Genomic DNA, 126,526 nt, shown 5'->3' with positions numbered 1-126,526 from the left:
TGGCAGGACTGCCCTGAGAAAAGGTCACTACATGGTAAAACACTGCTTAGCTGGCCCTACTGGATTTCACTTCTCATGTTAAATTGGTTGCATCTTGAATCTTGATTGCAGGCACTCTTTATATAATTTTGTATAAATATGTTTTTACCTGTTTCTAGCTTTGCAATTGAGAACTCTTTACTTCAGTAACTTTACTTCAGTAACAGAAACTTATATCCTTTCTTATAGACAAAATGAATACAAACAAAATGGTGTTGTAGACAAAATCACTGAGCATCTGCCACCCAAGGCAAGTTTGGGAATACAGGTGACACAGTATGTTTCTTGCTGTGTTGCCTGGGCCTATTTGGAGACTAGCATGCCTTCACACATTTGTCTGTAGTCATACATTTAGCAAATCCAACCAGACCATCTTTGAAAAGGGAACTGGTTTTTAATATGATTGTTGCCATTATACTCAACGGTCAATTAAAAGTCCTTAAAAGCTTAAACCATCTTAAAATCCTTAAAAGTTTAAACTAGCATTAAAGAGATACAGATTACACTGATATGATTTTGTTCTTTCCACAGCAACCATTTTTCTGAACTATCATATTTACTACCAAGAAAACAACTACCTAGTCTAAAACAAAACCTAATAATTTACACCATCTAGCTCGACCCACAGAAACTTGATTGTTTCATCTTCCTCTTTATTAACATGATAAATGAAAGGAAATAAGTGGTAGTCCTTAGAATAGGTGAGTGGTTGCTACTGTCCTTGTGGTTCTTGTTTGTTCTTTTTTTCTACTAAGTGTTAGCTTTGGGAACTAAAGTTCCTGACTGACATCAATAATGAATCAAAGGTGCCTGTTCTTGACAGCACTGACATGGGTAGTGTAAATGCAGACGTCTCAATTCCAGGGAGTGGCCCTGCCCTCCTGCATTCCTTCATTACCACATCTTTCCAGCTTAAGGGCCTTCTCTACAATTCACTAACATCTTCAAGCCTGCCAAAAACTTTACAAATAATATAGTACAAGAAGTCTTCACTATATATACAACACATTTGATTAACTCCTAGCTTCCATTTTAGTTTTCCCAAGAGACCATACCTGGCATACCAATAATAAAGGTGACATGCTTTTAGGGTGTCCTTTTTCTAAACTTGTCTTCCCAGCCCCTACAGGGCTCCTACTAGCACTCCAGTTGTGACAGTTTCCATTTACAAGAAAATACATTATACTATTAGGTTCATTTATTTATGCTACTAAACAACAATTGTATAAACCTGTTTCTTTGGATGTTCACCCGTAATCGGAGGACTCTCAGGTTAAGACTGCTTAGAAGGGCAATACTGTCATCTGTCCACCCTTTACCAGTTTCACAGATACCTGACAGCTGCATCTCCTAAACTATGGGAGTGATTATGGTTACTTTAAAATCTTGTGCTATGAACAATGGTGTTTCAAGATCTGGCTGTTGAGAAACTGAGCTGTCTGCATAGCAGGGAGGAATGGAGCACCTCCTCAGCCATGCCAAGTTAGACTTTCATTGCTTGTCAGTCTGACCCTGCAGTCTTTGATTCAAACCGATGGTTACAAATGAAAAGATTTCAAGAGTATTTGGAAGCATTTTGTCCCCCTATATATTTGACTTTTTACTTAATTAAAAACAAGCAATAAATTATCAATTTCTTTTATTAAATTTTATACATTTTTCTCAAAATAAACATTCTGTTGCCAAAAAAAACCCAACCAAAACTCAATACATCTAAATAAAAATTATAGGTGCTTGCTGTGGCAATACAATTCCTCATTTCTAAATCTCAAAACACCTAACAAACTTCATTTATTTATGGTATTGATCCACCATTGTTGTGTAGATCATTAATTACTTACATTTATGTATTTTATTTTAAAGCTAGAATTGGGCTTATTGTGCAGGAAATAAAAATAGACTACATTTTTGCCATAATCCAACCAAAACGAGAATATCCATGCTTCCTTTACCCAGAAATTTTTAGGCAGAAAGTCATGTGTCGTCTCTGAGACTGATGAAAGAACTAATCATGCTGCAAGGATCTAATTCTATAGCACTCCAGCCCTGCAAAATCTGGGAATGCAGCAACATTGCAGCAAGAAGAGTCCTGCTGAGCAGCTAACACTGCAGTTTGAGTGATCAAGAGCTCTGCAGGACTGGAGCTCAAGTGCAGCTCTGCTGATTTGCTGAACTCTGTGGAAGCAGAGAAGCAGAATCAGCAGCCTGTGATGAAACTTTTCATGTCCCTATAATTCAGAAAGCTAGCCCAGCAGTCTTTGAACTCATCAAAACTCAGACTATGCACTTGGAGAAGGGCTTTTAAGATGGAGCCTATTTTATCTGAACACTGTATGTTTTCTGATCGTAAGTACAGAGAGCTGTTTCAGAGATGCCAAATCTCTGTTAGTTAATCTCATAGTTAAACAGTTCCCCTTTAAGCTTCACTTCTTATGCATGAAATATTTTTGTATCACATAGGTTCTACAAAAGCATTAAGGATACATTTACGTTCATAGTGAAGAAAAAAATTTTCCCTTGAGGGAGCTGGGAAGTTCTGAAAAACATACGCTCTGTTACACCGACTTTAATGGGAGGGCAACGATGTCTTGTAACTGGCTCTTTATGATACCAGTATGTGCTAAGGTGAAAAACAGTACCAAGCTCCTCTGCGTGCTTCCTTGGACATGTCTTCTCTCTTAGTGACTGAGTGACTGGTGTTTAGGTATTTACTGTTCCTACCTGGAGTGGCACACACTTTACTGAGTGTTGTTTTTTCAAGGATGAATATTAAAATCAGGCTTTAAATCAGGCTCCTTAGCCCAGAAGGTTCACTATTTTAATTGTGTCTATGTCTTGATCTCAACAGTGTTTGTATAGATAACAACTAGAACTATAAATTCAGTTAGTTATCACAGTTTGGGGTTTATGCTGAGTGCTTACACTCCAGAAGAACTGTAATCCTCTTTGCCCCTGTATGTTAAATAACTTCATTTTGGAAATAAATGTCACAATTATCATAGGTAAATGAGATTTTAAATGTTAAGCTACTTATTTTATTCTTCCTTCTTATCTTCAGAACTTCTTGGAAGTCAAAGGCTGATGATAATGTCACATGAAGATCAAGAAAGATTTTTGTCCTCTGAAGAATATTAACACACAGAATTATGCTTAAAAAGTGAGTTTTGCCTTACTGAAACCATATTACAGTACATTACATTAACTATTGAACAGGCATTCATTTCAGAAGACTGTTACTTGTTTGTATTGAATATAGTCTAATTTCAGCCTCATTTGGAATAATCACATGCATGTAATCTTAGAACAGTTTACCACATGGTTGTCAACCACACATAACTCAATAAGTCTAAAATACATTATTAGCATGGGATTTCCAGTGTTTTGCTGATTAGGGATACCAATTAAACTCAGACACCAGAGTGAAAAGAGTAGGCATATTTTACTGGTGATAACTAAATAATGTAACAGAGTAATACAGAAAACATACAGTAAGAAAAGACAGAACAAGGCACTGAAAACAAACAAACAGGAAAATACAGGGTAATGCATCAAATCATTACTCCCTGAGAGAGAGAACAGTGATTAAGAAAGATCCATCACCACTTGCATACGTTACCATCATCCAGATCCGCAGTCGCTGGGGAGCCAGCCCCGGTTACAGCGAGGGTTTGGAGAACCTTTCCCTGCAAGTGGGAAATCCTACGCGGTGCATGCACCCATAGGTGAGGCTTCCAAAGTCGCTGTGAGCGGATCCAGCCTTATATACCTAAAAATCAGCAAGCCAGAATAACTGGCACCTTTGTTTTGAGCAGCAAATATCTGAATTTCATTCTCCTGTTGGATTCCACCCAAAGCCTGGCCAGGGCTCAGGGGGGGAAACCAAGGGAGTTTCTAACAAGGCCAAATACGTGCGTTCTCAGCCTTGAACAAGGCTAAACAAGGGAAGTTGGATACATTCTCTTAACATTTCATCCTCACTGCTGATTATATTCTGTCTAAGCTGCATCTTTCACTAGCGAGCTTACATACTTTGTTAATGCTTACATGCTAAGTTAGCAGCTTCAGCTTGGGGCCTGTTGTTCAGGCTTCAGCACTCCAACACTTTAGCACTTTTTACATCAGAACAGGTCATTTGTTATAACTTAGTACAATACCTGTTAGCACAATGGTTATCAAATATACAGGATTCATCTATAGGTCAACTCTGGCTTGGGCCTATTGTCCAAGCCTTAGCACTTCATTCCAGACAGGATCACATTGCAAAATAAGGAGTACCAGTCAGTAGGCATTAACTAGATTTAGGAGTAGATGAGTCTGTAGGAATATTAAGAGAGCCTCAGGGAATGGGTAGTGAAATACATATATATTTATAAGCTGAAGGCATCCCCCAGTTTTTTCTGTAGAATATTAATAAAGTCATGACAGTTTTATTGTTTTCTTAGTTAGAGTATCTATGGGCTGCAAATTTCAGAGACAGAGACACAGCTGCTGCACAATGGCCGGTGCTTCATGCACCACTGTTCCAAATACTGAGCCTACCAGCAAATTTTGTGGCAGTTGGTGTGACCTCCATGGGTCATACTAATTATGGAAAAGGTGGAAAACATTGGTTTCTGTCTACTCTCCTTCTGATTTTTACATCAGTGTTTTCAGAGTAGACAATATGCTTTCCCTCCTTTGCAGATCTACATTCAGGTGTAAGTCAGGACAAGGAAACAAGCAGTTGTGACGTGCGACCTATATTCTCCCTGCAATTTTTGGCAGATCATTTAACATCTTTTCTTGATTTTTGCCTTGGCAAAAGTTCTACCACTTTAGTAAATTATGTGATAGAATGATAAAATAATTAAACAAGTTATTTCCACTACTGTATCAGCAACTTCTTTCAGATATCTATGGCAGACCATTTGCTTAGTAAACAGTTTGCATCAAACTGCAACAAACTGATAGCAGAATGAATGCATACAAGTAGAATAGAACTGCTGAAGAAAGCAAACTAGCTATAACAGTATCTCACATTAAAGAGTTTTGTGTTTGTAGATAGTACTATACAATGATAATGCTAATTCTGAGAATTTAAAACCCAAAAGCCAGTCCCCAATAAACATAACACTGGCTTTAACGTACATTATTAAAAAAAAAATTTTTTTTCTTTTTTACCTTTCAGACCACACTCAAAAAAGTCTTCAACAAATTCAAGAAACTCATTCCTATGAGAATGAAATCTAAAGGAGAATAAAGGGTCTGTCAAATTAGCAGTTAAAAGAGATAACATTAAAAACAGTAGTGAATTTTACCTCATAATAATTATGACATTTATTTTCAAAATGAAGTTACTTCACATACAGGGGCAGAGGGGATTACAGTTCTACTGCAGTGCAGGCAACTCAGTTTACAAAAAGCAAGAAAAGCAGGAAGTATACTGTAAGAGTAAAATGGTCATATCAGCAGCTTGTTAATGCTCTGAAAACCAAAAAAGAGTCATAAAACTAAAGCAATGACATGTTGCTAGGGTACAGTACAAGACAACAGCTGAAGTATGTAGGAACAAATTAGAAATCAGAAGTATTCGATGGCTTTTTTCACCCTTTCCTTCAAAATAAAAAGTATTCTGATCCAATTTTTCATATATATAAAGTTTAACAACAAGGTAGTAGGAACACATCTTTCAGAAGAGGAAATTAACAGGCTAAAGGATATTTAGATGTAAATTTTAAAATGTTTTAAAAGTGTAAGTAATTTAAATCAACAGGACTCAACAAAAGTCACCCTAAAGCAATGGTTCTGTGGTGAGTTTTCTGCTCTCACATCTGACTACCTTTTATCTCATAAGACAAAGATATGTCATTTTAAAAGAAGTTTTCTGTTTAATTTTTTCAAGAGGAGAAAATGCAGAGATTGAGGAATGATTATAAAGCATGTCATATATACATGAAATAACCTTACTATAATATACTCAAAGAAGTCTTAAATCTATTATCTAGTAGCTCACATTATTAAGAAGTTTGGACAGTGCTTTGACAAAGCTGTCTCCTTGACAATTCTCCCCCAATAGCAGCTACGTAAAATGCATGCCACATTATTTGTCCTTTAACATTTCTGTGACAGTTTTTTCCTACAAAGTCTTACTTTAATATTGTAATTTGAGGGAGTATCAAACTGTATTACCACTAAAAGCATTTAAGAAAAACAATAGGAAGTAATTTTTAATACTACAAATGTTAAACTGTAGAATTTGTTAATGCAGAATGTTATGGACATCAAAAACATAAATGTTTAAAAACCAGTTGAACAAATTCATGGAAGAAAAAGTCTGACATGTAGTTACAAGGCTCAGGAAGTCCTGCAGGTGACAGCTGTTCGAGTTTGGAACAGTGCATTGGGACAAATATCCCTATATACTTACTTCAGTTTTGGAAATTAGTTGTTGCATTTTTGAAACAAAATAAAGTGTCAGACTTTGCATTCATTTAGTTCCACAGTTATAAGCACTCAAATAAGATGAAGAACATTCTTTTCTAATCTGGCACGGGCAAGCAGCAGTCAGATATGATATATAATTCATTCCTGTTGAGCCAGTCTTCAAACACTGTTTTAACACAGAGACAGAATTTCCATTTTTTCAAGACAGATATCTCTACAGATGCAGTAAACTCCAAACTTACTGCCAAAAAATTAATATAGATTTGATACTTAGCATCATGAATTTTAAGTCACTTAGAGCAAAGAATTATCTGGTAAAGCAGTTACATATATTAATATTATGTATATGACATATTTATAGCTTAGCATGTGACTGTACAAAGCAAAAGTGGCTATAGCACTTGAAATATTTGAAGATGAGAGATCTGTCAATCAATCTTAGCCTGTGGGGAAAAATAATTTTTATCCAAAGCAAAAAACACAACATAGATTAGAATGAGTGATTAATAGATGGGACCCCAAAAATAAGAGCCCTTGAGACAGAGATGTAAAAAAACAAGACAAGACAAGCACTTAAAATACTTGTTTTTAAAGAATAGGTTCTGGTGTTTTTTTAAGTTAATCACACATCTGTGTATCAGCTAAATGAATGCAACTTTGTAGCACTCATAGTGCCGGTATGTTGTCTGGAACCCTGCATTCTCTCAAGAGGCCTGAGGTACTGTTTGATTCTACATTCATCATATAATTTCCAATCAACCCACTTCAGTCACCTGTAAGTACCCTTTGTGTCTTCCAGCACTACCACTACTATCAGCTTAACCTCAAAACTGCACTAATCACAATTATATTATGTGACTGCTTGGTCAAATAGGTAGAAAGAGCTTGTACTTGTGCTAAATATCATGCAGATGTATTCTCCACAGCCTAGTGATTAATCCTCTTACCTTATCATCCCAAGACTGTTTATGTGTTTTATGATGAACACTCACTCAGCATAAAAGAGGTTCAGAATAGATGATCACAATGATCCCCTCTGGCCACTCAAGCTACTAGCTTATACATCTTCAGCCAGACATTGAACATTTTTCTAATAGGGATGCTCTTAATTAAGAATTGAATCTCTGACCAATGCTCTGCCAATGCTGGAAGTAAATAAGCTCAGGGTTCCTCAGTTGAGGCTCTTCCTTTGCTGTGATCACTCCAGATGTCTATGAAATACAACTAGATATTGGCCAAAATCCTTTTGGCTATTATTAAATGCCATTTCTGATTAGAATCATGTTTCAGCAAAAACATTTCAAATGCCCTCATGCTACAAATAAGACAGCTTCATTCCTGACCTTATTATTTTTCTATTTGACAGTCACCTCCCTGACAGATCAACCCATCTAGAAACTCTGGGTAAAATACTGCTGTAAGCAAGTTATGTATCAAATTTTTTAACCTTGAAAATCAACACAAATCTTTCGCTCAAAAAGTAAATAAAACTTGAATGGTTTTTTCTCAAGTTTTCCTTAACTATTCAGCTCTGATTAGAAACTACAGGAATACCCGAGGTTGAATTAAACAAGTGAACAGCAAGTATTATGACAACAGTCTCTATATAAAGTTTAACTTTTGTAATTCTGAAGTATATATAAAAGATAATTTTTCTACCATGATTTCTAAAAATTGATCTCAACACCCCATCAAAGGAAACAGATCTGTGATTTCTAGACTACAGAGGGCAGTAACATTCTCATTTTCACCACCTTGTAGCTGCCTCTATTGAAGGCAAATTTCCCAGATGGATATAGCTCAAAAGGCATAAATTAAAGCAATGAAGCTCTTGTTACTTTTTCCCTTCATTCACTCACTGAATAAAATAATTTCCCTCATAATGCAGCTCTGTTTGTCTCCTATTTTACTTTCCTTTTCTCATGTAAAACAACTAAGTTCACTTTTATATCTTTGGAAGCTGCAGAATACCAATGACATGGAAGAGAAATACAGTGAGTGTGCCAATATCCAGATACTGATAGAAAATACAAGTTAATTAAATGCTCCCTTGGTGTCTTTAAGATACAGGTTTCCTTACTTTTATTTCCTTCTCCTTTTCCTCGTATTAAATTTTCCCTTTCCTTAGTCCATCCTTCCTCCTTTTCATTCACTTAACCTCTTTCTTATTGTTTTTCCATTGAAAATAACATTCAGACTTCTGATTTTCCTCATCAACTCCAGTAAGAGGATATACAAAAACATCCCTACACTTCCTTTGGTAAATGACTAATCACAAGGGGTGGAGTTTCACTAATACTCTAACATGAACAAACAGCGAGAAAAACTGCCTCTCCCTGCTAGTGAGTGCATTCAGGCTGCTCGTATCACAAATATGGCTCTCAGAGTGGTTCAGCCTCTGTCCTGCTGCTCTACTTGTGAACATTCAGGTACAGGAGAAGGCATTCATTTCGCCAAGCTATGGTCTTTTTCCTTCAACAGTCCTCCATGCAAGTCCACAGAGATGGCTGGTTGCAGAGGAAGAAGCAGACTGAAAGACCCTTGAACAAGAAGGAAGCACCAGGACTGAGACACCACTGCTACCTATCTTGGCTGCTTATCTCTCCAGACTCCTTTAATCAAAGACAAGAGGGTAACTCTGAGCACCTAATGTTGCAATGTAGGTGTGTAAGACAACTGGGTCAGAATACATTCCCTACAATTCTTTTCCAATGCTCCTTCCCTGGAAGAAGGAGGCTGTAGATAAGTCCAGAATGGACTGGAGTGACTAAACCAGAAGACTTTGGTGCAAAGGTTACTACACTGTATTTGCTTGATACCACAAAGGGCTAAATAAATTCCCTAGATTGCAGTAGCACTGCAAATTGTTATTTATGAAGTATCCAAGATAAAGATTTTGTGTCAGGTAATTCCTTGTTCAATCCTCTGCTTACTGATGCAAAGTGTGACCAGCAAATGTTTATATACAATCACCTTCACTGCAGTTGTATAGTGATATTAGTTTGAATGCTTCCTCTTAACACTAATATTTGAAAGTGATGCTGAGTTGGATATTCATGCTTATTAGAGTAATTCAGCACATTAGGAGCTGTTCAGAAACTTGAAAATATAAAGGGCAATGTATAAGGTGATATTTTCTTTGTAAAATATATACAGATGGGGAGCCATTACAAAATGACTGAATGGCAACATAGAATAAGCAGAAGGCGTGTACCTGAGGAAAAACTGTCAGGCGATATGTATATGTCCATGCTGTATGCATATGTCCATGCTGTATGGGCACAGCAATCAGCAACATACCAGAAAGTATCACTATGCTGCCAGTGATTCTGTCAAAACCAGTTGAGTCCCCTAAGGCAATGCAATATACTGGAAAACAAGATTGATGAAACCTACATGATCATCATGGGAAATTAAAACACCGGTTCCCTTTGTTGGAAAAGAACAACCTTCTTTTCAGAGGAAATGTCATATACGCAGCCCCCCTTCGTTATTTGCATATTGTGTTGCCTAACCCCACTGGTATTTGGGAACAAAACAGTAGTTGATACTGTAACTGGAATATGGCAGAAACACAATTCTCAATGTTGTGCAGCCTCCACGGTCCTCTTGGTTTAACTTAGCACTGTCAGTACCACCGTGTGTAAAACCCACCCTTTCTTATGACCTCCAGCTTGAACTCCCTGAGACTAGTGCTCACCCTGATATAGTAAATTCAATGTAATATTTACTGGTTAGAATGTGGGTAAAATGTCTTGTTAATAGCTTGATGATGATCTAATTACAGCCTAAAAGCTTAAAAGAGACCAGTGACAATGTGACAACTGTAATTTTTATTCTGTTTCACATTCTTTAGCATCATCAGTTTCTGCACAGAAGCACCTGGAGATGGCTATTTATAGAAGAGAAATAGAGAATACATAGAAACAGAGTTGCTGCATCCTGTCCTTTCCATTTAGAACAAAACAAACGACCAACAAACAACCAAAAAAACCCCACGTAGGAAAGAAGGAAATATATGATACTCATTATTCTGTATGTTTTACCAATTATATTAAAAAAACACAAAATATATATATAATTCCAAATAATTTGTAGATTTCAGACAGATACGCCAAAATCAAAATTTCTCGTATGTGGAAAGCAGACTTACGTTTTTATATCTAAGCTTGATCTTTTTTATTAGCTTAACTGACATTACCATTTCCTTCCTGTACAGAAATATTTTTAGAATTTGGGTTTTATACTTAAAAAATGCCATAAAAATATTCTAATTTGTTTATTGCTAAAACATTTACTAAATTAAATATATTCTGAAGAAATTAAGGTACAATGTCAGTGTGTAAGCAGTGGAGAGATGGAACTGAATCAGTGATTTCCAAAGCGTAGGTTCTTATGTTTGGAAGCAGAGATACCTACTGCACTGTAGTGATTAACCATTAGCTCCCCCAGAAATCATGCTGACATGACAGTAAGACTGTACTTGACACAGAAGTCTGTGTGTTAACCTAGCCTCTGATGTGAACATAGCACCCATATACAGATGTGTGTTGCTAATCTGTAAAAAGTGGAGCAAGTTGATAACACATGGAGAGAGAAGTTAATCTTTAATAGAAAAATTAACACAAAGCAAGTGAAAAAGAAATGTAATCATATTTGCAAGCTTGGACTTAGAAATTTTCACAAACACCTGAGGCAAAGGCAACAGGGGCAACTGATTTCTCATTGCTGTGATATCCCATTCATTTTTACAAGGAGAGAACATGAAGAGAGGTTCTGCTGTTTTGCTGATTTTTTTTTCTTTAATCTGCAAGAAAATACAATACTGGCTTAGACAATAGTATAGTGCACAAGGTCTTTTGATAGGATGCAGTGAAATATACTCTTATTCAAACCACAAGGAGCTAATGAAACGTGTGTATATTGTACCTCTTAGCAGATATGAGAAGCATTACTTTCTTCCAAACAGTGGTCCATTTCTGAAACACAAAACATCCTTGTTAGAATACATATATGGAAGCACCTGTATTATGATTTTTTATATATATACTAGATGGTTCATTTATTGATCTAAAATGGCTTTAAAAGGTGTTAATTGGTAAGATTTCATTGGAAAATATGTATTTGTTTTACATGCCCTATTTGTTCCACCTTCTTTTCTTTACACAATACTGTGTGATAGAACAGCCCCTCATTAGAAGGAGGCGTATTTTACAGCTTTAAAAACATAAGTTTACCCATCAAAGTAAACATGAATGAACTGCTTAGTATGAAGGGGTATTTGCTTACACTGAACTCTCAAAGAAAATATGACCATTCCTCTTCAGTAGTGTATTGATCCTGACCAGGAGAGCATTCCACATTTAGGAGGTGGTGATCCACATAACAGTTAGCCTGAGTAGGTGCGCTGTGCTGCACATACAGCCTGGCCTTCAGGGCTGTGCTGCACAAACTCCCTGGCTTCAGGATGAAGGCAGCCAGCTCAATGAAATGGAGGAGCTCGCAGGCAGCTCCCACTGGGTACCAGCGATTACACCTCCTGCTTGGCCTTGCCTATGTCTAACAGTGCAGCAAGAAGTTCTCATTACAGCATCCTTTAGGAACAGAGTTGTTTTCTTGTAAGGAAAATATATAATAACTCACAGGACCAAAGGAGAGAGCTTCTCTCCACAGACAGGATCTGCTCTGCACAGCGTGCCATGGGAAAATCCATTCAGGCTGCATCTGATGCTGCACAAACACAGGGTGTCCAGCAACTGAGGGGACATAAGATTTACTAGCCTATATTACCCATATTACTCTTCTAGCCTATATAACCTATATTATTCTTCTTATTCTAATTAAAGCAGTCTTACTAAGCCATTTGTTGTCAAGCCTTTCTTACTGATCCAGAAAAAGCCCTGCCCTCTCTCTCTCTCACCTTACCCCTCATCTTCCACCCCAGTAGAGAACAGGCAGGTACATGGCATGAGGAGACAGGTATGCCTACACAGCCTATCCTCTGCATTTGATCTTTTTAAAGTTTTTGTTTGTATAGGGAAGTTTGTACACATTTGCCATCTCCAGCAATAGTTTCAAGTACAGATCTCAGAAGAATTAAATAAATGCATTCAATTGATTCTTCCATGCAGTTTCTAATCTATAATCCATAGGTTGTAACTATGGAAATGTCTACATAAAACCATAATCTTGCACAGCATTATTCGTCCAATAAAATAAACTTAACTAAAGTTCAAATGTTTCCATGACCGAGGCCTGAATTTCTTGCAGTACTGTGTATTTGATGGTTGAATTAAGGCAAATCTGTTAACCTCTCTTCCATGTGTCTCTATTTCCTTACCTATAGTACCAGCTGAGCAGAGCAGATTACTGTAAACGTGGTAAGTAATCAGAGAAAATCAGAAAGACATTAAAGAATAAATGAGAGGAGAGTAGGAGGTGATGGAGACAGTAGTAATATAAATGTCTTTATATGCAGGAGCTACTTTAAGCCCACACTTCTTTTAGTCAAAGAAAATAGTGTAAATATTTCTTCTTTAATGTGATGAAAACATAAAGGTGTGGATATTGAACAGTTATTATGAGTCAACCTGATTTTCAAAAAGTAACTTTGCAGCCAAATATATTCAAGGTCTCGAAATAAGGTCTTCTCTCAAGCCTACTTCTAATTATTTATCATTATTTGTTAATGTTACTATTTTTTTCTTAATTGCTTTAATTTAATGTTCTGTCTTGAGAACACAGGAATTTAGGCTGCTTTTTAATGATGTTTTACATTAAGAGACATTTTGAATAATATATGAAAATGGATTCATTTCAGGAACTGGCAGAATTCCTAATATAATCATATTTAGCTTGACAGAATAGTATTTCCAGAAATTATATCAATTTTGAGAATTCTGAAAGTATAAAACATTAGATGTGATTTTCCAGCTAGCTAGATTTGTTCATAACTGCTAAATGAAGTTACCAGATTAGGTTTCATTTATGTCAGAGTTGAGGGCATAGTTACTTTCTCACTCTTCAAATAGGTAATTTATAATCCATATATTCTGGTTATTTATTTAAGTGTCCTATAATAGCTACACAGCTACAGGTTAGAACATAGGTAATATTGACCTCCTGTACTATTCTTCTGTCCTTCCTTATTTTCTTCATCTAATGAACTGCATAAGAGATGAACCACAGATTTTTTTTCATAGCATAGTTATAGTTCAGCCAGTTAGATTATTTCATGAAATTGTATCCTGGAGAGAATGCATACAGGAGGCAACCTCTCTATTAAGATGCAAACTGTTCAGTGAAAGTATTTATGTAGCAGCTGTGGCTACATAATTAGGTAATTAAACTGAGGTTCTAAAAATTTTAAAAAAGTGCATGGTGATGCATGTCATATTTGATTTTTCTTCCAGCTGCTAATTATGCAAAATTATCCTGATAATTGTTACTTAGACTGGAATCTTTCTATTATATATTCACACCAACAACAAAGATCCAGACAACTGACCTGTGTTTTGCTTCTGCCAAGGTTCTCATATACAGTTAAGCTTCTGACAACTTGGGCTTCAGCTTCTGTGCTGGTTTTATAACAGTGTTACAAAGTAGATAATGCCAAGGATGTCAACAGTCGGTCACTCAGGGAGGAGGAGAAGCCAGTTGTCTTGCTCTTGTTACCTCTGTGTATTAACAGCCTCTTGGTTTCTATTTGCTTGTTTTCACATATTCAAAATCTTCATTTAAGATAGAGGACACTGTGCTTGCCCTGTAGTTCGTAGTTTGCAGACAACCTGAACACACAGAGGTATAGGCATATGTGTCAATATTTTGGAGCTACTTCTCATAGGAATTTTAAGCTATAATCACAGTGCTGTAAAGCTTGTTTTTACCAAAACACTCTCACAGTGAATACACTTTCTGCTTCACTTGTAAATAACAATCCTAATATTATAGTTAGAGCCCAGTTCATTCAATTTTCTCTTTTTTTGTACTTGCTTAAAGATTTGTATATTATCTTCTGCATCTGAAAATATGCATGCTTCATACTAGTCAGGAGGCGTTTTTATCTAACTTTACAGAAAAATATTAAAAATGTAATTATTCAGATTTTGTGTCTAATTAACTAGAAGTGATGAGGAGTAGAAACCTCAGATTAGTATTACTTAGAAAATTACTGTGATGCAAATACTAAGCCATGTTTAAGCAAAGTTGTTTTAGCACTCTAAAGGTTAGAAATACTTAAATTCAGCAGTTTCATACAAGCACATTCAAGTTTTTCAAACGGACTTGAAGTATATACTTATCAACTGTGTCTTACTGCACTACCAAATAAGCATGCAGAAGTGTAACTTTCACCATATTCCTTAACAGGAACTTTCTAACTGCAATTATACTTACTCTAGCAAGTCCTGCAAGATTTGGCTCCATTGCTTCCTTAGATTTCACAAACTTTTAGCATTTTTTCTCTTCTTCTGATGACAACGTTCTTGGAAATAAACCAAACATTTTTTTAAAAATTTTTGTGTTTACAGATGGAAGATTCCCTGTAACATTATTTATTTTTAATATAGTACAGTTGATACATGAAAAGCAAAGAATACTTTCAGAGAGGTAACCAATCCTGTTTTAAATTATCAGTGTCTACATCAGCTTAACCATATCTTTGTTTCATCACAAGGATATTTCTCAATACACTACATGATTCGTTTGTACCTAAGTTGCTAGAATCATCAACGTATGTTGCACTCGTCTGTGAGAATCAAGCTTTTTGAATTACAAAAGAGGATAAGGAAGACAGGAATACAAACCTCTCCATACAGGTAATGTGTCCAAGAACCTGCCTTAAATCCAACTGTTAGTAGACCACATTAAGGAGAAAACCAAATGGAACAGTATCAGATCACCAGGACACAATGCCACTCACCTAAGGGCACTAAAGAAACTAAAGGATATTGCTGAGTGACTGATTGCACAGCCTCTTTTCAATGGGACCAAGCATCAGAGGACTGTGAAACAGTCAGTATGACTTTTAAAAGGCTTCCAAAGGAGATGCAGGAGAGGAACTACAGAGCAGTAAACTTGACTTCTGCATTGGGCAAGTTGGTGAAAGCCATCAAAAAGAATAAAATTAATGGGAGTGTGGATAAATGCTTTCAATTGAGGAAGAATCAGTATGGGTATTGGTATGACTTTTCTTTACACATGAATCCAATGGCATTGTTTGAAGAAATCAGTAATCATGTGCATTAGAAAGGTCCTGCTTCAGTTTCCAAACAATGTCACTCTGTACCCCTGTATTTGGAAGGTTAGGTACAGTTGTAGTGCTTCTCTCAAAACGTATAGAGTAAAACTTGAAGAGGTACAACACAGGTGGGTGTAAAAGACTTGGTACACCTTCCATATTAGGAATGACTAGTTCAACTAGGACAGTTCATCCTGGGAAAAAAGATGACTAAGAGGGCATTTCATATAAGAGGATTACTAGAGACCTACTATCTCTCTGAACACATGAATTAAGGGGCTTCAAATAAAACTAGCAGTATCCCCATTCAGAACAAACAGAACAATGCGTTCTTTACACAGAACATACCTAAGTCACACCATATTCTTAAATTTTATTAGATGTGGTTCACTGACCGATTCATGATTCCTGTGGGAAAGATAACATGATTTTATGAGCGAGCATTGCTTTGTGGTATACATATGCACAGGCAACCTTCAGGTTTAATAATTAAGTGCTTGTCTTTACAAATAATGTTTTTTTAGGTCATCTGTACATTGTGCCTTATAGCTCTACCACTCCATGAAGTGGTACATGCTGACTCAGAAATGATTGCAAATGGCAGCACTCCGATGCAAAAGAAACATACATCTCTCTCCAATACTCCTGTGCTATCCCACTGCAGTTTTCTTCAGTTTCAGAACTGATTTGCATTTGTGGCTTTCATTTTGCATAAAAGCTTGTCAGCTGTGCTGCTGCTGGAATTTATGAGCTGATCAGTACTACCTGTGACCAAGCAATGCGTCAAAAAATCTATCTTGCAGTAACACCTGTGAATGTGGAAATACTGTGTCCACTTCATGGTCTAGACTTAATGGGCATATCAGAACAGCTTTGTTTTTCAAGTAATCAGTTGAGTAGCTACTTAGAAATATTTATTTCTAAATTATTACTAAACCTCTTGCAGTTTATCTTCCATAAAAACATGAAACACATGAGACCAGGACACTAGAAATCTTAGCTGAGCTGAAATATCCTGTCTCTGGAGTATAAAAATATCTAAAATAAGATTATGATGTATAGTTCTAGTAACGTATCAGGAATTTCGAAAGTGGTCACGGATGTGATCTTTTGTGATGTCTTTCCCATAATGAATTCAGTAATACCAATATCTATAGCCTGTCTCTTTTTTTTTTTTTTTCCTTAGGAAATTGCTAAACTCATCTGGCTTCTATTGCACAAGAACAGTGATTAAGATGTGGTTTGTCACATAGGTGACTGTAAAGGCCCTGAAAGCATGTTCCCTCTTGGCCAGGGCTCCAGACCAACATAGGAAAATGCAGCTGAGGGCAGCTGTCCCTTCCAGCCAATGACTTTGGGGTGAGGCTTCCAGGCAGCGCCAAACCCTGTCCCATGGGAGCCACTTTTGGCTGAGGCTTGCTGTGGTTTAACCCGAGCCAGCAACTAAGCCCCACACAGCTGTTTGCTCAGTCCCTCCATGGCAGGATGGGGGAGAGAATTAGAAAAATGAGAAAACTCATGAGTTAGGATAGAGACAGTTTAATAGGCAAAGCAAAAGCTGCATGCACAAGCAAAGCAAAACAAGGAATTAATTTACCACTTCCCATGGGCAGGCAGGTGTTCAGCCATCTCCAGGAAAGCAGGGCTCCACCATGTGTAACAGTTACTTGGAAAGACAAACACCATCACTCTGAATGTCTCCCCCTTCCTTCCCTGTACTGGGCACTGGTGAGGCCGCACCTCGATTACTGTGTTCAGTTCTGGGCCCCTCACCACAAAAAGGACATTGAATTACTCGAGCGTGTCCAGAGAAGGGCACTGAAGCTGGTGAAGGGTCTGGAGCACATGTCGTACGAGGAGCGGCTGAGGGAACTGGGGTTGTTTAGTCTGGAGAAGAGGAGGCTGAGGGAAGACCTCATCGCCCACTACAACTACCTGAAAGGAGGTTGCAGAGAGCTGGGGATGAGTCTCTTGAACCAAGTAATAAGTGATAGGACAAGAGGTAATGGCCTCAAGTTGCACCAGGACAAGTTTAGACTAGAAGGAAGCATTTCTTTCCAGAACGGGTTGTTAGGCGTTGGAATGGGCTGCCCAGGGAGGTGGTGGAGTCCCCATCCCTGGAGGTGTTTAAGAGTCGGGTTGACATAGTGCTTAGGGATATGGTGTAGTTGAGAACTGTCAGTGATAGGTTAACGGTTGGACTAGATGATCTTCAAGGTCCTTTCCAACCTAGATGATTCTGTGATTCTGTGATTCTTCCCCCATGTTTATACATTGAGCATAACATCATATGGTATGGAATATCCCTTTGGTCAGTTGGTGTCAGCTGTCCTCACTGTGTCCCCTCCCAATTTCTTGTGCACCCCCAGCCTACTCGCTGATGGGGTGGTGTGAGAAGCAGAAAAGGCCTTGGCTCTGTGTAAGCACTGCTCAGCAGTAACTAAAGTATCCCTGTGTTATCAACACTGTTTTCAGCACAAATCTAAAACAAAGGTAGCCCCATACTAGCTACTATGAAGAAAATTAACTCTACCCTAGCCAAAAGCAGCAGCCCCACCTGAGTCCCAGCTCCTGCTGCCTCGCAGCTTTGCCTGTGCCTGGCCACACACCCTGTTCATCTGGTCCTGGACCCTGACTCCTGGCTGGTTTCTGGACTGACCCAGGCAGTGTCTTGTCACTATGAACCTGCCCACCAGTCATGAGGCTGTGTCTGGCACTGGTTCACCTCACTGTGCCTGATCCTGACCCCCACCCACAAGTTAATGTCCCAGCACAACCTTGACCCATCCCTGTCCCCACAGAGGTGTTTGATGCTCCAGACTGGGGACTGCTGCTGACTGTCCTCTGGCCCACCCTGCACCCTGTCTGTGGGTGGTGGGATGCCCCTGCCCCACTGGTCTGGGGGTCTCCCTCAGCACTCACAGGCAGCAACCCCACCCCAGTGCCCTGACTACTCCAGGTGCTTCAGCTGCTATGTAGTAGACCAGCATTTCTCTTTCAGCGTTTCAAACAATGCTGTGATACAATTGTCAAATCAATGGTAATTAGACTCTGGTTTGTAATAGACTCTTCTACTATAAATGTTCCCTGTAAATTACTGATTATTATATGAACTTCAGTAAATGAATCATGTAAATGAAGGGAGCTTGGATACTACACAAAATCAAGCTTTCACCAAGCTTTCAAGGAAGCATCTTGACTCCCTAACCATTTTTTGTCCTCAAAATTTGCCACTTGTATCAGTGATGTAGTTACATTCATGAGCTTTTGGTTTAGGCAACCTTCAAAGATTTTTTCAGAATACTGTGTGGACAGAGAGACTATGGTTATCTTGAACTTTACATAAGCATTGCAAACACTGTTGCTATCAGTGAACTATGATTATAGACTTTCAGAAAGAACGAATATCTAGTGTAGAGATGGTCATGGCCATTTGATCTCACTGATACTGATGCATTAGTTTAAATTGAGTTACACCTGACCTAGATCTGATAATTCAGGCCCCAGAGCATTTTTTTCAGGGAAACAGTAGCAGCATCTCAGATAAGGATCACATGACTTAAGAATCGACAAAGCTGGTAACAATCAGAAATGTCAAAATTTCAAATTTCAGAATTTACATCTTTTACACAAAATCATCTATATGTGTTGATTCTTACATATCTTGCTAAAAGCAGATTATTTGAATTAATTTCTTGGATTATTGTGTCTTATTATGTATTGATATATGAGACAAAATTTGTGTTTTCATTTACGAATATAAATGCTGGACATTTAAGTCTGAATTGGTCCCTCTAGACTCCATTTATAATCAGTGGACATAAACAGGTAACTCTAGCAGGTAATTTATCTTAAACATCTAAAATAAATTAGATTAATTGCCCTGTGTGGTGTCTTCAATGCAACTTCAGATGCCTGAGATGAATCTTATGTAGGGTGTCCAAAACCATGTCCTATCCAAACAGCACATTGTATTATCTGCCATATTTACTCAAATTTCCTGGAAATTAAGTCTTAATATGGAAATAATTATTATAGTATGTACTGGAGCATAAGCATGCTGAAACAAAGTATGAAGACTTTCATATAAAATGTCATACTCTGGAGAACACTGAAATGTACTGCTCCATTCCCCTCCTACAATTTCTAACTTTTTTCCTCCAAGAAAACTGCAAGTGCAGGTACCAGCAGTGTTAGTTCATTTATTTTACATAACAACCAATTGAGAAGAAAAGTATGTCAAGGCCACACATTTGCACAGTTTCTTCCCTGGTAAAGAACTCTGTCAGAAGTCATATATGATCGTAAGAAAAATGTGAGGAAGACAACAGAGATTTGCTTCATTTGGAAGAATCCATAAAAATTTGTTCAGTAAGAATGCTAATTCTATAAGGTTTAGGGCTCATTTGAAACCCATGTTATTCTTGCTGTTTGTAGCAGTAAGTTCCCCCTATACACAGAAGAATAGAGACAGATTTTAACATGGCTATATTTTTTCCCATTTTGGAGATGACCACATCAGCAAACTCATACACCTTTATTTTATAAGCTCAGTTTCAGTATATTCACTGTGTAAACCATTTACCATTTCTGTTTGTTGTGTTCTGAAGTGCTAGCATGCAGACGGCTGCCTTTCTTTACTCACAATACATTTTTTGTTAAAATGCTTATCGTAGCTCTTTCAGAGTTTCTCTTTCAGAGAAACTGGTACCATGTGTAATTCTTCTGTTGATTATGGGCAGTGTTTTAGATGTAATGATTGGATTCTAATTTCCCCAAAGATTCTGTCACCTGTGCCCTGACCTTTGGTAGCTATGGCAGACTTTTAACTAAATATCTTCTCAAGAGCTTTCTTTGCCCATCTGTCAGGTACCAGGTTCTCTACTCTTTTCAGGTCTTTTGAGTAATCCAGGAGGAAAGTTCTAACTCTACCTCCTTGTCTATTGGCTCCTCTTATTGTAAAGCAAGAACTATTTCAAAATCTTCTAGGCTTAATGGAGCTCGATAGGTAAAGCACATGAACTGAATTTGGTCTTTAGGCTCTCTCTGTCCTTTCTCTCTCAGGAGGTAACAGTGTTATTTAAAGATGCAGACCTCTGATTTTCACAAAAAACCCACCACCCTTCTTTTAGAAAGCTGAAAATTTAGGGTGCAAGTCCAGACCTCTTCTGATGTCTGGACTTGAGCATAACTCAAAATGACTCATTCTCTGGTCTAAACTCAAAGACATTTTTCATGAATATTCATGACCCTCATATATAATTTTCTTTCCCACTTCATCTCCAGCACAGGAAACTTGGACATATTCCATGCAACTATCACTTCCCTTTAAACTGACAGGATAAACTTAAGTAAAAATTATGTGGCTTTAAGAGCCACCTCTATTTTTAATCCTTTAACTTTGATATGGGATTTCATTTCTGGCATTAGTGTCTGGTGGTTTTTTCCTTTGCTTTTCTTTAGAAGTGTGAACCTTAACGTGAACCAGACTACCCACCAATGATTTGTAACATGCTCATTGCTCCAAGTTCTCTGATCTAATAACTGATGGACTGATACTTAACTACACAAAAAATTATTAAAAAACCCCCCAAGATTTACAGTTCTAACTACACCTTTAGGATACTGGGGTTACAGAATATCAAAGTTTAGGACTTTTTCTTTTGTTATACTTTGGAACCCTAGGCATAGTGCGGCTTCTTGCTTTCCCATGTCTTCCTATTGATCGCAGCTACCTCTATCGACTGTTGTCTAGCACAAAACTAAGTACATTACTGAGTGACATTTTAATATTAAACTATTAATTGCTAAAACCAAACATAAAAAAGGGAAGTCATTCTTGTTAAGGGTCATCTGTCTTTGTGATCGGCAATCCTTAAACTGAGAAGGCTAGTCAGAGCAGACATCTGTAAAACTACTATCTAAATGGCTCTATAGTTTTACTTACTGAAGGTCATCTGAACTGGTCTTTGTCCTGAAAGGTAAATGTTACCAAAACGGCTCCTACAAAATGCTGTTTAAATCCACAACAATGCAAACTGCCAATTGTGAGAAATGTTTTCCTCTTCAGAGTGTGGAGAATATGATTCTACTTAGTAATATAGTCAACAACATTCACAAATAATTTCTTTTTCATGCATTTCCTTAAAACTTGGGCCAACAGAAAAGCTTTTCACAGTGAACTGTAAAAGCGTCCCTGTGAAAGCACTTCTGAAAATGGTCCATCTTACAACAAATATCTGAAGATATGCTTGGTGGGTGAATCTCCTTTAGCACAGACTATAACTTTTCAGAATGTATCTTCAGTATGATCATCTTGTTCATTTGACAAACTACTGAATTAGAGCTGCTGTCATTTCATGTCACCCAGTAGGTTTTGGGGCCTTTCTGTCATATGGTCTTACATTTACTGATTGAGGGCAGAAATTGACTTGTGTACATGTGTCTCATGTCTCATCACCATCTGAATGTGCTCTGAAAAACTAAACTATAAATAGCAATAATCTTTATAGAAGTGACTGGCCAGCAGGCTGAAAAGACAAGAAAGCATCTTATTTCAAATGCTAAGAAACATATTCTAGTCCACTGTTTTTATGCTACCACAGTATATCATTCACCCTTATTCAGTGAACTTCCCAGCAGGCACACAGGCAAATCCTGTGTTTACTTCCAGAATAGGTAGCTGTGGCAGCACAGGGCGCAATGTGAGGGAGAGGTCATAGCTAGGGCAAATTCCTCCTGATTTCTAATGCTTCCTTATGCCTCAATATAAAGCAGCTACAGCCAGATCTCTTGAGAATCATAACTAGTTATTGTTTCTCCACCTCTCCTGTATCTCCTTAACCTGTACAAGGCAAATTAGCTCTAGAGTCTGATACAGTGACTTGCTTTCCCTTTCATGGAGGCAGATGGTGACCAGTTGCTTTCTTCACTAGCAGCGCAGCAGGCGTTCAGCTACAGAGGCCAGGGAGGAGCTATAGCTGCAAAAGCACCACAGCTGCTACTTGAAATACTCTCTGAGCGGTCAGGCTCACACTGCTAGGGCATATACTCTCCCTACTTTTTCCCTGTGGAGATAAGAGGTGATTGCAGCGCTTGAGCACAAAGGCGCAGCTCATAATCAAATGCATATGATCATTTTATTACCTCAAGGAATCAAGAGACTGCAAGTGGTATATGACTACTGCTGTTGTTTAATTTTCTTAAAGTTGTTTGGATTTCGCTTGTTTATGATTTCTTCAACAGAGATGCTTTAGGAAATACTGAATAAAAAAATATAAACAAAGAGTTGCTACCTCATATCTTTCTTCTGTTTTCAGTCTTCTTGAATGAGATGCACTGGAAGATTAATTCGCCTTCAACATCAGTGCTTTTATTGTTACAGCTCTCCATCTGACACACAAGTGAATCACAGAATCACAGAACAGTTTGTGTTGGAAAGGACCTTTAAAGACCATCTAGTCCAACTCCCCTGATATGGGCAGGGACATTTTTCACTAGATCAGGTGACTCAAAGTTCCATCCAACTTGGCCTTGAACACATCCAGGGATGGGACATAAACAGCTTCTCTGGGAAACCTGTTCCAGAGTCTCACCTCCTCACCATCAAAAATGTCTTCCTTATGTCCAATCTAAACCTGTCCTCTTTCAGTTTAAAACTGTTGCCCCTTGTCCTGACACTACAGGCCCTGGTAAAAAGTCTCTCTATGTATTTCTTATAAGCAAGCTCCCTTTCTATATGGAAAGGCCTCAATAAGGTCTCCCTGGAGTCTTCTCCAGGCTGAACAAACCCAACTCTCTCAGCCTTTCATCATAGCAGAAGTGTTCCAGCCCTCTGATCATTTTTGTGGTCCTCCTCTGGACTCACTCTAACAGGTCCATGTCTTTCCTGTGCTGGAGGCCCCAGAGCTGGATGCATAGTCCAGGTGGGGTCTCCCAAGAGTGGAGTAGAGGGGAAGAATCACCTCCTTCAACCTAGCCAAACTCCTCTTGATGCAGCCCAGGATGCAATTGGCTTTCTGGGCTGCAAGCACACAGTGCCAGCTCATGTCCAAATTTTTATCCACCAGTACCCCCAAGTTCTTCTCTGCTCTCAATCGCTTCATCCCCCAGTCTGTATTGATAGTGGGGATTGCCTCGACCCAAGTACAGGACTTTGTACTTGACCTTGTTGAACTTCATGAGGTTCATATGGGCCCACTCCTCAAGCCTGTCAAGGTCCCCCCGGATGGCATCCCTTCCCTCTAGAGTATCAACTGCACTGCTCAGTTTAGTGTCATCTCAAACTCGCTGAGAGTGCACTCAATCCCACTGCCTATATCATTGAGGAAGATAGTGAATAGTATTAGTTCCAGTACAGAACCTTGAGGGACAACAGTCATTACTGATTTCCAATAGGACACTGAGCCATTGACTATAGCTCTTCGGATGTGGCCATCCAGCCAATTGCCTTCTCCATCAAACAGTCCATCCATCAAATCCAAGTATCTCCAATTTAGAGGTAAGAATGTAGTGAGGGACTGTATCAAAGGCCTTACAGAGGTCCAGGTAGACGACATCCATAACTTTTCCCTTGTCCACTGATGGAGTTATTCCATCATAGAAGGACACTACATTAGTCAGGAGGAAATTTATTTGAAGACAGACTCTCACAAATTGAATTCAAGCATTTTTGAAGGTTTCTCTCTTTTTATGAATAGGAAGGTTACTGTGCGTACCGTGGAGACATTTAAAATTGTTGTTATTTAAACTATCACACAGCTGGACATTCTTTGATTTAATCCAAACTCCTTAGAATATTAAATTATTAGGATTTTCATCCTTTAGCTTTTAGGGAGTATGCCAGGGAAAATAAAGGTGACTGAATTTACAAAAATATTATCAAGAACTTTTGTATTTCAAAAAGCCATAATCAGTGTGATACATCATATAATTATGTAAAAGATACCATTTGGAATGGCTAATATTAGTTCATCACACACATTTTCGTCATATTGGTCAACCTCCTATCAGCTTGTATTTAGCTATTCATGATCATGGTTTGTAGGATACAATTTTATAGCCCTTGAAATGGAACTCTGGATAATTAGAACACAGCAATGACAGAAATCACAACTAAAATTTGTGTCCAAATCTAAGGAAAATTTCATTACTAAAATAAGCAGTACAAACAGTATCAAAACATCAAATGCAGGACTCAGCTGTTTTTCAGTATGTACCAGCTTTCCTAAATATCTGCTTAACACTTTATATACATCAAAAGAAAGAAGGCAGTTATGAAACTGGTGAGATCGCTTAATGACAAAAGTCTAAGCGGAGGGTGGGGGGTGTCAAGAATGGCAAAGCTAGCACAGAGAAACTCAAAGGGCCGTCTGCCCTAGACCGTAGTTGGAAGTGCTGGGGATTCACAACCTCACACCTGCTTCACACTGGGGATGCCAGAAGAACTATGTCAACTTGGAATAACTTTATGGGAAATATAAGCCCAAACGGGGAAGTGAAACATAGGGCGTGTAAACCCACCACCTGCAAGTGGCGAAAAGCGGCGGGTGTCAGGTAGCGGCCGCCCCGCCCCCCGCCAGGGCCCCCCGCCGCGACCGGCCCCCCGCGGCAGGTGCGCGCCACAGGCCGTCGGCCCGAGCAGCTCCCGCCTTCGCGCGTGCGCGCCGCCGCCTCTGCAGCCGGGATTTCTTCGGCGGCGCCTGCGTACTCCCCTCTCCCCTCGGGCAAGATGGCGGCCGGGAAAGCAGTCAGGGGCAGCGAGTGAGGGGGGCGGTTGGAGCGCCGGGCTGGCGGGGAGAGGGCCCCGGCGCCGCGGCAGAGGCGCACCTGAGGGAGGCAGCTGCTGGGCAGCGGCTGGGCCCGCGCAGAAGCTGGGGAGGAGGCCGGGACTGCCCCGGAGCCCGCCGCGGAGATGAGGAGCTGGGGCGACGGGGCAGGGACCGGCCCTCGCCGGTGAGGAGGGGGAGCGCCTGTCCCCGTATGCGCGCCCGCCGGCTGCTCCTTCACGCCGCCCCGGGAAGGAGGCGCAGCTCGCGGGTCCGCGGCGGTGTCGGCAGCGGCGGGAGGTGTCGGAGGAGTGCTGGCGGCGCTGCCGGGCGGGGAGAGGAAGGCAGACAGGTGAGTGAGTGCTCGTCGGCCGGAGGCCGGCCCCGCTTCACCGGGCCTTTCGCCCCCCTGTTCTCGGGCAGCACCCGCTAGCAGCAGCCCCGGACGAGTTTGAACCAGGCGTCCGTCTGGTTACGGCTTGTGTGCTCTTCTCCCTGAAAGTGTCTGCCCCTCGTCCCCGGGGGCCCTGCCGCCTGGTGTGCGGGCCAGTGAGCCGCCACAGGACTGGGTCCCATTGGTGCTGCCCGCCACGCAGAAGGAGCATGATCTAGCGGGTGTTACTTAAAGCCAGTAATAGCTTTTTTTTTTTCTTAATGGTAGTATAATGCGATTTGACTTCATTTAGTGGTTTGATTCTTCAGATTCTGCCTGAAAGTATTTAGATACTCGATAGCTAAAATACCGCTGGAATATGAAGGCAATAGGGTCAAGGCCCAGCAACTGGGTCTTAGGAAAAGCTCAGCTGCAGTATACTATGAAAAGATATTTAAAGTCCTTGACCTGCAAAACTCCTCCTCTAACTGTTAGATGAGCCTTTAACTTCAAAACTCAGTATTAGCAGGACTTACTTCTTCTGTTATGCGTCCTCTCTGACCTCTTGTAATGAGGGGTCGGTCTGTGCAAGTGTCTGACTACAGTCTTCGTTTCTGAAGTCATTCTGGCCGCAGTGGCCATCCACAGCTTCGGAGTTGGTTGAATGTAAAGGAAACTAGTTGAGATTTCTGTGAATGTCAGCTTCTTTGTGTAACTGCAGAGTAATGGAGAAGTGAAGATGCAAGTATACTAAGCTATATAACTGACTTGTTTGTTGTTGCTTCACCACCACCCCTCGTAATAACTATAAACAGTGTGATGGTAGTGGCCTGTAAAACTGGGAAGACAAGTCTTTTGGTAAACCTGTCAGAAACTTTTAACTTTCTGAAAAACAAAGGTTCTGCAGAAACTGTTTTCTTGTACTTGCTTCTATTGACCACTGATGGATCAAGAGGAGATTTTTCTACGTACCAGTGGAGAAGCACAGATTTGAAAGATGTGCTTCAGAAGTACTGCTAACATTTTGGTAAGTTGAGGCTACAGCAAGAGTTAAGTTGTATTAGGTCATCAACTGAAATGCAGAGAAACTGAACGTTTTTCATATTCAGCTGTTGTATCTTATGTTTTTAAGCAGGATTTGAAAAAAATTGTATGCCAGATGGGTTCATCCAATCCAAAGAGTGTAAGAATTACTAGTCTCAAAGTGAATGCCATGAGATCATTGTTATGCTTCAACTTCCTTGATATGTTTTTTTTCCTTTAGTTACAGTGAAGGCTATTTATAGAATAGTTCTGCCCAGTGGGAAAGACCTGCAAGTACTTGGTCTCCTTGGATGCTTCAGGTTTCAAAAAAAAAAAAGTATTCTTTGGTAAAAAGTATTTATATTTAGTGGTATAAAGGAAAAAAAAACCCTCAAAACTGAAAATTCAAATGATGATACTGTTGATGAAATATCATTTTATTTCTAAATAATGCAATAGGAGACACAGTTGAGCATAAGAACAAGTCTTACCGTGTGTCTTATTTCCATGCAATGAAATCCATGCTCAAGTATGTCAAGTTTTGATACCTAAGCATCTGTTGCACGAAATGTTCAAGTAACTTAGTATCACAACTACAGTTTCTTTAGAATGTACCACGAATACTGTCAGCAATGTGCTGTGCCACTCTATGCAGGTTTCTGATACTGCTTTGATCTGTATGGGTGCTAAACTAGTAGCTGTTGGCCCTAATGAACACCTGCATTTTGTATGTACAGTGCCTTGTATATGCTTTCAAAATATATATGTATTTATGTGCATGTGTATGTATTTACTTTCAATAAAGACTTCTAGATTATTTCTAGAATCTTCTTATATCTAGATAATCTACAGAGTAATGGAGTTATATCCCTCTATGATTGTATTTAAAACTAAATAGCATAGTTAACACTAAAACTTCCTTAATCCTCTAATGATCAAGAGAGAAAATTTTGATTTGTCTAACTTTATTTTGGCTGAATATTGAAAATTCTTTCCTTGAGTGAAAGCAAAATAGTTTGGATTGTTTATAGTAGTTAACTTTTCTTGTTTGTTTTAAACAGTTCAGTAACAATAAACGGAATCATTCACACAGGTATTATACATATGCTTTTGGAAATATTTTATGGTAGCAAGTTGTTCTGAAATATCATGAGTGGCAAGTGAAAGCCTAGCACCGGTTTAGGATAGAGTGCATCTTGTTTCCACTTTCAAACTCTGTTGTAGATGATGTTTCATAGCATTATACAGTAGAATCCATTAATTCTGTGATGTTCTCTCATACTATCTGAAGCTCTGTAAGAGTTCTTTTTCTTTTGTTGTGCCTCATATATTCTACTTTGAGTTGTCTCTATTTAATTTGGACAGTAGAAAGCAATGCGTATTTTTCTTTTCTTTGTATCAAGTTACCGTGTTTTCACGGTATGATTTTTAGTAACTTGTAGGATAGTGATGGAATAAGCAATGGTTTAATGGACTGAAATTATGTAGGTAGCCAGATTGGTGAATAAAACATACACTGCTAACTTTTCATGTTTTAATGAGAGTATCAACATTAATGTTTAAAAAAAAGTGTATCAATAATATTTTATGAGCTTAGCTTTCAATGAAGTCTCCATTGTAATTTTAAAAATGCGGTATGAGTGTACTAAATGAATGTATACAGACTCAGCTGGGAAGTGGAATCTGGTAGTTGTAATTGATCCCTAAATGGGTCTTCTAGTTGTTTGCTGTTGAAGTTCATATTATTTTCATCATCCATTTACTACTAGTATTAGCAAAGCAAAACCACTTTTACAATATAGTCTTAGCTTTGACTTCTCCAGATCCACATACCCAGCTTCTAATGTTTTGATATTTAATACCCAACACTGTTGGGATTTTGATCCTAATTAACTTGAATTATGACTACAAGTATGACTTTGTTAAAATAGTGTTAAAATAACCTGTGATAGTGATTTCAATGACAAGTCATGCTGTGCTGTAGAACTTGGGTTGTTGGGTGGTTGCCATTCAGTTTCAGTTGAAAGTTTGCATCTCGTTGCGTCAGTTGTAGCTGGATGATAAATGCTACTAGGCAGTAAACGCTCAAAATATGGGAGGTCTATGTTTCAGTGAAGGCTGTGGGAGAGTTATGTAGTCGGCAAAAAGGGTAAAAAGAGTAATACTTGCTTGGTTTTGTTATCTCCATGTGCTACTGTAACAGTACCTCTGATACTGCTTGCCTGTTATGGTCACAAGGCTAAAGTATGCTAATTTGAATTGACTGCCAAAGATTGATTGAGTTCCATGAGTGTGTTCATTTGTGTCTTTATTAGAGGATGATTGCTTTAATACTAGTCATCACTAGTGGAAATGAGAAAATTTAAAAACCTGAACGCTTTTTAAGATCAGAGAGAATTTGTTTTGTCATTACTTCCATGTGGTTTTTTGAAAGGTGAGAAATGAAATTCAGTAGACAAGAATATCCTTCAAATTAGTAAACAGTTGATTAGAGCACAGATAGTTTTATTTCTCTGTGGAAATGGTGAACTAAAATGTTGAAGTTTGTGGGTCAATAGCATTTTGAGGTGTCTTTCATAAGCATAGTGTTATTCTTCAGGGGCACATTTTAACCACAAATTAATAGAATATTAATCTCTAATGGAAGAAGAGATCTTATTCATGTAAACTCTGTAGCTCAAAATAAAGAGAGTTTAGGCTTGTGTGAAATGTCATAATGCTGCCTCTCAATGTTGTGACTTTTTTGAAGATAAGAACTTTTTATTCTTATCCTGTGATAGAACTCTGATACAGTAAGGCATCACTTAAGGCTTAGCTTTTCATGCATAGATTAAATTCTTTGAGTGAAAATTGTGTATTTTTTCTGGAAATCAGGTATCAATAAAAAGCTTTCTTATTTGTGCAGTTGATAGTATGAGTGTTGGTTGCTTTAAATAGATTTTGAAAGGTGCTGAGTTTCACAAAACTGAATTTGGCTGTTAGTAGATTGTCCTTTTTGTAGTAACTGGCATGTGGAGGGAACTGGAAGGAAACTAGGACTTCTCATTGTTGTGTGACAAGAGTGCAAAGAAATCATGAAAGCATAAATTGTGTGAGTTGGCTCTCCCTTTATTAATGGAAAAAGGTTCTCAGGATCACATGAGCTTTTTCTCCTCTCTGAAACCCCTGCTGTGGAGATCCCACGTTGCTGCTCTTCTTCCATTTAAAGGGCTTCAGCTAAGAATTTCTTTAGAACTGAACAATAATTTTTCTTATATAATAGTGTTGAAAATTCTGTTTTAACATACATTTTATACAGAAATTTGCTTATTACTCAAACATGCCTACTTTGTCTCATTGTTCTTTCACTTTATGCTAATTGAGTCTTATATTCAGTTTTGTGACTTGGTTGTGCTTTGCTGCTGTTTCTTGGAGTAAGATTTCCACTTTTTTTTTTTACATACTGTAAGTTGAAATTCAGTTGATTAATGAGAAGCCCACTCTGACTCATTTTGTTACCGGCTCTACTGGAGTTTGTATTTGGATTGCAAACTCCCTGTTTAGGTAGTGGGGTGATTTCTGTCTAATAAAATTATTTGAATGCCTGAGTAAGCATGTTAGGATACAACTCACAGCTGTCACTATATGCTGAAGTGGATTCCTGCTCCTTATTTTGGTTTGTCTCCTGATCTGTGATTTGTTTGGATTTTGGGTTTGGGTATGTGGTTTGGGTTTTTTTTTTTTATTATTATTATATGGGAGTATTTTTCTTAACTGATTTTTGGGAATATGGAAAAGTAAGTATTAGTGTGAATAAAAATGACATAGACTGAGGTTCTGGTTATATAAGCAAGAAATGAGGTTCAAACATGGTATGAAAATCAAAAGTACTACAGTATTAAATGTATCCCTATAGCTTTAGTGGAAGTTACCCATCAGATTGTCTTTTCAAGATTTCTTTTTTTTTTTTGGACAGAAGTCCTGTGAACATCTTTGGTCACAGACTTTATATTCAGGTCTATACAGCAGAACAGATCTGAATCCGTGTAACTACTTGTGTTATCTTTAGAGAAACAGAATAATCTTCAAAGCGATAGGAACAAAATGTTACTCCCTCAGAATTATTACAAGGACTTAATGTAATGTGGCTTTGTGTTTTAATTATTTCCTAGAAGAAATATAGCTAGTAGTGTGCAGATATTTTTGTTGCAAAGATTGCTTCTTGTTTTGGGTTTTTATAATTAATAGTTTTTCATAACTAGGTTTTGTAATAAATCTGTGGCATTCTCTGCTGGGATAAAGTGGATATATAATTTAATCATTATAATGATGGTTCTCCTGTTTGTTGTAGGTAGCAGTTACTGCACTGTGGGTGTAAAGTTCTTCCTTACATTGTCTTATCTTGCAGTGAGTCTCTGTTCTCAGAAATGATTGATTTGCCAAGCTTGTTGATGTGCGTAGTGCTTATGCCAGTTGTACTTGGATTTGGAGGAGAATATAAGAAAAGTGCTCATGGTAGAAGAGTAGTTATGCTGTAATTAAGAGAAACAAAGGAGTGTGATGGTTAAAACTGAGGTGAATATATAGCTATAGCTATATCTATATTTCAGTACTTTTGTTTGGGGGGAGAAGCAGCGAAGGTTTAGTTACTCCTTGCAGCATAGACCGGAAGGTCAAACTTAGTCTATTGAGAAGCAGTAGTATATGCTGTTATAAGAGGACTATGTATTGAAATGGCACTCTTCACATGTATGTGGGTTCTTTGTTAAGGAATAGGATAATCTTTTTTCATAGATCACATGTACTTTTTTTATGTACAAACTGCTTATGCTAAACATACATTCTAGGAAGTCCTGCTGTCTAGTTAACATTAATGTACCTTTCTTTGGGTATGTTTGAGAACATAAGAAGGATGTCATGGGAAACAAATTTACCAAGCTGATACATACTTAGTGGCATTGGAATTTAGTAGTTCAGAGATTAGACTTTCAGTTCCTAATTTTTCTAGAAGTGTTATTTCAGACATGGTAACAGTACTGTCCTGGAACTTTGTAACTCCCGGAATTAAGCTCTTCGTGAGATTGTGGTGTAAGAATTTGAGCAGATATGTTCATGTTCTTCTGGAAGCAGTCATGCTACTTGTTATCCTAATAGATGCTTTAACAGTCAAGGCTTCTTCTAATTGTATGATATAATGGCTTTTATTTTTATTTGAATTATGATGGAAACATTCAAACATTTAACTATCATTGATAATTTATACATTTAAAATGTTACTATATTTTTAAAAAAATTCTGGAGTAAAAAATGCCTAATTTATCTTTGATTTATTTCAATAATGCAATCCATTTCTGGCTGAAAAGAGAACGTTAGTGCAATAGTTTGGGTTTTTTAACTGCAGGAGTGTTAACTGTCACTTCAGTCAGCAAGCTACCTCCATTTGGAACAGGCTAAGATTCATCAAACTCTAAAACAAGACATTCGTTTTGAAAATGGAACAAAATAGTTTGATCAAACAAGTTCATAATGTTACTAAGTTGTATTTTCTGTGTACAGTATCTGAATAAAAATACTGAGTTCCTCAGCCGTTCCTCTTGGACACAGGTCATAGCACTGCTGTCTTAATAGATCTAAATTGAGATGTCAGTCTTGCAAAGGACTTCCACTTTACCTCAACTGGCCAACAATTTAGTGTAATACTGCTGCTATCTGTCTTGGTTTGTGCTACTCAGATTAGATATATTTTTTCTGTGGTTACTCGTTTTCAAAACACCACCCAATCATTGGATGTGTTTTGAAAACATAATTGAAAAGACGTTTTCTAGTTGCAAAGTCTTCTGGTACTTATGTTGGTCATGTTGGTCTTTACTATTCAGTGAAAATTAAATGCAGTTTAGTTAAACTCTGGAATTCTAGAAGCTTGTTCTTAAGGCCAGCAGTTTAGCATGCCTTCATTTGTGAACTTTTTCATTCAGTTAAATGCTGACTTGTAGTTCCCAAAGCTTTGAAACATTTTCAGAACTCTGCTTAATGCCTTGTAAGTGCCTAAGGAAGTGAGTGACCTTCATGCTGCTCTTGCCTATTCAGTACAAAATATCTTTTCTGTAGTTGATCTAGTGACTGGTTTGAAATTTTAGTATCGGGTTGCAACCTGCTTATTTTGGTGAGAATGCGGGCCATTCTATTGTTTTGCTATTCACTAAAAGCTTCAAATAGATAGGTAGGCACTTAATTTTCATGACAAAGAGCAGTCTGCTTCCACTTAGGAGAAGTTTGTGTTTTATCAGTCCTGCGCTAGTCTCCTTCTGGTGCCTATAATGCTTTCCCCAAGGAAGGAGTGTCTCTTTTCCTCCTGTTAGGAGTTCTTTGTAGAAAATTACAATTTATGATGTGCAAAGCATAGGTCATAAAGGGCTGAGCACAGGTCATAAAGACCCTTTTCTATAGTAGCAGGGGTACAAGACCAAAGTTGATTTGAACCCCAAACCTTTTTGTTGTTTTTTTTAGTGGCCTTTGGGTTTGTTGGGTTTTTTTTTAATTCAGCTATGTTTTGGTAGTGGTGGGATTTAGGTGTTTGAATTAGACATTCCGCAAAGGAAACACTGTACATGTCTTGAATAATGGGATTTCTGGAGTTAAATGCCTGCCTTGTTTCGCTCAGATTGTTTGCAACTTCTGCATTTTCTGCTCAGGAGGATCTACGTTCGAGATGCAGGCTCTTCCTAAGCTGTTTCCCAAAGAACTGTTGGTCCGAGGGTTCATGTAAAGTCTCCTTGATTACTGTGTATTAGTCGTTAAAGGCTTGGATATGGAATGAAGTATGGATAAAACTGTTGGCTGTCAGGAGGTGCTATATACCAGGATCTAGAACAACAACAACAAAAAAATGCTGATTGTGTTAGAATTTACTTTTTTTACTAACTTTTGGCATCAAAAGCCTCCTTGTCAGCAGTTTTGAAGTAAAAGCTTTGGTGCCAGTAACTTGACATTATAATTGGCACCTATCACTGCTGAGAAGACAGTGTCAGCAGGCAATAATGAGATTCACAGATTAACAGAATCCAGTATGTGACCATATTCCTTCCACATTGTTGCTTTTTAACACTTCAAACACAAAGCTAAATAATTTTTTTATAATACAATGTAACAAAAATTTTGTTTACAGACTTTGAATACCAGGATTAAGCACTACTCTGAATACTTCCCAATTCCCTTATATATCTATTCCTTTAATTTTTCTTTGTACCAGTCTTCCTCCTTCTCTATTTCAGCAGCATGACTCTTGGGATTTTTTTACCTTGGTATTCAAATTGTTCAGCTACAAGGTTTGTATGGGACTCTAATTTTAGCCCAGTCTAGTGGATTGGTGACTCAAACTTATGTAAAATTCCTATTCCCACAAGAGTGGAGAAAAAAATCCCACAGCATTCCTGCTATTTGCTCTAGCATTCTTATACATTTTGTATTTTGTCGTTGTTTCAGTGGAAACTACAGATCTAATTTAGAAGTACAAGCCGAAAGAGGGCATTAGCTAATGTGATTTTTCTTCTTTGGTTCCAAATACAGCTTATTTGTTTATATATATTGTTATATATATTCATGATTTTTAAAAGATTCTGTATACTGACTATGACTTAGGGTAGAAATGCCAACATGGAATAATGGTACTTAATTCACATGTGTAAGTCTCTAAATATGGTTTAGAATGAGTTCAGAAAGGTTTAAGATGAGGACTCAGCTTGAAATCAATGAAGCAGTTTTAATTCGATCAGATTTATTTTTTTTTTCACTTAGATGTCATTATAATTGCATCCAGGCTGCCAGGAAGCACAGAGTATGCGTGAGTACCAGTTAATACATGACTGTGGTTATTATATTTTTGTCTTAGAATATTCTTGCTAGTTTAACGTGTGTACACTGTAAATCTGTCCTTGCATTCAGTTATTCCACTGTTATTTTAATGCATGCCAGTGCAATCAAGTAGCCAGAATATTATGAGACTTTTAATGTAAGACTAATGGGATGTTTGAATTGGCATGGAATTAGGTCTTTGACAAAAGGTTTAGATGCCAGTTCAAGTGATGGCTTGCTAATTAAATGTCTAAATGTCATTGTTAAGACCTTGAGAACTAGACTTGATTCATAAAGCTTTTTCCAAAAAATGTTGCAAGTGCTGGAAGCTGAAAAGAATTAATTGAATGGAGAAAGAGAGCTTGTCTTCCTCTAAAACCAGTGGATTTGTGTGTTGCTTTATTTGCATGAAAAAGTAGTTGTCTGTACATGACTGTCTTTATTATACTGTTCCAAATCTCTCTCTCTGAATTTTACTTTTGAGCAAGAAGTCCAGGTCTTTTTTTTTTTTATACAAGTGAAATAGTGCTTTGAATGATGTAAAGGTACTGAAGAGTCCATGTGGCAGTCTAGTATGCATGCAGCAAGGAAGACCTGAAACTAGTTGTAACGACAAAGCCTGGTTGTAAATTCACTGTTCTGTATTTAAGAAGTCTTAGGTGGTTTAGAATGTTTTAACTTGTTCAGACAATAATAGGGAAATGTCTGTCTTCAACATACAGGGGTTACAATGGCTAAGTATTATATTTGCTCTCTACCAATATATTAATTCTTGCTTTTAAAGTCAACTGCTCTGAATATAGGTAGTATAGGAATGTATGAATTTGTTACTTGCTCAATCAGTGTTTATTGCTTGAAAATTTTCTGACTTGTGACTTCTAAGTGATGGGGTTCTTTACAAAGCCAAGTAATTGTTCATGTGGGCAGTTTGCCACCTAGTTTGCTGTTTGAGGGAGAATTGTCTGCTTTATTCAATTCATGTTCTTTTAAGTTTATTGGACCATTTGTAAACGTGGATGGATAGTGCTTTTCATAATTTTTGCCTCTGTTCTGCATTTCCTAAGTTATGTAATTATATTGTAGGAGTCTCTAGAAGCTGTAAGCATCAGAATTGCTTTGTGTTGGGCAAACCTCAACTCCATAAAAAGACATGATTCCTGTACTGAAGCAATTACACTACTCATAGCCTGTGGTGTAGAAGGTTACCAGGCACTTGAACTGGGGAATAAGGTTTTCATGAGGGTCACTACTAGCACTTGCCAGCATTTACTCTTTGGGAAAGGAAAAATAATATACAGCAAAAAAAAGAACATCGGGAAAGTGTCAGTCAGGTGTAGAATAGAAAGCCCCTCTTGTAGCTCACTTGTTTTCAGTGAAGTCATGCTATACAGCCTTTCAGGAAAGTGGTTGGACTTGATGGAGTGGCCATGCTCTACCACATGACCCACCTTTCTCTGTGGTGGGTGCACATCTGGGCACACAAGAACAGTTCCAGTCAAGTCACTCATTCACATGACTTCAGTCACATACATGTTTGATCACATGATGAATGAGTGCCATGATGTGAATGCTGCATGAAACTTCTAAGTGATAAGGCATGTCACAAGATAAGGCAAAAAATTCAGGGAAAACAGAAAAAGTAACAAGGGAGACTGGGGAACACTTCATTCATAATCTTAAATAAGAAAACTTTTAATTACTGCCAGTTGTGTTTCTGGAGAAGGACTTTGGTTTTCTGTTCAGGACAGAAGGGATTTTGCTAATGACATGGGATCTCTTCTATTGTTTCTTCCTTGTCAGAACAAGTAGTACCTACTGTGAAGGTTTCCGTCTTTCTCTGGCCACTTGGGGTAATTAGCTTGCAAAATTAACCCCTTCAGTGTTGTGAAAAACGCTTAAAATTCTTGGTATCTCAGTTTACCTTGATTTGCAGGCACTAAGTTTGCATGCAAGACTACTTTATTTGGAATTCTTGTTTGTGTAGAAATAATGTCTTATGTTTGCAGAGTTTACTCAAGATCACTCAGTGCCAGGCAAACTTAAACTTCAATGGTTTGAGTTTTAACATTAAAACAATACAAATTATTTCTAGAAAGGGATTCAGTACTTAATTAAAAATATAAACAGTTATGAAAGAGTAATGGATCAATAAAATGCAAATCCATGCTGAGGAGGAAGTTCTATGTCAAATATGATTTTTCTCTAAATCTCAGCTAGTCAGGGCTGGTGTTCTAACTGACTTGCCATGGGGATCTTTGAAAATACATCTTTTGATTTAAGATTGAAGTACTGGGGTTATGTTTTAGGAGAAAAAGAAAGGACAGCGTTCTTCTAGTATGCTTAGCAATGGAGGACTTTTCAAAATGTGGTTGTGATTATGTAAATTTTCTCTTCCCATGTCCATAGGGATTGGAATCTGAGATGCAGAATGTATCTGTAATCAGTAAGATTTTTTGCTCTCAGTGATTGTTTTTTAAATTGTACCTCTAGCCTGTCTGTTTCAAGAGAGTTGCAATGTTACACACTTTAATCATACAGTTGTATCATATGATTCTAAGATTTAATGCATGCAACTTAGATATTTTGGTTGTCTGAGTAGCTGGTGGCCCTGGGTCCAAGTTGGGGAAGGGAAGCTGGCACTCCAATATGAACCTTCATTATTAGGAGAAAATACCATGAAATATTATAGACTCCTCAGATTTTTATAAAAAGTCTCTGCCCCAATGGAAGCAAAAAGTCTTTTTTCAACCTCGCTTGTGTTGCAGAAATTAAGATTTGAAGGTGCCATTCATTCAAAACCCCAAAAGAAAAACATAACTCCTTGCACCCACCCCACCAACACTATAAACCACCATATTTTGAAATGAGACTGTGGATTTTTAACTTTCAATAAACCCACTAAACTGCGTGCCAAAAGAGGAAGGGAAAAAAAATTTTAGTATGCCACCAATGCCAGAGGCTAGTATAACAGCAAATTCCCTAAGGGAGTGAGACATAGATCATCCAAGGAAGCATTTTTTATGGTGAATATATAAGCTGAAGAGAGCAAGAACATTTCCAAAACAAAAGCTAACTCAAGTATGTGACATAAATCATAATGCTTGATGATTAATATGGCTGTGAGCAGGAAAACTGCACACTGGCCAGGTGTCTATGGGAGTTGTGCTACCTGGGAGCACAAGTGTGTTCTGCAGGAGTGCTGCCTCCCACAGAAGCTCATCTCTGCATACACAGAAATCAATTAATGGTAAAGTTCTGCGTTGATCCTGAGAAAAGAGCTGAAGGACTTTCCTAACCTTAACAAGCAATCAGCTAAATCTCAGTACTGTGAGACTTAATTATAATTGTTGCAACACTTTGAGTGTGAGCACATTGTGAAGAGTTAAATTCTTGCAGGGTTAAATTCATTGTGAACTTTCATGCATTTCAAGCTCAGAACGGATCCCAGCACTGTTCAGTGTGACCCTTATATTAGAAGCTGCAGAACACTAAAAGTCAATATTTCTTAAAGTATCTTCTCACCTTGTGGGCTCAGTTTGTACTGAGCCTTTGTGATTTGATTAACCACACCAGTGTTAAGAAATTAAGTTCTGGTTTGTCTAATTTCCAGATGATGGATCTCTTTAAACTTGACAAACTTGGAAGTATTTTCAGTATACAGTAATGAAAAACGGCCTACTTTTTGCTAAACCAGCTAAGTTGTACTCCCTAAACCATATAGCATAAATCTTCCTTAACAAACTGAGCCGATTTTCAGTTTGAACTGAGCCGGTTTGAACTTCTTAGTACTGTTATGTACTGAAATGTGGAAATTTTTAAAATTTTTAAGGAAGACGTATGTATCCTCAGATTCTTTGTTGACACTTTATCTTGTAAAGGACAGTTGGTCTAGGTTGATTTGACAGGGTTCTAGCTAAGAGCCTCTGGGGCTCAGGCCTTAATTTAAGTGTTTAGAAGATTATAACTATTGTGAGAGAACTTACAGCTGTGCTTAGCAAGATCTTTTGTTTCAAGACCTTGTCACATACTTTCTTAATGCAGTGGGCTTTAAGAAAATTGCCTATAGCTGGAACATTTTTTTCTTAGCAGACTTCAAGAGTGGTGATGGATAACATACCTTTTTGTAAAAGATCTTTGATTACAGGATTCCACAAAAAATTGACCTTCCCTCTTTTTCGATATCCTGGGTAAAAGACATGTTGATGACCTTTAGCTAAATAGATTTTTAACTGATTTATTACTACTAAAATGTCAGAATGCTTACAAGATATCAACACTTGTATTAAGAACATTTGGTTTAAACCAAACAAAGGGAATACTGAAAAGAAGATCGTGAAGAAGAAGGTAAATACTCCACTGAAGTAATAGAGCTTCTGTTTGCCAGTGGTGCAGAGTTCTGGGATGTTCCTGGGTTCACTATAAATCTTATATAACCATGTAGCATCCATTTTTTTAGCAGTGACCTCTGTCAACGACAGTGTAACAAAAAACTGAATCTGATTGTCCATCTGCATGTGCAGTAATCTGTTTGTCATGTACAGATGTGAATACTGTAACTTCTTATGGCTGATGCAAAATACAAAGAAGCAGCAAAATAGGGCTTTGGCTTGTAACTCAGGCCACTGTAAGTATTCTCGGTATGTGCTCAGTTTCTTTCACTGGATCTGACCCTGAATCAGTCTACGAGCAGCTGATGGATGTGCAGCCATGGGTAGAAAGGTGAGCCAAGAGCTGTGTGACAACTAAGGACAAAGTGGTGTAAAACAGAGTGCTTTGCTTACAAAAGATAGCTGTAGTGGAGACCAGGCAGATCCAGAGCCTGGCACTCTCCAAGAAACATTGGAAAACATCAAATTCTTGATCTTTCTCTGAACTTTTAATATTTTTCTGCTCTATGGCCTAGATACGGAAAAGAGGAGAAATCTGTATTAGTGAACAAAGTCCTCTAGGAAGAGCTTTTTTAAAAAAAATTCCCCAGAGAATCCCTGAGGTATGCTAGACAAGGGCTTTTATATGGGAGATGTTTAGCCTTCAGTACAGTTAAGAGATTACTGAAATGGAATTAAAGATGGCTTGGAAAGTGAAATTACAGGTTTCCGAAAGTGCTGGAGGTTTCGAATGAGTGGGTAGGCACAGGCATGAATCAGTGGAGTAAACTAAACTTGAATGTCAACTCTTTAGTTCATCTGGTCCATGTGAACTCACTTTCTGCAAATTACAGACAAATACCGAGTTTTCTAGCTCATATCTTTAAAATCAGCTTTCCAAATTTCTGTAAAAGTCTACCCCTTTAGCGTATTGGATGACCATCCATTTCTATTTTCTCCCATTTTGGCTTTATCTTCCTTTTATGTTGTTGCCATGGAGCTTTTTGGGTAGGATTGTTTTTCCATTTAAAAACTAGAAATCTGTGTGAAAATTAATGCACAATGTTAGTATTGAATAAGATGAAGATATCTCCAGTTAGTTGGGGAAGCAAGAGCTGTTGTAGGTATGTGTTGAACTTCTCCGCTGCCTTCATCTGAGGTACTGCACAACATTGTTGTGACTTGCTACCTCCTGATGTCCTACAGGTGAGGCTGAGATTAAGTAACAACTGTGTTGATATTTGAACAGAAATATTTCTGATAAAGACTTGTACTCTGAATTAAAGTCCCTTAGAAATGAGGCCTAACAGCTGTCATGCTTTGCCATAGTATTAGGAGGAGGTGGAAAAGAAAGATAAAGAAAAGCTGAAAATATAGTGTGCAGCAGGATAGAAGGGAAAGAAAACACAAGGCATGGCTGTAGTAAGAAGTGGTAATTACAGTACACAGATACAGTAAGCTATGTAACAAGCTTGAAAAAGCTGCAGCAGAGGAAACGGAGCAGTATGATACTGGGGTACTGTGATGTTCTTAATTAGGGGATAAGGAAACAATAGGTAATGTGACACAAGTTGTGGCAGGTGGGGTTTATTACATAGCAGAGAGAGAAGAGTGGGTAAATGGATGGTGAAGTTTACTGGATTAATGGTTTGCTATGCAAATTCTTTTTATTACTATTGTAGTGGTTTTAGAACATAAGTGACTAAATTACAGATTGGTCCATGGCTCCATAGTAGTTCTAGCAGATGTGAGGAAGGAAGCAGTCCTTGTCCTTGAATCTTCATTTCTTTAGGTTGCAGCAAGAAACCTGCATGCAGATAGAAAAACTTAGTGAGAGGGAAGAAAGCATGAGTGGAAGATGCTCCAGAGAGTGTGGGACTTCTGGACAAAACTAAGGAATTGTCAAAAAATAGAGAGTGTTAGATAGTAGAGGACTTAAAGAACAGGTGATAGATTTCCATACCTCTTGGCTTATTTATGAAATAATTAAATAGCATGGATTTTTCTGCTTTTCTCATTTAGCTTATGTTACATGACTTCCCAGTAGCTAATTGACTGCTTTGAAAGATCTTTTCATTGCTTGTGGAAAAATCTTCTCAAGTTCAGGAAGTTGTAGCATAACCTTCTGGGAAGAAAAAAGGTGACATTTTAGGACATTAGTATAATAGAAAATCTTAAAAGAAAACTTGATTTCTGACTCTCTACTCTCAGTACAGGAATATTCTGTTTATTTTTGTAGAACTGGTATCAGAAGAGTTGAGGCATGTGTTCTGGATGATGCATTAGGAGCAGTGACAGAGTTCTCTCCATTCTTCATCTGCATGAGAAAGGTGATCCTTTAGATTCTTGATCCTCAGGGAACCTCTTTTTCTGATGATCTTTCTAATGCTCATAGTTAGAGGTCATCTAGGTAAATAATATGCAACACTTCTGAGAGAAACCTGATGGACAAAGTAGGAATACAGCTTTTCATGGTCAAAACAGTGATATTAATGCTGATGAGAGCAGGTTATGCGTATTCCCAATGTGTGTTTATATACAAATAACTGATCCTAGTCACATGGTAAGGGCAAGGCTCAGATGGAACAATACATAGTCTTTGTGTGGTAGTGAGAGAGGTGAAAGCAACTTTACAATTTCCAGGGAAATAAGAAGCAGAGAGCATGTTCAGCTTCATCAATTTTTAAAACAAAGTTGAAAGGTAGGAGACAATTTTTGATTATAGCAGCTGCTAAAATATTTTATCAATTCCTGTGTTAAAATGAAATTTGCATCTACATAAAATGTGAAATGTTTTCAGTTTATTTTGTTAATAAAATCTGTTTGTACCACCTTTCTAAAAGATGCAGCCTGGTGTTAGCCAATGTGTAAAACTCAGTGAGTGAAGTTCTGAAGTCAAGATCTCTTTAAGTCAGCAACACTGTTTCACATTTGTGGGTAGTACCAACTGTACAGCCCGGCAACAGAGAGAGAGAGAGAATTTAACTCATTATCCAACCTCTCACTGCCCAGAGTCTCTGAGATAGGTAGTACTGTGTATGTACAGTGACTAATAAATATCAATCATGTTAAATATATTAAATAGTGAAAAGCTGCTAGGGAGAACTGTATTGGTGAGGTTGTGAAGGCACAGAGAACTGTCCTGTTCATGAGCTAGTTATCTAAAAACAGAAAACCTCTTGCATCTTCTGTTGTAATAGTCTTGATTTTATGAAGCAAATACTTTGCAGAATGTCCTTTACGTTTTTAAAAGTGTGGATCTTAATCAGCTCAGAACTATTTAGCGCTACTTAGTAGTGGGGAGAAACAGGATTATGACAATTTTATTTGGTCTCACACTGGATTTTTATAAATGCAGTAAGAAGTTGGGGCATATTTAGTGCATGGATTACATCAGATATTCTGTGAAAAGATTGCCAATTCCTTTTCTGGAGCCAAATTCCCATTTGGCTGTTTGATAATGCTGTGCTGGGTAGACTGCAGGGATCTTGTCCAAAATAATAGGAAGTAACTGATTTGGAATACTGAAACTGAGCTGATATTTTTCCATACTGAAATTTTGTGTCCCTGGGATTTGATAGCTTACATGCAGAGATTTCATTCTTTTAATAGATTTTAAAAGGTGTTTTTTATGTAATATGGAGCAGGTATTGCTAGATCTGTCTTGGTAATGGTATCTTTCAAAGAATGAAAAAGTTATCTTTTTTCCTTCTGCCAGATAGAAAATAAGTAACTGAAAATAAACAAGACCTTTCTCTGTACAACTCCTTTCTGTGCTTTGTTTTTTCCTGAGAACCTGACCTTTTTTATTCAAATACTGTTTCACTGGTATCGGTTCCATTGGCAGAATCCAGTACTGCACATAGAAAGCAGTTTTGAAGGAAAATAAGAGTACATGTCACAATACTGTCCACCTGTTTGGCTGTATATCAATACTGGAAGATACAGTATGATAAAGATCATCTTATTGCTAATAACATGCTGTTTATTAAACTGAATTTAATACTGGATTTTCCTTCAGAGGCAAGTGCATGTGACAGACACAAAACATAACCTACCATTTTTATGAAATCATAACAGAATGGGCATTACTATGAACAAGGAAGGGAAAGCTTTCTGCCTCCCACTCAGCTGTCATCTTGGCAGAATGTGTTGGAATTTGGGCTGCTGCTTGTACTCTGCTTGTTCTGCAAATAAATATGGGACTTCAGGCTATAGAGCAGTGAAGCTAATATTGCTCATCAGCACTGAATTTACTGAGACTTATGCAGCTTGTGACCACCAGGCTCAGAAAGGACTAAACAGTACCAGGACTAACAAGAATCTTTTCATAGAGCAAGAGTTGCAAAGAATGCAGTATGATGTGTATAAATGAATGGAATACATTATGTAGCCTTTGATCTTTGATATTCCCATTTTGGATTCTAGAAATTTTAACTGTACTTCTCAAGCTTAGTTTTTCACTTGAAAGTATGCAGTTCAGCTTTAAAGTATATAGGATTTCAATTTCTCTGGCCTTTTCTTTGGCATCAGTTCTCTGGTATTGTCTTGCACACTTAAAGTAGTGATTCCAGACTGTGTTGCACTTGCAACTTCTGAACATGATTTAAAACTACCACTGGACCAAACTGATTGGTATGTAAGGCACAACTCATATTGCAGCAACTTGCTAACTGATAATGTAGGTGTTGAGTATGTCTATACTTATTTGAGTATACACTTAATGTAAATAAATTTAGTATGGCATGAGCTGCTCAATAACAACTGGGAGGCTTTTGGGTTGCTTTTCTGAGGGGAGGAACAGTGGCTTGTATCAGTAAGATATAAAGTAAGATGGCTTTAGATCTAATGCCTACTTAGGTTCTAAACTTTAAACTTGTGAAGAGTAATGTGATAGTTTGTTACAGCTGAGGGAGTATGAACTCAGTTCTCTGTGAAATGAAATCGAGTGGATCAAAAACCTGAGGGATGTCAGCTGTTGCTATAATTAATAGAAGCTTTGTAGCAAAAAATCATATAGCTTGAAACACAGTTGAATACTGGCCCACTTAACTTTTGTTTAAAATGGTTTACCATAACAGCTTAACTGACAGGACCTCTGTAGTTAGCCACACTGATGAAGTCAGAGGATTTTGTTAGGTACTGTGCTGAAGGTAGCAGATGACTTAATGTTACACATCTTCTTAATCATGAATATGTTTGTTGAAAGGTTATTTGGTAAAGACCATCTTTCATGAGAGTGGAGTATTGCCTTAGAATCATAGAACCATTCAGGTTGGAAAAGACCCTTGGGATCATTGAGTCCAACCATCAATCCTACACTACAAAGTTCTCCCCTACACCATATCCCCCAACATCTCATCCAAATGACCCTTAAACACATCCAGGGATGGTGACTCCACCACCTCCCTGAGCAGCCTATTCCACTGTCTGACCACTCTTTCTGTGAAAATTTTTTTCCTAATGTCCAGTCCAAACCTCCCCTGTTGCAGTTTAAAGCCATTCCCTCTTGTTCCATCGCTAATTACCTGTGAGAAGAGACCAGCACCAACCTCTCTACAATGTCCTTTCAGGTAGGTGTAGAGAGTGATGAGGTCTCCCCTCAGCCTTCTCTTCCTCAAATGGAACAGTCTCAGCTCCTTCAATCGCTCCTCACAGGATTTCTTCTCCAGGTCCTTCACCAGCTTCGTTGCCCTCCTCTGCACTCGCTCCAGCACCTCGATATCTCTCTGGTGTTGAGGTGCCCAAAACTGGACACAATACTCCAGGTGTGGCCTCAGCAGTGCAGAGTACAGGGGGACTATCACCTCCCTACTTCTGCTGGTCACGCTGTTTCTAATACAAGCCAGGATGCCGTTGGCTTTCTTGGCCACCTGGGCACACTGCTGGCTCATGTTCAGCTGCTTGTCAATTAGAACCCCCAGATCCTTCTCTTCCAGACAGCTCTCCAGCCACATCTCCCCAAGCCTGTAGCGATGCATGGGGTTGTTGTGGCCCAAGTGCAGGACCTGGCACTTGGCCTTGTTGAAGCTCATCCCATTGACGTTGGCCCACTGATCCAATCTATCCAAGTCTCTCTGTAGAGCCTCCCTATCCTCATGCAGATCGACACTCCCGCTTAACTTGGTGTCATCTGTGAATTTACTGATGATACACTCTATGTCCTTATCACGATCATCAATAAAGATGTTGAACAGAAATGGTCCCAACATCAAGCCCTGAGGAACACCTTCTATGACTAGAAAAAGGAGCCATGAGAAAAGAGCTGAAATTAAAGTAGTATTTAAGTATTTGTGGTGCAGTTGCTCACATGCATACACGGGCCTGTAGTGCCTTTAGTTTCATCTGGTCCCAACCATGAGGTATCACGAGCCTGCTTCTTTCATGCAAGTTTAAGAAATTATTATAGGAAGAATGAAATTCCCCTAGGCATGTAAGGATATATGTTTTTAATTGGCTATCTACCCAGGTGTCCACTTCATATAAGCATATAACTCCGTAATTTATGTGAAGTGACACAAGGACAAGCATTCATTTTCTCTAGCTGAGAAACTATTGCACTTTTTCAGATTTCTTCTATCACACACTATTCTGTTGAGATAGACTGCACTGCCCATAGATTTATTCTTGAATACTTCTTCCAGAGGATTAAAAACACTTAATACTGTGCTGTTTCTACAAAGCTGTCTCTTATATTAGAGCTGGATTTTTTTAAAAAACATCTCCATAGTGGCTGTTATCTAGATAACCTTTCTTTAAAGTGAAAATACAGGCTACAGACTCAAACAGCTGAAATGTGGCTTAATTTCTGATGTCTCTTGTATTCAGAAGTGTGCTTTCTGTGGGGTTTGGTCTTCATGAATACTTTGTTACAACCTTATCCTTGGAGCAAGATCAGTTCTGGAAGGAGATTCTAAAGTAGTTTCATGAATCAATTTGTTTATTCATCTGTCTTTCGGATTTTTTTCCCCAACCCATCACTACTATTTATTCTTCTAATTTGGTATAGCTTAAATGTATACATATTTGATGTTATTAAACTACCAAGTAGTAGTGACAACTTTATATCTGAAAAGTGCATGAAAACAGTATTTTAGTGATCCTCAAGTAAGTCTGAGATACCCCTGAAGGATATGCTTACAGTTGCCTTCTTCATAAGCAATGTCTATATGTATTTCTTTAAAAATCAGATGAACTGTATTAGCTTTAATTCTAGTACATGCAGAATAAGCATTTTCCTTTTAATATAAATGCAAAAGAGCGTAGTCTTACACAGTATTTAGTCCTTGTATACTTTTATTGAAAGGAGAATGAGTGATAATCATCACAACTGAAGTGATGCAGATGCTCGTGAGCTACTTTTTGCAATGTGTTAAGCCTCTTGCCCATGGCTGTATGGAGTACTGGTGCTCGAACGTAGAACTGGGGCGGCTTCTGCACCGAGAAGTAGGTCCTGCGTGCCTTTTCGGTGGCTTCAGACCAACCGAACCGTGGGCCTGTAAGCCTGTGTGCGGGAACACAAATCATATTCCGTGTTTTACGTGATGTGTGCGCAGTAGGTGGCCTTCAGCGTTGTGCGCCGGTGGGGACGGCCGCAGCGCTGTCCTGGGGGGCGGACGGCGCCCTCTTAGGGAGCTGCGCCGGGGCTCGCCTTGCCTCCTTCGCGGCTCCCAGGCGCGGACCTCGCCCGCCGCGGTGGGCTGTGGGAAAGCGCTCGGCCCCTCGGGGCGGTGTTGAGGCGCGGGGCAGCCCGTTGCAGTGACAGCGCCCGGGCGCTGCTCGCCGCCCGCCGGGCCGCCCCGTTCGCGGTGCCAAGAGCCGCAGCCCCCGGCCTGGCCGCCGGCGCGGCTCCGCCTGCGGTGGTGGCGCGGGGCGGGGCGCGGGCGCAGCTGTTCCCCGCGGAGGGGGCGGGCGCATCCTCCGGGGCGCGCCGTCCTATTGGCTGCGCTGCCGCGCCGGTCCGCACGTGACCGGCGGGGCAGTATTGGCCGCGGCGCTGGCGCAGCCGGTGGGCGCGGGCGGGGCCGGCCGGGCCGGGCCGGGCGCTGGCGGCGGGATGGAGGCGCAGCGGCCGCGGCCATGGGGTGAGTGCGGCGGCGGCTCCCCGGGGCCACCGCACCCGGGCGGGCGAGCGGGGCGGGGCGGCTCGGCTCTGTGCGCCTGTGACAGGGAGGCGGCGGCGTCGCCGGGAAGGAAGAAGGCGGCTTTTGTGGTTAAAAAAAACACAACGGGCTGTGGGAAAGGGCTGTCGGCGCGGAGGGGAGGAAAACCCCGCGCCCGGGGAGACGGGCGGCCGGGCGCGGCGGGGAGCCGCTGCGGGCGGGACCGAGACCGAACCTCAGCCCGCCCCGCCGGCGGGAGGCACAAAGCCGCGGCGGAGCCCTGGCGCGGCCGTGTGCCCCGCAGCGCGGGCTCCGGGGCTGGGAGGAGGAGGGGAGGCGGGCCGGCAGCCGTCCTGGGGCGGGCAGCCCCTGGCCGGCATGCGGAGGTGCCCCTCGGGAGGCGTCGAGGCGCTGCCCGCGGGTGGCACCAGCCCGGCTTTGTTAGTGACGGGGGGCGGCGGTGCCTCTGTTGCCGCAGCACGTCCCCCTCACCGGCAAGGGCGAGCCGCGGGAGGTCGGGAGGCCGGACGGGCGCGGGTGGGCGGCCGGCGTCGAGCTGCGCCGAGCGGGCCTGGCGAGGAGCGCTCTGGGGGGAGCGCTGCGCGTTCAGCGCGCCCTGGGATCCACTGACTTCTTGCAAATTTATTTAACATCACAAAGAGGTGCTTGGGTCCGCGACTTAACCTGAATGCTGTGGGAAATCTTAATAAATTATGTATGAAGCAGTGGGTCCTTTCTTTCCCTTTGTCAGATACGCAGCTTTTATTCTAGTAATTAGGTCATTGCCGGCAGAACGCTCCTTGCTTTTGCAAAAATGTGTAGCGATTTTTTGGAAGACACATATGCTGCCAGATTACTGCATCCTATTCGTTGTTTGGGTCAAGATTTAAAATTCTTCCCGTTGACTTACATGGAGGACCCTGGCTATGGGCTCTAAGGAGCATTTTTCATTTGATATGGTTTTCTTCAGGGGACCATGGAGCCCGGTTTTGACTTGATTTGGATAGTCATACAATGACAAATGCCTTTTAAAGGCGTAGGAAGAAACATACAGCTTCTTAGTTTGCATAGAAGTCTTTTCAGTAAATTACTACACATACATGAATAATAAAATATAGATCAATTTCTGATTTTAAATACTTTCCCCCTGCTGTTTGTTGTGTTGAAAGTGCTCCTTAATGTTCTTTCTACTTTCTTTTTACTGTTTAGTTGATTTTTCTGTTACTGCTAAAGCAGTTAATAGTCATAAATCTATTTTTTCGAAATTACAGTTCTTTGAAAATACATGTAAATGTATGTATTGAAAGTAGTTTCCTGGAACCAGACTCTTCTGTATTTTTAAGGAGACTCAAAGTAACTGGTAAAATTTTTTCTCTTTCTCAGTTCTGTTAAATATAATGATGCACAAAAAAAGCTTGATGGGAACAAGTCTAATTTACTGAGTTTAAATTTCTACTTTATGGTAAGCATTCCCTCCAGACATTTTCTATACATACCATTATTTTTAGAATCACATATTTCCTGTCTATCAATAAGAGAGGCTTTGGATGATCTTGAATTTTAAAGCATCAGTTAAGGACTTACCATTCGGAGTAACTCGTTTCAAAAGGTAAATTGGTGATACTAGATGTTTTCCCTGTAATGTTTTGAATGTTCGTTACAGTCGCTTAAATATTAGAAGATACAACAGATGCAGAGCTGCTTTCACTACTTTTTTCTGGAAGGAAAGAAGGTGACAAAAGCACAGTAGTGATTATGATTATTGTGGTGATGCTTCTTCCTGTACCTTTTTAAGTCTTAAAAAGAAACAGTATTGTTTTGTGTAACAAGTGGAGTAGTTCCACTTGTACAGTAAGAAGCTGTAGTCACACTTTAAAATGGCAGCTTGAATACAAGATCACTTTTAAATATAATACTTTAAATTAATTATGAATGCAGACTTTCCTAAACATCATCCCTCAAATGCTATCATGATACTTGCCAAAATATTTGTACAAAATAGTTGGTTATGATAAATGTTCTGATACGTGTTGTCATAGTACATTATTAATGTATCATCAGCACAGTGTAAGTTGAAAATGCCTATAGCTAAAATTGGTTCCTTTGGTCTCTAAATTCTTATGTTGGATTTCAGTATGTCTTAATTCAGTTGGTAAAATGTTGATGAAATGTGATTAATTATGTTTTCATCAATGTAATGAAATCCTATTTAAAATAGGCCATACTACTAATGATATGCTGTGACAATAAGTCATTGTCAGTGAAGACCAGGTCTCCACTGGTGCTTTTCCAAAATTCTTGCAGGACCTTTGTGAACAGATGCTGATACAGTTCCTGCAAAACAGTGGTCTTCTACTCCCTATAAGTGCTGAAGGAAACCCTGAAGATGACCCTGATAGGTCACCCTATATACAGAAATATTTATTATAAAATTTTTTTTTTTAGATTGAAGCTGATTTATTTCATGTTAATGGTTTTGGGCTTAATTTGCATTTTCAGTTAAAATAGGAAAATAAAGACTTGTCTTGGACTTTTTAATAGCTTAAACTTTCTAGAATTGAATCCTTGAAAGATTATGAGAAGTATAAAAGTAAACAGGAGCAAGTCATATGCAGTGAGGGCATACATAATTAGCCATGAATAGCTAAGATGATCATGAAGAATGAGTGTTCAGGCTTGTGAATCATTCCTGGTCCGATATAAGTTATGATTCAAATGATGTCTGGACTGCTTTGTGTTCAATATAGTATTTAAATGCAAATCATGTTTCGTATTTTCACAGTCGTATTCTGAATGCAGCATGACTAACTAGCTAAGGAACTTCCCAACCCAGAATTATAAAGGAAGAAGTGGGGCTCTTTTCTTGGCAGTGTAATAAAAGCTAAACTTGACTGTTCATAGTCTGAAATGTATGACTTCTTGATTTCACTTTTTTTTTGTATTTAATAGGAATGGTTTTTGGATTGTTAGCATTCTTTAGTAAAATTCTAAACATGGGCTCATTTCTATTTGTCACACACGCACACACTTGACCCCCACTGTACTTGATCTGTAATGAGTAATGCAAGCCAAGAGTTCAGACCATCATCTTCTCTTTCCTTCTCCTCCTGGTCTTTTAAGGAATGCGGAGAACATGGATCATTCATTATTTCATCAGCCAGGTTATGTTTTGGTTAGGAAGAACTTCTGCTTATGGTTGGTGAGTACAGGCCAAGTATTGAACTTGAGGAAGTATCCCAAAATAGAACAATGAATTGGAAGCTTTTGCCAAGTTACGAATTCATTTATGGAAGAAAAAAACTAAAAAGACCTCTCTACCCTACCCCCCCCAAGCAGAAGGATTTAGGAAGGTCAGGTATAGTAACACTTCAGTGTGTAGTCTCTTGTCCACAAAGGTAACCTTCATGCAGAAGTGAATAAAAAAACTAGGAAGGATATCATCTAGATGCCGCTGAGGTTTAGAGAAAATTGTGTGGCCTCCTTTTAAAGGGACTAACCATTTTACACATTGTATTAGGATAACTGATAATAGTAATGGCTTTTCATCTGGCCATTGGTTTTTTTCTACACAGCTGAAAAAAAGAGGAATTCAGAGGGTACCTAATCTAGAGATTACAATTTGGTATAATGTTAATTTTTTTCAATGTCAGCTTTTTCAAATTTATTAGAAGTAGTGTTACATAACTTGCAATTCACTTTCTGATATCAAAGCCCTTGTTGCTAAAACAAGCTGGTGAAGAGCAGTTTTCTATGATGGCTGTTTTCTACTCCTTCCTGCAACACTCTGACCTGACCATGCTAAAGCAGAATGAATGAGAACATGGAAGGTACCAGATCTGCTGTTCCACTCATGGGCAATTCTCATTCTTTACTGAGTATTTTCTTAATTCTCTTTAACCACACCCAAACCTTTACAGCACTTTCAGACTCCTTGTTATATTTTGTGCCCACATAGCCCAGATGAGGAAAACCCAAACAAAATAGCCTGCCTTCTACCTGCTACTGACAAGAAGTTTGGGGGGTTTGTTCTTAAATGCAGGTAGGAATAGGAGGATTAAATATGCTGGCAACAAAAGCCATTTCAATAAAGCATAGGGTTGTCACCAGGTGGAAATAACATAGTTGTTCAGTGTGATGAGATGGCAGAAATACAATTTTTCTGCTCTGTCTGGAAAGAATCAGGGTAATGGGCTTTTACAGTCTATGGCCAATGGAATATTTTTTGGTGAGTAGGATAGGAGAATATTAAACAATGCCTTTGAACAATAAACATTTTTAAATCAGCAAGCCTGGAAGGCTTGCCCCAAGCTGAAATGGATAAGACAAATCCCTGGCCCACTGATACTCATTTTTAATAAGTTCTTAAACACAGAATTTAGAGTGCTGATATTTCACTGGAGTTGAAAAAGAACAAGCAGAAGGATGTTTGCATATAAACCATTTAACCTGAGGACAAGTTTCAGACAAAATAATGGAAAATCCAGTACAGGATTCAGTCAAAAGAGAAATTGAACTAATGCAAATTGTCATGGTTTGATATGTTCAAAATAAGAATGGCCAAAAAACCCCTCACTGTATTCTCTTGAAAAGGTAACTGCATGAACATGGTCCATTTAAGGCTGAAGTTAGTAAGTCAGACTGGCTTAGCTTAGAACAGCTGTACTAGATTTTTTGCCCCTGTGTGTCATCCTTGCCCCTGTTTCAGAAACACCCATGTAACAGCTGCTGAACCATTGTGGTTAGTGGCCCAGCATAAGTTAAACTGGCACCTATGTCAGATTACCTTGGCAGTCAGGCAGTAATCTGCAGTGGTTTAGGCAGCTGCCACTTGAGCAGCTGAGCCCTTCCCTCTTCCCTGGGTGGGAACCTTGTGGAGATGGGTAGGGCAGACAGCTGGGGGCAGGCACCAGTGCAGCCCTCCCAGCCGTCCCAACATTAGCACTAACCACTTCCAAGTCAGAACCCCCAGACCTAGTGCTTAAAAAAAAATTAATCTTTAAATGTATTTAAGCTAAACTAGTTAGAAAAATCTCATTTTTTCCCTGAATTCAGTGTGATATGCCCTTGAAGAAACAATTCCCCATTAGTCACATGGAAATGAATGAAAAAATTGACAGAATGGTAAAGAATAATAGGGACAAGATATCAGGCTCAGCACTGAAGGGTTGGGTGAAATTTGTGGGTGTAGAAAGAAATCAGAGTTGATGGTCCTTTCCAGCCTTACTAAGTTATAATCTAGATCATATAATGGTTTGGGTTGGAAGGGACCTTCAAGATTATCTAGTTTCAACTCCCCTGCCTTGGACACTGCCACTAGATCCTGCCCCTGTCAGTAGACCAGGTTGTTCAAAGCCCCATCCAGCCTGGCCTTGAACACTTTCAGGGAGTGTCTACCACCTCTCTGGGCAATGTGTTCTGGTGTCTCACCACCCTCACAGTAAAAAATTTCTTCCTTATAGCTAATCTAAGTCTACCGTCTTTCAGTTTAAAACTGTTACCCCTTGTCCTACCGCTACGCTCCCCAACCTTTCCTGCAGGCCCTCTTTAAGTACTGGAAGACTACTATAAGGTCTCCCTGGAGCCTTCTCCAGGCTGAACACCCCCAACTCTCTCAGCCTGTCCTTATAAGGTCAGTGCTCCAGCCCCCTAGTCATCTTCGTGGCCTTCCTCTGGACCCACTCAAGCAGGTCCATGTCCTTCTTATTTTAGGGGCCTCAGAGCTGAACACAGTACCCCAGGTGGGTTGAGAGTGGAGTAGAGGGGGAGAATCACCTCCCTCGACCTGCTGGCCACACTTCTCTTGATGCAGCCCAGGGTACGGTTGGCTTTCTGGGCTGAGAGCACATATTGCTGGCTCACGGTAAGTTTCCCATCCACTAATATGCCCAAGTCCTTCTCCTCAGGCGTGCTCTCAATCCACTCGTCGCCGAGCCCGTGTTTGTGCTTGGGATTGCCTTGACCCATGTGCCGGACCTTGCACTTGGCCTTGTTGAACTTCTTGAGGTTTGCATGGGCCCACGTCTCAAGCCTGTCCAGGTCCCTCTGGATGACATCCCTTCCCTCCAGCATGTGGACGCCACCACACAACTAGGTGTTGTCAGCAAACTTGCTGAGGGTGCACTCAATCCCACTGTCCATGTCTCCAGCTAAGATGTTAAACTGCACTGGTCCCAACACGGACCCTTGAGGAACACCGCTCATCAGTGCTCTCCACTTGGAAATCGAGCTGTTGACTGCAGATCTTTGCAACCATCCAACCAATTCCTTATCCACTGAGTGGTCCGTCTATTAAATCCATGTGTTTCCAATTTAGAGAAAAGGGTGTCATGTGGCACAGTGTCAAAAACTTTGCACAAGTCCAGGTAGATGATGTCAGTTGCTCTTCCCTTAGCCACCAGCACTGTAACCCCATCACAGAAGGCCATCAGATTGGTCAGTCATGGTTTGCCCTTCATGAAGCCATGTTGGCTGTCACCAGTCACCTTATTTTCCATGTGCATTAGCATAGTTTCCAGGAGGATCCGCTCCATGATCTTGCTGGGCACAGAAGTAAGACTGGCTGGCCTGTAGTTCACTGGATCTTCCTTTTTTCCCCTTTTAAATATGGGGGCTGTGTTACCCCTTTTCCAGTCAGCAGGGTCTTCACCAGACTGCCACAACTTCTCAAATATGATGGATAGTGGCTTAGCCACTTCATTGGCCAGTTCTCTCAGGACCCACAGATGCATCTCATCAGGTCCATGGACTTGTGCACTTTCAGGTTCCTTAGATGGTCTTGAACCTGATCTTCTCCTACAGTGGGTGGTTCTTCATTCTCCCAGTCCCCTCCTTTGCCTTCTGCGTCTTGGGTGGTGTGGCTGGAGCGCTTGATGGTGAAGACTGAAGCAAAATTCATTGAATACCTCAGCCATCTCCATATCCCGGGTAACCATATCTCCCAGTTCCTTCTGGAGAGGGCCCACATTTTCCCTAGTCTTCCTTTTATCACTAACATATGTACAGAAGCTTTTTTTGTTGCCATTGATGTCCCTGGCCAGATTTCATTCTATTAGGGCTTTAGCCTTCTTAACCTGATCCTTGGCTACCTGAACTGTTTCAGTATTCCTCCCAGGCTACCTGTCCTTTTTTCCACCCTCTGTAGGCTTTCCCAGGAGCTCCTTGATCATCCATGCAGGCCTCCTGGTGTTCTTACCTGACTTCTTTGTCAGGATGCATTGCTCCTGAGCTTGGAGAAGGTGATCCTTGGATAACAACCAGCTTTCTTGGCCCTGTCTTCCCTCCAGAGCTTTATCCCATGCTACTTTGCCAGACAGATCCCTGAAGAGGCCAGAGTCTGCTCTCCTGAAGTCCAGGGCAGTGAACATGCTGTGCAACCCCTTTCTGTCTTAGAGGATATTGGAACTCCACCATTTGATGGTCACTGCAGCCAAGGCTGCCCTTGAGCGTCACACACTTCACCAGCCCTTCCGTGTTGGTGAGAAAAAGGTCCAGTATAGCACCACTCCTCATTGGCTCCTCTATCACTTGGAGAAGGAAGTTGTCATCAACACATTCCAGGAACCTCTGGGATTGCTTATGATATGTTCATGAACTTTAGATACAGTGATTACAAGTTGTTATGTTAAGAAGGTAAAATACATTGTGAAAAATGTTCAGTTACAGAGCACAGGAGCACATCTGCTTACTGGTGGTGGTAGTAGAAGGGTGAATTCTGTTTGCTTATTAGAGAGTTCAGCATCTGATTTACTGCTCTCAACAAATTTCATCAATTACATGAACTTGAGTTGCCTTTGTTGACATCAGTGTTTTTTGTATTGTGCCTTATTAGTTTAGAAAGTAATTTTGCCTTTTTTTCACTGATTCTGGCATCTGAAGTAGCTGTACAACTTCTTTGATAACAAAAAAAATCACCCTCAGGCAATTACAGTGGGTGCCAGAATAATCTGCAATGAAAATTTCTAAAACTGAAACAAATAGGTTGCAGTTATTACACAGTGCCAGGTCTCTGTCTCTATGGTTAAAAAAACACGATATGGTTTTATATCTTAGATTATTCTTAGCCTCTGTTATGAAAAAGCTAAGACTAATTTGTTACACAGAAGTTGCTTTATAAAAATAGGATGCTGTGGTAACAGTAATAGCTTTTATGGATGAAAAAATTGTAATGGGAATCTGAAATATTCTCATAAGGAGATATAATATCACAAATTGTTGGGTTCTTAAGTATCACAGAATCAGTCAGGTTGGAAAAGACCCTTGGGATCATCGAGTCCTACACTACAAAGTTCTCCCCTACACCATATCCCCCAACATCTCATCCAAATGACCCTTAAACACATCCAGGGATGGTGACTCCACCACCTCCCTGAGCAGCCTATTCCACTGTCTGACCACTCTTTCTGTGAAAATTTTTTTCCTAATGTCCAGTCCAAACCTCCCCTGTTGCAGTTTAAAGCCATTCCCTCTTGTTCCATCGCTAATTACCCGTGAGAAGAGACCAGCACCAACCTCTCTACAATGTCCGTTCAGGTAGGTGTAGAGAGTGATGAGGTCTCCCCTCAGCCTTCTCTTCCTCAAATGGAACAGTCTCAGCTCCTTCAATCGCTCCTCACAGGATTTCTTCTCCAGGTCCTTCACCAGCTTCGTTGCCCTCCTCTGCACTCGCTCCAGCACCTCGATATCTCTCTGGTGTTGAGGTGCCCAAAACTGGACACAATACTCCAGGTGTGGCCTCAGCAGTGCAGAGTACAGGGGGACTATCACCTCCCTACTTCTGCTGGTCACACTATTTCTAATCCAAGCCAGGATGCCGTTGGCTTTCTTGACCACCTGGGCACACTGCTGGCTCATGTTCAGCTGCTTGTCAATTAGAACCCCCAGATCCTTCTCTTCCAGACAGCTCTCCAGCCACACCTCCCCAAGCCTGTAGCGATGCATGGGGTTGTTGTGGCCCAAGTGCAGGACCTGGCACTTGGCCTTGTTGAAGCTCATCCCGTTGTCGTTGGCCCCCCGATCCAATCTATCCAAGTCTCTCTGTAGAGCCTCCCTATCCTCATGCAGATCGACACTCCCGCTTAACTTGGTGTCATCTGTGAATTTACTGATGATACACTCTATGTCCTTATCACGATCATCAATAAAGATGTTGAACAGAAATGGTCCCAACACCGAGCCCTGAGGAACACCACTTGTGACTGGCCGCCAGCTGGATTTAGCTCCATTGACCACCACTCTCTGGGACCGTCCATCCAGCCAGTGCTTGACCCAGCAGACCGTTCGCTCATCCAGGCCACAGGCAGCCAGTTTTTCTGTGAGAATTCTATGGGGAACTGTGTCGAATGCTTTTCAAAAATCCAGGTAGATAATATCCACAGCTTTTCGCTTGTCCAATAGGTCGTTTTGTCATAGAAGGAGATCAGGTTTGTCAGGCAGGACTTGCCTTTCATAAACCCATGCTGACTAGACCTGATCCCCTGGTTGTAAAACCTCTTTAGGGCATGTTGAGTATGTATGCTTATTGATTTCAAAGGAAAAGGCTCTGATCAATAAAAAATTGTAAGTTTTCAGAGAATATCGTGTTTTTTTCCTATCTCTTGGGATTTGAGACTGAAAAGATTGCATCTAAATTCCTGATTTCTGGGCACTTGTTACTGGTATGGTTTTCTTAATATAGAAAAATGTATATCTGAATCTTAAAAGTATGTTTGTATAAATTTAAGCTTCTCATTAATTTTGATTTTAGTGTATGAAAGTTATATGCAGCTTGAAATTCTTCTTTGATGTGTGTATTCATGCAAAGTGCTGATTCAGTAAAGCATGAAATTTCTTGTCATAATTTCATCTTACTTTGCTAGGAGATGGAGAGGAAACCTCTTAATGATGAGAAATATGGGTCAGGGAGTAGGATACCTAAATTTTAGGTGCTTCTTACAATGAGGGATTTAAAGTTTCTGTATTCCAAGAGGGTTATTTCTTGGAGTAAATCTAGGGAGAGGGCTATCTCTATCGCTCCTTTGAATGATGATCACTCTGCAAAGAAGAAACACGGTTAGAGTGCAGAAGGAAGCTTGATTGAAGCATAATAGTGAACTTGCAAAGGTGGATTGCGTTGCACGTGGCATGCATTTTCCCTTGGGCTGGGTAAAATGTGAAATAGGTGTAGGAGGCCAGAGTTCTTCCTTTTCTCTTCCCCTCCGCTCTCCCTCACTGTAGTGGTTTCCGGGGGAGGGAGTGGGGGGCACATGGGCAGAGAGAGGAGAGTAATTTTTTCTTGATTCAGCTGATACAGGCCTCAATAATCTTGAATATGTTTGTGTGTGCATGTGCAGTGGTACAGCTTCAGGCTAGTGGGCCGTGTGTGAACTATTCCTTTCTTTCCTTTGGACTGGTTACTGGTTACTTCTTCTGTGAATGAGGTAATATGTGAACCCTGTCTCTCGCCAAGAGGGTCCAGAGTTCGACTCTTTCCCCAAGGCCAGTGTTTTGACCACTGAGAAACTACAAGAAGGTGATGTAGCAATACAGTCAGTTTCCACTGATGCCATCAGTTCTGTGTTTAAAGTTTTTTTTAAGTCATTGTTATGTACTCAGATAATTTAGAGCCTAAATCCAAGGATTAGTTTTGGGTCCTGAACTCTGATCTGATGTGTCTAGTTTGAGGACATTGGTAAAAACCTATTTCCAGAAGAGAGGTGTATTTTAATTTTGAGGGTGTTAGCTCAATATGCACGGAACAGCTGGTGTATAATAGAGCCTTGTGATTTCACTCTGCAAACTAAGTGCCTGAGATGTGTCACAGTGTTCAGCATCAGAAATGTAAGCTGCTTTGTGGTCATGCATTACCTGTGTCTGTTTCCCCCGTTTTAAATAATGGGTCTTTTGTGAAATGCTTTGGCATTTCATTATTTCAGGAGAAAAAGATACAAATATCTTGGAGATATGAAAATAAGTACAGTATTCTACTGTATTGAAGTTTAGAAAGACAAGATTGTATTTCTGAACCTCTAAGTCCAGTTCCTTCCTGTGCAGTGAGCTAGGCAAGGATATGGCTGAATTTATTAATGGATGTTGCCAGCCTGTGTTGATAAATGACCAATTTATGCCCGTTTGTTCTGTGTCAGTGTTCTGTTTTAACATAAATATTTTTCTCCCTCTTGAGCGTTTTCCCCTCCCTAATAACTAAGTGTAGCTGTGTTGTTCCAGCCTGAAACAGCAAAGGCTTGCTTGTCTAGTCTCTTCTCATATGAGAGACCCTCTAGTCTCCTCATCACTTAGTGTCTTTCTCTGCACCCACTTAAATGCACTTTTTTTACCCATGTCTTTGTAAAATGACTTGATTACTCTGGGGATCATGTTTTCTTCCTTGTGCCAGTCTTGTGTTAATGCCTGGGTGCCTTGCAGGCTGGCTGCCCAGAGGCTCAAGTTGCTACTCCCCACTCACTGCTTCCAGGTGACAAGATTCCTACGTGATTGACCTTACATTGTTGCGTTATTTATTTCCACCCTGTTTCTACTGCTCCATTTCTCAGTTCATCAAATTCCTTATGTATTACATGTAGTAATCTGACCTTGTGAAGCCTCTCAAATTTGTGGGAGTAAGTTTTGATGCCACTTCTTGTGCCAAGGCCAATAATGAAACATTTAAAAATACATGTTGCAGACTGGTTTCGGGGGACTTTGCTAACAGCCTGCCTCCAGCCCCACAATTTGCCCATCAGCACTGCCCATTGTCATCTTATCTTTGAGCTACTCATTACTCACGTAGAGTTTTTCTGCTTGTCTTTATTTTGACTGTGGCTGGTTTTGCATGTGGCACTGTATCAAACACCTTGGTGCAGTTGGGGTAGGTGAGGCCCATTATTTCTAAAAAGTAGTTTACTGTTGTTCTCAAATACATGGTAGTCCTTCCTTTACAGATGAGGGAAAGAGATAGGTATGCATCTGTGTGCCCCCAAGAAGTCCAGATGCCTCAGCCAGGTATATGGCTGGAAGGAGATGCCTAGGTGGCTCGCAGCATGTTGGTAACGTGAGACTGGCTGCCTTCAGTCCAGTTTTCAGTGTGGGTATACTGACTGCAAACACCCTTTGTCCAAGCCTCACCGTGCTTCCAAAAGATAAAATATATGCTTCCCCCCTCCACCCCCCACTCCAGGAGATTCTCTGTAAAATTCTTGCCGTGTTCTGAGGTGCCAGTGTGAATGCCCTGGTAGTGGAGAGCAGCTGCCAGGCATTGCTGCGATTCGTGATGGTGCAGGTGCCTTTCCGGCAAGCACCTCAGCAGCTAGCAGAGCTGCAGTTGGGCAGCATGGCTCCTGCTGTATGCCAAACTGACAGGAGTGATTTTCTGCCTGTGGCAGTGTCATTTATTGCCCATTTGGGCATCCATTTGACAAAAAAATTAAGATGTTTTGGATTTCCCAGTTTGTGGTATTCAGCTTATCTGAAAACCCACAGAGTAAAGTTTGACATTTGAATAAATCAGGAAGTGATTCTTAGTGTGAGGCAGAATACTGTCTTGTAGTGGTGACGTCCTGCTTCCATGTTATGAAAATAAAATACAGAAAAGGAAGCTTAGGACCTTAGGAGGGGGAGAAGACAAACCAAACCTCCCCTTCAGAAACTGGATTCTTACTCATTTAACGTAAGTACATTTAAGCTTATTTTGCATTTAAAATACCAGCTATGCAGTTGCTGTCTTTCTACTGTAGCTCCTTCTCTCATTTAGTGTTCTCAATTTTCTTCATTGTGTGTATGTGCCTTGTTAATGTGACTAATTGTTTTAAGTTCCAAATTAATGAGTGAGAATTCCTTGATGTGGACAGAAAATAGAAAAAGTTGGTGTTTTTTATCATTATCTGTCCTTTCATGCTAATAATGAATTAAAATAATGGGAGAAAAAGATATTCTAGCTAGAATCAAAATACATATCAAATACATGGCACACAGCAGCTTCTGTAAATTAGATGTAAATGAATAAATGTGTGATATACTTGAGTCTAAACCAACAGATTCTATCAATATTACAGTGCAAATCTAATTTATGACAACTAATGTGAAAATCTTTCCAATTCTATCTACCTTTGTATGGGCTCTGCAGAATTGACCATGCAGTGTATGTTCTGAAAAGAAATGTGAACTACAGCTGTTGATTTTATTAATGAGAATGGAAACTGTTACTTATTAGATAAAAACATACATGAAATGGAACAGAAATAGTCTGCCCTTTTTTGGTTTTGTTTTGGTTTGGGTTTTTTTTGTTTCAACTCTGTTCAACAGCTCTCCACCTTTTAGGTGAAAACAGCCTGATGGTAAAACCACAGAATTTGCATAATAGAGTAGATGTTTCAGATTGTCTTCATTTCTCTAAAAATGAGGTCTCCAGTAAAGCATGACCAGATTTTTAAAAAGAAACTTGTTAGGGATTTTTTTTCTTCAGCTTACTAATAGTGTCTCGGAAATCACAATTCCATAAGTGGCAGGCTTCTTCCTTTTCCCATCTTTGATGATGACAGGTGCTTGGGTTATGAAGACTTGCTTCTTGAAAAGGAAATAAATTAGTCATATCAAATGCACTACAGCTTTCGTTGTTGTTCCTGTCTTCAATAGTATATGTTCTTCTTTACATTTTGTTGAGTTTAAAATTAGGAAGATTAAAACCATTTTCAAAATTTTTATTGGGCAACTAAAATATTTTTGAATAATTTTACCTGTTTTTTAGTAGGCTGGATAATTCAGTTAAGAGTCATCTGGAAGAGCAAAGTTGATTTCATAAGGAGTTACACAAGCAGTGAGGTCGAAGGCTCAGTGAGAGGATACACAGAAAATGCTAAATAAGAGCTTTTAATTGTCCTGTAAGCTTTTTTTTTTTCCTTAGAGCTACAGGCCACATACTTAGGAAATTCCTACGATGACATTGGAAGGGTAACTTGTACATGTATGGAGTGCTAGGCTTCCTTTTATTCTCTTGAGTGACTGATGAGTAAGAAATTGAGAGCTTCAACTGTAAAGGGCTTCAAACATGGTTAGCTATGTTTTAGTTAACTTACATTGTTAGATGAACAACTTTGCTTTTTGTTTGGAAAGCAGGAAACAATTTTAATTTTATATTTTAAATTGGGGTATTTCTTTCTTTCTCCTTTGTAATAGTTGAATAATTGTGATGGTGTTCTAGGACTGGTGTTAAAATATTACCCAAAATAATATGGAATATCCTGATATCAAGAATAGACTTTTACCTTTTTATTCTACTGTGCAATATGACTACTCTTTGTGTTGGAATTTTTTAAGTACATTTGTTTTAATCTTTATGCCTTGGAGGATATTTTTACGAAAGGCTTGATTACTAGTACGTTTGATGCTTTTTTTCTGTTAAAACTCTTCAGTATTTACTGTTTGCCTTTCAAAAAACATCTCCTTTAGTGTGTGGTGTTCCTAGGAATTTTGAATATCTGTTATTATCTTTCATTTCATAAAATAAGTAGGCAGCATCTTTTAGATATGGTTGACTTGTGGTCTATCAAAAAATTATTAAATATGGTCTATCTACGGAGTTTCTCAGTGTTAGAATTGAAATGTGAATAGTAAGGATGCTTTTGTATGATACTATGATTTTTTTTCAGGTATTCTGGCTTTCCCTAATAACTAATGTAATTGTTAATGAACTTCTTTCATGTGCTTAATCACGTGTATCAAATGGAAACCCACTGAAAAAAGTCTTTGAACTGGCATTAGTTCTAGGAATTAATAGTTCAGATTAATGGATTTAAATTAAATGTTTAGAAAGTTGAGTGGTAAATGGAAAAGAAAGAGAGTTTTATAGTTAAATCTGGGGTTTTTTTCCTAAAATGTTTAAATTTACTATTTTTCTTACTTTTTTTAGGGCTGAGGGTAGCCCAGGATGGCCGCAGCTTCATATGATCAGTTGTTAAAACAAGTTGAGGCATTAAAGATGGAGAACTCCAACCTTCGGCAAGAGCTAGAGGATAACTCAAATCACCTAACAAAACTGGAAACTGAGGCATCTAATATGAAGGTACTGCAAGCTAGGTGCCTGTGTGCATCCGTGTTTCTGTTACTGCTTTTTGTGTCAAGGACTGGTAGTTGCTCAACAGATTTTGTGTGCCTTTATATTACTATAGAAGTCCTTTTCCAGGATGTGTTAGGGAAAACTATCAAATCCACTTCATAAATAATTTTTTATTTTTATTTTTTATTTTGTTTTTTAAAGTTGAAAATTGAAATATTTCAAAACAGTTTTTTAGAAACAGTTTCCAGTTCTCATAGCTTCTTTTCTGGTGTGTCCTGATAAGTACTACCATTTTAGCACTTCCAGCAGGAAGTCCCATCTGCTGACATGGTTTGACAAAAGCAAGTATTGTTCAGCTCTTGAAAACATGGGAAAGACTGGAGGTTTTCAGTGTTTTAAGGTAAGTGTAAAAATTCTGGGGTTTGCTACAATTAGAATATTGAACATCCCAGAAGGAAAAGTTAACTTTAAAATGAGACCGCAAGTTCTCCAGCCTCTCCCAAAGCCTAAATTCATACTTAATAATTTCACCGAGATCTATCCCATCTGGTGTTTATTGGCTAGATGTAGGCCTTCAGGGCCACCTATCCAAGAGAAAACACTAGGCTCAGCTGGAATTTAGGTGGATTTTGTTCAGTAGGAAGATACGTACACAGCTGCCTCCATGTGATCCATGACACTGAACAAGGCAGAATTTCACAAGCATTATAGCTGCATGAATGTAGTGCTCTTCCTAAACTGACAAATCATGCTGCTTTTGTGAACAGCCAGCAAAACCAGGCTGCTTTTGGTACCTCAGTTAATATGGCTCAGAAATTGTTGGTATTTCTGCATATACTCCTGTATAGGGTAGACATATTCTAAATACTCAATAACATTTGTATGCCCATCTCCTTGCTTTCTAGTTTTCATACCACTGACTTACTGTTCCTTTATAACTAATCTTTATTTTTTTAAATACGGTAATCTGATGAATATAGCAATTCAAAATACTTTGAACTGAACTTTCTTTTCCTTCAGCATGTGGGTTGTGACCTGTATATTCACTGTAAGAAGAAAAGTTTTCTTGTGTTCTGAAGCACTGTCACTAGTTACAACACTTGAAAGACACAATTTTTTCAGATACATTTAATCCTTGCATTGCAGTGTAAAATGAAGATGGCTCTGCTGTCTAAATTGAGATGAAATTGTAGTCCTTTACACTAGCTACTTGAAACAGTGGTTGGCATTAGCAGCTGTGGAAAAAAAATTGTTTGCTCAGTTAAGTATCTGAAAACTAGTTCTGTCATTCATACTGGTTTTCTTAAGATAATGTTATAAAAAATTTGTCAGTAACTCCCATTCCCTCCCTGTCACTGCAGCCTAAAATAAGGGAGGGAAGAACAGATGATCTTCCTCATAGTGAAAATGTCTTTTTTTACCTTTCTTTATCCCCATATAGTTCTTTGGTTTTTTTAAGTAGATAATTAAATTTTAAATTTCCACTGACCTAGAGACAGACCAGCTGTATAAGCTGGTCTCTACGGCTTAGTCTGGGATGTGGAACAGCTCTCTGTCCTTACTACCTGGCAGACCACCAAATGGAAAGTGGCTCTATCACCCTCCACAGAGGAGTGCTTATAAGCATATTCAGAGTAGATGTCAGACTCCTTCTCTTCTGAAATGCCATTCTAGATCTAAGGAATTTATCCTAAAAACCCTCCAACTCAAATATCAAACTCAATATGTTTATTTTCATTTTGGGGGATGGGTGGGGAGGAGATTGTTCAGATTTTTTTTTTTTTAAATCCATATTCTACAAAGAAATCCTAATCAACTGTGTTCCTCAGGAGTGCTTGCTCCTGCAGCTGAACAAAGAAGCTGTTTCTTTCCCTTGTTTGTTTCAGATGTGTTTGAAAAGGGTCGAAACCTAGCTTTGACATGACTTGAACCTGAAGGATGATATGGGAACGATCTTGGAGTCTGTGGGTGAATTTTGATGGGGATCGTTGCAGGATTCTCTTTAGTCTGGAGATAATTTTAGTTTTGCAGCCTTTTGGAGAAAGTATACCATGACTTTGTTCCACTGAAAGAAACTGCATGCTTTGTCTGGTTCCAGTGCCATAATTAGGGATAATTACAAGAAAAGGTAATGAGAAGAACCAGAGCAGTGGAGATTGAAAGCTCTTTGGCTACCATATAAGCAGTTAAAACTCCAAATGTTTTGGAAAAAATGATCCTTTGTGAGAATGTAATTGTCACAGAGCCCTAGCAGCCCCTCCTACCAAATAAAATCCCAAATATTAGTGGGACAAGGGGAGCAGTAGTGGGGAAAGTAAGCTGTGGTTCTGTGGCAGATACCACTGTTCTTGCACGGTGAATTTTGATCTGTGGGCTAGTGCAGAAACATCTCGCAGTGTTTCTCTGGACTGTTAATGTGTTTGCTTGTGTCTCCTCTTTTGCCTTATATTCTTTAATTGGTTGTGAATGACAATAGTTAGGAAGGGCATTTTAAAGACAATCTTTAAAGAAACTGATTTTTCGAGTAGTAGTGTTAAAATGTTGTGTAAGAGCCTCGTCTTTATAATCACTCCATTTCAGAAATATAAGGTAATCGTACTGGAATTAAAAGCTTAACATGAGCTCATCTTGCATATGTATTTATTATAAACTGCTAGTGACCTATATAAGAATGATGTCTGAATGCTTCATGTTTAAAGCTAAATTTCATGTTTAAAAGTGAAAAGTGTCTATTTGCTGATGAGAAAACAACATGATGTGTAAAGATAAATGTGATAATGCGGGTCCAAAATGATTAGTAAAACAGTGTCCACTTTGTTTTTTAATTTGTGTTGTCCTAGGGATTAACTATTCAAACAAAAGAAATCCCTCAGAGTGTTATGACTAACTTCAAAAATTCAGCTGTAACTGTTGGCTTACTGTCAGATGAAATACAGCTGTTTGGTACGATAAAATGTTCTCTCTGCATCAACAAATATGCTGTTTGATTGTCGGTGAAATGATGATGTTGGCCCATAAATGAAGAAGAACGGTTTCTAGATGTAGATGGTAACAGTAACTGCATAAAACACAGACTATGGACAAAATTAGAAAAGAAACAGCATAGTTTTGTTTTAATTCAAAAACTGTAAAATTCATGAAGAGACAAAAAGCAGTCCAACATGAGCTATACTACTTTGTGCATGTAAATGTAAGAGACGTTTTGTCACTCTCCTGCCTGGTTCCTGTAAAAGACAAGTATGTTTCTGTCAAGGATGGCATATATAAAATCTGGGGGAAATAGGTATATGTAACTTAACTTCAAGTACTCAAGAAGCAGCAGAAGAATAACATCATGCTTGATTTCCACACTCGTTGAGCACTTGGATTTTACAGTAAATTGAGTAATGCATGTTACCTTGGGTAAGAAAGCCATCTTTATTATATGTGGTGCTCTGTGGGCAAAATGTTCTCTCTTTCATATAGTACACTTAAAATTATATTCTACATATCATTTTCCAGTTTATTTAATGTCCTCTGTATTGTGTCTACATGTATCAATAATAAAATAGGAAGTCTGTCACTAGAACTGATTCAGATTTCTTGGATTTTTTTGAGAAACATTTTAATGAGCTAAATATACATGTAGAGATGTATAAAGATGTATTCATGTGGTTAAACTCTTGTTCTCAGAAAATCATGAGCTGCTTATGCATGGAGATTTTTACAGTTTTTTGTTTTGTGGCATGTGGTTTTTTGGCAGATCATTGTCCTCATATAAAACTTTTAGTTTTAATAATTTCCTGTAGGTTTTTTGGTTGCTGTTTTGTTTGTTTAAGGAATTCAGGCTTAAAATACAAAGTTTTAGAGAGCTAGTTATTATCATGTCCAGTGCAGGTCTAAAGAGTGGTTTATTTTTGATGTGGATGGTGTTTGTGGGTTTCCTCTGCTATTTAGACAGCAGGATAATAATCCTCGGAATGCTATTATGTTGGATTGGAATGGATTTTGACTAAATAAAAAAGGAAGTGCTAAGTTATTTTGAGGATTTTGATTCTGAAAGTGTTTGTACAATGTTAAGCTAAGATAATGTGGCTGCAAAAGAAATTTTAAGTACATATAATATTTATTGCAGTTTTGTGCATACTTTGTGAGGTTGATTAATTAATACTCATTAGCAGAATTAAAGGTAAAAAGTGTGCTAAAGAAGAAGATGCCATGGCGCCTGTTTTTCGTGTTGTTTCTGTCATGATGGATTGGTGGGAATATGAGAAAGCTTGTATCTTATTACTGAGTGTAACTTATTACTTATCACTGTGATTGTATAATTAAATATGATTAAGTTGCATTTTATTTTATCTGTAATTATAACTTACTATAATATCTTTTTATGACTATTATACAAATCCTTAGCAGGAATAGCAGACTGACTAGCAAGTTAGCAACTTAACAGTTACAGTAGCTTGTTTGTTTCATTGAGAAGAGGGAATCTAAAAAATGTACTGCTTCCAGCTTGGATTTTGTTAGCATATATTTGTTTATAAAAACAGAAGATTGGCTTTCAGAATGTTCCAGGAACTAACTGGATTGCAGTGTTTTGACACTCTCTTACATTTTTTGGACATGAACTCTTTGTCAACCTTGTATGGAAGTAACATTTTGTGATCTATAAGCCATAAGAGTTTAAAAAAAAAAAAAGAGTGCCGATTCTTTATATCAGGTATACTAGTGGCTGAATCACATCCTTTTTTTTTAGAAGTTTACACTTGTAGTGACATAAGATTTCATATAATATTGGTACCCTTTATCCCCCTTGCCTAAATTTTAAGATTTGCTTTGAAATGGCTGCTGAGGGATTCTGTCTTTTGGAATGTGTGACTACTTTTATCAGACATCTCATTGATTAGGTAAGTTAGGTGATCACATTTTCTTTAACTCAGCAAACTCCATTTTATGGACATACAATCTTCTTAGCTACCATTTCTTGATATTTAACCTTGAAAATCCACTTTATTCTGATCAGCTGTCTCTGATTATCAGTGTTTAATGATCCTCATTGTAGAGCACAAAAGGTACTAGCAGGTATTTTTGTAACTGACACAAGAACTTTTAGTTCACTGTTTCATGGTAAGCTGTGTGCTTGCAGATTAGAATTTAAAGCCTAACATGTTCACAGAGACCTCTGATGCATACAGTTTTAACTATTGTGTCATGTGCTTTATACATATGTAATGTGTGTCTTGTATATAAGGTTCGTTAATGGATACTCACGTTTGCAATCCCACCTTCAGAAAGCTAATAACAGTTTTTCTTCTAAGGTACTAGAAATAGCACTTTTTGCTGGGGATACTTACAGTCTCAGGTAAAGGGACTTCCCATCTCTTTCCAAAGGGAGAGTGTTTTTAGCTTTATCTTGCCTTTTCACTTTTTCCTTTTATCTTTGGAGAAAAGATTTTTAGCTGGCATCACACACAGTGAAATCTTTCACCAAGGCATACAGAAATAAAAAAATAATTGAAAAATTGTGTTAAACTATGAAACCAAAGCATTTGTTACACAGAAGAGAAATGTTTATGTTAAAATAGATATATTTGATCTGGAGTTACAATTAGTGAATAGGCTACACGTAGTGAGCAAACTGGTATAATTGGAGAAGTTTGTATTGAATCTTGAATTGAGTATCTTGAATATTAGGCATATTGTGCATCCTGTTAAACATTAGAGTATTAGCATCATTTTGAGAACAGTCACTGGAAATCTGATTTCCAAGTGATCTTAGTTATTTGGTATGTTGTTATTTCTGCGAAGAGGTCAAGTCAGATATAACATAGTGGATTATAGTTGCTTCATGGACCAAAACCACTGTTGTGATAGCTCCACAGTAATTGCTCATATGGAGCTTAGGGATATTTCCTTACTCTGAAGATAACATCTTCGTGGCCCTGTCTCGAATTTAAGTGTCAGCAATAAGACTTACAGAACAAAGGGATGAAACAGATACAGTGAAATGTTAGAAATCAATTATATTCACCCAAGTGTTCGAAAGCAACTTGGGTATGAAATTGCTGAACTGTCAGCTGTAAGGTATAACCTGTTCCACCCTCTCTCCTTCAGCAGTTGAGAAGATTGAGGTATTACCCTTTTGGTTTTAAAAAAAAAAGCAGACTATAGCCTAAGGAGGAGGAGAAATCATTTACTGGAGTGATTGTGAGATCTGGATACTTAAAATTGTAGTCATGCAAATTATTACCTTCTGTCAAAAATCTTCAGTTTTTCAGGCAGTAATTTCTTGTTTGTTCATGGACCCTGAAGTTCCTCTGTGGTAGGTTCCCTCCTTGCAGCAGTTCACTAAGTATGGCTTCTTAGTCAAAGCTTCTCTTCTGTATAATCCACACTATGTCAACCTCACTGCTCAAGAGAGATCTTCTTAGTTAGGTACCCCCTAACTCCTGAGATCCTTTTTCAGCATGTTTCCACTTGCTTCCTTACGTATCTTACGTTACTTGTTGTCCATTAAATATAATGATACATTGTCAAACTACAGAATTCAAACTGAAGAAAGTTCAGTAACTTTTTTTTCCACCAGACAGCTGCATTGCTTACCAAATTAGTGTGTATGTATGTAATTTCCCTGCAAGATCCTTTACATGTTTAAGTCCTTCTGTTTAGAACAACCACTTGCAATTGTCAGACAAAGGTCAAGATCTGTACTCGGTGTTTAAAATGGCCTCAGCATGCAAGTTATGGAAGGTGGCAAGTGTGATGCCACTTTTAAAGAAAAAAGTTCAAGAATAACTGCTGATCTACAGATCTGCAAGCTTGAGTTTGTAACGGACATTTGAGAGAAAACACAGTAAAGAGTTAACATTTCTTTTTTAGGGAGAAGTGTAGCTCACAAATACGAGTTCTTTGAAGGAATTATTGAGTAGGAGGTAAGCAATATTGGCATTGATGAGTCTGCTAGGATTTCTGAAATAAGTTTAATAATGTCCCTCATCAAAGACTTCGGAAGAACCCAAGTTAATTTAGGAAGGTTCTTTGATTACTGTCCAACTTAAAGGTAGAAAATAAAGAGCAGAATAAATAGTCAGGGTTTGTTTTTTTCATTTTACCCGTAGTGCCCTAGTGAGATTTCTGACATGACCTGTGATTTTTCAACGTACTCATAAAGTTATCTGAAAAAAAAGAATGAGTTGAAAAAGTTTGACTGATGATTTTCAGTGTGGTAAAAATGAACATGGAGTGTGAAGAGTTGCAGAAGAATCTTGTGGTATTGAGTGACTGAATTGAGTATGTGGCAAATAAAATTCAGTGTTCTGAAGCGTAAAACAATCATGATGGAAAACAGCCATAACTTTATATACATAATGAGGGATTTGAAATTAGCATGGCAACAACATAGGAAGACGTCTTAGAAATACTGTAAATATCGGAAAATGTCAGGGGATTTTATAAGTGGTCAGATTAGTGCTTAGTTTAGATCCAAAAAGTCATTCTTGTATTGGGACTTAGTGGGCATACATAGGGAAAAAAAAAAGCTATAATTATGTCAGGATAGACACATGCTGCATCCAGAAGTTGAATAGCATGATGAACCTCCTTAGGAAGTATCTGGTAGAATTAGTGTAGGTGCAAAAAAAAGTAGGTGATACGACAAGCTTCCTTAAGTGGCATGATTGAATAGAATAGGGCTTTTCAGGTGGAGAAAGCAGAAAGAGAGAGAGGGACAGGATCAGAAGAATGTTGCTGAGCTCTAAAAAATCATAAATAACTTGAGGAAAGTTAATAGGGAATGATTAATTTCCCTCAATACCAGATCTAAGGGACATCAAATAACATTATCAGATAACAAGTGGAAAACAAACAAAATATGGTTAGTTTCTTATCATTAAGTGTTTGCCATGGGAACATTTTGATGCCAGAAGAATTGATCAGGAGGTAGTACCGCTGGAGACATGGTTTCAGGAAGTCTGCAAGTCAAGGCCAGCTGGCAGATGGGGAGAGGACATACAAGAGAACAGAACAGTAGGTTTTGTTTTGTTCATATGTCTTCACTAGGTTCCTGCTGTTGGAGGTGGGATGTTGGTGTGAATGGGCGTTTGATCTGTCTCAGTGTGAAGGACAGCATTTGCTCTTGGTTCTGTTCCTATTTTTCTCCCAGCTGGGTTATGCTCCCTTAAGAAGGGAGGAGGAGGACAAGGAGGAATTTCTCTCCCTTCTAGACCGCCCAAGCATTGTGAAGGAGAGGGAGAGGGGCCTTCAGAGGTGGGGGGGTGTACTGGAGTGGGCTGAACAAGGGAAGGTGACAGCAGCAGCCTGGGAGCCCATGGCTGAAGAAGAAGAAGAGCCTGTGGCAGAATAGGAGGTGGAGCCCTCTGCCTAGTCAGTGATGGAAAGCCCTTTCTTGAACCAGGTAGCACTCTGCAGTTCACATCTGCCCTGCAAGGGTACAGGAGGCAGTGGGACAGTCGTACAGAGACTCAAAAATAGCAATTGAAGTGCCTCTTCAAGTAACTTTTTTCTTTCATTTGAATGGTTAATATTTTAATTAAAATGTTAGCTAATTATCCTGGTTTATAGTTTATCATTTTGTTTAAAAACCTTTCAGTCTTCTTTGGGAGCTCAAGAGAAAGTGTTAATGAGAAGATCTAGCTGATCCACCGCAATGCTCTGTCCACCTGAAAAGTAGCATGGTCCCCAGTGCATTAGTTTTTATGTTCCTTAACAGTACTTCAGCAAATAATTTCAGGGAAGCATTTTTTATGAAAATTTGTACTTAGGTCAATTGGGACTGAAATTTGTGGTAATCTAACTTCAAAAATTCTGTACAAGGTGGCACTAGGATAACTTTGTCACATTAAAAAGTGGTAGGTTTTGGGTGGTGGGTTTTGGTGTTTTTTTTAGGAAACCAGGGTTGTTAGGTTATTATATAAAGGTCCACAGAATTTGAATAATTTAAGTTGCCGTTATGATCCCATAGTTCCTTATAGTTTATGAAGCAGTTGCAAAGCGTCATGATCATCCTGTGATGTCAGTACTATGCTGCTATGAGACTGCGGACACATTACCATTTTTTGCTGTATCCATCAGTTCAGGTGTTTGGTTTTTTCGTGTTTTTTCTCTAGTTCTGCCTGTGCATGCCTGGCTTACAGCTTTTTGGAGAAGAATCCTGTTTACCTGGATACAGATGGTAGTGAAAGAAACTTCTGGTTTTTGCTTGCTACTAGCAGCAGTTGAACATAAATTTTCCCTCTTTAATTAGCCAGTGTGTCACCAACTCATGAGAACCTTCTAGGATGCTCTTCCTTTGCTCATTGCCATGCAAGTAGTGTACCTCATAAAGTGCCTGTGTTGAATCTGCCCTTGTCCCAACATTGTTTCCATACGTCTTCCAGCCAACTCTAATGAGTCAATTTCATTTCGTCTGACTTCTTTTTCAACATTCTAGCTGATGTGGGCAAAGTTAAGGAGTTTTTTTTATACTTTGTACTCATGGCTCTTATGTTATTTGTATGGTACTGTGCGCTCTGCTGACTTAACAGAGCTTGGTTTTCTTCTCTAAATTTCCATTTTTTTAAAGCTTGTTTTGATACATGCTCTGTCTCGCATACAGTAGAGGCTTTGTCTTGTTGTCATTGATACTTCACTGAATTTTGTTGTGGTCCAGCTTCAGGGGAGCTTTAAGCAGGAACACAAATTACACCAGACAGTAAACGGAAATGTAGAAGTAACTAGAAGTATTCTGAAAAACAGCTCAAGGTGCAGTAGCAAATGAGGAGTTTGTGTAATGAGTTTCCTGCTTTTGAGAAGGAAACTAAGGCAGGGAATCAATTAATTGAAAGCATAAATTAAAGAAATTTCTGTGCAGTTCTTGTTTGTATCAGTTTTCAGTAGTGGAGACATTGCAGTGAATCTGACTCCCAGGGCTGTTTATTGCTGGTAGCACTAACAAACCTTGTGATTGAAATATACTACAAAAAAGTTGTAATTTACACAATAGAGTTTATTTAACACAGATTTTCATGTATATAATGATCTGTAGAGAGTCAGAAAATATTTTTTCCAGAAAATATATTTTAGTAAAAAAAATCTTTTCAGTATTAAAACTAAACTAAAGCTCCATCCTCTTCTGTCAGCTGGATTTTTTAGCCAAACCATGTCTCCTTGAATAAGCTGTGGTCTCACTATGAGTGGGTTGCATATGTCATGGAAATTGCACAACTGCAGTCATCATCAGAAAACACTGTCTGCAGATAGCTGATCTAATGGAAGAAAGTTCAGTGAGAATTGTGGGATACAGATCTTACATAGCACTGTGGCATCCTGGGCAGTCGGTGCTCAAAGTCCAATTATATTCATTACAACCTTCCAAAATATTTTGATTCAGTAATACTGTATATTTTGTTTTCAGTGTAACTGAATTATGTTTTGTATCTTGAAATAATACAGATTTTTAAAATTCACTGCAAGTTAACTTTGTTGTGCACAATGATGAATCAGCTAGCTGTAGAAATTTCACATTATACCTTTTTAATAAGAGACAGCTTTGAAAATACAGTAGTAGCATAGGATCTGACATGTTGAAGGTCAGGTCCTCTTCCAACTGTTTGGCTGTGTAGGCATTTGCACAGCAGATACTCATATACCCTTGCTATTTGTGAAAGCCTGTTTTAGCTTTATATTCATCCCATTCTGCACAACAGGTGTGACAAAAATGGACAGAACATGGTGACACCTTGTTTTGTTCTTTGACTAGTCATACTAGCTTTCTCTTTTTTTCTACGAGTCTTCGTGTTTGCTTTATTTAACTTATGAGCAGTCTTACTGTACATAATAGCTAGTTAGTCTAGTTTGAGAGTGAAAGGAGCTGTGTATAGTCTTACAAAGGCTCTTCATCTGGAGAATTAACTCTTAGGGGCACACTGGCAGATCACTAGCTGCTATCTTTTTGCTGCCTAGTAGTCTCCCATTGACACTGGCAATGCCTATTTTCAGGCTGAATTTCTAAAGATTTTAGTTTCTGCTCATGAAAATATTATTTTTCAATGTTTTTCAACAAATGCATTGTTTGGTGGACTAGTAGGGAGAAGAGGCATTGATTCAGCAGTAATATTCCTTGCCTGTATAAATATTTGTGGAATAGGTGCTAAATTCTGAGCTTCCATAACTTGGGCTGTGTGTATTCATCCAGTATTTTCTTTCCAGTATATGCTTGGTTTCAGTTTAATTTCAATACATCCTTTCCCATTGTGTAAGCACTTGAACTTTTGAAGTCTTTCAAGGGAAAATGGTAATCATGGTTAGCATGGGTAACATTACATGCTTTTTTTTTGCTTTTTTTTCTTAGTATGAACTTGCATCTTTCTTCTCAAATTAATTCCCCTACTTTCAGGTGGATTTTGTACATGTAGAACATTTTTGTGTTGCCCCACACACCCATGTTTTCGGAAGGAAAGAGGTGATATCTATCTTAAGGGATATAAAGAACACAGGTGCATCAGGATTGTGACATAAAGAGGAAGAATACTAGTATTACAGTAGATATGCAAGGGATAGTACAATGGATAGATTTTCTAAAAATTAATTTTGACGATATTAATGTGTATTGGTCATTATATAAATTCTGATGTGTGAGTGGAAGAAACTCCCAAAAGCTGAACTGATTTTTACAACTTTAATCAAATGATGAATTCTGGGAAATACTTTTCTTCAGTGACTGCACAACTAATGCAGTCAGACATTTGCAAATAACTTTCTAGGTTTAGAACTAAAAATGTGGTTATAAAAATAATTTAGCATCTTACAAAACGCAGACATTTAAAATATCAGTGAATTTATTTAAGCAGTAAAGAAGCAGCAGTGGCACTATATTGTGTTTGATTTTTTTAAGTTTGTTGGTATGTTTTCACAATAAGTAATATTTTTAGCATGATCTTTGCAATTCTGAAGATCCTACCAGAATCCAAATTGATTGGAAAACTGAAAAAAAATATTTTTTAATTTTGTTTTTTAGAATTTAGTTGAAATTGAGCTAGTGATATATATAGTTACTGCCATTACTTCAGCCAGCATTCTTTCTGAGCATAAAATCAGATAATATTAGTTGATCTGACAGTGAGCTTGCACTAAAAACTTAGTACTTCAGTATGTAGTTACAGCAAGTGACAGCTCTTGAGCATGGTGGCATGAAGCGAGTATTCTTCTTTTAGGTAATGACAGTGTTTGAAATTAAAATGAACAACATCATTTCACATAACAAAAGCTTTCCTCTTTCTACAGGGTTAAAAGTTGAGTTGCTCCAGGGTGTCATCATTGCTGTTACTGTTTGGATCTGGTTATAGGGTTGAGCAACCAGAGTGATTGCTTGGCACTTCAGGCAATTAGAGGGGGTCCCACCAAGCTTGATTGTAGCAGTGTAATTTGCCAAAATGTACAGGAATAAAGGGCCTCTTCTGTAGCTCTCACTTGGCCCCTGTGAGTGTTGTACAATGTGTTAAGGCACTGTCAAGTTATGCAAGACCTTGAACTTGAGTTTATGCTATCTATAAATGCATAGAAAATAGTATTCTGGTGTCCATCCTTGTTCCCACCTTGCTATTTGACATCTAATGTTTTTGTTGAATTTGAGTGATGGATGTGCTTTTAATATATGTTACCTTTTTTTCTGTCCTTTTAAACAAATAATAATTGAAACACTGTGCAACACTGGGTTGAACTTCAAAAATCACTTTCAGTTTAGAGTGCAATTGTATGTTATCTTTTCAGCATATTGGATTAAAAACATGAATACAAATGCTGTCAGAAATGTTCTTATTTAAAAATACTGGTGATTTGGTTAAAAATAATAGTTCTCATTCAGTATGCATATTCCCATCCTATATAGTGCTAAGATAAATGTTAAATTACAGTCTGAAATTGTAAACACTTTCTATATTTGTGCAGTTAAACATGTCTTTATACTCAAATGTTGTAAATACAGTGGTAACCAAGGTAAGCATAACCTAAAAAACCTAAACGGAAGAATGACTCAGTTTGGGTTTTGTTTACAAACATTGAAAAACACACACAATGAAGTCCATGTGTATATATGTATGTAGATGACAGGAATGTCTCTTCACACAGGCAAAGTATAGCTATTAGCTAAAAAGGAAGAACAGGTATGAAGAGTATCTTACTAAAAATTGATTGATAGAATAGCTTTTGTTCGAAATCTTTTTAAATGTAGACTCATACTTACCTTTAAGAGATCCAGTAAATTTCAGAACAGCTTGTTGGCTTACTATTCCAGCTGATACTGGCCTGTGAGTATATCTGGCATAGTACTGCCAACAATTTCATATGTTTAATTTTCATGATGGTTTTCATACATTTTGCATTTGCTGAATACACAAAACTTTTAAAAAAATAAATACAAGTAGTAAAGCTTATTCTATTTAGTCTCTCTTGAGTAAATTCACAGCCCTTAAGCAATTTTATTTAAAACCCTTACCACTTAGCTGGGTGCGTGTACTGTTTCTTCTCAGTATTTTTCCAGTTGCTTGCTGACCGGCCTGATGTTTTTTATTTAATTATCCATAAAGTAGTTGTAAGGTGAGGACTATATTCATATAGTCCAAACAAAACAAAAAAATTGACATTGTTTCTGTACTTCACAGTCCAAAGACTGAAGACAGAAACCTTTTTAAATGATGATGAGTCGTAGGGCCAGCTCCATTTCTAAAAGCATTCTTTTGTGCTTCCAGTAGGACAAGATAAATTAGGTCATATTTAAGTGACCATTAAAATAATTTGATTTACATTCTTTAAAAGAACAGAAGAAAACTTTTGCAGGCTTCTTTATAGATACACTTACGTTTATGTATTTTTTTCATAGTCACTACTAAGTCAGTAAAGAATTTGCTTACAGTGCTATAGGTGTATTTATTTAAACTTGCATAACTAAACAGAATATTAATTTAACTTTAGTTAAATTGATTCAGGTTTGTTTGTGGAGAAGATTTTACACTATTTAGCAGATGTGACATCAAATGTAATATAAAATTATTGTGGGAAAGTACTATTTCAAAGCACTGCATTAATCTCGGGGAAAAAAATGGGAGAGTTGCATTTAAACAGCATTAGTGTTGGAGTCCTGGAGTTATAATAAGTGAATAAATAAAAATTTGCATTATCACAGTAATAGATATCTTGCCCTGTTTCCTCCAGGTGGATTATTGCAGAAGACTTCTCTGTTCCTTTATTAAAGTAAAATTGTAAATTCCCCAATTTATCATTCTAGCACCCTGTTTCATTTTCCACTAGTACCTGGCCCAGGGGCTGCATCTTCCTTTCTAACATTTGTCTGCTTCATCAGCTTAGATTTCAAAGTGTGCTGTGATTGAGTTTGAAATTGATGTCATAGCCTGATAATGGGCATTGTTACCTTAGCAATGGTACTATAGAAAAGAAATGTAGAAAAGTATAGGAAAGAAAGCTTTACCCATTAACTTGAAAAAAATGCATGTGCTGTTGAGAAAGAGGGGGACAATTTAAAAACTAAAAGTTACAACCTAAGTTAATGAATTGTAGCAGAGAAAATTGAGAAAGGTGATCCAGTATGCTAATGTTTACCTGTTGCCAATATTCAGAAAGAGCAGTCCATAGTTGCCTGGACATCTAAGTTATGTAATATGGTAGTGCAGGAAAAGGTGATAGTATTTCAGTTCAGCTGTTCATATTGGCTCTTGAAGCAGGAAGACTCATAGGCAGGCATCCTGGCTTGTATTAGAAATAGTGTGACCAGCAGAAGTAGGGAGGTGATAGTCCCCCTGTACTCTGCACTGCTGAGGCCACACCTGGAGTATTGTGTCCAGTTTTGGGCACCTCAACACCAGAGAGATATCGAGGTGCTGGAGCGAGTGCAGAGGAGGGCAACGAAGCTGGTGAAGGGCCTGGAGAATAAATCCTGTGAGGAGCGATTGAAGGAGCTGGGACTGTTCCATTTGAGGAAGAGAAGGCTGAGGGGAGACCTCATCACTCTCTACACCTACCTGAACGGACATTGTAGAGAGGTTGGTGCTGGTCTCTTCTCACAGGTAATTAGCGATGGAACAAGAGGGAATGGCTTTAAACTGCAACAGGGGAGGTTTGGACTGGACATTAGGAAAAAAATTTTCACAGAAAGATTGGTCAGACAGTGGAATAGGCTGCCCAGGGAGGTGGTAGTCACCATCCCTGGATGTGTTTAAGGGTCATTTAGATGAGATGTTGGGGGATATGGTGTAGGGGAGAACTCTGTAGAGTAGGGCTGATGGTTGGACTCGATGATCCCAAGGGTGTTTTCTAACCTGAATGATTCTATGATTCTATGATTATGTAGGAAAGTATTCTGAACATACCATTTCTGAAATAACAGGACTGCCATGAAGAGAGGTGAGAAAGAGGCTTCTAAGAAGGCAATGGGAGGAGGGTTTGGATGTTTGGGCTGGGTTTTTTCCCTGCACCAAGGTGCTGTTCTCAGAGAAAAGGGATTCATTAGTTATTTCTAAATTTATTTGAGTTGACAGATCTTTCAGAAGCCTGCAAAACTCCCAAGATCACTCCACATATCCACATTGCCCTTTTAGGCTTTTAAGTTAAGGCTGCTGTCTGCAAATGTTATCTGCCCTTATGTCAGATAGTGTGGGAGTTCTTCTTTGAAAAACACCAGATTACTTGTTGGTCTGACGTTGCTGACAAGGCAGATGTAATGTATAGAGATGGCTGGGCCATATGGCTAATGAGGATGCCCTTTAATGTACTTAAAAGCACAAGCACAGTGGAGATGTCTTTCCAAGAGTAGTGATTTTATCACACCAGACTTGATCCTAAAGGCTGTGCCAGCATTAACAGGTAATACAGTAAGAGCAGAACTGTAGATGAATTTGTTGATGACCCAGTGTGCATACTGTTTCAGGGGATTTTGGTTTTGGTCTAGTTCCAGCCTGGTCCCATGGAGCGAATGCCCATTAACAGTCTTGAGTATAACTGTTGACTTGGTTTGATCAGGAAGGAACTTGGTTCACCCTCCAAGATCACCCTACGATGTGAACCAGAGTACAGCTGATGGGTCAGATGGGAGTCTGGTGTCAGACCGATCCAAACTAAAAAGCAAATGTGGACACACAGCTTGACTCCATCAGTCAGGCAACATGTAAATTGGGAAACTTGGCCTCAACTCCACTTGCAGAGTTACTTCGGCAAAACATAATCAGAGTGTCTGTACTCCAGAATTTCTCTTCCTAGAGTACCAGCATCTAATTATGCAGTGGGCAGCTGCAGTGACTGTTTGCTCTGAGTCTGGTTCTTGGAGATTATTTCCCCAGAACCCTGTGCAATTCTTTACTCAAAATTGTTTTCTTTTTTTTTTTTTTTTTTTGGTACAAGAAACAACACTTTGAATATAGAAAGGTTCAGTAGTGTGTCTGCTTAAAGAATGTCTTGACTTCTTGTAGGTGCCATTTTGTTTCCTTTGAAAGGAGCAGAATGCATTTAAAAGGTACCTCTGTACAAGTTGCAAGAACCATTAATGTTGACAGTGATGTGGAGATCTTTTAAATTGTCTAAAATTAATTAGTTTTCAGGTCTGAACAGAAGTACACTTCTGGGTGTAGAGTCTAGGTATGAAAAGTATGGAGTACCTTTCATTATTCAGAATTGTTTTAATTTCCTATTGCTGCTTCTATAAGTATTTTCTATGCCACAGTATGAAAAAAACGGTATTTTAAATTCTAGTAGGGGCTTTTTGCCTTGTGGCCAGTCTTTTCAATTTATTTTTGCTATTGATGTATCTGCCATTATGATATAAAAAAGGCATTCGCTAACTTGCATTTAATTTTCTACCTGAATTTAGGCCACTGAGCATTAGGACCTGGGGGCTTAAAGCCCCCTTTTAGTGTAGTAGTCATCATTGTTTACTATGAATACTTTTGTGCATTAGATGATCCTTCAGCTATATAATTTTATCATACCTAGTTTCAGTAGTATACGGCAATGTTCTTGGCTTTGAAGCTTCAGCTGCATGAAAGAGTCCTAAATCTCTTTCTTGTAGGCGTGGGGGTAGTGGTGGTAGTAGTAGTAATAATACGCCAAATCATGTGACACCTTGAAGGGATCCTAAGTCTTTCCCTCATAGATGTGGTGTTGGTAGTAGCAGTAGTAGTACTCTCCTTACTGGTTTACAGTGGTGCCAAGGCCGCACAGGAATTAAATCCTGTGGATTACTTCTCTGATATCTTTGAGGTTTAAAAAGTGTGGTATTCAAGATGCTTTTGTAACTTTTAGTTATGTATCCAAATTTTATTTTTACAAGACTAACTTTAGGTAACTAATTTCTCTGTGCTTTCATTTCTCCATCTGTAAATTAGAAATAATTGGTACTTACTTTGACAAGAACTTTTAAATAAGCTGATAGATTGGACTACCAGAGAGGATGAGTTATTCAGGATGTACTTTACATCATAGCAGTGCTTGGAGAAATACTGTAGAATATATTTGACAGCAATTGAAGTTATGACATTTGATCACTGCTCACATGAAATATAGTTTACATCAGTGTCTCAGTAGCTGTTACATAAATGTGCACTTGAGGGCAGGATAAGATGTATTTTCCTTGTGGTTTATTATTGTAAGGATATCTTAATTAAGCTTAATTTCTTACAGGAGGTGCTGAAACAACTACAAGGAAGTATTGAAGATGAGGCAATGGCATCTTCTGGACAAATTGACTTACTGGAAAGACTTAAAGGTAAATCTAGAATTATGTTTTAAGTAAGTTCATTTGTTTCTCAGTTGTTTTTTTCTTTGGGACAAAATTTTCTAACTCAGCTGCATCTTCTTTCCAGTGCTGACTTTGATGATCGGGCATAGTCTCAGTGCCTGTTATTTTTGCTAAGCGTATTAAAACACATTCTCAAAAAAAAATGTTTTATGCTGCTTTTATGCTTTTGCTACTGTTGCCCTAGGGCTTCATGTGAATTGCTTTTGATATAACTTGCATTTCATTCAGTTCTTCAGAAAAAATACCTTTGTTTAAGTTAATGATGGATTAGTTCCACCATTTTTCTCAACTTGTTTGCATGCTCTGCCCTCTCCATGTCATGTTACTGGAATTATATCTGTCACGCTGCAAATTGATGCATGCCCACTTCCCTAGAGCATGTGCTGAAATGTGCATCATCCCATTATATGGGGTGTGCAAAGAAAGCCCAGACCACTGACTCCCTGTATACATCTATTATCTCTACTACTGTACCAGAAATATTGTAGGGGATGTCTACATTTAAGGGCCCTGTGATGAACGGAGTTGTCATCATTTACATCGCAGTGAAGCATCTGCAGGATCTCTGAGAAAGAAGCTGTTAGGAACTGGGCCACAAGAACAATTCTTATGACATTTATGCAAAACTCTGCCCATTTCTTAAGTCTTCTGGGAAAGAAGCAGGCAGACTCATGTGGGGATACTGTTCTGATTGTCAGGATTGCAGTTTGGCCATCTGCTCAGATGACTAGTATTCTACAAATGGACTATTAAGATTGGTTTTGTTCACATTATGTTCTTCTGTGGATTTCTGTGCAAAATGTTTCCATCAAAAATCATGGATTTGTTCAGGAAATAAGCAGAAATTGTCTTCTGAATTTGTGCTGCTGAACTTCAACTATGAAAATGTTTACTCTTTATTATTCAGAACTGAACTTGGAAAGTACCAGTTTTCCTGGAGTGAAGTTACGACCAAAGGTGTCCGTGCGTTCGTATGGGAGCCGGGAAGGGTCTGTGTCAAGCCGTTCAGGAGAGTGCAGTCCTGTTCCCATGGGATCATTTCCAAGAAGAGGATTTATGAATGGAAGCAGAGAAAGCACTGGTTATTTAGAAGAGCTAGAAAAAGAGAGGTAAATTTCTTTGTTTATTCATCCAGTATGGATTGACTTCTAATTTTAACATGAAAGTTTACTGACACACCTAGTATTTAGCTATCGTGCATGTGGTTTTGATCACTGGTATATTTATCTTGACAGATAAGGAAACCTGGAATCTACATTATATTTATGCACACGCACACAAAAAAATCTTAAAACATCATATGGTTTTTACTGCTTCTTCATATATGCATTTCATTGGTACTCTTTGTTGGCTGAAGGTTATTCTGTTTTGATCAGCAGATTGTGAGCATCTGAAATATACTTAGAGAGAGGTGTTGGAGCATCCCAAACACCTCCGTATCCCCTCACCACCGTTGATAAGTGCTGAAACTGTAACAATGTGATGGTGCAGTCTCTTTCTCTTTTTGTGCAAATGATTATAACTGCCATAGCTTGTTGATCAGTTATTTACTATTAGCAGGCATTTACCTAGTGATTCTGCTCTCTCAGCAAAAATGTCAGCTAAACAAAAACATTTGCTCTTATCTTCAAGATGTTGTTCCCATCTGATGTTTTGTGTTGGCAAAATCATGGAATTTCTTTTCCTGGGAGGTAGTGGTATCCGTGTAATAGGAAGAACATACTTTCAGGGCATAATACAGATTTGTAGCACTTTATCAATCACTTACAGAGGAAATGCAAAGTAAGAGGCATGCAGCTGTTTCCACTGAAGACATCTTTATATCTTAAAATGAACCTTACTGAAATTCCAGATGTTTTCAGAGGCCTGTCTGTAAGACAGGGTTTCCTAAAGATTTGGTCACTGACAGCTACTTAATGGATGGCATGTCAAGCTGGGGACTGCAAAAACAAATAAACAGCAACACAGTATTTTTATGCCTAGTAGTCCTTAACAAGCACATTAACAAGTGGAAAAAAATCCACTTTGTAGTCATAGTACAAAAGTTTGGCAGGTAGTAAGTGGTTTGTGGGCAGCCCTTCAGAAACCCCTCCTCTAAAGGGCCTTTTCTGGTGTTCAGTAAAATTTTTTCAGTCAAGAGCTCAAAGGAGTACACTTTTCCTCCAAGGTACTATGTCTAGGCCCCTTTCGTTCCTATCAGTAGAATGAAAGTAACTTCCTATGGGTCTGTACTGAGCCTCTTCTAGCAGCCACTCTATTTTTTCATTTTTCTAGTTAGAATCACTAATCTTATTTGGTCTGTTGCATAATATTTAGATTCCTGAGGAGCTGTATAAGAATATTTAGGAATTTGGGAATCTCTTCCCACTTGCTCATCCCATTATTCAAGAATCTAATGTGTCTGTCATTTTCCATCTTAACAGAACAGTGTACTTGTTTGTATTCTTCCAGTGCTGATTTTTGCTACATGTGATACTAAAATCTTTAAGTATAGTTAGGACTTTAAGTTATGATTCAAATGAACTCCAGGTCACTTGGAACAAGAAGGATTAATTTATAGCAGCTGGAGTTCTTCAAGGTGGTTAGCACTGCCTGATTTATGATCTGTGATCCTTTCCCACTCTCATGGATTCTAAGGTGATAGTTCTTTGGACGTTTTTCTCGGTGATAAAGACAGCTTAGACAGTGAACTGGTCTTTGTTCCAAATAATGCTGAAAAAAAGGGATAAGGATATTTTAATTTCAGATGAGCTTAGGCAGTGTTACTGTCACAACTGATGGTGTAAAGATGCTGTGGAGAAGATGATATGTAGAGGCATGGCCAGATCACATCTGGCTTCATTATTAGTGAAATGATGGATAATCCAAACTGCCCTATTCTTTATGCTGTTTCAGGGGACATGTAGAAATGTGTAAGGCATTGATGTGGACTCTGGGTAGCCAAATGTATCAAAATTTCAGGTGAGGGCTGTAGGACCACGCACCTGAAATCACTACAACTTCTGAAAGAAAATTAACCACTTATTTCCCTATGCTTTGTGCCTGAACTTGTTTAGCATACTTACTAAGTTTCTGTGCTTCTAAACATGTATGTAAACACTTGTTACTTGCTAATAGAATTTTTTCTGGCACTTAAACAGACTTTCAAAAAATTCTTGGAACTTGCCAAGCCTGAAAATATTAAAATGATTTAGAAGAAAATAACATTATTTGGAAACCTGCAGCAGGAGAAGTTGCTACTCAGTGTCTTAGCACACTGGCACAATATATGCTGCTCCTGGGCAACAGTGTTTGGGCAAGGACCAAACCATGTATTAACTGTGTGTGAAGTTGGCAAATTCACAAGATGTTTATTAATAAACTAATTCACTAGATATTTATTAATGTAAACAAGTAAGAAACAAGAAAAACACTAAAATTTGTTTTGTATTGAAAAAATTATTTAGCTTGACTAAATGTGATGTTCTGAGGGGAAGAAAATTAATCAATTGATTCACTTACCAGAATGATGAAATTGCCTGTTTCTCATTGGCTTAGCTCTCCTCTAATTTCAAAGTCAAAAAAAGAAAAGATAAAAAAATGGGAGATATATATTTTTAGGTTGCCAATTTAGAATACACTATTCATTAAATATCTCCTGCTTTCTCTCTGGCTATTTTCAGGTGTATTTGGTAAGACACTGTATCAACAACAAAACTTTTCAGAATATGCTGCAGGTTACATTTTGTGTTGGTTTGCCTTTTGCAATTCAGTAAATTTAATAATCTCACCTTCGTAAATTTGTAATTTAACAGTAAAGATGACAGTCTTATGATGAATTTTTTATGAAAGTGTTTCTATGTCTTGTTTATCCCTTCTGGTTTATGCCACTTCATTTTTTATTTTCTTAATGTTGATTTTGAGCATCTTCTCTGTCTCATGACTTCTTTCTCCCCCCACTCTTATCTCTCTTTGGCTGACTGTACAACTTACGTAAGTCCTTACAGCATCTATCAGCAGTGTTCCATTTTCAAGATGTTATTTTATCACCTACCAGTTGTAGTAAAAGTATTACTTGTAATTGTAACTTACATAATGCAAGTAGGGTAGCATATAGTTTGTTTCCCTTCTCCCTTTTAACTGGGAATAACATTGACATAATTATGCAAAAAAGATTTCCAAAGGAAGAAGCAGGTTTTCTGCATTCATTCAGCTTCATATGTTGTCGGGAGCTTCAAAAACACTACATTAGAGAAGTCTGTCACCATACCGACCCTTCAGAAAAGCAGTTCAAATTGGAAGCTTTTTGTTAAGTCATAAAAATAGTGTAAAGTTCCAAAAGATTGCTTCGTTTGCTTTGCTGAATTCTTACTGAACCTGACAGTGTATGACAGAGAACAGAATTTTCTCTGATACTGTGAAAGTGCTGATGTAAACAATTCTGGGATATAAAAAGAGGGAATAACTGTGCTGGGTTTTTCCATCGTTTTTTTTTCCATGATCATCTTAAATGGTCTTCTAACCTCAAGAAGTCCCAGAAGGCTGAGGAGCCATACTTCTAGTTGGTGTAGTATCTGATAGTAATGTTAAGTGCACGGAGCAGCTTATCAGACACATCTACAGAGACCTGTTTCTTATTTTCAAGGCAACTGAAGTAAAACCTGCTATAGTTGTACCAACCCTTCAGGCTTTGTGCTAAGAGACCTTAAATACATTGTTAAGACCTGAATTCTCAAGGAGCAGTGTTACCAAACTAGTAATCTGAAATAAAGCATTACTCAGAAGCAAAAGTGACACTATTAAATTAAAGGAGTCACCCTCAGGTCATGCATTATGTTGTTTATGGAGCAGTGATGGTTCTTAAGTTCTCTTCTGGCTACTAGCATCCGTTGTGCATGTCAAAGCAGATTGAATGACACAGTGTCTCACAAACTGAATACCCTACATTTTACAAGAGGGTCTTAATCACATGTTCACTTAGCTGAAAGTAATCCCTCCAGTTCTTTGGCATCCAGAGGCAGAATTAGTCAGTCCTTTCACATTTGCAAATCCTCATATGGTAAAAATACTTTTTATAAGGATTGCATTCATTATGCTTTTGCAAATTTGATTTCACAAACCGGACGCAACTGGTTCATGGGCACCCAGTGTGGTAAAAAGGGAAGCCATGCAGAATGCCTGCATGTGCAGAGGTCAGGCACCCAGGGTGTGTGTTAAGAGGATGAGCAGTTGGAAGGCCAAAAAAATTACTTCCGTCACAGGCTTTCGCCGAGCACCATCTTACTAGCTTTTCCTTCAGTCTGTCTAAAGGACTGAAGGAATTCATGCCAGCCCCATCCTTGTGGCTGAAAAATTACTATTTTACTATAATCCTGCTACGGTTACCTGCAACAGTATGGTAACTGTTGTTTCTTTTCACTGATCTTGATTGTAAACCTGTCTGATGTAAAAGCTGCCCAGTAAATGACTTAATGTGTGGTCTTGGCATTCTTAAAACAGTTCTGTTTCAACATAACTGTTGAATCAAATCCGGAAATTTATGTAATTCTGTTCATGTTTTAAAACATTCAGCACTCTTAGATGTGTGTAGTTTTTCATTCTCTTGCTAATTTCCTGTTTGAACACTGGTCAGGTCACTTGCAGTGGGTATGGAATATAAATGTTAAGTCATCAAAACTAGTTTGAAACTTTTTAAAGCAGGAACTAAGTCTAACAGATCCTGTAAAACACATATTTTTAAATTCTTTCTTCTACATGAAGTTCTGTCATGTGGAAGTTTGATTATGTTCATCGCAAATCATGACTGGGATGCATTATCAAAGTAGTCAGGGGAAATTTGTATTTTTGTTGTATGTTGTGTTTTTGTTCCTTAACAACTTACAGTAATTATCCATAATGTGTTTGTGTGCTTTATAAAAGGTTCATACGGCTGTTGTTCAGAAAGTCTACAACCTCAGTTTAGAGAGAGGGATGCAGCAGTTAAGGGATGGAAAACAGTACCAGGAAGACTTGTATGCAGCTTTCTGTCTTCTGAATAAGTGTTGATTTTAGCATTTCCATTAATGTTAGTGAGCAATATTAAAATGTCAGAAGGAAGAAGAGTGCTCAGAGAAAGCATTTATAAGAAACTAATAAACTTATATTTAAAAACAAAACAAAACAAACCCCCCACAAAACCAAGAATTACTTTTCTGTATTCTCCTACTAACCAGATTTTGCCAGAAAACTTTAATACATATTTTGGTGTAACAATGAACGCTATATAACTATATTGATAAAATTCACAACTATATAAATGTAGTTCATGAAGGACTGATAAAATAATACGTAAAATTTCTAATACATCTTTTTCTTGGTAGTCTGCGTATATTAATCTTCTTATCTTTCTCATAGGCTACTCAGGTATGCAGTATGCTTATGATACCCATTTAAAATGTTTTAAACAGCTGCAAATGCATCCTGTCTATAACATTTGATGGAAAATACATTTTCAGAGTATTTTTAATACTCAGAGAAATAGCTTGATTTTATGTTCTGTACCCATCATTTTGGTATGGGTGACAAAGTTAGTAAGGAGACACTGCAAAGGCAGATGAGATAATTTAATTCAGTAATGTGATTCAGGGATGTATATGCTCCTGTAACATCCAGGCCTTTTCTTAAATGTATTTTGATGCATTGTACAAAGCATATTGTCTAAAAGAAGCAGGATACAAGTTAACACACAACTAATACCTGTTTTCTGCTTTCAGAAAATGCCTCTTAGCTTTAGATTTCAAAGTGGGTTTATAGAGAAACGTAGGTATTTTTCTCTTTTATAGATGTGGACCTGATATACAGGAAGCTAGTGACTTGCTTAGCACAGAGGAGTGGATAGGTTGTTTAGCCGGGGCCAGGGAACTGCACCCACGATCTCCAATACCTTCTTAGTGCCCTCTTCAGATCTGGTTTCTCATTTAACCTTTTTTATGGGTATCAGTGCCTATTTCTGTAGTTACATATGGTAATGAGATCTTAATAGTGAGACATTTCCCACTTTTGTTTTTAATAGATCTCTTTTACTTGCGGAGCTTGAGAAGGAAGAGAAAGAAAAGGACTGGTATTATGCCCAGCTTCAGAACCTGACTAAAAGGATTGATAGTCTCCCCCTTACTGAAAATGTAAGTACCTTCAGTATGCTTAGTCATGTATCTGGTGCTATGATCTCTGTTTAGATGCTACTGTGTGTTTTTATGATTTGGTGACATTCTCAACTATCAATTTAAAACATTTTTTTATTCTCTATGTAAAGCTAACTTAGCCTAAATAATGCATTTTTCCATATATAATTCTACACGTTAAAATTCATACCTATCAGTATAAATGTCAGTGATAGAGAGGATCACTGGAAAGTTATTGTGACAAATGGATTACATGTCAGTAGGCTGCTTCCTTAAGTCTATTCCCCGGAGGCCTTTTCTCTATCCATTCTGATATTTAGCGGATTCTTTTACTTTTGAGAGCAATATTAGCCTAAGAGACAATTTACACAGCAGCTCTTAATTCATAACAACAGCAAGTGGTGCTATACCCTATGCAGGTATTGTTGCTCCAAGTTTTACCTTGGCATCTCGAAACTATTTATAGTAAGTCACCATTGTCTGGGATAATGAAGATCTCCGATATCCCAGATAGTACAGGTTTTCCTATTGTCAGACCTCAGCAACTTGGATATATTTGCAGTGCATTCTTTCACACATAAAGTGTTGGGAAGACCTGGTTGCTCATCTTTAGAGTCATATGTGATCAGGAATCAGTCAGCCTCCTGGAAATGGAAACAAATGGAAACACTTCCGTGACTGGGGTGAAACAGCTGGACTTCAGCAAATCTAACACTGAGTCATGACTGAGCTTATCAGAGCACCCGAAGCAAAGGGAGAAGGTCTGAAAGGGATCTTGAGGAAGTGCAACCCATTCCCTAAGGCACTGGTAGCTGTATCTGTGTCACTGTATTATCTCCCCAGTTTCATAGGTAATTAATTAACTTAATTCTTAGGATTAGGGAGCCTTGACATCTGCATTAAATCTCTCTTATGGTAATTTATACCCATTTCTACTTACTACATCCACAATGGAATCACAGATTCCATTCTTTTTAGTAGCATTTTACATGTTTGTAGATGACTGTCTCTTTCTGACTCTCTGAATTGACCTTGGTGAAGTCTTCTGGGAGGACTGCTCTTGAAGACTCTTCCAAACTGAGTAATTGTCCAAAGCCAGTGAAGTGTTTTGCTCCTGCCTTGAAAAATCTATCAGTTGGAATGTCTTCCCTTAAGCTGTGTTGTAGTTCCTGAATTGAACACTTGTGGTTTTTTTACAGGATAGTTAAAGCTGGATTAGATAGCAGTAGTATGAATGCCATCACTACGTGCGGTAGTTTGATACCTATGAATATTTTTGAAAATACTGATTCAGATGGCTCGAATAACAATTTTGTTGGTATGCTGACACACATTTGTAGCCAGATGTTCCAGGCTTTCAGTGAATGATACCATCTCAATGTTTATCTATTCTATTGAGTCATTTGACAAAACTTGCAGGTAGTATGTTGGTTGGACAACATTGTTCTTGTTTTTAATAATGCAGTCATATTTTAAGGATCTATTATTGTTGTTTGTTTATGAAGTTTGGTGTGGAAAAGCAATTGTTCTGCTTTTGTTCAGAGAAATACCTAGTTTACATAAACGTTGTTTACTAAAATGCTTTCTCTGTACTTCAATTTCAGTTCTCCTTGCAAACAGATATGACCAGAAGACAGTTGGAATATGAGGCAAGGCAAATCAGAGCTGCAATGGAAGAACAACTAGGTACTTGTCAGGACATGGAGAAGCGAGCACAGGTATAGTTTGTTTTTCATTATTAGAAGGAATGGAAAAAGTTTTCTTGAGTTTTTATTAAATTATTGGTGGTTGTATTTTTAAACTGTGTGTAAACACAGTGATACCTTAGAGCATTTAGGTAGCCTTTCAAATACAAAAATAGGAGTCAGAACATAGGAAATAACTACTCAGTAAAAAGTACCCTCTTCTGCCTGTTTAAAAGGCAACTTGTGAATAGGCAGAAGTAGACAATTTCTTCAAAAGAAAGTATTTTTTTTGTGATTATTTGCTTATAATTTATTACCATTGTAGCCTCAAACAAACACATATTTGCAACTGCTTTATTTTGCATCTGTCGTGCTGGGTTTTTTTCATGCTTTTAAGTTTAGAATAAAACACAGCTATTATTGTTAAGTTTCCTTAACCAGAAACCATTTATCAAGGAATAATCTTTGAAAACAAGGTATTCAAGTAAAATGTAATTCACATACATATCTGGAAGTTGTTTGCTCTCACCAAGAGTTGTTTTGCACTCATGATGAGAACATGTACAATTCTGTATGCAAACCAAGTTACATACATTTGGAAGTATAACTCAGAATGTAATTGTGTGGAACCTGTAAATGGAATAGTCAGTTGCTTGCTGGTTATAAAAACTGTTCCCCACAGTAGTAGAGTGACAATTGGAATTATTTATTACCATTTATTTCCAGAGGTGTTAAACAACCAGCCTGGTAAGATAACCTGTTTTTTTATGGTAAATGTTACAAAAATAACTCCTTTCAATAAAAATAGTCTCTTTAGGCTCTATTTTTCTCACTAGGTTTACTCAATACAAAATTTTGTTACATAAGAAACATTTCCAATTAATTTTGTTTGTGATTAGAAAGCTACTTTAAATTTTAAAGTGAGTAATTTAGTAGTACTTTTCAGAAAATTCACATGGTTTTAAGTATTTAGCAAAACAGATATCGTGCAGTTGTCAGGTATGTACGTGAGGACTGTGTAGGGATTTGACTATATACACATACTCAGATAGACCTAGGTTCAATCTGCCTGGATAATAACTGGCTCTGATCTGGAAACTGTATGGCTGTGTTACCAAGATTTGTTAGCAGTGATGATGCCCTGCATGAATTCAGCTGTGCAACTTGTGTCAGCCAGTCCTGAGTGAAGGCCAAGCAGACTCAGGGTTGTCTGCAGATGTTAGCCTTGTTGCAGAAGACAGTGTTACAGCATTGACACTAGAACTTCTGGGAAAGCTCTTTTGCTGCTAGTAAGCTTAAGCTAGAATAAGGTGAATTAGGCTAAATAGGTAGGCTAGACTGCTGGCGAAATTCTAAATGTACTCAGGCAGAGAATAAATTAATCTTTTCAGAGAAACAATTTGACTGTCGTCATATCATTATGAAAGTAATTAAGTTGTCCCTGAAGTAGCTTCTTCCCTGCTTGTTCTTTTTAATCTTTTTTGGGGAAAAAATGCTACCAAGAAGATGTGGAAGATATTTTATGGTTTTCTAAATTAATGTTTGCCCATGGGCTTATCACAACTATTTTACTCTCTATATATGTATAACACATAATTACAGAAATTACAGTGTCTATTGTAGTTAGATAAAGATTAGGAAATAGGAAGTAACTACTTCTGCATGTGGTTCTTGTGAATTTGACTGGTAATTCCCCTTGGTTTCATTTTACCAAGGACAGGTGCCAAAAGTGTGTAGAAGTTCATTGGTGTACAAACACATAAAAGCAGATTCTGAATTATTTCACTGCGATGTTTAAATGTGCAAACGGAAATATTCATATTTCGCAAGTATGGTGAACTTGCTATCTTTTCAACTTCTTTCTGCTCTGTATTTGCCTTCCATCCTAACTGATTGTGGTACACAATACAATGGAAAATGTAAACTGAAGGGAACAGTTCAGCTATGTAAAGGCTGGCATTGCAGACATCTCTGTATGAAGAGTCCCAAAGATTATTTTGTGAGAGAGCTGATAATCTGCTGTTGTCCAAGAAGACTTACTGGAGCAGTGAAATCCAAATAATTTGTAACTTTAAATGATAAGTTACTTTATCCAACAATTTTATATTAATAAAGGTGATGAGTAAATATAATAATGAGTGGTAATATACTACAAAAAATAGGACTAAAAGGTGATGTTTCTCATATAGGTTCTAAAACTAAAACCATTCCTCATTCAATTGTGTACTTCTGTTTTTGTGTGTTTGCCGTGAGGCTCTACCCTTTTGTGGCAAGAAATGCATTATTTTTTCTGCTTATACAGCGTTTGCTACAAAATATGCTCCTGATTAATAGAATTCTTCAGTTTCCTTGAAAGACAACTAATGAATTCGCAGAAAGAAGAATGATCTGATGTTTAAATCTCTGGACTAAAATTGGGAAGGGTAGATTGAATTCCTGTCCTTTTTGAGGACTCAGTCAGTGATACTGAGCAAATCGTGCGATATTTAGGGTTTTTTTCACCTGCACAATATTATTTCCCCATGTTTTAGTTGTGTACGTACAGATATTCAGATTGTCTTGATGCTCTGTATGAAATAAATTGCTGGTTACACAGAAAGAAACTAAATTTAAGGAAAATTCAATTCATTCTTAAAGATAATGAGACACATATTCTGTCAGTCATGTATCACGTCACCAATGCAAAGTTATTTCCAGGAATGTATTTTCATTATCTTTCTAATACTTAAGAATTTCTCGATCAGGAACAAAGGAAGGATGAATTACATGTTTGCTTCATATTGTGCAGAAGCTTCTGTGTGTGCAGCTTTCAAATTTTTATTGGCATTTTTTCTGAAACTATGCTTTACAAATTCAAATCAAATTTATGGTTTAATGTTCGTAGCTTTGCATCTCTACTAAATGTTGACGTTTATGATGCTTTTCCCATAGCTGCTTATGATGCATGTTTCAGGAATTCATTCTATTCTATTCTAATGCTATTTAATCAGTTCGGTGTTCTGTCCATATCCTAATACTATTGGGCTAATTGTTTCCTGTCAAATTTTAAAGTCAAATAATGTCAGTTTATTAAATTATCAAGCTTATAGAGGGATATAGAACTTCATACACTTACTGTTTCACAGAATCATAATGCATCCTATGTGTCACAGTACAGCTTGTATGGAGTGTATGTATCCTGCAACATTTGGGTTTTTTTAACATTCCTTTTACTAACCACAGACGGTTGCAGTGAGGAATGAGTAGCAATATTATATTAAAGACATACAGACATTCAGAGATGTCTGTAAAATCCCAGACAAATCAAGGAAGCAGTATGTAGTTTTCTTTGTACTTAGCCCGTTAAATTCTTTGAGATTTGTAGGAGAAGAAAATATTCAGAGGCTGTGCATAAGCAAAACTCCCAAATCATTATAGTAACTGAATATAATAGAAGTCACTCAGGATTTCATACCTTCAAGACACTCTGCGAATATAAATCTCTCCCAAATCTCTGTAAGGCAAGCAGAATTCTAACATTGGAGATGAAAGTCAAGTAGTTTACTAAAGATCTGCACAAAATGTCAGTTTTAGAAACAGGAAAACTGTGCAAGTTAACAAGAACATTTTTTTATACCTGAATGTGTACTATGTAATGACTTACTATATCCAAATGAGTATCATTTTTATTAAAAACCCAACTACTCACTATGTTTTCAATGTTTGCAATCATGGCTGTGTTTTACTGTGAAGAACACTTGAATTACCACATGAATGAAGTAGTTTTATTTTGTAGTCAGTTGTATTTGCAAAGAACTCTTCATATTGTCATTCTATACAGTAAGTAAAAGGAGTTTTCAAACAAAATCAGACATGAAAATGCATTCATTTCAGGTGAGGGTGGTGAGAATTCAACAAATAGAGAAGGATATTCTTCGTATACGACAGCTCCTGCAGTCACAAGCAGCTGAAGCAGAGGTTAGTGAGCAATTACTTGCCTTCTTTTGATGATGGTATGTATCTTTTTCTAAAAAAACCCACAAATTATTTGAATAAAGTGTTAGGCAGGTTTACTTCCATCAGCAGTAATGTCACAGTTAATCAACTGGTCAATATATGTTGGCTGTTACTTGCTCTCTTACCAGTGGAATACTTGGATTAGTCTTCATGCTAGCTACTATTGCACTGTAATCTCTAATGATATATCAGTTAAGAGTTTAACTTGCAATTTCAGTAAAAATGCCAATGTACAATGTATTATAAAGGCCGAGTCTTGATTTTAGCAAATAATTATAACAATCAGTTGTACATACCTTTTTAAATATGCATCTCTGATAAGCACCTTCATGTTTTGCTTATCTTTTGAGAGAGATAAGATTAAAAAAAGGGTGAATACAGCTTCTGTCAGACTTTATTACAGAAGCCTGGCATATTTTTAGTGTTCAAGTATTGGGTCCTATATTCAGAAATACAAGATAATGTTTCCTGTAAATTAGAAAATCTATAGTGGTAGTTGCCATTAGCAAAAACTGCTCTCATAGTGGAAATTCATTTACAAGGTCAACTCCAGTTCTTGTACTGGTAAATTAAATATAAATTGTGTGTTGGAGCTGAATATTTTATGGTTTGTCTTCACCCAAAATAACTACTGTGAAAGCTCAGAGCAGCATTTGGATTACTAAGGGATGTATATTTTTACATTTTAAAAAATAATGGTTTCATAATTCCAGGATTTGGGGGAAAATCTGGTTTTATAAGTGAAGCAGACAGTAGTGTGTATAATCAGTTACCCAGTCTTTTGACATATTAGCCAAGCCAGGTGTTTATACATATTGATGAGATCCCCCTGAGCCTTCTCTTCTCCAGGCTGAATAGTCCCAGCTCTCTCAGCCTCTCTGCATATGAGAAGTGCTCTAGTTCCTTAAGCACCATTGTGGCCCTACACAGGACTTGCTCCAGTAAGTCCATGTCTTTATTGTACTGGGGAGGCCAGAATGGTACACAGTACTCCCGATGCAGCCTCACCAGCTGAGTAGAGAGGAAGGATCGCCTCGCTCAACCTGCTGGCAACACAATTCTTAGTGCAGCCCAGGATACTGTTGGTCTTTTTGCCACAAGGGCCCATTGCTAGCATGTTCAACTTGTCCACCAGGACTTCCAGGTCCTGTTCTGCCAAGCTGCTTCACAGCTGGGCGGCCCTCTGCCATGTACTGGTGCCTGGGGTTGTCCCTTCGCAGGTGCAGGACTTTGCACTTCCCCTTGTTGAACTGCATGAGGTTCCTGTCAGCCCATTTCTCCAGCCTGTCCAGGTCCATCTGAAAGGTGGCTGAACCATCTGGTGTATCATCTTCTCCAAGTTTTCTGTGATCTGCAAACTTGGTGAGGGTGCACTGTGTCCCAGCATTCAAGTCATTTATGGAATAGTACTGGTCCCGGTATTGACCCCTGGGGGGCATCTCTAGTGACTTGCCTCCAACTGTACTTTGTGCTACTGATAACAACCCTCTAATGCCCAGCTGGTGTTCCACCAGTTTTCAATCCACATCACTGTCCACTTATCTAACCCACACATTGTCAGCTTGTCTATGATGACATTATGGGAGACAGTGTCTGAAGGCTTCCTAAAATTGATGTAAAAAGCCTGAGCTGCTCTTCCCTCACCCACCAAGCTAGTCACCTTTGCAGAAGGGTCAATCCTGACTTGCCCTTTGTAAAACCCTGCTGACTGTTCCCAGTCACCTTCTTGTCTTTCATTCTTTGGGAAAGCTTTCCAGGATTTCCTCTATCACCTTCAGTCACCGGGAACTGAGGTGAATCACAGAATCACAGAATTAACTAGGTTGGAAAGGACCTTGAAGATCATCTAGTCCAACCATTAACCTAACACTGCCAGTTCCCATCTATACCATATCTCTCAGCGCTATGTCGACCCTACTCTTAAACACCTCCAGGGATGGGGACTCCACCACCTCCCTGGGCAATCCATTCCACTGCCTAATAACCCGTTCTGTAAAGAAACACTTCCTGACATCTAGTCTAAACCTTCCCTGGTGCAACTTGAGGCCCTTCCCTCTTGTCCTATCTCTTGTTACTTGGTTAAAGAGACTCATCCCCAGCTCTCTGCAACCTCCTTTCAGACAGCTGTAGAGGGCAATGAGGTCTCCCCTCAGCCTCCTCTTCTCCAGACTCAACAACCCCAGTTCCCTCAGCCGCTCCTCGTACGACATGTGCTCCAGACCCTTCACCAGCTTCGTTGCCCTTCTCTGGACACGCTCGAGTAATTCAATGTCCTTTTTGTAGTGAGGGGCCCAGAACTGAACACAGTCATCGAGGTGCGGCCTCACCAGTGCCGAGTACAGGGGCAAGATCCCTTCCCTGTCCCTGCTGGCCACGCTATTTCTGATACAAGCCAGGATACCGTTGGCCTTCTTGACCACCTGGGCACACTGCTGGCTCATGTTCAGCCGGCTGTCAGTCAACACCCCCAGGTCCCTCTCTGACTGGCAGCTCTCCAGCCACTCCTCCCCAAGCCTGTAGCGCTGCTGGGGGTTGTTGTGGCCCAAGTGCAGCACCCGGCATTTGGCCTTATTGAACCTCATACAGTTGGCCTTAGCCCATCGCTCCAGCCTGTCCAGGTCTCTCTGCGGAGCCTCCCTACCCTCGAGCAGATCAACACTCCCACCCAACTTGGTGTCATCTGCAAACTTACCGAGGGTGCACTCGATCCCCTCGTCTAGATCATCAATAAAGATGTTAAACAAGAGTGGCCCCAAAACCAAGCCCTGGGGGACACCACTTGTGACTGGCCTCCAACTGGATTTAACTCCGTTCACCACAACTCTTTGGGCCCGGCCATCCAGCCAGTTTTTTACCCAGCAAAGCATGCGATCATCTAAGCCTCGAGCAGCCAGTTTCACCAGGAGAATGTGTGGGAAACGGTGTCAAAGGCCTTCCTAAAGTCAAGGTAAACAACATCCACAGCCTTTCCCTCATCCAATAAGCAGGTCGCCCTGTCATAGAAGGAGATCAGATTTGTCAAGCAGGACCTGCCTTTCATAAACGCATGCTGACTGGGCCTGATCCCCTGGTTGTCCTGCATGTGTTGTAAGATGGTACTCTGGATGAGCTGTTCCATCGCTTCCCGGGTACCGAAGTCAAGTTGACAGGCCTGTAATTTCCCGGATCATCCTTCCAACCCTTCTTATAGATGGGCATCACATTGGCCAATTTCCAATCTGTCGGGACCTCCCCGGTCAGCCAGGACTGCTGGTAAATGATGGAAAGTGGCTTGGCGAGCACCTCAGCCAGCTCCTTCAGCACCCTCGGGTGTATCCCATCCGGTCCCATAGACTTGTGTGTGTCTATGTGATGTAGCAGGTCACTGACTCTCTCCTGGATTGCAGGGGGGTCGTTCTCCCAGTCTCTATCATCTGGCTGAGGGGGCTGGATTCCCTTAATACAACTAGTCTTGTTATTAAAGACTGAGGCAAAGAAGGCATTAAGGACCTCAGCCTTCCCCTCATCACTTGCTACCAAGTTTCCTTCAGCATCTAGCAGGGGATGGAGACTCTCCCTGGTCTTTCTTTTGCCATTGACATAGAAACATTTCTTGTTATCCTTGATTGCTGAAGCCAGATTAATTTCCAGCTGGGCTTTTGACCTGATTTCCACCCTGCATAGCCTCACAGTGTCTTTGTAATCACTGTGAGTGGCTAGTCCCTTCTTCCAAAGGCTGTAAACTCTCCTTTTCTCCTTGAGTTGCAGCCAAAGCTCCCTGTTCAGCCAGGGTGGTCTTCTCTGCCGCCTGCTCCTCTTACAGCACCTGGGGACTGCCTGCTCCTGAGCCATAAACACTTCCTTCTTAAAGAGCACCCAGCCTTCCTGGACCCCTATACCCTTCAGGACCATCTCCCAAGGGATCCTTTCAAGCAGGTGCCCAAACAAGACAAAGTCAGCCCTTTGGAAGTCCAGGATGTCAGTTCTGCTTCCTCCTCTCCTGGCCTCTCTAAGAATAGAGAACTCTATTATTTCATGATCGCTGTGCCCTAGTCGGCCTCCAACCACCACATCATCCACCAGTCCTTCTCTGTTCACAAAGAGGAGATCCAGCAGGGCACCTTCTCTGGTTGGTTCTCTCACCAGCTGTGTTAGGAAGTTGTCCCCCACACATTCCAGGAATCTCCGGGACTGGTCCCGCTCTGCTGTGTTGTATTTCCAGCAGATGTCTGGGAAATTGAAGTCCCCCACAAGAACAAGGGCAAGCGATCGTGAGATTTCTCCTAACTGCCTATAGAATATTTCATCCACCTCTCTGTCCTGGGTGGGTGGCCTATCGTAGACTCCCACTTCAACATCTGCCCTGTTGGCCTTCCCCCTGATTCTAACACAAAGACACTCCACCCTGTCTTCACTGCACTTGTATTCAAGGCAATCATAACAGTCCCTAACATACAGCGCCACCCCACCGCCTCTCCTACCTTGTCTATCCCTTCCAAAGAGCTTGTAGCCATCAACTGGCATGCTCCAGTCATGGGAGGCATCCCACCATGTTTCTATGATAGCCACAACATCATAATTTGTGAAGCTGACTAGCCTGTAGTTCCTTTGATCTTCTTTCTTGCTATTATTGAAGACAGTGACATTTGTTCTCCTCTGGTCTTAAGGACCATCTCTCCCTGATGCCATGACCATTCAAGAGTGGCTTCACAGTGACATCGTCCCTCTCCCTCAGCACTCACAGGTGCAATCTGTGGGGCCATTAGGACTTACATATGTTCAGTTTGTTTAAGATCTCCCTAACCTGATCCTCCCCACCAAGGGTAAGTCTTCCTTGCTCCAGACTTTCGTTCTGGTCTCAGGGACCTGGATTCCTGAAGGGTGGTTTTACTGGTAAAGACTGAGGCAAAAAAGGCATTGAGTGTACCTTGGCCTTTTCTGTGTCCTGTGTCACCAGGTCCCCTTCCCCATTCAGCAGAAGGCTCACATTTTCCCTAGTCTTTCTTCTGCTGTTTATGTACTTGTGGAGTTCCTTTTTATTTGCCCTTCACATCCCTGCATGATTGGACAGCAACACTTTACTCCTGGGTCACCTGATCCCAGGTCTGCCTCTTGTACTCTTCCTTTTAATGCCCAAGTTCAGTTAGGAGCTTCTTGCTCATCCATACAAGCCTCCCGCTGCCCTTGCTTTGTTTCCTGCTTGTTGGGATGCACCTTTCTTGAGCTTGGAGAAGGTGATCCTTGAATATTGGCCATCTGCCTGAGGTCCCTCTTCTCTGCAGGGCTGTATCCCATGGGATTTTTCCAAGCAGATAATACCTGAAGAGGCTGAAACCTCCTCTCCTGCAGTGCAGGTCTGTGGTCCTGCTTTTGTCCTTCTCCCTCCTTTTAGGATCCTGAACCCTACCATCTTATGGTCACTGCAGCCAAGACTGCTTCTAACTTTCATGTCTTCAACCTTTTTTGTAAGTATCAGGTCCAGCACAGTACCTCTCCTTGTTGACTGTTCAATAACCCATGTCATGAAGTTGTCATCAGGCACTCAAGAAATCTCCTAGCATGTTTCATCCTATTATTGCCCCCCCGGCAGTTACCAGGGTCATGGTTGAAGTTCCCTATGAGAACCAGGGCCTGTACACATGAGGCTTCCTCCAGTTGTTTGGAAAAGGTCTTATCTGTTTCTTTTCCCTGATCAGGAAGTCTTTAGCAGATGTCCACTACAACAGCACCTGCATTGGTCTGCCAGCTAATCTTCACCCATAAGCTCCTGATGTATCTCCAGGCAGAGTTCCATGCACTCTAACTGCTCTCTCGCATAAAGGACAACTCCACCTTCTCACCTTAGAATCATAAAATCATTTAGGTTGGAAAAGATCTTTAAGATCATTGAGTCCAACCATAAACCTAACACTCCTAAGTCCCACTAAATCATGTCCCTAAGTGCCACATCTATACGTTTTATATACTTTTTAAATACTGCCAGGGATGGTGACTCAACCACTTCCCTGGGCAGCCTGTTGCAATGCTTAACAATCCTTTTGGGGCAGAATTTTTTCCTAATATCCAATCTAAACCTCCACTGGTACAACTTGAGGCAGTTTCCTCTCATCTTACTACTTGGGAAAAGAGACCAACACCCACCTTGCTACAACCTCCTTTCAGGTTGTTGTAGAGAGCAGTAAGGTCTTCCTTGAGCCTTTGTAAAATGTCTGTATTCCACAATTGCAGCCTTCCAGTCATATGAGCTATCCCACTCTATCTCCATGATCCCAGTGAGGTTGTAGCCCCATGACTGTACACACTTTAACTTCTCCTGTTTGTTCCCCACGCAGTGTGCCTTAGTGTAGAGGCATGCCAGAGAGGCACCCAAGCGTGCCTATGCCCCAGCACAGGCTTGAGAGCTTTCCCCACAAGCCTGTTCTGTTGCACCTCCTTCCTTACATGCCTGTGCTCAAGGGGATTCCACTTCATCTCAGTTGTGTGGATTACCCTTGTGTTTCTACCAGCCAGAGCCCTTGCCTTGCCTGCCCTGTCCCCAACTTCCTTACTTGTTTGTTGAGGAATCACTCTTTCCCTCATCATTTCTAGTTTAAAGCTCTCCTTACCTGGGTGGCAACCTCCTTTTGCCCCATTTAGTCAGATCCTATCTCCAGAGTGTTTACCTCTTACTCTGGTAAAAAAATCTGCCATGTTTTTGGCTCACTTAAGCTGAAGGACTGAAACAGCATTGAGAAGCAACTACAAAATTAAAGAAGTTTTATCTTAGTTCTTCACTCCTTTAACTACATTATTTGGCTGCTGAATATGTGGAAATTCTAATATATCGAAAATTTGTTGTGTGTCTTATCCATAAAGTGTCTGGATGGCTGGTTATATAGAATTACCAGCGTGCTGGTGGTAAAGGAGGCAGTCTTTACAATTTAGAGACACTTACAGTGTCTATAAATTTTATATACAGTTTATAGTGTTTACTACATAATACTTTATAGTGTGTTGTAATAATTTCCAAAGGATGTCCATCTCCTATGGAAAACAGCTGGATGTAATTCTGAAATTGCCTGGTGACAGGGAGGAGGGTAGTAGCAGTCAAACTGCAGAGTCCATATAACTGAAAAATACAAACATGAGGCATTTATTATATTCTTACACTGTGCCAGATATAGTGATACCCAAATTGAATGTGCTCCTTACATTCATAAAGATTTAGTAACAACAAAATAAATACCATAGCTTGTCTACTGATACGGTTGGCCCCTGTGGTGATGCCAATCACTGTGGAATCCCAGTGCAATGTATCTTGTAGAGTAAGACCAAATATAATACTGCACCAGAAAAACAGCTTTTGGAAACCAATGAGCAGAGCAGATTTTGACTCACATATTAGCACCTTTTTAAGGTTTGGCAAATTACTAAGTCTTGTAAATGCTACTAGACAAAGTTGAAGTAGTTTACCAGCAAGTGATGGTACCTTCAAATTTTGTGAGGATTCTGTTAGATATTTTGCAAAATTTTCACAATAGGGTTCGAAATCCACTGTACAGTTGGACCACTCCAAAGCGAATTTTTGGCTGTTGGGTACAAATCTGAAATTATTTAGAAGAAAAGAAGCAAATTCTTGGCAAGTGTTTAATATGGGGGTTTCAGTTTGTTATAGTGGTATATGCCTTTCTTTCATAATATCTGTCATCTGAAATATGTGAAGTATTTCCATTGGGCAGTGTTGCTGTAGATAAAACGTAGCGGATTTACTCCATACAGAGATTATGCTCAGCAAGCTTTAAACTGTGATGGACAGGAGTTCTCACAAGGATTTGACTCACTAGATTTCCTTTTTTCTTTGACTCAACTGTAGCAAAGTTGTTTAAATATTATGGTTTCTTATTTTTGTTTGTTGCATTGTTCTTTGTTCTTACCTTCTTGCTTATACATGTATGTGTATTGTGTTTAATATGAAGTAATGGCACAAAAAACATTTTCTGGTACCTAGAAAATAATAGTGTATCTGTAGTTTTCAATACACAGAAATAGTAGGGTAGTTGAATATTGGGGAAAAAAACAGTGGTTTGTGCATAGAAAAGTCTTCTATCCTAATAAATACACAAGGGGCTGCTTTGTCATGTTGACAAAACATTAGGTAATATTGTTTGTAATTGGTTGTCTTAGCAAAAATTATCCAGTCCTACTGTGTGTGCAAATGTCATAAAATAGCTAGAGATTTCTGATTTTTCTACTAGTAAATACAATAAAATCAATTGACAAGTGGTAGCTATTGTTGACTTCAGAAGCACTTAGAAAATAGTGGCAAACAAGATGGAGGGAGCAGATCTTTCTTCTGGTAATAGGCACATGCAGTCTTCCACCATTTTGCTGCAAGAGCAAACAAGCATACTCTGTTAAAGTGACTTTTGCAGTATGATGCCAGAATTCAGAAATGACAGCTCTAAACCCAGTTTACGCCTCTTCAAAAATCATGCTTCAAAATAGGTGGTGCTGTTTAACCCAGGGGACCTGTGTGCCATTCTCTAGCTGCTGTACCTCATGTAGAGGTTATAGTCTGCTACTGTTTACATGCTCTGGTTCTTTGCTGATGGGGTTGGTAGCTTATGTATATTTTCATCCACAGGTCCTACATTCAGTGTTAAAAGGTAATGCAAAGAGGGGGCATACTTGCAGTGGTTATACTGTCTTTATAACCACTAATCCACAGTCTGTCAGATGAATATTAATTTATTTACAATAATACTATATCTATACAAAAATATACTTTCATCATCTGTGAGTATACATATTATTTTTATATTTTTATAATATGCATATAAAAGAAATATATGCTGTTGCTTATATTAAATATATTAATAAATCTACAAAATTTATCTATTTATATCTGTATAAAGAACTATTTAATAGGTACACCATCCTCACCACCCAAAAAAGTTTGCCTCAAACTCAGGAGTGTTCTTGGAAGAGTAGTATTATTCTCCCCTCAGGTGACCCAGTGGGTCAGAGCTCAGGTAATGAATAGTTCAGCTTTTTGCCTCTAGGTACCTTGAATACTGCTTTCTTCATGGGATTGAAACTTGCTGTCACCTTATGACTGGAAAATTCTGTTCTGAGTCATACTGGAGGTTTAGATCTAGATTTTGTCAAACTCATCATTACACTTTATGCAAGACTGAAGATACTGTGAGAGGGATTCAACATACAATACGTAATACTGTATTCAGCACACAATACAACAAGGCCTGATCTTGGCTGGTTGTATTGGGAACCAAAATTTCGTTAGTCATTGTATGAGCATCAATAACAATATCATTTCATACCCAATGATGGAAATGGTGAGTTTTAAAATTACAGATCAGGTTTAAAAGAATAGTAACACCGTCTCCTAAAATAATTTTGTGAGTTTTGCTTTGTGGGTTACTCATTTTCCAGAACTGAACATATAATGTTAAGGAAAATGCTGCCCACCATTTTCTCATGTTACTACTTTGTCTAATACTATTGTGTTTTTTGACATATCTTATTCTTTTAGTTAAACTGTATAGATTTCATTTTCATTTTTAAGTTTATCCCTAAATTACCACTTCACGTGTATTTAGATAGTTACTGGTTTCTGAAATCCTGTTCAACATTAAATATTTTCCCGGTTTGAGGATCTGTTGTCTTTATATGAACAACATAGAGCTAGTATGCCAGCGATACTGTATGAGTTTGATCACCGGGTAACTAAAGAAGTTTCAATGTATATACATTGAAGAGAAGTATGTTTCTGCTAAAAGTTCAAGAGAAATCTACATAAAGCAAAATGAGACAGGCTATGCTATCATAGGTCATAGTGCTCAAGAACATTGTGCAGCCACATAGAAACTGAATTTAATATAGCAGGTATAGTTAAACAAATTAATTGAGAGGGATACAAGAGTGTTGTCTGTTAGGGTAGTAAGTAGCCTCTGAGTCTGAAAAGTTAGGTTTGTCATCAAAACTAATACTTTGAGAAAATTGTGTTTTGGTCATAAGGTGATACCTTTTCAACTCCAGACTTCAGGCCAGTTCCGTGGACAGGATTATTTATATCTTTATGAAAATCTGAAACATTTTAAACACATTAATAGATAAAGTTGGATACTTCACACACTTCATAACTTCTCAGTTATTCTATTTGCTTTATTAAGAAACTGTATTTAAAGGCCCAATTTTCATGTTGATCTCATGATCCCTGTCAGTGGCTGGTACACCAGTTTAATTTTCATGTAGATGTATATAAAATTTGGTCTCCTGAAAGAACTGAAATATGTCTGTACCAGCTTGCCGGATCAGTTGAATTCGTTTTGATGAAATACTAAATGGATCAGTATCAGGTTATAAAAATTTTATTTGTATTGAAGTGGTTATTCCTGCACTGTTTATCCTTAAAATTTAGAAGGATTCTTACAGTACAGATATCCTTCTGTTCAGGCAGAAATTATTCATCTTTGAATGCAAAGCTTGATTGGACTATGCTAGCCGTAGTCTCCAGTAAATGCATGGATCATGTGACAGCACAGAGAAGACAGTTGTTTGCTCCAATTCTGTTACATTTCTGATAGCAATGTGAGCACAGCTGGTGGAAAATGGTGTTTCTGTGTGTCACAGCAAATCCTTTGTCTTGCAGGGCTATAATCCTCAGAGGACATGCTTCACTTTCATCTTGCAGTTTTTCAAAGACACTCAGTCTCAGCTGTTAATTTTTGAGACTAAGCATTATGAAATACGAAGTACTGTTTAATGACTTTGTGAGGATGCAGCGTTGATGCATTCACAGTCTAGAAAGCTTTGAATGGTAAAGTGTACTTCATTTCTGTATGTAATTTCATAAACTCGTTTATGTTAACAGAGAGCACCTCAAGGCAAGCATGATGCAGGTTCCCATGATACAGAGAGGCAGAATGAAGGTCAAGGAGCAGCAGAAATCAGTGTGGCAACTAGCAGTACTGGTCAGGTAAATTGATTATTTTGTTTGTTAATAGTATAATTAAATACTTGAAATGTACAATGCTGGTATATCAGTATATACCTTAACAGCATTTGTGTGCTTGCTCATTTTAAAAAGATGGTTTTTTTCTTTCCATCTATACATGAGAAATTTCTTGTATTTATTAGAAGGAAATGTTTTAATAAGATTAAGTATAAATATTCAGTAATGCAGGGAGCATTTTTCTTTTGTTTAAATGATTAATGAGCGTAATGCTATGAAGGAGATAACAAGCATGATTACAGAAAATTTATTTTATTGTAGGAGGACTGTAATAGTAGAAGTATGATTTAATTATGGAAAATCGTTCAAATTTTCACTTTAGAAGTTATCACTGAAATGTCAGTGATTTTTAAACAAGAGGAGAAGCAAATAGCAGGCTTATCATGAATGTTTCTTTAATACTGTTTTAGATAAAGCTTTGAGACAGTAGTATCAATCTCCTGGAAGGGGGCTGAAGGATTATTTAAATGCTTCTAAATAATCTTTCATTGCTCTTCCTTTTATTAGTTAAATACATTAGTGAAATATTTTGAAGGGTACATTAAATTCTTTACTTGTATTTTAAAACAAATATTTATGACTTATCTCTTTGACTAAAAATACTTTTATTTACCATGTGCTAATGATCATTCCCCTCATGATTCCCAACTGTAGCTGAGACATTCCCATTAATAATTTGTGTCCTTAAAACTTCACACTACAAATTTAATAGTTGAATTCATATGCAAAATATTTTTGCTACTCCAGGGAAGTAGAATTATTTAAATTCTTCTGAAAGAGTCTTGTACAAGAAGATTTATCAGAAAGAATTGTCATTTGGCTAGAATATTTCACTTGATTAAACATTAAGCACAGCCCATAATTTTGCTTTTGAAATATGTTTGGTCACCATTCGGAATTAAGTTCTATCAGCCATATCTGAGCAATTGCCTGAGGCTCTGACTGTAATTCTTATGACAGCTTTATTGTTTGGGAAGAAAATAGTTCAGTGCTGCTTTGGGGCTGAAAGCATAATGTATTTAAATAATTGATGCGTTATGGCTGTATCATCCATCTACAGTATATGAATCAGGAGTTTCTCTGGACAACATATTTTAAAGGGAAGGAAGGCAGAAGGGATTGTCATGTCTTGGCAGACTTAAGCAAGTGGGACATCCATTCAGACTTCATTTGAGGTCTTATGCTGAGGATTTGTGCAATTTTGAACTTTGCCTCATAAAAATGTATAAAACATGCATATTCCTTCCTCCTGGAGGTGGATAGAGCCAGGGCGCTGAATCTGTGTTAAAACAGACAGCAGGGGATTATTTACATTCAGTGCAAGGCCAGACAGAGGAGGTTTAATGGATTGGGCATTAACATTTATTTCTGATAAACCAGCTGAATACTTTGAGCAATCACTATTCAGTGGAATGCAAAAAAAGTTGTAACTTGGTTCTAATTGATTTTGTAGTCACATAATCAATGTTAATTGAAACATTGCCAGTTGAATCCAGGATTTTTCAGGATTCAGTTATGTCCTTTTCTGCACCATCTTTCAGCTGTCTTCACTTTTCCATTATGCTCACTGTTAATACTGCTGAAGTAAATTTTTTTTTCATACCTTTGTTTTGCAGATTTTAGGAAGGAATTCAATGAGATTGTCTGTTTTGTTAAGAAAATGTGCCACAAAATAGGGAAAATTACCTAATTGACAGAGTAAATAGCAAGCGTAGTAAAACAAGGAGAGAAAGACAGTAAAGTATGAAAGGAGAAAACAGGATGAAGTAGACAGATAGAAGATTTTGAAAGAGAAGGTTCTATACAAGAAGGGTCCACATAACATCTCCTTTTCATTCCCATTTTCTTAGATGAATGGCTACACACTTTACACTAGTTCTTTCACATCAGTCTTTAGGAGCCAGTAAGAAACATAGTTACACTTTATTTGGGCCTTCTGGCATCCTCAAAGTAGCAAGGCCACATGACGGCTCTAAAGGAAATAGTTATCTGAATCAAAGTTGATACAGTTTTGGGAAAACGATAGGAAAATTATGCTCTTTCTGTCTATACCATGGTGAATTTTAATAGGTAGTGTTCCAAACATTCCTTTTTTACCTTCTTGGACAAAACAATCATATTGAACTTAATAATCGAGAATTCTGGCATGTACATTGTGTTGAACTTGTGATCCTCTCAATGTAGTTTGAGGTCAAGATGATATTAAGGGATTGCTCGGTGTAAAAAGCTGGGAATTCATTCCCATGTTCCTAGGACTGCAGATTATTTAAGTGAATAATTGAGAAAATCCAGTATAATTTTTCATTCTAAGCTTTAAGATTTTTAATTTTTCCTATAGTCAACAGAGAAAATAAGGGCTTGTTTACATAGGAAATATATATTGGAATAAATGGTATGAATTTAAATCATTCTAGTTATATCTTTTAGTGTAATACTTATTCTGGAACATGCATGAAATGTTCTGAATTCAACTGGGAGAGTGAGATGAGTATAATAATGTGTGTTTAAATATTCTACTATAACTAGAGTTTTTTTCTTTCTAGCCAAACTCTATATGAAATTATTCCAACCTTTTGCTTACAGTCATTTTCAACTTCAGATTTAAGATGTTGAACTGTATGAACAGCAAATAGTCAGAGGGGAATATTCTTTCTTCATGGTGCACCTAGAAGAAACACAGAAATAATTTCAAGAGTGTCATTCATACAGTTTTCTTCAGTGTGTTATATATTTTTATTGAAAAAAACTGATACTCACTGATCCGTATAGCTTGAAAATGTTGTTTTGCAAATTAAGCTAATAAATTCATGAACAGATTCTAGCCTTTGTAGAGGATCAACAAAAGACTGGTGACTAGCCCAGTAAAACAGTGTTCTGATACTAAAAGTGTTTGCTAGTCAGATGTATTTTTAAGTTCGTCAAAGTGAATGGGAAGGTGGGGACATAGTAAGGGAAACCTAACAGATAGGAAGCAGAGAAAAACAAAGAAAACAGCAATAAACAAACAAACAAAAAGCGCCAAGAGAGTGAGTGGGTAAAAGATAGTTTAAAAAAACGAAAAATGTAAATACGCAAAATACATTAAAAGGGGACAAAAATGCTAAATGAGTCTTGCTATTACAGGTAGGAGCATGCTGTTTACAGTAATTTCTAGGAAAATTACAGCAAATAGTGTCTGAGTTATTTTATAGCTTTTCATTGAGAAATGAAAGAGATTCATCCACTCATAATTTGCTTTTGATACGGACACATTCAAGCAGGGTTACTCCTTATCCAGATGAATCTCTTTTTACTTGTCAGTTCTTGTATACTTGATTGTGTTCTGAAGAAGTACAGACTTATTCCTATGCACTACATAATCTGACCTAAAAGTTGAGGCTGTTATTTTCTCTCTGTAAAAGTATAATTCGGTTTGTTTCAAAGTCCACTTTTCCTCCTCTTTTGGTGAAAATAGTAATTACAAAATAATTCAATTGAAAATACAATGCTATTGAGACACTTTCAGCAAAAGTGGTTAATAGAACCCAGTTTAACAGTGACCTCTAAGTTGTGTCAGGGCAGAGAGGACCTCACTTAACAAAAGTAAGTTCACAGTTCATTACTATCAATATGATTTCATGATCCAGTGCTGAAACTGAATTAGGCAATAGTTGTTTTTTCACTCAGACTTTGTTTTATACTGAATTGTTGTTTAAATCTGTAGGGTTCTGCTGCTCGAATGGACCACGAGACAGCCAGCGTTATGAGCTCTAGTAATAATTACTCTGTTCCTCGCAGACTGACAAGTCATCTGGGTACCAAGGTAACCGAAGATTACAAACCACAGGTCTCTAATGCTACATTTTTACTAATACAATAACCTCATTTTTTCTGCCAATAGTACTAGTATTAGCTGAACAATCTATCTACACATAGTAATATTGTGAAGTTAAAATTTTAGAATATTTTTTCAACTTTTAAAATATATGCACAGAAATCCTTTTTTTTTCTTGTTGATCAGTTAGGAGTTGTTGCAGTAAGGAAAAAATGGTTGCTAGAAATTACTAGAATATCTAAAAAGCTTGTGATGTTGATTTATAATCCACGATGAAAACTAACCCTTTCAAGAGGGATTCTTTGAATACATCCTCAAAACAGATGCAATTGCTAAGAAATTAAGCGGACAAAAACCAAAAAAACCCAACCCACCAAACAAACAAAAAAACCCCCAAAAAGTTATGTAAACCCTTCATGGTGATAAATGTCTGTTCACAGAAGACTGCGCTCAAAGTATGTGTGCAACATGAAAAGAGAGGGGAAGAAAAGGACAAATCTGCAACACAAAATTGAGGTCATGAACCACTGGAGTTTATACTGCCTATGGAACCAACAGCAGTATAGATACTGTAGTGATGTGCTGAGCGCCGTCTTCTGGGAAGCAGGGCTGATTAGCCTGACATAGTGTTACTTACTTTGGGCCTTAAACCGGTGTTACAGTGTTGTACTTTCAGTCCTGCGCTGTATGCATGTACCAAACGGAGGTGACATAAGCCAGTCTGTCTGTCTGCAAGTTTTTATTGTGAATTGTAGAATTCCTAAACACTGCAAACAACAGGAGAGCCCTGAAGGCAGGGAAAGGCACTGGGTGTGGAAGGACGCAGGCAAAGAAATAGGTTGAACTGAGTGTGCTATGGGTTGAGAAGAAGGGAAAGTGGTAGAGATTCTAAATAGAGGAATGCATTTTCAGATGCAGAAAGAGATGTATCTGTGGGCAGTGTGTGTATACAGAGAGAGAGAGAGAGAAATATGTTTTTAGTTTTACCTATACTATATTTGCCACAACCTGGAGGCTTAATTTTGGTGGCTTCTTCAGCTTTATCCTCTGACAAAAACTTTACCTTCCAAATCCAAATAACACTGGATTAAAGCTGCCACTTGAAATATCTCTCAAGAGGCATGTGTAAAGCAGATTAAATTCACTCTCCTTTAAGAATCCAAGTGGTTTGTTTTAATACTGTATTTGATTTTTCCCAGACCAAGAAGACAGGATCTCCAAACTGGGATGCTAGGATGTCATAAAATTGACTCCAAGACTATTTCAGTGGATTTTGCGTGTGATCATACAGTTTCACAGATTCTAAGTTTTCTATTGCTTCAGCAATCCTATACTATTTAGAGAAGTACACGTTAACAGACCGGCTGCTAAGCAGTCTACCCACTGCTATTCAATTTTTTTATAACTTAGTATTTGTACTCATCTTCAGAGACAATTCAGATAAAATCATTCATTGGTCTGGTAACCAGTGCAAATATCTAGTTATTAGTAGAAAACTTTGTCTAACAGTCCAAAGTCTCATTTCTTCCTTAATTGGTATATTCTAAAGAAACGTACACACTGCTACTTTAATAATTCCCTTTGATAGTTTCGTTATGTTGTGCTTTGATTTTGAATGTTCCTACTTATCTTGGCTTCAGGAGTTTGGAGTTTCTAGGTAGTATCTAAAATCATCCTCTGCATCCTGTTATTCTAAGTACGCTAGAAGAACCAAATGCACTTCTTGATCTAAAGCTATTATTGAAGGAAACAGAACAAGAAAGACAAACCAAATAGTGTGTTGACCACTATATTACACAGCCGCCAAGAGAATCCCTCAAAAATTGGTATTTTTTAATGAGAAATCTGGTGACTCCAAGTTAACTGTAATGCTGGGTTTTCATGGCTTGATTTAATTTGACAAATGCTCAGTATTTTATATATATTAAATGAGCATTTGTTTGCTTTACTGGTTTTATCCCTGTAAACTTGAAAAAATGTTAATTTAACTCTTCAGTTTTGCATTTGCTGTAAATAATCTGGTCCATATGCAAGTCAGTCATCATAAACTGACTAATAAAAATGATTAGTTAATTTGAAATAGTTTTAAAGGAAAACTTTATAATACGTGGACGTCAGATTTTTTTTTTAGAAGAATGTAAACTAAAAATTCATGTAATCATTCTTATCCTGTGAATGGTTTTTCACTGAAGAGCATATTTACATGAAAATGTGATTCTTACAGAACATTTTTTTGAGTCAGAATTCATTTTAAATTTATTTTAGATTTCTCAAACAGAAAGACTTTCATTAGTATGTTTATTTAATCTTTTTGTACAATGGAAATTTAGAAGTCTTTGCCATTGGTCTTGTAGATTAATACATTTACATACAGCTACCACCCACTTCTTCTAGACATTTAACCACTAAGTGAAATTTATTAATGTTATGAATGCTGAAGTAATACTAGTACTTAATTATTTCTAAATAGCACAGATTTTTGTGCCATTAAATAAGGGTGGGTTTGCCCATGTGTACCATTCAAATTTCATTTTAATTTAATTTAACGTGTATTTTTAAAATGTAACTGTATTTTAAAAATCATTTGACCTGCAGGTGGAAATGGTGTATTCATTGTTATCAATGCTTGGTACTCATGATAAAGATGACATGTCAAGAACATTGCTAGCAATGTCTAGCTCCCAAGACAGCTGCATAGCTATGCGCCAGTCTGGATGTCTTCCTCTCCTCATCCAGCTTTTACATGGCAACGATAAAGACTCTGTCTTGTTAGGAAATTCTCGTGGTAGTAAAGAGGCCCGTGCCAGAGCCAGCGCAGCACTGCATAACATCATTCACTCCCAGCCTGATGATAAGCGAGGCAGACGGGAAATCCGCGTGCTCCATCTCTTGGAGCAGATCCGTGCTTACTGTGAAACATGTTGGGAATGGCAGGAAGCACATGAACAAGGCATGGACCAAGACAAAAACCCAAGTAGGTTCTGTACGCTGTATAAAATGGTTTTAAGGATATATTGAAAACAGTGAATTTAAAGGAAGTACAACTTTCATCTGACTTCTAGTTGAATGTATGTGAGTTTTCTTATATATGTGTGTGTGTATGTGTGTATATATATTTTAATTTATTTTTTTTAAGTTGAGGTGGTGCTCATAAATAGTATCTATTACAGATATGATACCCTATTTATAAACTTACTTAAATCATGGACCTTGGTGTGCTTTCCAGATAATAATTCTAGTGTTTTATATTTATAATCTGTAAATTAATATTGAATATATACTCATTCTATTTTGCACTGTAATGGATAATGAAACAGATCTACATAAATAATCCCAAATTACTTTTCACACAGATGTATTCAGGACATAGCACATTTCATTTAGGAGAGGGACAGAGAGCACAAATTAATTAATCTGTTTGATATAATATGAACTGATACTTATAATGTTGTATGTAAATTTTTATTAAAATATGAAAGATGACAATGTAAGTGAATAGGAATTTTCTTGAGGAACAGTTAGAAAAAAGATTTAGTCTTTTGAATTGCTTAGCTGCTTTTCTGAATTGAGGGCATTTTTTAAGTAGAGGCTGTACGTGTCCATGACAGACATACTGCTGAAATCAGTGGGCTGCGTCATGGGTGTTGGAGTTTACTGCAAGAAGTATTTAGCAGGAGTGGGGCTCTGAACAAGATGTACCAATAACATTTGTGCATTAACCAGAATGTAGCTCGCAACGATATGGACTTAAAAACTTCTCAGTTGTGAAACAAAGGGTTTAATTAACCATTTATAAGGTCATAACACCCAAACAAACAGCTTCATGTTAGCTGGCATATTATTTAATGCCACCAGAATATTTAACCTTCTTGATTTGTTTCACTAAGATTATAAATTTTTTAAAGTAATAAGATTTTTTTTTTGTACTGGGAGTCATATTTCTTACTTAATTACATACATATAAGATTCTCCCTAATTTCTTTTTCAGCATCAAATATATTTCTAGTACGCACGTTTGTTAGTAACATTCTTAACTAATTGTTTGTTCACGGATTACTGGGAAGATACAAGCACTGAACAAAACTGCTATTGATTTATTTTGAGATTAGATTTGTTTTGGAAAACTTATGATCTAGACTAAATCACCTAGGAAATACTAATTGTTACCTGGTTTTGGATCAGTGCCAGCTCCAGTGGATCATCAAATCTGTCCTGCAGTGTGTGTTTTGATGAAACTTTCATTTGATGAAGAACACAGGCATGCAATGAATGAGCTTGGTAAGACCAAATGTATTTCTCTGACTTCCTTTGAGAAGCTTGCTGGAAACGCTGACACTCCTTGTGTACCTCACTGGATATATGGCTCTTTTTACTACTGGTTTAAACAGATCATCAGTTCATTTGTGTTAGTTATTGCCCTCTAAGTGATGAATGTAGTTTAAATTAACCAGACCATTCCCCAGTGGATAAATTATGATGTCAGTTACTCTTTTTTCTGGCATGAATTGTGAATTTTGGAAGAGTAGTATTATTATTATGGGAATACTTACAGTTTTGGAAGTACTGGACTTAAAATGGAGACTACTTTCCAGGGTGGGAGGTTCTTTGTTGGTGTTTTCATTGGATTTTTTTTTGTCCTGAGTTGGTTCCTGTTTAAAGCTTGAATTTTTTAGTCCATTTCTTAGTACTTTTGATATTAGAGTACAGATATTATTTTCTTATTTGTTTGTTTTTAAAGGAGGTTTGCAGGCCATTGCTGAACTGTTGCAAGTGGATTGTGAAATGTATGGACTTACTAATGATCATTATAGTGTTACCTTAAGGAGATATGCTGGAATGGCTCTGACAAACTTGACTTTTGGAGATGTGGCAAACAAGGTGAGAGTAAAATTTTAAATATACAGTAATTTCAATTCTTAGCTATGTTTGAATTGTAGCTCTCAAGACAGGTGATGCAAATCTCCAGGATAGGATATTGAGTTTGAGCTCAGGACAGAAGTTCAAAATACCTCTGTAATTCCATCCTGTTCCTGACAAAGAGCACCACAAATGGAATGTTGTATCATCCAAGTATATATAGTATCAACTCTACATTAAATTAAATCACTTTTAATTTGTCACTGAAAGTAAGGATTTTATCTATTGGCTTAATTTTTTAATGATCATTAGCTTAGTATAGCACATAATGATTATGGACCAATGATTACAGATAGTGACTTTTTTTTTCTGAGGATGTTGAACTAAGGTAGCTAATTGGGTCAAATTCTGTAAAGTTATCAGTTATTTAACGATACTATTACTGTCTGATGAAATTTTGCAAACCTCTTCAGGCTGGAGCTTGCTTTTAAATATTTGGAGCACATCTGACTCATAATGGGCACTACTTCAAATTATTACAAGAGAAAATAGGTTCCCTAATTTCTGACAAGGACCTTGCTTTCAAAAGACAGAAAGTTTCAGTAATTTCTTGCCCCAGAGTTTGTCAAGCTATGGATCTTAAAATAACTTCGTTCTGAGAAGGCTTTTATCCTTTTATTGTAGACTAAGACATTTTAGGAGAGAATGGAAATCACAGGCTTCATATAATTCAGTTTTTGTTCCAAGTTTTAGACAAGAGTAAAGCATAAAGCCTTGCTGCAAATGAATTGCTTCACGAAATATTGGCTCTTTACATCATCCAATCAGTAACTGCTACAGGGCTGTAGTTACTAGGTTTATAGCATAAACTAAACTACTGGGACATGTAAATGTACATGCTGTCCCGCTGAGAAGTAGTACAGTCCTAACACATACTTTGTTTTTGAATAACTTTTAATTGTGCTTTGTCACAAACAATTCCAAGCGTAAGCCTTACAGTTTTTCAATTGTTATTGTATTCTTAAGAAGTTATATGTGTGTCAGTTTTAAATATTCATGTTATTTTTCATACTATGTTTATTTGAAAGAAAAGAAAATGATTGTGAGACTCAATATACAATGGGTAACAACACATTGCCAGCTCACAGGTGATTTTAATCTGGCGCATAGTAAAGAAGGCTTCTGAGGTACTAAAATACCAGGTCAAGTCCTAGACTTGTTGTAAAAAATATGAAATTTAGCATAATTTTACCACTTACATATTGTCCTGGTTAGAAACTGATAGTTACTCCTAACTTTTTAGTAATTGTAAACCAAATATTTTTGGCAACATATTTTACTAAGCTTTTATTGAACTTCAGGTATGATTAGCTTAAGATATCAAAACTTTGTGCAGAGGCAAACCAAAGCCACCAACCTGTCATTTAATACTATTCACTTTCTTTTTTCTTGTGATTCCTCAACAGGCTACATTATGTTCTATGAAGGGCTGCATGAGAGCTCTTGTAGCCCAACTGAAATCTGAAAGTGAAGACTTACAGCAGGTAATGTCCTTTTGAGATTAAATATTTCTTTAGCTTGGACATTTCCATCACTTTGCATCCCATGAGTTTCATTGCACTGAATTAAAATACTGGGTTTCTGCTCACCTTTCCTAACATTTACCTTCCTTCTACTCATTTGGCCTTACCAACAGTTATTTTTATACTTGAATTCTATCATCTTCATGAAGTTTCTAGTGTTCTGTCCACAGCCGGCCTTCTCTTTTTTTAATTAGGCTCTCTCTTTGAATATGCTTCGTTCATCTCAGCCCGACTTTTTGGGGGTTTTTTTTGGTAATTCTTGTTCTTATGTTGTCTTGTCTGCCTTAACTTTGATAGAAAGTCTATACCTGTATTTGTTTCCCCGAATTCCAAAGTACAACTTACTTCTTGTAAAAATGTTTACTCTGTTTTTTTACCAAAGCACGTATAATACGTGGGCTATAAAATTCACTTTTATGACCCTGATCTGTTAGTGGAAGTCCAGTTTTAAAGATAAGTTTGAGCTAACTTGGATTCTCTAATTTAGTTTGCTAGTGACAGTGCTAATGGATTGAGATTACCCGGGGGGTTAATACAGTACTGTGGCTTCTCCTGCAGTTGCAGGGAGTAAATAAGAGGGGAATAATAGTAGAGGAAGCTGTACTTCAAAAGAGAATCTGCATTTGACTTGGCAAGTCATACATAACTACTCTCTACACCAGCACCTCTAAGCTTTCTAAGTATGAGCAAAGTGTCTGGTGTGATACCTGAGTGTGTTTTTCTTTACCCAGTAAAGAAATCAGCCTGAAAATAAAGTATTTAGGAAGTGCTTAGGGTAATTCTGAGAGTTGAGAGCACAGAGCTGTTCTTCATTAGTATGGAACTTATTTAAAATTATTAAATATTAAATTATAATCTTATTTTAATTAATATATACTGTAAACAAACTGGAACAGCCTTTGGAAAGGAAAACCCTGTTTTGCTTGCAGTTTGAATGAATCATCAGGTAAAAGAACTGTTTTAAGTAAAATTGACTTTAACTCTTAAAACACTGTTCACGAAAAAATTTCTCCACTAGAGGAGAAGCTAGCTAGTAATGATTGAGGAAATAATTAGAATTACAATAGAGGTTATTGGGTAAACTCTCTGATTTGGTATTAGGGCAGATATTAGGTATATTCTTGAAAGGGAAGTAGCCCTCCGGCCTGTGGTAATCTCCAGCCACTGGCATGTAGACCCTCATACACACACACACTGAGCAGGAAATCCCTCACGGAGGAAAAGTTAGAAGGGAGATTTAATAAGAATATGGGACTGACTGTGCTCATCAGGCAAAGGGCATGTCCATACAACTATATCAGCCAGCCAACTGTTTAGATGCAACTGTGCCTTTCTGTCCCCTTATCCCTGTGTTTTCCCATGCTTGTATGTCTCTGAACCACCTAGATCCATCCTTTTTTTACTGTCTTTGGAAACTTTGGGTCCTTCCATCCCATAAGTAGTCTTCTACAGTCCCAGAATGCTCTTACCCTGGATCCCATGAAGTATCCCACATCCCTAGGCCGGGGCTTCTGGACTGACCTGCCTCAGAGGGCAGGGTGCCCCCTCCTCTGAGCTTTGGGTTCCCACCTGCCTCTGGGCCCCTGTGCTCCTCTGAGCGTGTAAAGATGGGCCTCTGATGGTCTGATGGCTCCCATGGTGGGCCTGGGAGCAGCCAGGGCAGGGTATTACTGGGGTCTTCCATCTGCCGCTGCCTCCCTGTGCTCCCTTGTGGGTCAGAGCAAGGGAGTATTCATGAAATAATCTTAACAAGCTTATGCACTCCTGTGATAATGGGAACATCCATATCTAAAAGTTTTCTATATATTTCTTGAGGGATATATAGGTTTGCTGCAGCCCATAAATGGATGGAGTTTAGTATGTAATGACTGTCCGCTATAGTGACTGTCTCAGTCTAGCTGCTGACAAGGACATAGGCTGAAAGGCTATTCATCTTCTCTAGATAACTGTTCTGATTGTAAAAGACACTGTATTTTTAAAAGACTTTAAAGAGCTTTATAAACATTAATCAAAGTAATCATACCATTTGAGAGACAGGCAAGTGTTATTCTATTTTACAAGCAGAAAAGCTGAGAAGAAGATGATATAAATCTCTGCTGAGATTACGTAAGTTTAGTGCAGACATCAGAATAGAGCACATATCTGAGTTTTGGACCAATTTTTTCAACTAGTGTGGAAAGCAGGGAACCTGATTTCAAATCTTTGTTTTAGGTACCCACACAAAGAAGCCAGTACCTTTGATCAAACTTTGTACTGAAATGTTACAACAGTCTAGTAGGCAACACAACAAAAAGCAGAATGTAGCAAATTTTAGTTTAGTAGCTGAACATGACCACTGTTAATTAATCTATAGCATTCCCAAAATCCAGGAGAAAAGTCTGTTAACCTGCTAAAGAAGTAGTTATATTGGGGTACATTATTTTTCTTTTACATTTTGCAGGTTATTGCAAGTGTATTGAGGAACCTGTCCTGGCGAGCAGATGTAAACAGTAAAAAGACTCTAAGAGAAGTTGGAAGTGTGAAAGCATTGATGGAATGTGCTTTAGAAGTTAAGAAGGTATCCTGTATAAATGATTGAGATAAATTTTGGAGAGATTGCATTTATTTTGCACAAAACACCAATATTGTTGTCCTTTTTGGTAAAAGCAGTTGGTCAAATACTTGGGGTGGTTTTGAAGAAGAGTTGCTTTGAGTTAACATAGCAGCAGACCACAATGCAGCAATGACATCTCAAAACTACTAGTATTTCTGTAATTTTATTTATGAGGGTTGACAGCTTTTGCTCTTCAGTTACATGAGCTGTGCTGTTGAAATAGCCTTTTTCATAATTTTGCAATTTAATAAAACCTCTTGACTTAGTCAATAGATTAACTACCACTTACGTAATTTTCTAGATGTATTTTTGGTATCCAGATGGGATTATGTTCCATCCCAGAGCTGACTGCCAGCTAGTCTTCAAGCCATTATGGCAGCTAACAAGTATTGTGGCACATATTTCTGAAGACATTGGGGCAAGCAATACCAAATCCATAGCTAAAGGAAGGATGGAAACAAACAAATGAATTTACGTGTGCACTGCTGCCTGCATCTAGCTTATCAGCCCAGAAAGCAGAAATTGGAACATACTTAACTCCTTGAAGCTAACTTAGGTATTTCTGAGAGCTTATGATCAATAGTTGAAAACTTCTCAAATTCTTTCATTTTGTTATTTTCCTAGGAATCCACCCTAAAAAGTGTTCTGAGTGCCTTATGGAATTTGTCAGCACACTGTACTGAGAACAAAGCTGATATATGTGCTGTTGATGGTGCTCTTGCATTTCTAGTTGGCACACTCACATACCGGAGCCAAACAAACACTTTAGCCATCATAGAAAGTGGAGGAGGAATATTAAGAAACGTTTCTAGCTTAATTGCTACTAATGAGGACCATAGGTGGGTATACTTCTTCTGAAAATCTTGAGCAGTTCCACATGTATATTTAGTAGACAGTTTCTATGACTGAGTCTTAATATGAATGCATGTATTAGGTATAGTAATTAAGTACAGTCAATTTTTAATGCCTTTGATAAGGAAAGCATTTCATTTACATATAACAGGAATATACAAATAGATTAATGCCTGCTGCTTGTTAATGATGAACTGTACTAAAAGCTAACTCTTCCTATTTGTAATAGAATTTTATTAGCATTCAGGTGAAAGCTAGAGGAATATAAGATAAATTTGCACTGGAGAATTCATGATTATCCTTTCTAAAGGCAAAAATTGCCTCTAGCGTAATAGGTTTTTGTTTTTCTTTGTCTCTCATCCTTTTGAAATGCCACTTAGTGATGTTTGTTTTCAATTACTCAACACCAGGCAAATCTTGCGAGAGAACAGCTGCTTGCAAACCTTGTTACAACACTTGAAGTCACACAGTTTGACAATAGTCAGTAATGCATGTGGGACCCTGTGGAATCTTTCTGCACGAAATGCGAAGGATCAGGAGGCACTGTGGGACATGGGAGCAGTCAGCATGCTGAAAAACCTTATTCACTCAAAACACAAAATGATAGCCATGGGTAGTGCTGCAGCTCTAAGAAACCTCATGGCAAACAGGCCAGCAAAATATAAGGATGCCAACATTATGTCTCCAGGATCAAGCTTACCATCTCTTCATGTCAGAAAACAAAAGGCACTGGAAGCAGAATTAGATGCTCAGCATTTATCAGAGACTTTTGACAACATTGATAATTTAAGCCCGAAAGCGTCTCACCGTAATAAGCAGAGACATAAGCAGAATGTATACAGTGAGTATGTCTTGGACTCCAGTCGGCATGATGATGGTATATGCAGATCAGAGAGTTTTAATGCTGGTAATATGACTGTACTTTCGCCATATTTAAATACTACCGTATTGCCTGGCTCCTCCTCTTCCAGTAGAGGAAACATAGAAAATTCTCGATCTGAGAAAGACAGAAGTATTGATAGGGATCGAGCAGTAGGTTTAAATGCCTATCATCCAGCTGCAGAGAATACTGGGAACTCCTCTAAGAGAATAGGCATGCAGATTTCTACTGCTGCAGCTCAGATCGCCAAAGTTATGGAAGAAGTAACAAGCATGCATATTCCACAAGAAGACAGAAGTTCTGGTTCCACTTCTGAAATGCACTGTTTGGCAGAAGACAGAAATGCCCCAAGGAGATCAGCCACTGCCCATACTCACTCAAACACATACTTTCCTAAATCTGAGAATTCAAACAGGACATGTCCTGTGCCTTATACAAAAATGGAATACAAGAGAGCTTCAAATGATAGTTTAAATAGCGTCAACAGCAGTGATGGCTATGGTAAAAGAGGCCAAATGAAACCTTCCGTTGAATCTTACTCTGAAGATGATGAAAGTAAATTTTGTAGTTATGGTCAATATCCAGCTGACTTGGCCCATAAGATTCATAGTGCAAATCATATGGATGACAATGATGGAGAGCTAGACACTCCTATTAATTACAGTCTTAAATACTCAGATGAACAGTTAAATTCTGGAAGGCAAAGTCCCTCTCAGAATGAAAGATGGGCAAGGCCTAAGCATATAATAGATGATGAAATGAAACAAAATGAACAAAGGCAGTCAAGGAGCCAAAATGCAACCTACCCCGTGTACACTGAAAGTGGAGATGATAAACACATCAAATATCAGTTGCCTTTTGGACAGCAGGAGTGTGTTTCTTCCTTTAGACCAAGAGGATCCAATGGTTCAGATCAGAACAGAGTAGGCTCAACTCTTGGAATGAATCAGAAAGTAAATCAGTCCTTGTGCCATGTTGATGATTATGATGATGATAAGCCAACCAACTATAGTGAACGTTATTCTGAGGAGGAACAACATGAAGAGGAAGACAGACCAACTAATTATAGCATAAAGTACAGTGAAGAGGAACATCATGTCGATCAGCCTATTGATTATAGTTTAAAATACTCAGCAGAAGTTCCTTCTTCTTCTTCTCAGAAGCCACCTTTTACTTTTCCAAAGACTTCTTCAGTGCAAAGCACTAAAACTGACCATATCTCCTCAAGCAGTGGGAGCACACCAGCCCCCTCAGCTGGTTCAAAGAGACAGAATCAGCTTCACCCAAATTCTGCACAGAGCAGAGGTGGTCATGCACAAAAGACTGCCTCCTGTAAAACTCCATCTATTAATCAGGAAACTATACAAACTTACTGTGTGGAAGATACCCCAATATGTTTTTCAAGGTGTAGCTCTTTGTCTTCTTTGTCATCAGCTGAAGATGAAATAGGACGTGATCAATCCACACGTGTGACAGATGCTAATAACACACTACAGATAGCAGAACTAAAGGAAAACAGTGCGGCTTTATCTACAGAAGGTGCAGTAAGTGAAATGACATCAACATCACAACACATCAGAACAAAATCTAGTAGACTTCAGACTTCTAGTTTGTCTCCTTCTGATTCCTCTAGACATAAAGCTGTTGAATTTTCTTCAGGTGCCAAATCTCCCTCAAAGAGTGGTGCACAGACTCCTAAAAGCCCACCAGAACATTATGTGCAGGAAACACCACTCATGTTCAGCAGATGTACTTCTGTAAGTTCCCTGGATAGTTTTGAAAGCCGTTCAATTGCTAGTTCAGTTCAAAGTGAGCCTTGCAGTGGAATGGTAAGTGGTATTATAAGTCCCAGTGACCTTCCAGACAGTCCTGGACAAACAATGCCTCCAAGCAGAAGTAAAACACCACCCCCTGCTCAAGGAGTTCAAGTAAAAAGAGATGTAGCTAAAGGTAAAGTACCTAGTGCAGAAAAGAGAGAGCCTGGTCCTAGACAGGCAGCTGTAAATGCAGCTGTTCAAAGAGTTCAGGTACTGCCAGATGTTGATACACTATTACATTTTGCCACAGAAAGCACACCAGATGGGTTTTCTTGCTCTTCTAGTCTGAGTGCTCTGAGTCTCGATGAGCCATTTATACAGAAAGATGTAGAGTTAAGAATAATGCCTCCGGTTCATGAAAATGAACATGGAAGTGAAGCAGAACCTGAACAGTCAGATGATACAAAGGATAACCAAGAGAAGAAAGCAGAGAAGCCTACTGAAGTAGAAAAAGATATTCTGGATGATTCTGATGATGATGATGATATTGAAATACTGGAAGCATGTATTATTTCTGCAATGCCAACAAAGTCTTCACGTAAAGCCAAAAAGCCTTCTCAAGCATCTGCTCCAAAAATACCTCCTCCTGTAGCCAGAAAGCCCAGCCAGCTGCCAGTTTACAAACTTTTGCCTTCACAAAGCAGATTGCAATCGCAAAAGCATGTGAGTTTTACACCAGGAGATGATATGCCACGGGTATATTGTGTGGAGGGTACACCAATAAATTTTTCAACAGCTACATCTCTGAGTGATCTTACAATAGAATCGCCCCCAAGTGAGTTGGCCAATGTAGACAGTGTGGGTACAGGAGCAGAGTCGGGGGAATTTGAAAAACGAGACACCATTCCTACAGAAGGTAGAAGTACCGATGACTCTCAGAGAGCAAAAAGCTCAACTGTGACTCCTCCAGGCCTGGATGATGACAAAACAGAAGAAGGTGACATTCTGGCTGAGTGCATTAATTCAGCTATGCCAAAAGGAAAAAGTCACAAACCTTTCAGAGTGAAGAAGATAATGGATCAAATTCAACAAGCATCTTCATCTCTAAGTAATAAAAACCAACCAGAAGGTGAGAAAAAGAAGCCGACATCACCAGTAAAGCCTGTTCCCCAAAATAATGAATACAGAGCACGTATAAGAAAAACCACAGAGCCTAAAAGCAGTATTAATAATGAAAGAAGCTATCCAGAGAACAGAGATGCAAAGAAACAGAATCTTAAAAATAATTTAAGAGATTTTAATGACAAATTGCCAAACAATGAGGAGCGTGTAAGAGGAAGCTTTGCATTTGATTCCCCTCATCATTACACACCTATTGAGGGAACTCCTTATTGTTTTTCACGGAATGATTCTCTAAGTTCTTTAGATTTTGATGATGATGATGTTGACCTTTCAAGGGAGAAGGCAGAATTAAGAAAAGGAAAAGAACCAAAAGAAATAGAAACTAAAGACTGCACTGATCCAGAACAATCTTCAAATCAGCAACCAAGTAACAGGACACAAGTTTGTCAAAAACACCCAGCAGGCAGAAGCCATCCTAAAGCTTTCCCTCAGTCAACTAAAGATATTCCAGACAGAGGAGCAGCTACAGATGAGAAAATGCAGAATTTTGCTATCGAAAACACACCTGTTTGCTTTTCTTGCAATTCATCTCTTAGCTCACTCAGTGATATTGATCAAGAAAACAATAATAACAAAGAAGAGGAAACTGAAAAACACACTGAGGCTTCTGATTCACAGATGGAATCAAACAGACCACAGACTTCTGGTTATGCACCTAAATCATTTCATGTTGAAGATACTCCTGTATGTTTCTCTAGAAACAGCTCTCTGAGTTCTCTTAGTATTGACTCAGAAGATGACCTTTTGCAGGAATGCATTAGTTCTGCCATGCCTAAAAAGAAAAAACCTTCAAGAATAAAGAGTGAAAATGAAAAAAATAATTCCAGAAATACAGGTGGTATATTGGCAGAAGATTTAACACTGGATTTGAGAGAGATACAGAGGCCGGATTCAGAACATGGTTTCTCACCTGATTCGGAGAACTTTGATTGGAAAGCTATACAAGAAGGTGCCAATTCTATAGTTAGTAGCTTGCATCAAGCTGCAGCTGCTGCATCGCTGTCTAGACAAGCTTCATCTGACTCTGATTCTATCCTTTCATTAAAATCTGGTATTTCTCTAGGGTCACCATTTCATCTTACCCCAGACCAAGAAGAAAAACCTTTTACTAGTAATAAAGGTCCAAGAATTCTCAAGCCAGGGGAGAAGAGTACACTGGAGTCTAAAAAAGTAGAATCTGAAAGTAGGGGAATCAAAGGGGGGAAGAAAGTGTATAAAAGTATAATTACAGGAAAAGCTCGCTCCAATTCCGAAGTTTCAAGCCAGTTGAAGCAACCACAACAGACGAGTGTGCCTTCAATTTCACGTGGTAGGACAATGATCCATATTCCAGGAGTTCGAAATAGTTCTTCAAGTACTAGTCCTGTTTCCAAAAAAGGTCCCCCACTCAAAAACACAAACTCCAAGAGTCCCAGTGAAGGCCAAAGTTTGACTAGTTCTCCAAGAGGACTGAAGTCATCAGGGAAACCTGAGCCAGCTCCTGTAACTAGGCAACCATCAGGGTTGAACCAGAGTGGATCAAGTAAAGGACCTTCTAGATCAGGATCTAGAGACTCCACTCCTTCTAGACCTCAACAGCAGCCACTGAGTAGGCCTCTGCAGTCTCCTGGACGAAGCTCAATTTCCCCAGGAAGAACTGGTATAAGTCCCCCCAACAAACTGTCTCAGTTGCCAAGGACATCATCTCCTAGCACAGCCTCAACTAAATCTTCAAGTTCAGGTAGAATGTCATATACATCACCAGGCAGGCAGATGAGCCAGCAAAATCTTACAAAGCAAGCTGCCTTACCTAAGACTACCAGTAGCATTCCACGAAGTGAGTCTGCTTCAAAAGGGTTAAACCAAGCTATCAGCAGCGGTGGATCAAACAAAAAGACTGAACTATCCAGAATGTCATCCACAAAATCTAGCGGAAGTGAATCTGACAGATCTGAGAGACCTGTTCTCGTTCGTCAGTCAACTTTTATTAAAGAAGCTCCAAGCCCAACTCTAAGACGGAAATTAGAAGAGTCAGCTTCATTTGAATCTCTCTCTCCTTCCAGGCCAGATTCTCCCACAAGGTCCCAACTACAGACCCCAGTTTTAAGTCCATCTCTTCCTGATATGTCTTTATCGACTCATTCAACTGCCCAGACTAGTGGTTGGCGAAAATTACCCCCTAATCTGAGCCCTTCTGTAGAATATGATGGGAGACCAGCAAAACGTCATGATATAGCTCGTTCTCATTCTGAGAGTCCATCTAGATTGCTGATCAATAGATCAGGAACATGGAAGCGTGAGCATAGTAAGCATTCCTCATCACTTCCTCGTGTAAGCACTTGGCGAAGAACTGGAAGTTCCTCCTCAATTCTGTCAGCTTCTTCAGAATCCAGTGAAAAGGCAAAAAGTGAAGATGAAAAGCAACATGGAAGTTCTCTTTCTGGACACAAGCAAAGTAAAGAAAGCCAAGCACCAGCAAAAGGTACTTGGAGAAAAATAAAAGAAAATGAAATTCCTCAAATAATGAATGATCCTCAGCATTCTTCCTCAGGTGCCACAAATGGCTCTGATTCCAAAACTCTCATCTATCAGATGGCACCAGCTGTCTCTAAGACAGAGGACGTGTGGGTGAGGATAGAGGACTGTCCAATTAACAATCCTCGATCTGGAAGGTCCCCAACTGGAAATACTCCTCCAGTTATTGACAGTGTTTCGGAGAAAGGGGGTGTTAATGGTAAAGATTCTAAAGAGATTCAAGAAAAACAAACCCCAGGGAATGGAGGTGTTCCTGTTCGTACCATTAGTTTAGAAAATCGTCTGAACTCTTTCTTTCAGATAGACAGTCCAGACAAGAAAGGCATTGAAACAAAGCCTCTGCAGAATAATGCTGTTCCTGCACCAGAAAATAGCGAAAGTACTGTAAATGAGCGTACACCATTCAGTTCCAGTAGCTCAAGCAAGCATAGCTCCCCCATTGGTGCTGTTGCAGCAAGAGTGACTCCATTTAACTACAATCCAAGCCGCCGGAAGAGTAGTGTGGACAATAGTTCTGCTCGGCCATCACAAATACCAACACCAGTAAATAACAGCACAAAGAAGCGTGAATCCAAGTCTGAAAATCCAGACTCCGGTGGAACTCAGAGTCCTAAACGTCACTCTGGCTCTTACCTGGTAACTTCTGTTTAAGTGCAACAAAAAATAAATAAAACTGATGTATTATATACAGCAGCTATTTAGAAATTTTGTTTCAAATGAAACTAAAAGATTGGGGATTGACTTTTTGTTGTTTTTATTTGTTGTAAATAGGTTTGATTCTTGTTAGAGGGTCCTTGTTCTGGAAGCCATATTTGATAGTATACTTTGTCTTCACTGGTAATATTTTGGAGGAATACCTGATTGACAGTTTGGAATAAAATTGCTAATGCAAGTATATTTGTACAGTATGTTTAACATGTATTTAATTAGCATCTCATCCCATAATCCTTTAAATATTGCTTGTCATCGAAATCATGGAACATTGCAGATAGAGATGATACAGTCATATTGCTTTATCAATCATGTCTAGATTACAGACTGACTAAACTACATCAGGGAAGAATTGGTATTATTTATGCAAAAAAAGTATACTCAGTATTTGTGAATCCATCTAACCCAATAATTAATCATGTGGCTGTGAAATTCACAGTAATATGGTTTCTGCTGAACAAGTTTTCCCAGCCTGCTTTTCTGCATGAATGGAACTGATGGTTCATTTTCTGGAGTAGTGATTAACATTTCTGTGGTCACATAATGTGCATAGATAGTTATGGTGTAATAACTTACACTTTCTTTGTGCTCTGAAAAAAAAAAAGAAAAACTGTGTCACTGTAAAACCTTGAACAAAATTATTTTATCTGAATTAGATTTTATCTTAAAGTAGGTAGAATTTTTTTGCTATGCTGTAACTTGTTGTATATTCTGGTATTTGAGGTGAGATGGCTGCTCTTTTATTAATGAGACATGGGTGATGTCTCAACAGAGACTAAAATGAACATTTCAGAATAAATTATTACTATATGTAAATCATGTGTGTTACTTCTGCATTACATAAAAATACGGTATTATATTTTGAGATGTCACCACATAATGTGTTGTATAATGCACTTACACTTAAGGCCTGATCCAGCAGAATCTTGCACCTCCAATATTTGTTCTTCCTTATCACTGACAAATGGCTGTTGTAGGATGCTTATAACAGTTGCAGGATCAGGCCCTAGGTCTTCTGTAATATGTTTGTAATTGAGATAGTTTCACACATCTCAGGTGCATAACAAGGCTAAAGGCAGGGTCTTTCCAGTAGCCAAGCAGCATAATTGTTTTCCTAACTGCAAGCCTGAAACAATACTGTATCTATAAAAATAGTATTTGTAAAACAAAAGATTTTTTTAATTGGGGGAAATAATGTAAAATGTGAAATAGTGACTATAAAATGAAATTTTAATTCTGTTTGAAATCTTCATGCATTTTTTAGATTTATTTTTTAAAAATTATGAAGGGGAAAATATTGCAAGAATCCCATGGCAGCAAGAAATCTGTTATCATAGTAGAAAAACAATTTTATACACAAACCAGGACATTTGCTGCCTCGAGCCTTTTTGATGCAAATATGGTTTGTGCTAGAACAATGCTGAAAAGACAGTTTTGTACTTTAAAAATATAAATATGGTCTGAATTTAGATGAGAATTGGTTTAAAGTAGAAACACGAGAGAACAGAACATTAACCAATCTGTACATGACTGAACAAACCATGAAATGGTATGTCAGTTTTGTTGTATCTCAAGTGGACTACTGCAAAGTTTTCATTCTAAGCAATTGATACTCAGGATTCAAAATGCCCTGATTTCAGGAAGCCGTGAAATAAATTTGCCTTTATGGTAGCTTTAACACAGTTGCAGAGTATATCACATCTGTGGCTTTTGTACTTGATCTGATATTGAAATTAATCAATTTTTATCTTGATTTCACCATAAGACATGCACTGTTTATAAACAGAATTTAGATACTATCAGCAGACAGAAGTCAGTTAAGAGAAAGTTAAAAGCCAGTACCAAAAATACCTGTTTGACAGAAGTGGTATCTTATTTGCTCTTTCGTTCTTTGCTTCCTGTCATGTCTGCTTTAGAGACATGCCGTGTTTGTATATCACCTGGTGAATCTGTTAATGAGCAGCACTGCTTGTGTTAGCATTTGAAATATTTTACATATAGTATCTT

General features: G+C 38.5%; 1 protein-coding gene across 5 annotated transcripts; it reads left to right on the top strand.

Moving 5' to 3' along the window:
- Window positions 1-25,439: 25,439 nt before the first annotated feature.
- APC (APC regulator of WNT signaling pathway) lies at window positions 25,440-125,335 on the top strand. 5 transcript variants are annotated; one of them, XM_074856750.1, is made up of 16 exons: window positions 25,440-25,819; window positions 62,041-62,193; window positions 79,846-79,930; window positions 80,871-81,072; window positions 86,994-87,102; window positions 88,707-88,820; window positions 92,661-92,744; window positions 103,636-103,740; window positions 107,480-107,578; window positions 110,186-110,564; window positions 111,773-111,868; window positions 112,329-112,468; window positions 113,914-113,991; window positions 116,471-116,587; window positions 117,248-117,462; window positions 117,886-125,335. In XM_074856750.1, exons 2-16 carry the CDS (start codon window positions 62,059-62,061, stop codon window positions 124,457-124,459), a joined length of 8,532 nt encoding a protein of 2,843 aa, XP_074712851.1. In that variant the 5' UTR covers window positions 25,440-25,819; window positions 62,041-62,058; the 3' UTR covers window positions 124,460-125,335. The 5 variants fall into 5 exon arrangements, with proteins under 5 accessions (XP_074712851.1, XP_074712848.1, XP_074712850.1 ...); XM_074856747.1 differs by having other exon boundaries at window positions 107,480-107,602; XM_074856749.1 differs by lacking the exon at window positions 25,440-25,819 and adding an exon at window positions 34,432-34,682 and having other exon boundaries at window positions 107,480-107,602.
- The last annotated feature ends 1,191 nt before the right edge of the window (window positions 125,336-126,526 follow it).

Source organism: Strix uralensis, chromosome Z (genome assembly GCF_047716275.1).
Source record: "Strix uralensis isolate ZFMK-TIS-50842 chromosome Z, bStrUra1, whole genome shotgun sequence".
In the NCBI taxonomy this organism is placed as follows: Eukaryota; Metazoa; Chordata; class Aves; order Strigiformes; family Strigidae; genus Strix; species Strix uralensis.
Note: the sequence above shows the minus strand (reverse complement) of the source record. Positions and strands in the feature narration are given on the sequence as shown.

Coding starts and splice junctions, on each gene's coding strand:
- APC (XM_074856747.1), top strand. CDS start 62,059: ATGGCCGCAGCTTCATATGATCAGTTGTTAAAACAAGTTGAGGCATTA. Junction 62,194..79,845: donor CTGAGGCATCTAATATGAAG/GTACTGCAAGCT, acceptor AATTTCTTACAG/GAGGTGCTGAAACAACTACA. Junction 92,745..103,635: donor CACAAGCAGCTGAAGCAGAG/GTTAGTGAGCAA, acceptor TTATGTTAACAG/AGAGCACCTCAAGGCAAGCA.